Genomic DNA, 144,179 nt, shown 5'->3' with positions numbered 1-144,179 from the left:
GTAAACAGGTGCCGTCCTTCGGATGAGATGTAAAACCGAGGTCCTGACTCTCTGTGGTCATTAAAAATCCTAGGGTGTTTCTCGAGAAGAGTAGGGGTGTAACCCCGGCGTCCTGGACAAATTTCCCATTGGCCCTTACCAATCATGGCCTCCTAAAAATCCCCATCTATGAACTGGCTTCATCACCCTGCTCTCCTCCCCACTGATAGCTGATGTGTGGTGAGCGTTCTGGCGCACTATGGCTGCCGTCACATCATCCAGGTGGGGCTGCACATGGGTGGTGGTGGAGGGGAGTCCCAATTACCTGTAAAGCGCTTTGAGTGGAGTGTCCAGAAAAGCGCTATATAAGTGTAAGCAATTATTATTATTATTATAATACTGTCTTTGCGATAAGTCAGTAATATGAAATATCATTCTATTGATAATAGTGTTTTAAAATAGAACTAATCCTGATACACTGTCTGAGCAGTTTGTTGAAGGTTGCCTGTGTATTAGATGAAGACAACAGACAGCTGACACAGGACACCTTTCCTGAAGAATTCCATTTGGACACCCCCAGCTACAAGGCTGGCTATTCTGGTCTGGATTCCCTCGTGCAAAGAAGGATTATCGATCCTATCAGTCCTGTTACATGTGATGTTCGTTTCATTCCTTTGTTCCTATTGGCCAGTTGTTGAGATGTTCTGAGTTCTCTTGATGATATGTTCGACTGTGTAATACAGACCTGGGATGTAAATCTTTCACCTCATTCCTACGCCTCAATTGAGCCGGGTGTTTTATTGCAAGAATAATTGTGGCTTTTAAAAAGCAAAGATTTCTGTTGGCCATCAGGTTAGATTCAGGAACTATTAAATGAACTGCGCCAGGTTTTCCCAATCTGCAGTTCAAACAGATGAAGCATGTACGAGACAGAAGGACACGGCACCAGTCTTGTGGAAAGGATTTGGATTCTATTACTGGACATCTCGCTGGATTGCGTTCTGCTGCAATCTGTTGTTCGTGGCAGCAAACGACATTTGCGGTGTGTAGGAAGCACGTATGTGATGCAACACATTGGCAGTACATTCTTAATGCCCACACACATGCGTAAAGAGAGCCTGCGTCTTTTTCTGACAAAGCGCTTATTGACTGTGCGCAGCTGCATATACAGTACCATGCAGTAGCATTTTAGTCCCTCCTGTGACCCACAGTCCCCGTGACAAAACAGAACGTAACCCTTCCCCATCCACTGACATGATGCTGGGCAAGAAGGATGCATTACTTGGAAATCTCTTGCTCTAAGTTAATGTGTTTTGTCCACTGTTGCATAAGTCTAGCAACCAAACACCAAGGCCTTCCTCTACTTGCCTAAAATGATATGCAGCCGGGTGCTCTTTGTTAAACATTTGATTATGGATTTTGAAACGAAGAATTGCAGAACTGTGACACTGCTGTCCGAACCATTTCCAAATGGATGCACGGTAACCACGTCTGTCAATTTATAAAACGATTAGTGCCTATGTAGTAAATCTAACTATAACCATCATTTCCACCGTAGTATCAAAAGTCTCATTTCTGTACTCCAAATTCTGGGGGATCTCCACCTCTAGATAGAATAAATGACCGCCACTGAACATCAATAAGCAAGAGTGCAATGCTGAAATCAAAACTTTGCTGGAAGTTAAAAACTTTGGAGTACCTTGTGACCCTGTGTTGTTATGTCTAGCACATGTTAGGAATATTATTAGGGTACCTTTCTCCCACCTGCTTAACATTGCTCTCTTATGCCTCTTGCTCTGCCTATCTGATACATGCCTAGCTCTCTTGTCAAATGAGCTCTGCATCAGCACATACAGTAACTCCCATCATCCACAAAAGGCAGTATTGCAACTGTACTCATTATTATTATTATTAACTTTGTAGATCTATGCAAGAAGCTCAACCGACAGAATCTTCAGGCATGGCAGGGAAACTGAAGAACAGCTTCAAAGCTTGGTTTATGGATGGTTTATTTATTGATATACAGCAGCACTTGGAACAGCTTTGAGTTTGACTGTCCACCTCACCCAGCACTGTTCTAGTACAACATTTTCTAGTGGAAACATGATAAATATCTGTTCTTTAGGTCTGAAAGTCATTTATGCAGGAATTCAATTTAAAGGGTTTTGCCAAATCTCAGCTAATTCTAAACCTCTGATTCTGCCTATAATATAACAAGGTCTTGATTGGGTTGGTTTACCTGAATAATTAATAAATAATAATTTAAAGCTCAATAACAACATTTGTAAACAGTCTGCAATATCTGTTTCTTCACGGTCTTCCATGTTCCTATCTTTAGACTGAGAAGAAGTACTTGGCAGAAGGAGCATGTGTGATCATCAGCTTACAGGAGGTGTAGTTATTAACACCATGGAAATTAAAGAATACCACTGAACATGCTCATTAAACAATGAACATCCAGGGAAATGTTGTATTGAAGCAATGTTCTGCTTCAGAACTTTGAGTTGTTTATTAAAACAACTCCTACAATGTGTGCAAAGATGCACTCTTTCCAAATAAAACACTTAAATACTGAACGGTCTCGTTTGTAACCTTTTTTATGTTCTCAAAGTTCTCTCGAATTCTAACAAATGCACAATGCCTTGGTAAACTCTCATGAAGAATGTGTACAATTCAGTCACCAAATGTTAAACAACATATTGCTTGTCTCTAATGCAATATCTCGGACTGCAGTGGAGAGGGTCAGCAGTTTTAAGTTCCTGGGAGTTAACATCTCAGAGGACTTAACCTGGTCTCACCACACCAACACCGTGGTCAAAACAACACGGCAGCGCCTATTCTTTCTTCGTAGGCTAAAGACGTTTGGCATGCCATCACATATCCAGGCTTCTACAGGTGCACTACTGAGAGCATCCTGACTGGCTGCATCACTGCCTCATATGGGAACTGCTCCGCCTGAGATTGCAAAGTACTGCAGAGGGTGGTGAAGCCAGCACTGCACATCACCGGCTGTGAGCTACCAAACATCCAGGATATCTACTCAGCTAGATGTCTTAAGAAGGCCAGGTCCATTCTCAAGGACCCCAGTCATCCCAGTCACAAACTGTTCTCTCCTACCGTCCGGTAAAATCAAAGTATTCAGTCAAAGACCCACAGATTATGGAACAGCTTCTACCTCCAGGCAATAAGACTGCTAAACAGCCAAGCTGCAGTCACCTTCTGCAAACACCCTAATGGTCTTTGTTAAATGGTCAGGTTACATGGACACACCGTTTTCATTGTATTTGGCACACTGCATATTGCATTTTTTGGACATAATGTATTGCATACACCCTGGATATGTAGCAGTTCTACTTATATTTAGTTTTTTTAATTACATTTTTATTGCACTATTATTATGCAACTTTATTCTGTAACTTTTAATTGTGTGATTTTATTTTTATTTCCCCCTGGTGAGCTCTCAGAAAAGACATTTCATTGCCAGCAATATAGTGCTGCACGCTGTATTGTTGTGCATTTCATAAATAAACTTTGATTGATTGATTGAATCAGTTAAGAAAAAGAGCTATCAGACACGTTCCTGGCTTAAAGGAACGTCCCACTCTTACAGTCAAAAAGGACTGAATCTTTTTAGTCTTGGGCAAAGAAAACTGTAAGTATTAAAATTCCTCAAAGGCGTTGACGCTGACAGTTTGACACTCAAACAATGAACCTCAGCTGACTCAACAGCAAAATGCGAACGATAAGTGGAAACTACGTGGAAGTGCTTTTAAAATTGTGAACAAAAGACACTTTTTTTTTTACTCAAAGGCTTATGGGAGAATGCAACACACACTAATGCAAATGCTCCTGCTGCTGAAGACGAAACCCCGACTTCCATCAAGAAACGTCTGGATCAGCCAGCTACTAGCAACGAAACGTTAGATGACCAGAAGTGACCCCTCTCGTTTGCAACAATTCAGATGTTCTCACGTTGGTCTGCATTCTTGTTTATCTGGGTAACAGTAAATAGAAGTAGCTGTTCTTCTACCGTCCTCATGCTTCGTTCGGCTGACTCCTTTACGTTGTCCGTGGCTTTACGCGGCGGCGTCTGGTTTCAGCTGTCAGTGTGCTGGAGCGATTGCTGGTGTTGCTGCCGGCTGTTTCCTGCTGAGACACTCAAAACGGGGGTGAGGACAGGAGCTTTTGCACAAGGCGTTTCAGTCAGTGTCTCTGTAGCCAACGGTATCTGAAATTTACACGTACTGTACTAGGACAAAAACAGCTCTTGGTGTCCGATGGAGATAAACCCAGTGAAGTGGGTCTATACTGCTAATTTTAAAAAGAACTCACTTTCAGTCTCATTTTAAAGGGAACCCATGCAATAATAGTACCTATTCCAGTATTAATGATTTAATAATAATACTTTTTTTTTCCTGCAAATACATTGCAATATTTGCCCATAATTTACATGAAGATAATGGAACTACGCCTTCAGACGAAGCCATCCTGTTATCCAACGCTGGAAACTTGTTTTTGTGTTTATTTTTAATTCAAAGTTGTACAGTCGGTTTTTTTTTTACCTCGGTCGTTTGTGAAAATTCTTTGGCTATCCCGTTATATAAGTATAATAATCCAATATCACAGTATAATACACAGTATTTTAAAACTAGATTGTATAGTGCTTAAAATCTACGCTTGATAGAGAGGCAGCTTTTACTAGTTTATTACTACGGCATATTACGCAAATTAAGCAATAATACAGATAGTGGGTTGTTTGTAAGGCACACATCTTACGTGAGAGCCAACTAGTTTCAGGCGGATATTAAAATTACTATCTACCACGGTGTTTTTATTTTCGTATGACTGTTCAACAAAGCTCTGAAAGGCAGGATTAGTTTCTGTTATAACTGTAAAACAGTGTGTTAACACATTCCTGTAGATTCGTGGTCAGAAATTTAATTGAAGTCAGGATCTGGTTCCGGATTATACCTGGTTCTGCAACACTGAAGTTCGAAATAACGCTTAATGGAACACACATTAAAAAAAAATATTTGAAACTATGACTTTTAATAGTAATGTTTATTTTTGCATAACACCCTAAAGTGATTCTCCAAAGAATACAATAATATAAAACGAATAAAAACTGGAAAAAATACAAGCGACACAAATTCCAAAGAAATTAGTTTTGCAAGTGTTAACAAGTGTGACAATGTCATACAGTACATTCTGGGGATTAAGGAAAGGTCCTATACTGACAGGCTGAAGGATCTGAAAAAAAGCAGACCTACTGTAATACAAGCATTCAAAATCCCCCAAAGCTTTAACGCAGTCAGCCCAGAAAACTTCTGCCTAATGAACAGTGAAACCCAAAATAGAAGGGCGCAAGTTGAAACTGCTGTATGTAGAAGTGCGTTTGAAACCGAGCACATGTGACACACTTCTTTACCCAAAAGGTGGTGGGAGTGTGGAACATGCGACCTAGCCACATTGCTGATGCCCTGGTGCCTTTCAAGAAGTGGCTCGATGAAATCGTTGTACCCATTAATCAGACTCTACCCGATGACCACAAAACAGGCTCGATGGGCCGCATGGCCTCCTCGCGATTGCGATCTTTCTTGTGTTCTCAACATCCCTGCTCATTTTCACGTGCGAGGATATCCACTGGTGTTTGCAAGGGGTCAGGGGGTCACGCAGCAGCAGTATTTACAAAGCAGGCAGCACGACGTTGTCACCTCTCATTCATATTCATAAAAACACAAAAAAGGCTGCAAACAAGACGAGGTCATCCAGCTCCCCCAGCTGTCTAGTAGTTCGGAGTTAATTTATGTGAGGATCTCCTCCAGCTGTTTGTTGATGGAAACCGGGTTACCAGCTTCAACCACATGACCTGGTAGCTTGTTCTAGACTCTCACAGCCCATTAATATTCATCCCGATGCATCCACACTGCTGAATATCCTAATCACTTCTCGGTACTTCTACAGCTCTGTGTTGGACTTTGTGACTAATGCTAGTTTCGGGTGCAAGCTGGGTGTGGCAGGTAGGCTGATTAAAAATAGAGTGGGTCGGATTTATTCATTAGGTCAGAGAGCAAAGTACTATTAGGAAGGGAGAGGATGGAGTGTGCATAATGAGCTGTGTAGCTACAGTACATTATGTTGAAGTATTTGTTTCAATTTAATGTACATTGAATATTACGTTCTGGTAATGATACCGGTGAAGTAAATGTAATTGAATCACACATGCTTTTCTTGTCGAAATGAAAGGGTATGTAAGTGACATGTGCCCCTCTCGGTTAAGAATGTTTTTTTTTTCATGGCCGTTGCCTTTTGTGTAAGCCTTGATTAATAGTATGCCCCCGGATTGCATGAACGGGAACAGCAGACGGAACTTCTGTTAGATGAGAAGCCTCAGCTGGGTTTTCTAATCAAGGTGCATAATTAGACAGCTACAATAACAATCAAGCCCCAATAGATTAAGTCTTTGAATCATGCATTGGCCAACAGACTAATGTCTGATCTTGAAGAACGGTGTAGGTGGTTTAGAGAATGCAGCTGATTATACACCGAAAAAGAATGAACAGCCTTGCAAGTAAAAAAAAAAGAATCTTATGCAGAAAATAATGCATCCCTCTCCCTCTGTTATTCTGAGGGCAATAGATTTGTTCCCTGTGTTTTACAGGCACAGAAACTGTGAACTGAACTATAGGGTGAGACTGAGCAACAGAAAGAATGGAAGAGATTGCAGTTCATCACAAATTCCCTTATAGACAGTCCTTGCAGTAACTATGAGAACCATCCATCCATCCTTTATTCAATACAGTGTTGCAGGGGACCCAGAGCCTACCTAGGCAAGCAACAGGTGCAAAGCAGGATACACCCTGGACAGGACACCAGTCCATGGCAGGACACACACAGATGCCAACATGCACACACTCACACCAGTGCCGATTTTCCCAGAAACCATTTAATCTAGCAATTTGGACTCTGGGAGGAAACTGGAGCACCTGGTGGAAACCCAGGGAGAACATACAAACTTCACACACATAGGACCCCAAGAATTAAACCCAGAACCCCAGCACTGCGGGGCTATAATGCTCACCACTGCTCCACTCTGCCACCCGAATGAGGGAACTACGTGCAATAACATTAGAGGAAAATCGTCTAATTGTCTATCGGCATAGACTAAAATACACCCCAGAGAACACACCTGCCGAAAGTCCCAAAGTGAGAGTGTGAGAAAACTCACTGAACAGCCGCCCTTCCTTCCTGCAACTCTCCACAGCACAGGAGATGTGAACAGCAATTACGGGGTCTCACTCACCATAGGAGTGAGTTTTAGGTGGTCACAGCAGGTAAAGAGAAACTTTGACTCGTAAACTGATTTACCAATACATTCAGGCACAGAGCAATGTACTGATGCCTCCTGGTACTAGTCAGAATTCTTGCTGATGCTGCAAGCATCTGTTGATACTATTCGATTGGTGCCCAGTAAATACAGCACTGCAGTATTCAAGATGGGATGTCAGGAGGACAGTGCTTTAAATGTTCGACAGAGAAACATGGCTGCTCCTTTACAAAGTTTGAAGTGGTGGTAAAGGCAATTTTTGAGATAGCTGAGTTGTGTGTACCCAAAGGGAGCCTCCTGTCCAAGAGACTTCGCTCATTTCTCATTGTAGAATATACAGCAGCTACATTCAATAATTTCCAAAACAGTACATGCCCTCATTTAATGTGCATGCTGAGCCCCGCTGTATATACTGTACAGACCCTGCCAATCTGAGTCTGAACTGTGTACAACTAGGCTCATTTGATCGCGTTAAAGCGCCATAATCCAGTAAGAACCCAGACAATACTGAATGTTCCCGTGGCAGAGGAGCAGGTGTTTTACAGAGATTTGCAATATTCTCTTGCTGTTTTTGGGAGGTGAGGCTGTATTGCTATGTGAGGTTAAAATGTTCCCAAGGACCTTGATCATAACCAGGCAAGGGCAGAACTGCACACATGACATACTGTACATGTATGTCAGTGTCCAACTGTGAAGGATAGTCCTGCCCCAGCGTCCATTGGCTGGGGTATCCAGTGAAGCCTGCTGAGCATCTGAAGCCTTGCAGTATTGTTAACGATCTGACACTCACCCTGCTGTGGGCCCTGAAGGGAAGCATCTCTTTGCACTCATTTCACATATTTTAAATGCAGATTGTGCATAAAGTATTCATTTCCTCGCAGTGACAAAAATAAAATGGCCCACTGTTGGCCAGACCAGACAAAAATAGATCTGAAGGGCCTCTTACGGAAACATGCATGTAGTGGTAGCATTTCCCAGTCCAGTACATCTGTTATTGAGTCAAGCCTTTTCTTTTAACAAAGTCGCTAAAATAAAAGGTGCTTCCCCTTAGGATTAGTATCGCAGTGGTGAAGAGTCGTGAAACAGCGCAACGCAATGTACCTTGTTCAGTGCACTCCAACGCCAGCAATGCAGGTTGGTTTGTGAGCTGTCAAAAGGTCATGTGCGTGATTTCATGCAGAAAAAAGCTTATGAGCGAAACAGAAATCCGCTGGCTTATGGAGCACTACTCATAGAGTCACAGTTAGTTGAATAATGAGTGGAAGACAAAGGATTTTGGAAAAATCAAATCTCTAGGTACAGTGTGTCCTACTACAGATCGTTCCCTCTGACGCAGCTGAGCAGGGGGGCATCACAGTACTTTACGGAATAGATTTCTGACAGAAACCACTGTAGGTGTCTGTCCTGAAAAGGCAGTAGACATTTCACAGATCTACTGAAGTCCTAAAGGTTTCCTGTAGTTCTGCAACACATATTGTTGAGCATCAATTAGTTAAGGAGAATTAGGTAAGCAGATCTAAATGTTTTTTTTTGGACTACAGTTGTTTGAACTGTAGTCGAAAAAAAACATTTGTCAAGAATGCATGGTTACAGAAACAAGGAGTGGGCATTTAAGTTTAAGGAAAAAAGACTTTATATGTTTGTTTATATGTTGATATTTTAGATCATTGTTATTATTAAAAGAAAAGATGACAATATAGAATGACATAACATAAAATGCAAAGTTTAATTGCCTGAAACTTTTTGCAAACAGGAAAATGTTTTGTAATCAGCTGAAATGACATCAGTATTAACTAAACCTTAAGCAAAATTCAGATTTCCTTGGGGTTTTTACCTAATAAAAATGTCCCAATTGAACAAACATTCAATCCCTGCGTAAATTTTCCTGTGCCAAATGTTTTTGACATAAACAGCATTACTACCCATTCAATATTTTTTCATACACTTTAAAAACATCTTAGAACTTTCATAATTTATGTGTCACTATTGAGACAGTTAGACCATTGTTATTCCTCATTCTGGTTGCTAAAACAGATGCTCAAAGAGGCAAATTCTCTCATTTATTTGTCCCGCAGAAGAAGTTGATGTGCTGTACTTTCAGACAACCCTGGAGCTACCTGACTATCAATTACCCGACCCAGAGACAAAATCATTGTGTGGATGAATATAGGGAATACGGTGTCACTGCCCATTAAAACAAAATGAATAGTAGAATCCCAAACACTGACTCCACCAGCTGACAACAACCATATCCCCAGTAATGGACTGGCTGAGATGGATGCATTGTAATTTGAGGATTGATCATAGGATGTTGGGTTAACCATTAATTCAGCCATTGGCACACTGTACATGCCAGCAGGACAGCGGTAGGTACATGGTTTGTTAAAAGTGATGGATTACAGGACACCCTGTGATACCAGGTTGTCTAGACCCTCCTACTATAGTATTGCAGAGTTGACTCCTATGGCGGCATTCGTCCCTTTAACTGACTTTCACAAATGCCAAATCCCACCTGAACATCAGTTTTATTACACTCTTGACTACAATTTTAGTCTCGTTACCATGCTTCAGGTTATTGCCAATCGGCCTGAATCAGAATGAATCTACGATGATATTTGCACAACCACGTACATTCTTCCACTTTTCTATCAAAACAAAAGAATTGTTCAGTGCCCGTGTTTTTCGCCGATGTATATTCCTGATGAAAGAATAATAAAGATCTTCCTGTTTAAGAGTACAGTATGTGTTCTTTTTTGTATCAGAGAGGTGCACCAAATTCCTTCTTTTCTTGGATTCTTCCATGCCACAATGTCATGCTATCTTACGTAAATCATCGTGGCCTTCTGAACGTGTTCCTTCTGTCAAACGTTTTAGGGTTCCCAAATGTAAGTCAAACAGATGCAAACCTTCCTGTGTTCCACTATCCATTAAAGCTGTCAACGCAAATGTCAAGGATAAACACAATTTTGACTCTTACAACCCACGTGAGTGCAATATGTTTTTTGTGATGTGTTATAAATGTTACCTGTTGTTACAGTATGTGTTAGACTGTACATGTGCCATGGAGGGATGTGCAATGTTTTTCTTATTTTTTGTAATAGAATAATGTGCAATGTTTTTCTTTTTTCATTTTTTTCTTTTGGTTTGCATTCTATTTAAATGTACAGGAGTGCTGTGTGTCCATAACAAAATATCCCTCGGGGGACAATAAAATCTTATCTTATCTCTCATTTAGAATCTTTCTTTTAGAAAACCTCACATCATTGCTTTTCCTTCAGTGTTGCAGTTTTAAAAGATATTGCTGGAAAGATGTTGTAACAATGGAGAATGAAGCAGCACACAATAAACCAGAGCTGAAACAAAAACAATGAGAAATAAGATAAACACAAAAGCAGACAACACAAACACCCTTTAAAGGTTTAAGGATTAATTAAATTGAAGAAACAATGTGCACTATTGTAAGCGATTAAACAGGATTAAATTCACAAGATCTGAATATATTATTAGCTGGAATATGTTTGCATCTTTAGGTTTTAGAAATACTGAGTATTGAATATTTAATTGTTGCTCTTTTCCCCAGTGCTGGTTATCTCTTGGGAATAAACAGGAACACTTTATTGTTTTAAATGAGCATAAATGAAACAGATATGTAACATCTTTTGTATATTTTATTTTGGTGATGATAAATGATGTAAAAATACATTTGAGTCTTCATCAATAATTGTTGAGGGAGCATAGGGTTGGCTTTTCAATTGGCTGTTTGCTGTTCGAAAGCATCGAAACAGAGAGTAAAACAGAAAGCTTTATTTCCATTCAACTGTTTTTTTTTCATGTCATGGAAGAAATTAAATTACACCTTGGGCTGCTTTATTCCCTCCGCTGTACAATAGCTAATAATTTTCCATAGGTTTAATACCGTATATTCCTCCTTCTAAGACACCGATTTCTACATTTAGAGTATGTAGGGTAAAGAATTCGAGTATTCATGATTGCACTGTTGCCATTTTTCCTGCATTACACAGAAAGCATATTGAAATATATCTGGGCATCCTACATATATCCGTGTGCATTTTAATACAATCCAAAAAGAAAATATGGATTAGATTACATTAGATTTGCAACTAATATGTACTGTTTTATTCAACCCAACTGGCACCAATGCAGCCCTCTTTGATATACTTACAGTATATTGTATAGGAGATACAAGTAAAGGCTCTGGCAGGGAACTTTAACCCAGTACCAGAATCTGTGCCAATCTGTGGTATTACAGTAAATCTAATTATTGTCTAGTGAGTGTCATTCCACAGCTTATTTTTAGCACTCAGAATAACCTGACTTCATCCAAGGGATGACTAAGCTTCCAAGAGTATGGGACCAGTTCCTCCACATCAATAATATGAAATCAGATAATGGCATCAGCATAGACTAAAATAAGTGGGCTGGGTGTATCATGTCCTCTGTTTGACTGGCCAAAGACATCCATGAGCTACTGGGACAGGTCTCTGCTGCTTTGCTCATTATCCTCTTTCATGAATTCATCTATTAATAACACCCTTGAGTTAGTAAATTCACTAGCCAACAAATAACTAAAGACATACAGTAAGATGATAAATACATACTATCTGGTGAAGCAATCACCTCCGCTCTGACACACACATACTGTAAAGATACAGTTCTGATGGTGAATTACTGCACATGATAAAGATACTTTAGAAAAAAAACTGTGATTGAGTCATCAAATTGTTAGGTGTTAACAATGAATATTCAAGATAGATGAATTATTAACTGACTTTTAATTTATGGTACACTCAACAGGTAAAACTAATGTTTTTGATAACATTACTGTCTCGATTGCAGAGTCAAAGCTCATACATCCTAACCTTCTGGAGACTGTTTTCTGTTCAAGAACAAAATAGTTACTATGGTATTTATATAATATAATTATAGGATACATATTGGTGTTTAATATGTATTTACTAATAAGACACAAGAAATGCTGTCAAGAACAGGTGATGGGGATCTCCTTTGCTTGTGTGGATGGAGAATATACTGTACAGGTTAAGAACATCAAAAGGTTACAAATGACAGGTGGTCATTCAATCCATCAGTTATTGTCCAGCTTCAAAACATAGCTGGGCAACGTGTTCCCTACTCCCTCCACCCTTTGGGTAAAGCACTACCTCCTGTTTTGGTTCTTCTCTTCTAGGTCAGCCATATCATCCTAAAAATCAGACCACAACAACAAGATCATCTGCATCCAGAGAGTATTTAGAATATGGAGACCGTCTTTCTGATGGAATGGAAAATTATGCTACAGGCATTGGTTGAAGCTGCCATTCCACACATGAGACGGGGGTATGTTACCGGCTTTGCTGGTAAAAGACATCCCATGGAACAAATAATAGATTTATTCCATGCTGAAAAGCCGAAACGTTGTGTTTCCTTTCTTCTCTTTTCAGCATGGAATAAACCTACAGTATGACTTGTACCTTTGCACCCTATACTGTACATGCTGACGCATCTACCCACCTGAACTACTGTACATAGACATCCCATGCTGTATTCCTTTTTGAAAACTCTCCCCGTTTTCGAAATGAGAAGATTAGACAAATAATACACAGTAAATCAACATTTATCACAGCCTTCATTTTTCAGTTTTATATTTTGTTCTTCATTATAACCGTCTCCTAGCTGTTTGTTTTCTCTGCTGTCTAATGCTAAGACAAAGTTACTTTGTTTCTTTCATTCAATGTCATCACTTTTTTCACGTTACAAATGTTGATCCCCGATTGTCAAATAGTGTGGGCTGAGTTTCTTCCATGTAGGGCTGGCCTATATGTTTCAGAACATTTCTAAATTTTAAGGCGATGGCGAAAGCTATACTTCACTTCTACAGACACAGATGAAGATCTTTCAGCGGAATCTGCCAGCGTCGTGCAGCAAGTCTCCTATCCAGGTGAATGCCAGCAGTGGTGGCTGAACAATCTCTGGTTATTCGGGTCTGTTTTCTTAACATACTGTTGAGTTTCTTTATTTGAGTGGTTCACTCAGTGGCTTATACTGTACATAAAGGGGGGCAGCTTAATCTCAGTTAGAAGGTGTGTTTCTATTCCTGCTGTTAACTTAACCCATGTGTTGTTTTGCTTTTAATTTTCGGTCCAATATTGCTGGATGCAAAAAAGCTTAGAAAAAAAGCTTGAGCGATACAGTACCTATAGTTGTTCCTTCCACAATATAACAAACGATAGCTCCGCACTGTTAAAAACACAGCTCCATCCACCATGACTTAAACCACAGACAAAAAGCCATACATTACAAGGAGAATGGACCACTTGCTGTTAAAGCTGAAAGGAGCCCTGGAGAGAGAGAGAGAGAAGAAACATTTAAAAACTCATTTAATTTGCAAGAATCCAATCCCCATGGCCAGACTGAGCTCGGATCTTTTAAGAAACTACTTACAAAGAATCTTTTCTGTTTGCCAAAGAAATAAAATAATTGAAGGACAATGACAACAGTCTCAAACTAGTAGTTTTTGGACTTTTCTAAAATGAAGATTTCAATCCCCATGGCCAGACTGAGCTCAACTCCACTAAGAAACTCTTCTTACAAAGAATCTTCTCTGTTTGCCAGAAAAAAAGTTGAAGGACCGCTACAATACTCTCCACCTAGTCATTTTGTACTTTTCTAAAATGATTTCAATAAAAAAAATATTTCAGAATACATTCTAACACTGTGCTGAAATCTCCCTGAAAACCGATGTTTTTCTCTCCCCTGGAAATAGGAACAACAAAATAAAACTTGATTCAAAAACCCTTTCTGACCCCCCCCCCGTTGAATTGTTCCCTAACTGTGAAGGAAGATCACACACAGATGTTCTATAGGCATTTCTGCACATGGTTTTGAAACACATTAGAGCAAATCTTTTTTTCTCTCTTTACACACTGACTGACATTATAATGCCACAGCTAGGTTTTTCTTGGCAAACTGAAAAAGATGAGGCTGTATGAAAGGGTTTAACGCTTTGTTCAAATGGCATTTCTGGGGCATTGCAGTGTGGTGTTTCTATGAGGCCTGCAGCAAACCATGGAAACAGAGCACAGGAAAACGCTTTACATTCTGTACTGTATATCTTCCCTTTGAGCTCAGTGCAGATGTATTTGAGCATTTTATATTCTGTGGCTTAACTGTATTTAAGAAGCATTATCAGTAGATGTGAGTAGTTTCCCCAGTTTAATGCCAGGTCATTAACATAATCTGTAAACATATGTTTTAAATGACTCCAAACTGATTTCTGAAGTGTTTAAGCTTTGCAAACTTGCCATAATAAGATTTCCAAATCAACTATCTAGTGTTTAATGCTGAAATTGTAAGAGCAGAATCGGCGCTGATTTCTTTTAATAGATTCTCTGTTTGACGGGTGTTTTAATGCCAACTGCGATATTTGGAATCCGTCTGCATACAGTATAATTGTGAAAAACATTGAATGGTATGAAATAAGTGGTACAGTATCCTGTTGGAGGTCATTTCTTTACAGAAATAACAACTGATAGGATTGCTACATGAAGAGAATGTTATAAGTGACATCAGTTTAGTGTATCTACTCTACTGCAGCTGTGTTTAACTGTAAAATTATGTTAAATACATAAACCATTCAAAGATTGTAGGTTAAAGGACTTGGTGAAATTTTAGGTTTCAAGTGACTCTTTGAGTTAATCAAGCACCTTTTGAATAATAATAATATACATTTATTTATAGTAACAATTTTAAATATTACAGGTATTTATTTTGCTTTTAACTTGGATTTTGGGGTTGCCATCATTTACGTTTCATGAGAACAGATCAAAGGATTTGTTTCCGAAATGTAATTGAATTTGACAAGTATGCATGTGACCGTGAGTGTAAAAAAAGATGGAAGTAAAACTGAGTTGTAGCACAAAATGTATTGCTCATATCAAATACAAACAAGGCCATTTTCTTTGATATTTTCAACCCATTGTGAACTTGTTACATACAGTACTAATTACAGAGTAGTGGAAAAGTTGACCGCATTTTCCTTACAAAATTTCTAATACCAAGCAAGTAGGTTCTCTAAAATATACAGTTTGATGCAACAAGTTAAAAAAACACCAGATTTTCTCCTGATCTTCCCATTACAGTCGAATAGGATTATACTTTCTAAAAATTCATCACGTCATCCACAGATCTTCTTATTACACCACACTGGGAATTGCCAAACCTCCGAGACACAGTCCTCTCTAAATATTCAGCTCCTAAAGGTCCCAATCTCGCGAACGTGGGGCTTCAGGACCTTGTCAATCAGAGCGATTGACTACCCTGCTAGCATGCGGAATTGAGATGACATGACTTCTCCTGTCCTTGTCGCCCTGTATCTGTAGCCCAGGAGAATGAAAGAGATTGATAAGCTGGTTGCCACTTTAACCATTAACAAGCTGCTCGTGTGCTACTATGATAGGAAGTCACTTCCCCATACTTACAGTGAGTCTCGGATGGCTGTATTGTAGCTGGAGGATTGATGAAGGGATGCTCTCTTAACCATTAACCTGGTACAGTAGATGAGGGAGACTCAGTGACATGCATGGCTCTAGGATGTCTCCTGTGTGACAAATGGCAGAACCTGGCTAAACATTTACCACATCTCATCTACAGTTCTGTTCAGACCACCTCTAGACTGACTAACCTCTGTGGCTAGGCATTTCTTTTCCCTGGATTGATGTATAGAGGAATCTTTTAATTATTAACCTCCTTTGTCCCTTTCTCATTTCCTCTGCTCAACATCAGTATTATCCCCCTGCTTGTGCCTCACTGGTGTCTGTGTCCCTCCTAGAGATGAATTCCCACATCACTATGGATGCTAACGCTGCCTTTAACAGGCACCATACTGTATATAGCAAAATTAAAAAAAAAACTAAAATTATTTAGTATTCTTGTTCTTGAGGGAAGGACCAACATGCAAAAAAGGAGAATTAATTAGTTATACACCCTAATTAATTAGGTATAACCCTAAAACCCACAAGTCCAGGAACTGAAATCGAAAAACTGCTTGGACAGAAGAAGAGGAAGTTATGAGGGGAAGTCAGAAGGTTACACACAGATGATGGGGTGTTCGTTTTTTTTGTTATTTTTAATATCACTGTGAGGCCTCTGCGTCTGCAGCTTTTAAGGATTTTGAAGTCTTAATACTACTGGGCCTTGACATTCTTGTAATGAAAGGTGATAAAAATGTGTTTTTTTTCATGCAGCGCTGTCTCATTGATTTCCATATTTTGAAAAGATTGAATTTTAAGAGGCCTGGAAATACAATCATTTATGAGTTGTTAGTGTCTCAATAGTGACTGTGAACCTCTATAGTCTGATCCCATTCCATTATTTCTGGCCTTGATTGAAAAGATTGAAGTGCTTTCATGTTCTGGGTTGCCCAAGGCAGCCTCGTCTCATTACCGACTAACGTTGCACTGCTTTAATTACAGCATCCAAGAAGAAGCTGTTATAGCAACCCGATGCAGTGTTTTGAGTTCAGCTAATTGTATAGCGTTTCAAATCAATGATGAATCACTCAAAGGGAAAAAATCTAAAACAAATTCATTACCTTATCCTCCTGCCTCCTAATCCATAACCACGTCCGTTGTGTCTCTCAGCAGCAAAACCAGAGATGTTTAAATTCAGTCATCAGTGAGGAAGCCAGGCACAGTTCTTCACATATACAAGCTGCCTGGCCACATTGTTAGGACCTGCCCATGTGTTGGAGTTCAGGATCAGCCCCAGGCAGAGATATTAACAGGCTGGTCAAGTAACACGACTTGCATGTCTTTAATGCCGAGAAGTTATGGGACAGACCTTAATGAGATAGGGCCCTGGCCCTGCTTGGACAATGCACCACAATGGAAGAACGTCCAGTAGGGTGCTGAAGTAGCACAGACGGTTGAGGCAGTAGGCTTCACCATCCCTCACCAGAGGGTGTCATCCATGGCCAGTTCGCTTGCCAAAAGAGACAGCTGGGGCTACAATCACGTACTGAAGGACAGAGGGACAGGATAGCAGGGACGTCTTCTGATTTCATAATCCTTCAACCCCCCTCCCACAGCTCAAATGACGTTCTGTGTAGGCTACAGTGAATTCACATCCCTCCCCATTGGCGTGAACCTATTTCAGAAGCCCAGCAGATTCACTGTTACGCAGTTCATCTGACGTAGCTCTTTTCACTCTTTCAGAAATGCCTAATGAGCAGCTGTGTGCTACTGTAGATCTGAAAGGCTTGGAATCGATTCTTAATTTTATCCACTTAAGAAACACAGAAAAAAAAAGTTCTGGTACAAAGTCTGCCTCCTTTCCTGGAAAAATACTATAAAACATAACATGTTTCGTGTTCATCTGTTTCAAGAGAACACAGATGTACTGTACCTGCAGAACATGAGGGGACATTTTTATCTTTTTATACCATCTCAGTATTCAGTTTTCTTTGCTTCAGTCTGTTGCATAGCTTAGACACTTTTATAGATGGATTTTCTAATACTTAAAGTTCTTAAATGTGCTGAACATTTCTCATCTTTTCAACAAAGAATATTGTGAGGTGAGCATTCAGAGGCACTGAAAAAGTCTTCCACAGTATCAGCAGTGAAATGTGAACCAAATTCTACAAGGAGAATCTACATGGAACATACAAGGGTATGGGAGTATGGAACAAGCTACACTTTCATGTTGTGGAAGCCAAAACCTTTGCTTCATTTCATAAACAGATGCATGAGCTCCTCAGATTAAATTAGCCATTCGCTACCAAACAGAATAGATAAGCCGAATGGTCTGCTCTTGCTTGTACAGTAATCTTTCTCGTGTTCTTTCTTATGTCAGATGTGGGCTATGCAATCTTGGAGTACTTCTGTTCAGCTTAAATTTAAAGTTAGGAACTGTGTAATGAGTGTGGCCCATTGGAAAGAAAGACGCTGTAGTCAGTCGGTGCCGGGAACTCAAACCCTCGGTACTGACACAGCCTGACCATGCACCTCCACATTCGCCCATGCAAGAACGGAGCCTTGTGGGACACTAGGTGTGACCATGTTTTTGAGGAAGAACAAGGCCTGATGCAAACATTTTATTCTCTATTAGACAAGATAAACCACAACAAAACAGCACAGTAATACCAATAATCCTCTCAGATATATTCAACATGGCCTAATCAACAGTATCAACATTGTCACTCTGAGATCCAGCAGGATGAGGTAAAAACACAGAGCCAGCAGTCCTCAGCAGGTCATTGGTAACCTTAACAAGAGCTTTTACTGTACTATGCATCAGTCAGAAGCAAGATTAAAATGGTTCTTACAGCTTATTTAGATAAGCTTGCTTGTAACCAAATACCAATAGCATGATCTAAAACCTTTGCAAGAAATGATCAATTGGATAGTGGTTTATAATTACTTAGCAAGCTCGAGTCTTTGTGCTCCTTTTATAACAGAGAGAGATAATTAATGCACACTTCAGGACTGAGGGAACAATTCCAGATCTCAATAATTCACTGATCATAGGCTTCACAATGGAACAGAGACTTGCAAAATTTGAACACAAGAGCACAATAGAAATAGGATCAAAGGTACTCATGATGGGTTGTATTTTAGTGATCATTTCAGATAGCAACTAAATTGAGACAGCACAAAACTCTGCAAGGTGAGATGCACTCAGCCAGAGAGTGCATCAATTATTCTCTTAAGAGGAGTCACAAGATAGAATCCAGCACAGATCAAGTGTGGAGTGAAAAAACTCAGAAAAATGATTGCATTGCATTCTTCTCTTTGTAAGTGACAAATAAAAGGATTGAAGACCCCTTTGTTTCTGTTTTGTGTTACAGCTATGACCTTCATGTCACAGGCTAAACAATTTCAATTTCAATTAATTTTTTAATTTAATTTTTGCTTGGTATAAGCTCTGTTCTAATTAGTGAGTTTCAGAACTGCTCTCATTGAGGTGTGTTAGACGAAATGTGACCAACTGGACTTAAACGGAAGGAAAACACTCACTCACTGTGGGAGTGTCTAATCCATTTCTATTTCCATCTGCGCCTGTTCATTATAAACTGGTCACTTGATAAGAGCTCTTTTAGTCAGAAGTGAGTGAGGAACAATAGCATAAAGTTCTGAGCTAGATGAAGTTGTGGGAAACAATGCACATTAGCTAGGGTTTAGTGCACACAAAGGTCCAAACAAGCAAGCAGATCAGTTACAGGTAAACAAGAACACTAATTATTAAGAGCCCAGGTGGAATGAAAAACAGCAAACACAATAGACCCTCAGCAATAAAAATGAGAACCTCTGTTTAAGACACTATGAGCTGAGGGTGAAAGGGTCCTAGAATTACTTTTCCCAAATTCAAGTAGGTGACCAACCAAATATTAACTTCGATGCAAAACTTTAAGATTGTTAGAGTTGCCTGAGGGCAAGTAAATGAACAATGTCCCTCTATCTGTTCAGGTTTATGCCCACGAGATTTCATGGAGCGTAAGTGGGTGTTGTACTAAGAGGAATAACCTGTGCCATGTAATTGAAATTTCCCTAGTATTCTGCCTAGCTAAACAACCTAAAACAATCCATCAGGGGTGGACGTGTAAAGCCTAATGGAGTCAACATCTAGTTGACTGAGAAACACTGACAGAAGAACTCAAAACCAATTGTAAATACAGATCTGATTCTGGAGCAGCTGGGGTTAAGGGCCTTGCTCAGGGGCCCATCGGAGCAGGATCTGCCAGCCACAGGATTTGAACCAGCAACCTGCCAGCCACAAGAGCAGATCCTTAGCCATAGGGCCACTGCTCCGCCCCCTGCATATACATATAAGTCTGTATATGCAGACTTATATATTATTTGTCGATATAATAAATGATATTGATATTTTATTATTAATGATATAATGATGAATGTAAATAAATATATGTTATTGAAAATATTGCAATATATTGAAAACTGTGGCTTCTCCAATGGCTAGACTGGTAGTGGTAAGTGTCACTGATTCTTTGTTGGCTAAACATGCAGTGAAGGAAATACAGTACAAAGGCCTACAGAAGCTAAATGCATCTGTTTCCATCAGCAGAAATGTTATCATTTAAGCATTTTATTACAACATGAGGCCCAGTGTCAACAAGGGACGAATCAGGATCATGGAATTTTACACTGAGTACTTGATTCCTTTTTAAAATGCTGTGCCATTATTTTCCTGAGCTTTGGCTGGGAGCTATGGTTTTCAGCTTTTTGCCACAGAAGCAGTTATGAACTGCAGTGGATTAACATTATTAACATCTTGAGTTCAGCAGTGATAACAATAACGTCCCAGCAGCAGTGAATTCTTTAACTTTAGTTACACAATAGGCAAACTATAGTGTGGGGAAACTGCAAAAAGAAACTTCCCAGTCAAGCTCTTAAAATGCCCTGTGGAAAACGTACAGTACTACTGACACACTTCTATGTTGACTAATTACAAGGTGCCCAGATGGCAGACGGACTAGGGCTTTTTTTTTACTCTGATGTCTGTGTAATAAATATCCTGTCATCTGCTTGCTTGATGTGAAGCCTGAAGATTTAGAATATTACAGCAGAATGAATGAATTACTACAACTATTCATCGACAATGGGAAGATACAGTACAGGGCTGTGATAACAACATACATTGATCATGCAGCTTTGAGGAAGAACTACTGTGCCAAGTGAAGATGATTTCATGTTTTGGTAAGAATTTGCTGGACAGCAGTTATTGTAGCCATGAATTAACCTTTGTCTCCGAAGATCAAAATTGAAATTGTATATTAAGGGTTTTAATACTGTAGGGGAGGTGTGTGTACAAGACAGTTTGACTGTTAGTGACTAGTTAACAGGTCAAAGTGGCACAGGAGAAGCTGAAAATGTGATCACTGAAGGGAGAAAGGCTGATTGTATTTAAGCAGCTGTAGAGAATGGTGTGGGTTGTTTCATGTTGCTAAAAAAACACTTTGACACATCAGGTACACAACAGTAGGCATCATTTAATTTTCAAAACTGTTTTTATACGAGTGATCTGCAGCTTGCATGAAATATGGAGCATCCTGGTAGAAATACAACAGTTGGACTACATCTACAGTAAATCCAGATCCAGCTAAAAAAGGTTAATGCACCAGAGAAGTAACTACCGAAACTCAAAGGGCTCTCAGAGACTGAAGGACTGACTATAACCAACATTCAACATTCAGAGAGGTGCACATCCTGGGCTGTCTGACACAAAATGCAACCGACTGAGCAGAGCTGTAATTTCAACAGCTCCATCAGAATAACTTCAGATCTCCAAAGAGATTTACTCCTCTTCGGGACCTGGAATTGGACAGCCAGGATGTGGAAGCTCAAGTCAGCAGCTCCCAGGACACCTACATCGCTGACCTGGAATTTCAGTCACTGTTTGCGACTACAAGTTCTGCTAGTACTACCAAAAATGCAAAAAGAGAAGTAGGGGTTGTTAAAGACTGTTAAAGAATGACACCAAGACATGCATCAGAGACCTCAAGTGGACATTATGCCATCTCCCTGGACCTGAATTGTCTTATAGGGTCCAGAGAATCAACAGGCTCCTAGCTCAAACAGATGATAACCCAGATGTTGTTATCTAGGTAGGCACAAATGACTCAGTATCAACATTACCTTTTCCATTCATAACAAGTTCAAACACCTAGGAAACAAACTGAAGTACAGGTCTAATTCTTCTCAGAAAGACCTTGCAAGCACTGGGCAAAATAAATCCAGCTGCTATATCACAGCTAGCAACCCACTGAAGCTCAGCAGGTGTGAGCCTGGTCAGTACCTGGATGGGAGAGCTCCTGGGAAAAACTAAGGCTGCAGCTGGAAGAGGTGTTAGAGTGGCCAGTAGGAGGTGCTCACCCTGTGGTCTTTGTGTCTCCTAATGCCCCAGTATAGCGACAGGGACACAATACTGTAAAAAAGGTACTGTCATTCAGAAAAGATGTAAAACTAAGGTCCTGACTCGCTGTACTCATTACAAATCCCAGGGTGTTTCATCAGTAGGGATGTTACTCAGGTGTCCTGGTCAGATTTCTCCCTGGCCTTTTTAGCAAACGTGGCCTCCTAATAATCCCCATCTATGAACCAGCTTCATCACCATGTTCTCCTCCCCACTGATAGCTGCTGTGTGGTGAGTGTACTGTAAGCGCAGTATGGGCTGCCATCATCATCCAGGTGGGGGCTGCACACTGGTGGTGGATGAGGGGAGTCCCTATTACCCGTAAAGTGCTTTGACAGAAAAGCGCTATACAGTATGAGCGTGAAGGAAATTAATATTATGAGATGTTTTCTGTAACCCATTGACATACAGTAGCTCTTCCAGCAGTCACTCAGGAATAGCTAATGTAGTTAATGCTGATATACTGTTGTGCCTGCCCATAAAAAGAATAACAAAATCCCACATCCCATCAAATAATTACTTTCTTTACATGTAAGGTTGTAGAAACAATTATTAGAACTAAACTAGAGAATCATCTATATCTAAATAATATCACAGGTAATAGTCAAATAACTTTAGAAAAGATAGATCTTGCAGACAATACAAAAATAAGATTAGTAAACACTGAAATTCAAAAATATTAAGTTTTTTCAACTCTTGGTAGATGGCATTTAATATAGACATGTACAAATGATTACATGCAGCTAGAAATAACATAAAATATATATACAAAACTGAAAAGATTTGTGTTGACAATTTATATCTTCTAGACCATGTGTCAAATCAATAACAAGGACAAAGAAAATATTCAAATGTATAGCTAAAAGTGTAAAACCTTACAGGATGTTATATTAAAATTGTGCATCTGAAACTTTTTAGTCATCAAAAGGAATGATTACAAGGGCACCCGATACAAATATTTCTCATAGACCCTGACAAAGTTCACCCAGGGAACTGCTTCAGAGTAACTAGTGAAAAACAAATCAGATCAGAGGACACAAGTGGAAACTACAGTATGTGGAAGTGCATCTGAAACTGAGAACAGGGGGCGCTATTTCATACAAAGGCTCGTGGGAGTGTGACAGGCTAGCCCAGCCATGCTGAAGCACTGCTTTCAAGAAAGCAGACCAGACGTGATCCTTAAAGCTACAGTACCTTAGACCTTAGCTACTACCAAAAACATAAGATGGGCCTGTGCTCATTTCTAACCTTACTTAAGTTTTTATTCTAACTTTAACTTTATATATACACATCTATATCTTCTTTATAAAGAATATGGAAGGTGAAAGTCAGTTCTGTCCCTTGTAGAATTATGATGGCTAAAGATAATTAATATGTATTCCCCAAATTTGTTGCAACTGCTGCTATTATCTCTGACATTAATCCATAATTAGTGATGATTTTTTTATTTATATGAATGATTGTGTTTTTAAGTTTAGTTTAGTTCTTATTTAATTCTTATTCTTATTAGGTTTATTTCTGACAGCTCCTGGAGCTATTTTTAAGTTAAACCTCAAATAACACAAAAGCTTCCTTTTCTTTTTAAGTTGTACATTCGTACACTGCAGATCGACCTAATGTGAAAACTGTCTGATATTGTATTTAGAGTCTGCAGTTGTGTCTGGAGGAAGAATAGCCCAATATTTATCCTGTGAAATACTGAAGAGATGAAAAGGATTGGAAAATGCTACTGTCCTTTTTGAACGTTGCAAACTGATTTTAAAAAATAATATAAACACCTTCAAGCACACTGTCACACTTCTTCTGGAAACTGATTAAAGGTTTCTCTGGTAACCATTAACTGTGATGATTAATTTGCAAGACCCATGCTTTCACTGTATGTTCGAAACTCTTCAAGTGACAGACTCCAGCGCACAGAGAGAACATTTTGCACAACAGGCATGGCTGCTAACGTAAAAATATAACATTTGAACGTCTTTGCTTCACTGCAGTCGAGTCATCAAACAGGAAACTTCCAATCTGTCGCGTCTGTCATTCAGGTCAATGAAAAAAGTACAGATCAAATCAAATGCTTACTTTATTTTTGTACTTGCCATATATATACTGTATTTTTAATTCAGGAAAACAGCATAAGGTTCATATGCTTTCTATATTACATCTGATCTAAGTACTGTACAGCTAGAGCAACACATGCAGTAAATACACCAAGATGCATTAACGCACATCAGATGGTATCTGTTGCTTTTTTAATGCCTTTCAGTAAAATTAATACTTCTGGAATAAGATACCCTGCCTGATAATATGGACCTTTTCAGGAAACAGCTGGATGAGCTCTTCAGATGAATTAGCTTCTAGCAACCAAATGGGCTACAGGGGCTGAGGGGCTTTCTTGTGTTGTTGTGTGTCTCATCTACCTTCTGTACCAATGTTTCAGATAATGAAGCAAAGAGCCAGCGGTCGCCAGGAATTCCACAGCAGAGATGCGTACCTTTGATGAAGGTAATGGATCCCTGGTTCGCTTCAATCTACATTACAAATGAGCCCTTGAAGCAGACTGTATTAATTTCTAAAGGGCTAATCTGTAATCAATGGACAATGCGTGTCAGTAGAAAGAGGCTCTCTTGTCACCGCGGAGATTGCATCAGTTCATCAGTTCATCATGGAGAAAGGGCTCTGAAGGAGCACTGTGAAAGTACTTGTTTGGCCTGTTTAAAATGTTAAAAAAGCAGTTTTTTATTTGAAATTTAAATGGAAATGTCCGCATACCTTGCCCATTTGGTGTATAGTGTTAATTGATCCTGTACACACATTTCTTAAAGAATCCCAGGTAATCCGCTGCAACAACAGTACTGGATACCGAAAACAATTTATAAAGAATTGAAGAAGCTGAAGAAGGCTCCACGGCCGAAACGTTGTGTTCTCTTTCTTATTTTTTTCAGCATGGAATAAACCTATTACTTGTTCCTATGTAAAGAATTGCCTTACTTTTGACTTCTGACTTTATGACCTCTGACTTTTTACTACTGAATTGAGTCTCAGGCTCTTGTTTCCCTGTTGGTCTTTAAGAATAACATTCAGGATCTCAAACATTTATCAAGTACCCTCAATTCATTTTGTCGTTTAATATATTGTTTTCATTCTTTTCTGGGTTAATTAAAAAATAGAGCTTTTTAACTTACAGTGTGAACATTTAAATATCTGTACACGACTGTGACGTTTTTGGTATCCAACCTTCCACATGCTATAAACAATGCGTGTTAGAGCCCAGAGTGCCCTGACATAATACAGAATGTTAGAGGAAGGAGAGAACACCACTGTATACAGTATGCCTTGTGTATGATAGCTCGATCAGCACACTGCTTCAAAAAATTGATGACAGAAAAGTGCCAATATTTTATCAAAATGTCCTAATGAAGTCCTCACTGTGAAAACAGGTGAGAAAAAATCAAAACTATTATATGTTTAAAGGGGCTGGCACAGTAGTGCAGTGGTTAGCATTGCTGTCTTGCACTCCTTTTTCTAGTGTGTGTCTCCTTTTCTAGTGTGCCCCTCCCTTTTCTAGTGTGCACCTCCTTTTTCCTAGTGTGCCTCCTTTTCTAGTGTGTGCCTCCTTTTTCTAGCGAGTGCTTCTTTTTCTAGTGTATGTCTCCTTTTGTAGTGTGCCCCTCCCTTTTCTAGTGTGCACCTCCCTTTTCTAGTGTGCGCCTCCCTTTTCTAGTGTGTGCTGCCCTTCAGGGCCTCTGTAGAAATCTGCTTGTTTCCTTCCGGCAGTGTTTCTTAAGGTATGAAGAAGAGTGTGTTGCCACCATCTGGACGACATATAAAACTGTTCACTAACAAAACTGTGGAGGAATTATTATATAATAACTGTTGGAACTTGAAGGTGTTATCGCTCTGAGCTTAATCTTCCTTATTTCCCAGAGTCGTACTTGTCTGCGTTCACATGCTTCTTCGGTAATGCGTTAGTGGTAAAAGAAGCACCTATTTTCAATCCACAACAGCATCTGTCTTCATTGAGCTGCTAATGAGTGAGTCTGAAAACTATGTGCCAAAGCTGTGAACCAGACCTAACAACATGAGCACCGCCATCAGATCATCGCCATGGAATTAACAGGCGGGGCTTCTGAGTTGTGTGTCCTAAATACAGTTAGAGGGCAAACAAAATAAGGTAAGACAGCCTAGGAAAACAGAAAGCTGCAACTGGTAAGCCAGAATCACATGGCTGTGCCTACTGTACATACAGTATACAGAGTACTACAGTATGCAGAATATCACTGCCTATTGCTCAAAAACTACTGAACAGCACAGCATTCTGTAGTTCCATTACAAATCTCTTTAATGTTACCATGAACACATACTCATAAAAAGGAAACAGTATCTGGGAATATGTCCACTTCAGATTTACACTATATATTATACAGTATATTGTAGTGTTTTAATTTGAAAATAATGACAACCCAATTGGGAAAATAAAAACCTTTAACATACAGTATAGACGTTATGGACTGTACTGTTCCCGTGAAATTCACTTCATATGTGGCAGGAAGCACAGATCTTCTGACATTCCCTTGCTACAAAGTAGAGTGTGGTATATTTCACACAGACCGACATAATTAACACCAATCATACAGACAGCTCATACAGGAGTCTTCGCGTGTTTAAAATTATAAACACGTACAGAACCCTCTCGAATTACAAGCAGCAGCTTTGACACAGAAGACATGGTTATCTGACTCGACATCGAGCAAAATAGAGCAAACGCAAGTTTTGTGTAGCAGCTTGTGCTTCTGCAAAATAGAGAGTCTGAGGAGGAAAGTCCCGTCGAAGGCTGATATCTGGACCCAGGACAAGTAGGACAAACAGGGCCATAAAGGTGTTAGAAAGGCACATTTCAATACGGCAATGTTCTGTCACGTTAGTGTGTAAACACGGGTTTGAAAGCCTCGTGTCACGTCTTGCGGTGCGCAGACACGGAATCGGCAATTTCACCGCAGCAACGCCACCCAGCCTAAGGCACGCTCTGTTGCCATGGCAACAAACGCTATCAGCACTGGCTGGTGCAGAAGGGCCGCACACACAAGCCAACGTAACACCTCTGCCATCACTACGGTGGACAAGGTCATTTGCAAACTGTTACAGAACAGGATTATTATGCGTTATGAAAATGAAACAGAGTTTCAGAATTTAAATGACACTCCATCTGGATATTTGTACTTTAATTCCTAATACGCAATGTGTTGCTACTGTACGTTTTTTATTTTAGTTTCAGATGTTTCTCCTGTATTTCACAGTGGTAAACTATGGTAAAACAGCCCAATCCACCGCAAATAAATTAAATGGGAAAGTTCAACCTTTGGTCAGAGGTGAAATCAGGTACTGTAGGTACTGTGCTAAGACAGAAATATTATTATCCTATTGTATTATATTATTTTTTTTCTTAATGTTGGATTCTTTAAATTCTCAGAAATAAATAAGGTAAATTTATACACATATGCTTTACTTCATGCTTTATTTACAGTTGTCTCCTTTTCTATTTTCCAAAACAAGAATAAAGTAAGGAAAACTAAAAGGTAACCAAACCCAGCTGTTCAAATGAATATATATTTATTGTAGTCGTCTCAAGTAATATGCATCAGCCCGAAGCTTGCATTTTTCATAACCCCCCCCCCCCCCCAAAAAAAAATGCTAAAACTCAAATCTTCATTAATTGGTGCTTTCTAATTGCATCACAGACCACATACGAGAGCTTTTAAGAAAAATGCAAACCGTGGCCTGTACAGTACACAGTCCCTGTCCACTCTACACTAGGCACAAGCTGGTCTTGCTAAGGGACATTTCAGAAAGATCAAAAGCACAAAGAAACTCTTGAGAACACTGTCTGGAGCACAATCTGTGGCTCAGGATCTGGACCTGTGGCTGGAAGGTTGCCAGATTGTATCCCACGGCCTGCAGAGGAATCCTACTCCGTTGGGCCCCTGAGCAAGGCCCTTCACCCCAGCTGCTCCAGGGGTGCTGTATTAATGGCTGACCCTGCGCTCTGACCCCAAGCTTCTCTCCCTGTCTGTGTGTCTCATGGAGAACAAGCTGAGGTACGCAAAAAGACAAGTTCCTAATACAAGAAACTGTAGATGGGTAATAAAGTGATCTTATCTTATCTTAGTTCTGCCCTCTCCACGTTACTCCCACTCCCCCTCCCTGCCTCATTCTTCCAACTGTCTGCATCATCCTGGGAAATCCTTGTGCACAAGCGTCTCTGTACAAATGTAAGTCACAGGGCACACTTGCGTCAAGATTTTAGCCCGAAAGTTTTTTGTAAAGGTGCTGACTCACTATAATACCTGCCTACCTTGTAACTTTTCTGGGGAAACGCATTCTAAACTCAGCTTGTTTCCATGGTGTTACAGCACCATTGAACCTCTGCCTGCTTGACTTCTGAAATGTGAATAGTTAACATCTTTGGCTGGGTTTGTGCTATTTTTCTGGATAGTGTTGTCCTGGAGGTTGTATTTTTCCACTTACAAAGCAGAGTTTTCAAAGATGTAACCCTGGCTTTCTTCCACTGTCTGGATCTGATTCTTGAATCAATTAACTACTAGCTACTAAATGAACTAGATGTGTCAAACGGCCTCTTGTTGTCTGTAATCTTTCTTTAGATCTTATGTAATGATATACACCATCTGGTGGCTGTTCACTCTATTTTAAAACACACACCAACAAATGGATATGAAGTAGTATTGTTGCATATTTGGAAATTAATAAGCACTGCTTTGTGGTATCAGATCAATTATCCATTTCATCAGTATTTTATTTTCTCCGTTTGTTGTGGTAATAAGAGTGTCATATTGCAGGTCTGGAAATGCAAATGCGGCCTCCTTCTTTGTCACCTTTTTTTTTTTAGAGTCATACTGAATTTGAGCAGCATGCTATTATGCATAATAACTGAAATAAAAAGCCTCCAGTATTGCAGTGAACCATTTTCTTGCTGACACTGCCCTCTGTTGGTCGGTTATGAGCTTGCAATTCCCTTGTCAACATACAAGTTCGGATCGTTGGTCAAATCTACAGATATACTTGTAAGGCACACTTAATGATACTAAATTATGGAGCTCCCAAGTGAAATAAATGGTAAAGTGCGATCTGTAAATTTGCAAAATGACGTATAGTATTTTTTTGAAGCCTCATGAGAGCCCTAGATAAGTGAAATACAGACCAAATCAGAGAAAATCTTTTAACACACATTGCAATTTTTTTAATTTTCCATAACAACTTTTTTAATTCAAATTGTTAGTTTAGAAGATTAAATGGGAAAAATATCAACATTTTTTTGTTGCTAAGTGAGCGATGGATAATAATATGCAGATTTTGGCTGTGTGTGAGAGAATGAACTCTTATCTACTGTCCAACCAATCAGAAGCAAGAACATTTTCTGGGAAGTCATTACTGTTTGTACTACAGTATGTATGTGACAGCAACTATAATTAGAACTTAACATTTTCTTATTTAAAATTGCAAAATAAATCACTCCTAACCCCTGAACTTTTTGTAGTGATAGACAGATTAAAGCTTTACAAAACTCACAGTTGTGCATCCTCCAGGAATTTCAAATACATCAACTCCTATTCTTTCAGAAGCATTCCATCATATTTAACACATCTAGAAACAGATGTGTGGGTTTTTGGGGCTATGCTACTCTTAAATGAGTAGTTTCTATCTTCTACATTTCCGAGTCTTTAATTTCCAACTTCCTGCATGTTCCTATGTTCTCCAGTGGATATAATCTACATGTTCCTTTGCATAGTATTCATCACCACCTCTATCTTCATTTCATAAAGCAGTTTTCATGAATCCATCCCAAACCTCTGTACATACAACTAGAAACAGAAAAAAAAACCAAGAGAGAAAAAAATAAAAATTCATAAAACTCTTTTGAAACTTTTAAAACCACGCAATGAGTATGATTCTCCGATAATGTGAAAGTGTGTTCCATATTATGGGTATATACAGAAGATACTGAAGGTCTTGTCACTCATATTCCACGGTCTGGTTTGGGGGAAGGACAGAAGCCACTCATGAAAGGATTGAGGATAGTGGCTGGGGAAATAACAGGCTAATAATTCAGTGATGTTTGGAGAATAAACTACAGTATTTGAATCTTTGAAAGACATAAGTGGGATCTTAAAGTAAATCCTACAAAGGTAATAAGGACAGCAGATTTTGACTTTAGCTGTTATTCTAGCTCAAATTCAATTTAACATATGACTTTTGGTTTAGTATAGTCTTAGAAGACACAGCAAGAGGACACTTCAGGTTTTGACAATAAAGGACATACAGTACAGTAAACAGAGAAGATCCCTAAGATGCAACAAGGAAATCTGAATGGTGTTCCAGATATGAGCTTCAAAGTGAGACTACAGTCAAACACAACCTTAAGACTTTTAATTTTAGAGCAAAACGTACATAGTAAATGTGTAGTTATGTAACCTCAGTCAAAACTGAACTGCACAAGGGTTTGTTGAGATTGCTGTCAGAGTAAAGTCGGTTAGAATTGTGACATATATATCAATATCAGGTTATATGATATTATTCTTATAGGAAGTGTGTCTAATGAAAAAAAAAGGCTTTATAAAACAAATAGCAAGCAAATGTATAAACAGTTAAAGTGTTTTAATTTGATTTCTAACAACATAAGTTCACAAATTAAGCTATGTGGCCTGTCTAGTCTATTTACCAGTAGCTAGTAAACTCAAAGATCTCGTCCAGCCTTTTCTGAAAAAAAGCCAAGGTATTGGCTTTAATACTATGGCTGGGCAGCATGTTCCATACTCCCACAACCTTTTGTGTAAAGAAGTACCTCCTGATTTCTGTTTAAAATTCATGTATGGCGTGTGTTTAAATTCCATTCAGCTTGGTCCATGCACACATTGCTGATTGATTGGATGGTTGGCTGATTGGTTGTCTATGCTTGGCATGTGGGAAGTGTCCTATTGTCCGAGTGTTGCTGGTTGGAATCCAGAACATGCCACTTGTTATTCTGAGCTCCCGGGAAGAGCTATCTGCAGAGTACTGCCAGGGTTAGCTGGGTTGGCATTAGTGGGGCACCTCTGCGCACCGCACAGCTGTCACAACTGCAGATTGCCATGTGTCTATGAATCTTTGGCGTTACTACTGCAGGCTGCTTCTGTCTACCTGTAGACAGATTGACCTGTCTATCTATCTGTTGTATCTGTCAGATACAATGCACTTCCACTTGTACTGTAGATGTCTTGATGAAACACATTTTTGTAGGGTGGGTGAATGTTACTCATATTTCTTGCAGGAGGCTGGTTGGTCTAATTAAATTATAATTGGTTGTAACTAACTAGGATACATAGACTACAACTTTGACAATAATCTGATTGTTATGACCTGAGTCTTTATTATAGACCATGTTTGGTTTAAATATTTTTCCAAATTGTCAGTATGGCTGTATATTTGTCTGCTGCGGTATGATGCACTGTACGATATATACAGTGTCTGCTGTTTCTTTGTTAGTGCACTTTGTAAACATGATGGCCTCATCAATAGTGTACATTGTCCTCTTGAAATATTCAGGTGGGTAAAAAATACATGAAGAGTTTGTACTGTTGACCTACTTTCAGGAGAAAGGTGGTATTACCTCAGTGACAAATGAAGGGTTAGTCCTGATTATTACACGGCCTTTTCAAGAAAGCCGATTCACAATTGACATTCACATCACGGACCTTGTGCATTATTTGCTCATTTGTACACAGTACATTATTTGTTTTGCAAACATGGAACTTGGCAAAATGTCACATACTGTACAGTAGAAATACCTGGATGCAATGGATCAGTCCAATTAAAACCATGTTACTACAGTATGTCTGCCAGAGTGTTCTTTAAAGAACTCATAAGAAAAATGACAAGAACTGCATCACATTTGAATTATAGAACTCTGTATGCAACTATGGAATGGTTTTGATTCTCTTAGGGATTCTGATCTTGTTACATATCAGAGTTTAATTACTAAGGTCAGTATTGTTCAATAAGAACTTCTCTTTCTAAAATCATTCCATTCGGATTTAGACCAGACCTACTGTATGTTTCCTAGTACACTGCAAATTGGAGCAGTTCTCTTAGACAAGCCTGTGCTGGCAGAGATGGACACTCCAGCCTAGAGTCAAACGGTGATGCTTCCATGTAAGGTTGTGGGATCAGTGGGGCCACTGCTGTGATTGTGAAGTGATGTGACATCATCTATTGACATACACAGCAAAATGTTACTACCTGCACTGCAATTCTTACTGCAATTCAGTACTGACATAGCTACTAGTATTGCAAATGAAAATATTCAATTCAAAAGGCCACCAATAGACAACTCCAGACTGCCCTTTGGAAACAATGTTGATTTCTAAAACTGTGTTTCTTTGTATGCTACCATATGAACTGGGACAGTATTCCTAACAATAAAAAAACATTTGAATGAAAGTACCCACTTTTGGTACCTATTAACTTAATTCACCTCATTTCAAACTTGATTATTACTGTATAGTAATCAGAGAGGAGTATGCCAAAATTCAGATATATTATGGGAATGAAGACTGGTTGTCATAAATGAACAGATTTTTGGATTAATATAGTATTTAGTATATGTAATAAATGAAACCATGCATTTAAGTAATGAACACACCCTATGGGAAAAAAAACATGATTTGTACAGAAATGTTTCAGTTCTCCATAGAAAGCCACGGGTTATCAACTGTATATCTTATTTTCATAAGGCAATTTAAACAACAGAATAAAAAAAATAAACAGACATAAGGAGCTTGCTCATATAGTTCTCAGCCTCCTAAAAAATAATAAAAGTACAAATGCTGCCTCTTAGATTAAAAAAGGATTTTATATGGGCCTAAAATATAGGGCTGTATATCAGATATTCAGAAATCATTAGGAAGTTTTTTCTGCCTTCTTTTTGTTAATAATAATAATGGAAACTCCACAGAGGTAGAGTACAAAGACCTGGGTTAAATTGGATTTTCGTTCTCAGCTCTAGGAGGCTGTTTTATTTTAAAAGACGTGCTCTGGGCGATCACAATCTCTTTATAACACGCTACACCGGCAGTGAAGAGATTGCATGAAAGCCGTGTTCGCCGTTCCTGAGATGAATCGCCAGGCCTGACGAGGTCTGGCTGCTGACAACAGCTGGCGAATCTCACAGGTATCTCACCGGTTAAGAAGGAGATACCTTTCATGTTGCTTTTTGTGCAGTTTAAACCCCGTTGAAAAACGCTATAACCCTTCCCCTCTCCCCAGCGCTGAGAGTGCGCCTGCGGTAGCAGCTACCGGCTTCTTTGCTGTGCTGCAGAGTGGGGCGCGTGACGTCAGCGCTGGAGCAGCTCCTTGGAGAAAAAATGGAGAGATATTTGCGAGGTGAGAACCACTCTTTAATTTTATCCGTTCCGCATGTTTTGGGGGACCGGGCATGCCCGGCTTTTTATTTACAATGTACGGCAAGGATGTAGGAGGGTAAATGCATGTTTAAAAAATATGCACTGTAATGATAACAATCGGGAAAAAAAAGAAATTCATTCGCACTAGTGGTATCCTGAGCAGAAAAAATGGTGAGAAGGTAGGATGTACTGTGCTCACGTATTCCCTTTGCCTGCAGCCGGTATATTGCTGTACATAATTATGCTAATTATATGTAAGTTTTGTAATGTGCCGTTTAATGTATTTTATTACAACATACGCTCTTTAGCAAAGATATAGCACTGAAACAAAAATACAATATGATACGGTATTCATTTTGATGCTATTCGTCATCACACCCAAAAGAAGACCGATACATCCTATGCAGACTGATCTGCAGTATCGTCTGCTTGTGACAGGAAAACATTGGAAGTTTTCCTTCATCAATCACTTGTCATTGCGATGGCTTAACAGGTAGACCCGCGGGCCATAACACAGGCTAATAAATAGCGATCATCAGCCTTCCATACCGTATGAAGCTTCTTGAGTCTTTCTCTCAATACCGTTTGAAGCACCATGAGTGTGTGTTTGGATGTGACTTTTATCTAATCCAGTACGTGTATGATATGGACACAGAAATGGTTTGAATAATGCTTTTGATGGACTATATTCAGACACTGACAATTGCAAATCCAAACACAATCTGTGTTTTGTACTGAAAAACACATTTTATTCTGCTGTTTAGTGTATATCTTCTACCATTGTGTATATCCCATTCCATCTATGCCAAATAGCAGTCTGTAAATGCATACAGCTCCATGAATTTTTCGAAGAGATTCTGCGTGTTTCTCTAATGATGATGGCAGTGGTAGTGGTCAGAAGGCTGGTGATGAAAGACACTTTGAGCGAGACGTACTGTTTCTGGACGAGCGAGAAATCTAGGATTGACAAGTCCTGAAACCAAATCAGTTCTGCAAATAGCCTACTTTTAGTGATGAATATTCTTGCTCTGTCGGGTCTTGAAAGATGTGGCATTTGAAAAGCTTTTAACTGGGGGACCCTCTGGGTTCAGATGAAATCCTCTTGGACAAATTGACATTTCTGCACCTTTGCTGCGAAATGGGAAATGAAATTGCCCCTGTCGAACTGCGGCGAATGTCACACCCAAGCAGAGAAAGAACTTCAGATGACCTGCAATCAAAAATTACAGAAGAGAGAGTTAAATTACACACAAGCACACCATACTGTACATAAAGAACAAGATTCCCCCCCCCCATTTTAACAAGAAGACGAAGTGCAGAAAATTACAGCCTTTTTCAAACTTGAGCAAAAATGTTATACATGAAGTCAGCTTACAGAATTACTGTCCTTTCCTGTCTGATTTCCAGTTTAGCCATAGTTAAACATGATAGTAGTCTGAGATTATGTCCTGGGGAGTTATTAATCACTGCTACAACATTTCCACATACCTTAATCTCTTATCGATCGCAGTCCTTTGCAGGTTGTATGATGTCCAATGTCTCTCACTTCTCCCTCTTCTTTAGTGAAAACAATGTCTCTGTGACACATCGGGAAGGCCTTTTGACACCCTACCAAAGTAAGTGATTTAGGATCAAAGCAGGATCAATGAGGAAACAAGAAAGCAAACAAAAATTAAGTGCAGGTTTCAGGGTAAAAATGAGACACACAAAATAACCCATGCAAGGCAGCCATGTAGCTGAAATTAACTTCTCAACTACACCCTTAAGGGGGAATCAGTCTCCCACAGATGGGCGCGTCACACCAAATGTTCAGACACCAAATGTCTGAACCTGTGGTTCCTCTTGTACTGAGCAGTATTACTACCGCAACAACTCATCATCAGCAGGGAAAAACGAACCTGTCTCTCACTAATCTTAAGATTCCTTGGGATTTGAGAAGAGATTTTTAACTTAGTTCCAGTAGGTACGCCTACGTCAGCATCAAAGGCTGCAAAGGAACAAGTAAAGGTTTATTCCACGCTGAAAAGAGAAGAAAAACACAACGTTTCGGCTGTGAAGCCTTCTTTGGGTGTTTAAATCTTCTCACTCCCAAAGAAGGCTCCACAGCCAAACTGTTGTGTTTCTTTTCTTCTCTTTTTAGCAGTTTGGATCAAACCATTACTTGAGATTTTTAAATTGACTAGCATCCAAACAAGATGGATGGAATGGCTTATTATACACGGTAACGTTTATTATCTTTTTAAAAGACATTAAAACAGGCCCTTGTTTTGTAACTTGATAAAGAAGGTTGAAACAGTTATAATCTGATGGTTAAAAAGGCAGGCCTACTGGTTTCAGGCTTGTAGCTTTTTTTGTTTACTTTTACCTAAAGTGTCCATGATAATTATTTTTTGTTTGTTTCTTAAAAATGATACACATGACTGAGTTTGGAATCTGTAGTTTTCCATAAGACTCGTTTCTCTGACAGCGACCTCTGTGCCAGCTTGGGAGAGAACAAGATATGCACATCTCTGACTATGCACCTGCTAGTTATGTAATTGATAGATGCCTTAAACAGTCATTCTCAAACTGTGGTATACGTACCACTGATGGTACGCGGAGCTCCGCCAGGTGGTATGCTAGATGACCCTGGAAATTTGTTGTGTGCACTGAAAAATTGGGAATTAAAAATCGAATAATTAAAAATGATGTAAATTTTTCAGCTGTAATTTACTTAATCATAAACAAAATCAATAATAAAATTAGTTTATGTGTCAAATATGCAGCCTACGTACTTAGCCACATCGATACAGCGCACACTAATACTTGAGTGGACACAAGGGCTACTATGTATAAACCATTGTATTGGAATGCATGCTACGCACCTAAGAGACAAATTGTATTAAAGGAAGTTATCTTTAACAAATAGGGAAGTAGGAGGATGTGTGTGATTTTGGAACACTACCAAGCTTGTAAGCACAGGAAAGCGTGATAGATAACAGAAAAATATATAAGGACTGTTCTAGGTTAATTACTTTGAGAAAAATACACCGAGCATCTCTGTGTGTTTTGCTCCCATGCGCATGAAATAAAAACTTCTTTTAACTTCTGAGATGGACTCCTGGCTCTCTTTTAAGGGGAAATGGGGAAAAATTTCTCGACCAGTGCCACATTCACCGACAGAACAATTGATCGAAAATGAATACCTCAGTTATACATCTATACCGACTCTAGTTCTGCTGCTGAACTGACACAGACAGCACTGCTAGTTTTAGCAAGCGCCGGAAAACGACTACAAGGCGGTACGATCCAAATTAACTAAGTGCTCGGTGCTATTTTTATTATATGTGTGTGAGTGTGTGTGTACAGTACGCGCATGCTCATGTTGGCCATTGAGATTTTCTGGGGTTCCTATGAGAAGATGACTTGTAGGTGGTACGTGGATGCATTGGTTTGACCAGGAGTGGTACTTGGTCCAAAAAGTTTGAGAACCACTGCCTTAGGAAAAAAACATGGAACACTTCCAGGTCATCCAGAGTAAGACCTGATCAGCCCTGTCTTTACACATTCAGGAGATGTGGATCCTTTGATGATGTAAAGTGACCTCTTTAAAATGCTGGGCTCCCTGAATTTGGATAACTGTACCATGCTCACATACAGTGTGATGAATATATATACATCCTTACATTGAATATTTATCGAGAGAGATGCATTCTGAAAGTGAGGCTCAGTGCTTCCATCGATGTGTGTTCCTCATTGAAGAAAGAGAGGATAAAGTATACTTCCTCCCATTCCCCGTGAATGTCAGTAGAATCATATATCAAGGCACTAAATGCAACACATTGGAATGACAGGCTTTGTGTGTCCTGGTGCCACAGGTTAAAAGGAATGCCTTTTTTGAATTTGAGTATGTCTGTGCTGTGAAATCCACCGGTGGGGTATACAGTAGGAATGTTAATATCAATTATGAATGTTGAAGCTGCCTTTGTAAACGCCTACACCTGGAGTGGAAGATGTGTGTGTGTGCTGTAGAAGTGCTGAGATTTTTCTCCTGGTTAACCTTTCTAAACATCCGCATACGGCTTGCATCTTCAGTCCTGGGGTCATTGTGGTGGCTGTTCTGTTTGATCTGTTATCAGCAGTTGCCTTCAGTCCATTATCGTAAACTAGATGACAGTTCTGTATAATGCACTCGGATGGCTGTCTTAAGTACAAAGCAGTCCATTTTCAGTTGACAATGTACTGTGGGTTCCACCGTTCCTGTTAATTTGAATCAGTTAACATACCTGTTAATGACACCTGTCTGTATTCAGCTTTCATGTACAGTAAATGTTATGAAAGCTTTGGAAAGCTTCGAGACCATGTGGAATTTGTGACTTCTTCCTGCAATCATTTGACCAGGAACCACTTTGTGCCTGCACCTCAGATTTCTGTTCTTCTGTTTTTGGAATGCTCAGTGTTTTTCTGAATCTCTGTCTGGGATGTGGACATGTTTGCTTTTTTTCCAGTTCATACGGGAGATTGATAATCTGACAGCTTTACTGTGCGGTTGTTAACACTGAGCTGTCGCTGTGCAAATGTGAAAAGAGGTGATGACCTTGAGCTCTGGTGTTTCACTTCGCTCTTTCTTTTCCATTCTGATCTACGTGTACAGAACTGAGGAGCCTTTGCCACATGCTGAACTTCATTCTCCCTAACCGTATTTTAGGAACGGGTTATAGTGGGGGTTAATGTAGCATAGTGGGTGAGTCCTTGCTGCAGACACTGCTGCTATACCCTTGTGAGAGGCGCTTCACCCCACATGCTCCACTCCAACCAGCTGTAGAAGTGGGGACCAGCGTTGCTGGAGATAATCGCTACGATCGACTGGATCCCATCCCCGGGAAGAGGGGAGTTGTGTGTTCTCCACTCAATGCCATGGAAACCAGAATAACCTCGGGTGTAAAGAGATGATGTGACTGAGGATTTGAGCTATTTAAAGACCTAGCAAAATATAATATTACATGCACTTTGGCAATGAAGTTAGTGCTACTGCCTCATAGCTCTCAAGTCCTAGGTTATGACCTACCTCCAGGCTGGGGCATTTCCTGTAGGTGTTTTCTGAGTGCTGACCATGTTAAGTGGAGTCTCTTTGTGCATCTGTGGGTGTGTGACCTGAGGCGGGATAGCATCCTCTCCTAGCTATAGGTGCAGGAGCACCTCCTAGCGTGACCTTAAAAGATCTCAGAAATTAAGCCAGACTGAGGCCTGGCCAGTACTGGGATGGGAGACTTCCACGGAAAATAGGTTGCTGCTGTAAGTGGTGTTGAGAACAGAAGAATGGTTACAAATGACAGCCATGTGGTCCATCTAGTCCATCTGGTAATTAGTAGTTAATTAGTAGTGTGTTTCACTTTTTTTCTGAAGACGTTTGCTGGGGTGACTTTGTCAGCTTTGAGGATTTTGAATACTTGTACCAGATGATCAGGCATTGCATTAAATGCTTTCTGATCTCTGTTCAAGACTAAAAATGTTGAGTTCCTTCAGATTGTTAGAATGGGACATTTCTTTATTCCCCAGTATGAAGATACAGTAGTTGCTCTTCTGTGGACTAATTCCAGAGCATCAATATTTTTTTATAACATAACATATAATTCTAATTGAGGCCTTATAAAACTTTAGCATACAGTAACATCTCTTGATTTAAGTTTATATCCTACCTTTTCGTTTGCCTTTTTTTAAACTGCTTCCCCACTTGACATTCACATTTAAAACATGATTGATTATCATGTACAGTAACAGCACTTAAACAACACTGTTGCAGGTAGCAAAATGTTGTACTAAAATAAAGCACAGACTGACTTTTCTCTGTATGATGACACATAAGCAGTCTTTTTTTGCAAGCAGCCTCTTCTTCCGTCTTTCTTTTTGTATTTAAAGTTTATGTGTTTGCTACCTGCATGCAGAACCCTGCACTTGTCCGCACACTAGTTTGTCTGCCAGGTGTTTGCCCAGTCTTGAGGTTTATGTGAATCATTTTCTGCTTTTACGTCTTTGCTTGTCTTCCAAAATTCTGTATCATCTGCAAAATTGAGTAGTTTACGAGCTATACCACAATCTAGATCAGTGATACCAATTCAGATGGTCTCTTATGTGTACTCTCTCTTTTCAAATTAATTAACTAATTCACAGTCTGTAACAAATACTGTACATGGACTCACCTGCCTAAACGCCAATCAAAAATCATTACATGTTTCTGCATCACTTTCGTCTTTACACTGTAATGTGCTTGTACAAAGCTGAGGTATTAGTCCCCCCGGCTGCAGGATAAATATTCGGAACATCTCGCTAGCAGCAGTGTGGAGCAGTGGCTGGGGCCCTGGACTTATAACTGGAGGGCTGTGGGTGAAATTTATTTTCGCCCTTTGGGACGACTGTGTGTCCAGTGGATACAGGGATACAGATTTACAGTATTCCGCTTTGGATAAAATGATCAGATATTTAATTTATAAGTGGGGCTTGTTTCGTCATTGATGTAGCCTTGTGTATGTGCCTTTTGTTGTGTATACTAACAGTGTGACTCAAAACAGAAGGGAATTCCAGGATTGGTGGCTGTGTTGCACAGAGACAAATGTCTTGTAAATGGAAGAGCTTGTAATGGAGACCCACAGGGCACAAACACTGCCTACAGAGCCAGTGGGAGAGTTAAGCTGAATCTTGTATGAAGAAGAAGTTGTTAAGAAGATAACACCAAGAAACACAACAAAATTAGGACTTAATACAGTGGTCTATTACAATCTGACATGAATTTTCAGTCAAGTAGAAAAGTGAAGCATTCTTTTGTATATTAGTTTGTTTTACCTTTCTGTTGGTTTATCCGGGTATTACGAGACATCAGTGATTGACACAATTTGTGACTCAGTTTGTATTGGCTATTAACAAATTGATTTTAAAGTCTCTAACATTCCTAGTTAGATGGATCTGCATTACTTAGAAATGGGGCTAAAATTGAGGACTTAAGCTCCAGGGGTTTGTGATGTCAAAGTGCAGTTAGAGTTTATTTTCCATAGATATAGTTCAATCAATGCTCTTTAATTAGAAAGCAGAATGAATATGATCAAGAATCTATACAGTTTAAATTCAATAATCCTCAGTCAGATTTGTTAAAAAAAATCTGTAAAACATACAGCTCTTTAGAGGTTTAATAGAAATTTATTTGACAACTTTCCAACATTTGACCTACAGTAACAAGATATTAATTGAATGCCATATTGTTCATTTAGGCCACTAATATGTGTCAAAAGAGAAAAAGTCCATTATTCTTCTTTAAGAACATAGAGATGGAAGGGTTTTAGACTCATTTATGGGAAACTGAGTATTGAATATGCAAATTAATTTGAAAGTGGTTCTCACAAGTTCTTCTAAAATGATGAAAACAGCAGTATCATCTAAGCTTGCAAAAGAGGTATACAGCCAACTGGCAGGGTTGGTAATGTATCTATACTGTCACAGTTTGATGAGCTGATTTGTATTCTTGTGAGGGTCAAAATAAGAATAGTTTAACGACATTGTGGCCAGATAAGATCCTGAAAAGGTTGGGGTGCTTTCAATGACCTGTTGTGTACTGTATGTGCTTTAATCTAGTTAAAAACAGAGCATGGTGTCTAAGTGTACACAGTACTGTATATTATTTTTACTTAGGAGAAATCTATTATGAATCCAATAATTACTCCTGTGGTCTAATAAAATAGTTGGAGTTGTTACATAAAGTATCAGATTCGAAATGAAGGTTGAAAATGTAAAAGATTTGAAAACCATATTCCATAAATCCATACCATATACCATATACCATACCATATAGGGCACACACATAAGGGCCAATTTTAATAAGTCAATTATTCTATTGATAAATGAAAACATCCTGAAGTACCAGCTTCTAAAAACATACACTATACAAAACAGATATGGCTTAATATCTAAGGGAACCTAACAGCACCGTTGTAACGTTGCAAAAGCCTTTCTAAAACATTTTGTCAAACTAAACCACAGCCTTCCAGCAAAATTTGAAAACAGTTTGTATAAAATGGTATTGTGTTAAATTAAATCTCTGAAGATTCTGGGATATTTCCAGTAACATGTAACACAGATTTCCCTCCTTGCTGCTGTTTGCAATGTTGGTTGCTAAGAATGTGATGAAAAAAGAAATGACGTTTAAGCCTTCTAATTGCTCATTTCTTCTTGAGTTGCAAAAACTTTTTTTTAGAGAGAACTTGTTGTGAGACCAGAGTGTGAAATTGAAGGGAGATTCAGCACTCAGCACTTTATGTTGAATTTGGGCGGCTCTACTTTCAGTCTTAATTGTGGATCTGAAGGGGATGCAGGTGTTTGTCTGAGTGATGTATTCACTCTGAGGCAGTGAAAATGCAGTTCTTGCTTGAGTCAGACAACCAGTCTTCCTCTGCCACTTGATTGTGTCCTAAAGACTCGATCATTGGAAAATATTTTTGCCAGTGTGTCGTTTTTTCGGTGAAAAGCCTTCTCTTCACAGTATCAAGGATGACTCATAAAAGGCTTTGTTAACTTTTGCCAATGTTGAGGATGTATCGCAGGTCTTTTAAATACTGTCTTCTTAAGGCCTGTGAAAGGTCCGTGGAAATTCATATAATCAAAGTAGTGTTTATTTTAAAAATGATTTTGTTTTCTACAATTATATAAAGCAATATTAAAGTTTCCCAGAGGACATAGCTTAGGCCAGGTAGTAACACCCTTACCTAGCTATATAACAGCTAATTACTGTATTACCTTGCAAACAAACTAGCTACAGTATCTTATTCACCCATCCATTTCTAACTGCTTCTTCCAATTCAGGGTCATGGGGGAGCCAGAGCCTATCCCAGCAAGCAGTGGGCACAAGGCAGGGTACATGGTGGATGGGACGCTAATGTATCGCAGGGCAGACAAACACCAACACATTCGTGAACACTCTCACACCTAGGGACACTTTTCCCAAAAACTTACCAGTGTGTTTTGCAATGTGAGAGGAAACCCCTGTGAATACAAGGAGAACATACAAACTCTTCACAGATAGCAGCTCAAGTCTGGAATCGAACCCAGAACCCCAACACTGTGAGGCAGCAATGCTAACCAGTGTTTCACCATCCTGAACAAGACATTGTTTGTCTACAACAATGTCACGAACAGTTCTTTCCGGGCCCTGTGCAGACGACGCGATCTGGAATAGTGAAGATACCTGTACACGAGGGAGAAAGTCATGCAGGAAAGGGTCTGGATACAGGGGGGCGTGTCCGAGGTGAGCAGGTGTCCTGGGGAAGTGAGTCCGGGTGAACAAACAAAGTCCAAACGGGGAATCCAAACGGAAGAGTAGAGTCCAAAGCCAGGAGATCAATCAAAGGGTTAAAAGCATGAGCCGGGTCGGGACCTGCGGGGCAGGGAATCAGGAACAGAAGGTTAAAAGCATAACGGAGCCAGACGCAGCAGGACCCCGGGCTCTCACGAAGCGGAATTCAATGAGGAACCAGGAGTGAAGTCCGCATCTGGCTTTTAAGGGGGAGCGGGAATAGGGAACAGGTGCAGACAATGGGAGGGAACAAGGGATGGAGCGCCCTTAAGAGGAGGGGTTAGCGATCGTGACAAACAACTAGTGTGATTGTTAGGGATTCATCAAAGATATACTGTAGGCTGCCTATGATGCTACCCAAGAAAGAGCTCCTTGCTTGAAAAGTGTTGCTATTTGCTATTTTGTGTATGCATCAAGGCCATATTGTGTTCTTTTTGCTACTGAAGCCCTATTTGTTATTTTGCACTCATTGATGTAATAATAATGAGTAATAAGTCTTTTTGACATTGAAAACTAGGTACTGTAGCTTCCACTCTCTTTATTATTCATTAAGATATGATGTTTCTGACCAACGTTTGCAAGCAACTGAATGACACAGTATTTGTCTGTGAGGAATCCCTGCATTTATTTCTACATCAATAGCATTGCTCTCAAAGGTCCAAAACCCGAACATATCAGATTTTCTGTCAAGATGTGCGATTACATGACATTTGTATTGATAGCAATTTTTATTCATGCACATTAAATAATTAACGGGATCACGAGTCTCTGCAACAATTTCAAAATTTTAAGTCCATTCCTAGAGTTGATGCAAATGCTTTTCAGACCAAGGTGTGAGACAGTGAGATTTGGTCACAGTGAGTGAACTTCAGAGCCCTCCAATTATGTACCATCGCAGCTGGTGTCTGGTAAAAGATTTTGCGATGTATTGTTAAGACACACAATTTTAATAATGTTTCTTGTGTACTAATTTTTGGTGATTATGTATTTGGCCAGTTAGCGAAGATTTTTGGGTGGGCAGTATCAGTGCGGGCTATAGTGTGTTCAACTGCAAAGAACCATAAATATACAGATTAATGAATGAACTGTTGGAACAATTTGTGACAATAATGTTTGTTTGAAATACAGAAAATGCTATCCAAAGACTGGGAGATAAGGATATTTATATGTGTTTTAGAGCAGCACCAAGCAAACTGGTTTTGAATTATCTTTACATACTGTATGCAACTACAGTTACATTCATACTGTTTATTTCCCATCAAAACATTTCACCTCACAGTTATTTTCAGTTTGCAGTGATTAGTATACTGTACATTACATGTGTTCCTTTGATTTATTCTGTGCATTCAGTATTCGACTGGGTCTTTAAATTAGTAAACCTTTTTGGCTTTGGTGTCTTCAGTATCAATTTGTTCCAAATTCTATCAAGAATCAGAAGCTGTCCTTAAATATTCAATGAACAAAGCTCTTTATTCCATGCTTCTTTTCATGCAAAAGGATTTATCATTTTTAAGGATTTAAAACCCAAGTGTACCTCAGTATTCAGAGGATTTTAGGTGTAGAAAAGATCTTTAATGTCACTTTGTAGTTTTGTTTTTTTTTAAACTTGTGATATCATAATACCAAAAATATTTTATTGCATTTTTGCAGTACAGTATATCAATTTTTAGACCAAAGAATTCCAAAGCACTTTTATCTAAAGCACCTTGCACTACATTTGCTCCCATGTATACAGCAGGGTGTTTTAGTGGAGCAGTGTGAGTGAAGTATCTTGCTTGAAGATACAGCTGCTATGACACACCCGGGATTTGAACCTGTGACATCCCAGTTATGAATGCAGAATATATTTTACTAAAACGAGGGCTTCCTAGACGTTTTTCCGTCATGATCCAGCACAACTACCTGTACCAGTATCACCAATATAGCAAGCTGTCTGCTTGTGGGAAGGAACGTGGTTTTTGTGTTGAGCTAATGCAGCACAAAACAACGGAGCGTCTGAGAAGGGGAGAGCATAATGTAGGAGGGGGAGGCAAACTGTGTCTCTGTGGGAGTCTCATGCATGTATTTTGAGAGTTTCAGTTCAGGGATTAAAATTCTGTGCGATTGCTCTGCACCTTCCTTTCTGAGTTAAAAGCTGATAACTCCTAATGCACATCAGAATGTGTGCTGGGCCCATTCCTGCGGTTTTCAGGGCTACAAAGAAGAGTGTTTATTCATCCACCAAAGACCACCTCTGTGAGCTGCAGAGACCCTGCAAGGTCTCTCATCGTAGTCGTGAAAAGATAAAGCGACTTGCTCAGCCCCGAGGCATGATGGATGCAGGATGTCCTGTGAATCCTGTCAGGTCGTCCACGGGAGGAAATCGGGCTATCGTGTGGCTTCTCTTCCTTTCAGAACTTGCATGACAGGCCCATTTGGTGACACACACCACACTTCCCGTGTGGCCTAATTAAGTGCACAGTGCTTCCTATGATCTTGTCCTATCTGACCCACGTGTTGCTTCGGTGAAATCCTCTGCGTTTGGCAAGTTGTGATTAATATTGCATGGATTTTCTCTAAGGAACTTCATGTAGTGGCTCTTCTCTCTTTCTGGCATCTCAGTCTTGTAGCTCGGGGACTGGGAGTCAGGAAATCGTAAAGAATGAACATTTCGAAATAATAAAAGCAGCAGGAAAATCCGTTTTCAAAAGACTTGAAAACCTCATCACACAGAAGGTTCTTATGTGAGAAGGCGAGCCTTAATTGGTGGATAAGCTGTTAAGATGTGACTTAATTCATGATAGCCTTTTGTGAATGAAACCCTTTTTGGTTACCGGCTTCCAAAGTGTAAAGATCTTTCCACCCATTTATCTGTTTAACATAGCACTGTATTTTTAAAAGGTTTTAAAAAGCCTTTTAATATTGAGCCATGCTTCACTGTGGTGTTGAAGTCCATTGTACAAAAAGAATAAAATGTTCAAGGTACAAAAAGAAAAGACCATAGTGGAATTACATCCCAGTTGCATCCTATATGATGAAATAATTTAGAAAATGCTTACAACCTCTGTAAAAATTGCCCAAAGTATTAAATACATTTTTGTTTAAAACAAAGAAAAGAAGTTTTGTTTTCTACAAGTGATTAGTGAGCAAATCATGTTCCATTTTTACTTCAATCCATTTGAGAATACATACTTCAATTGAATTGCGAATGAGACCTTGTCCCCTTTGAAGGAGTTGTTGTTTATAGAATTCATGATTTGCACATTAACTAACAGCTTTTGAGAAACTGCAGAGAACGTCAGTTAAAAGATGGCGCCAAGGTGCAATAGACATTGTGCTGACTTGCAACGTGGAAGTCAAAGTGAAAGAGAGCCTTAATAGCATGAGAGCTCCTTCAGTGAGAATGCGGACTGCTACGGAGTGTTACAGACCCAGAGAAGTGTTCCTCGGCTGTAATTCTATAGGCAAAGGAGTAAAAGGCTGGCTGGAGTTTGACTAGCTATATAGGTACTGTACTGTATATACAGTAGCTGCTGTATATGAATGTAATTGGTCATGTGGGCTAGGAGGTAGTTTGGGAAAGGTGATTTTAGTCTAATGTACATTATTGTATGTGTTCTGTTTAGTAGCAGTTAAAATTCGGCCTGTCCTGTTTCGTACTAGATTGAGCCCGCCGTTGCAGTGGGATGGGATTCCAGGAAGTACAGAACTGCAGTATTCCAGACAGGTAGAAATAAACCACAGATTGTATCGTGCCTTCAGAGGGGTTTGACTGTAGAGGTTGTGACAAGGGCAGACAAAACAATGGAAACACCAAGTAATATATGAATATTTATCAACGGATAAGGAGTTGGGCCACCCTTTTCACTAAGAACAGCTTCAGTTCTTCTTGGAATAATATTATAGAAGTTTTGAAACGTTTCTAGTGAGATACTGGACCATTCTTAAAGAAAGAAAGCCTCCAGTTCTTCGAGAGATGATGGAAGTGGAAATCTGTTTCACAATGTATTTTCTAGAACTTTCCTTACAGGTTCAACGATGTTTAGATCTGGTGATTTGGGAGGCCACGGAAGGTGTTTGACTTCATTCTGATGTTCATTAAATTACTTCTGAATCCATTTAGCAGTGTGTATGGGGGCCGAATCGATTTGGAATATGAGTACATTCTGAGGAAACTGTTTGCACGTTAGGGTGCACCTGGTCCCCTAAAACAGCTTCATATTTCTTGGTCATAATTCTGCCATGCAGATTAATTATCAGACCAAATGACTTCCTCAAGATGGTTCCCCGTCCTATAACAGCTCCACCACCCTGTTTAATGGCTGGAAACATGCAAGTTGGGTTGAAGGCTTGCCTATGCTTTTTCCAAACATAAACTTACACAGATGTAGGAAAAAGCGTAAAAGACAACTCACCCGATCATCTTACTTTCACCACCACTCAGAAGTTCAGGGTTTGTGCTCATTACACCAGGTTAAGTGGTTTCCAGATGGGAGCCCTACTATAAATATTAGCTTTGTAAAGTTAAAGTACAACATACAGTACAGATTTTGTTGAGACTGGGTTATGGAGGTGTACAGGAGTTTCAGTTTTGTTGTAATTTTTGAGGGCTTTGCTTTGTGGATTTTAGCAGACTTTCAGCCACTGTTCCTCAGTCCTGATGCTGTTTTCCCTTGTTTGGAGTCTGCTGTGAGGATTTCCACACTGTTCCCTTGAGATATTCATGAACCTTGCATTTTCTTTGATGATGTACCAGCATCAGGGCACCAACTGTTTGACCTCTTTCAAAATCTTTAAAAACGCACATATATAAGTGTTAATTTTAAGATGTCTTTTATAGCAGAAATATACTGGTAACTAGCATTGAAGTTAATATTACATCTGTACATCTGATACCTTTTTAATTGCACTTTAACATGAGTCCTTTCTTGTTACGTGTTTATCATTATTTTGTCTCCCCGATTGTAGATACTGAAAGTTTTCAAACCTAGTGGTAAGTTCCAGTAGTAGTTATCTGTGTTATTTTTGCCAGCAGCTATATCACCCTGCAACTCACAACTGGCAGCCCACTGAAGCTCAGCTGGTGTGAGCCTGGTCAGTACCTGGATGTGAGTCCTCCTGGGAAAAACTAAGGTTGTTATTGGAAGAGGTGTTAGTGGGGCCAGCAGGGGGCGCTCACCCTGCAGTCCATGTGGGTCCTAATACCCCAGTATAGTGATGGGGACACTATACTGTAAACAGGCGCCGTCCTTCGTATAATAATAATAATCCCCATCTATGCATTGGCTTCATTACTCTGTTCTCCTCCCCACTGAGAACTGGTGTGTGGGGAGCGTTCTGGCGCACTATGGCTACCGTCACATCATCCAGGTGGGGCTGCACATTGGTGGTGGTGGAGGGGAATCCCCATTACCTGTAAAGCGCTTTGAGTGGAGTGTCCAGAAAAGCGCTATATAAGTGTAAGCAATTATTATTATTTTATAACAACTCTTTAATCTTGTTTTACTAGCAGGCAAATATATATGGAACTTGGTTCAATAAGTACAGGTTCCTGTCTGGAAAAAATTGAAGTATTTTAAAGATAAATGAGAGATTTAAGGTTTAGTTCACACCAGCTTTCCCCATCTAAGCTCGGGGAGCTTCTGTCATATTCTGGATTGTTCCCCCGAGATGAAAGCCATTATTCCTTTATGTTTGGAAGTTTCTGTTGCAAATCATCGATTGGTTTGAAATTGAAATTTGAGGAGGGCCTATCATTTCAAATTTTGAACCCCTTGTGGCCTTAGTTCAATACTAGTTCAATTTACAAGTCAAGATATTTTTATGCTCTTGAGCTGTTTTCCCATGTCTGAAATGCAACACCACTCCACAGTCCTTCATTAATGGGGGACTCTGAGAAGAGCTCTTGAGATAAGGGTTGTGGGGTGGGGCTTTTTCTTTCTCTCTTTCCTTGTCTGGGAAACCTCTTCAGGGAATGGCTGAGCCACATTATATGAAAACAATAGAATAGCACAATTTGTTGTAATTTCCTCCGACATCACAGATAGATATACAGTAGTAGCTTCAGTTTCCTGTGTGATTTCTCTTCAGCAGCTCTGCCCCCAGGTATTAAAAACCACTCAGAAAGTTAAGAACTGACATACAACATTTGGAATGTGTTAATGTGTTAATAATGCTCCAGGAAGCTGCAGTCTTAACAGTGAAACCCATGCCATTGCTTTGTTAGCAGGATTGTTCCCAATTAAAATACAGAAAACTGTAAAAATGTTGTGCTGGTATATATTGATATGAACAGTAACATAAACACATTCCCATAACCTAGTTCATATAATGAAACATTAAAAGTACAGTAGCTGATTATCTTTAAATACATGAGCCCTTGAACTTTAAGTAATTTAAATGTACAGTAATTATAATAATAATTGTTTACACTTATATAGCGCTTTTCTGGACACTCCACTCAAAGTGCTTTACAGGTAATGGGGACTCCCCTCCACCACCACCAATGTACATACAGTTGTGCCATTATAAGATACATGTCCTTACCCTAGACACAGGCGATAATTCTAAACGAGCTGGACAGAAAGGTACGAACATAAAGTTTACAAACAGGAGAAGGCCATTCGACCCTTCTGTCCCAGTTGGTACTTAGTAGCTAATCGATCCAAGGATCTCATCCTGACGTTTCTTGAAACAAACCAATGTATCAGCTTCACCATCAACTTTGATCCAGACTCCCGTAACCCTCTGGGTGAAGACTTGCCTCCTGTTCTCAATTTTAAATGCTCTTCCAGGCAGTTTCCACTTGTGTCCTCTGGTTCGTGTTCCACTGTTGACGAAGTCTGCTGGGTTGACTTTAGCAGCACCTTTGAGGATTTTGAATATAGCCTTCCCTTGCCCGGCACAGGTTTGCTAAAGCTTGAAGTCGCTCATAGATGGCTTCCGTAATAAGTACTAGCCTTCCCACCTGCAGGCAATCACACCTGCACACTTGTAATAAAACGCTTGGCTCGTCCTACAGTTCTTGCCTTTCTCCGAATCTCCTGGACAGCGTCTGTCCACCCGAATGTCTCCTCCAGTCTCGTTTTCACAGCACCTTGCACAGTTTGCGCACCGATTTCAGTGCTCTCTAAAGTAGGGTCAGTTCTTTTGATTTTTAATCCTTGTGTTGTAATAATCTAATTTCATTATTTAATTACTGTCATGTTTTCTAATTAACATTATTGTATTTGTAGCTTTTAAGGAGACAAACCATTAACCATTTTGCGGTGAAACACAGACCATGGGAGGCTACTCCCCTGTATCCCATATCCCAGCTGTGGGGGTTTTCAGGCATGTAACCCCTGCAGTTGGCAGGAGAAGGCTTTACTTGCACCAGGTCTCCTCGTAGTCTGTTCTGTCCAAGAATAAATCCAAGACTAAAAAGGTTCTGTTCCTTAAGCCTGTCTGTAGGACATTCCCTTAAGTCCCAGAATGTATACTGTATAGTTGCTCATCACTGGACTGTTTCAAGAGCAGTAATGTTTTCTATAACATGGCAACCAAGTTTGTACACAATATTCAAACTCAACCCTTATTAGTGCGATATACAGTTTTAACGACGTGACATAATGTAACATCACTGCAGTGAGAGTTTACTTGATCGTTTCTTCTTCAACTACCATAAGTTGTAGCTGCTGAAACAGTCACAGGATGTTAAACAGAAATCCAATCGGATAGTGTGCTAGCTTTTCCTGTGTGGAACGCAGAAGCAGTCTGGTGAAGCTCTGAAATTCTCAGCTAAGCTGTGCAGTGTCCACTTACAGCAAATTGTTTTTAGCCACCAGGCAACTTCTCTCACAACGTCCTGTGTCTTCTCAAATGGCACACATGCACTTAATGGCCATGTCTAGCGTCCCTGTCAATGTTACACTCTTACTTGTAGTTCTCTGTCAAATCTCTTATTTTCCATGAGTGGAGCACTTATTCACATTCCATATTGTAAGGTAACTTATTCACCTCACTTATTGGAACGTAATGTATCAGAACACAGGGGCTCATTTGATGAGAGCTCACTCTGGGTACTGTGGCATTAAGCGGGCAGAAAGCATGTGACTCCTCCATGGAATGGACACCTGTTAATCGCAGGCCCGTCCTGTTATAAAGCACCCGTTGAATTTCAGGCTTTGGCTGAATGGTTTTTATTTTGTTTGTGCTTTTGAAGTAACAGACTTGAGGATGATCTTCTTTAGCTCATAGGGAACTCATAGTGTTAACTGCATGTCTCTTTCCATTTCTGGCTGTAGTTTTCTGCACACATTTCCAAAACCACCCTCCTTCCTGCCTATGAAACCTTTTGCACCCAATTATGCAGAGTACATTTGCCCTTAAAATCTATTTAGTTAAAGACACGATTTGGAAATGTATCCTATGCATTTAGATGTGGATGGATTTCTACTAGTAGGTTCTGTAGTGAAATAAATGAAGAGATTTTGGAGCCTTCTGCGACATGATTTTTTTTGGATGTTGGTTGCATTGTAGTGGGAGGCTGTTTCCAGTAATTGTGTCTCCCAGGCAACTGCACAGAACAGACTCACACTCACACCCATGTCCATGCCTTCTGGTGCTGCGTTCCAAAGGGTGTGTGGACTTTTCCCCTCAGAGTTCAATTTCCAGTCCTGTATAATATAACCACAGAAATATAAAAGCTCTCATCTTAAAAGCATGTTTGTATTCTTCCTTGAGTGCTATTGATTCAATTCAATACTGTAGGTCTTTCGGCTGCCCTCCCCCATTTTCATCTTCTACAGTTGAATACTAGCATGTGTGTACTATAGAGGGTGGCTGGGAGATACTGTACAGAGCTGCCAAAGCATTGTTAATCATGAAATATCAGTACTTGTTTGCAGAGAAACAGTTTGATATTTCATTTTTTCATTTACTGTAGCTTGTCACTTTGCGCTGGGTGTTGAATTCTTCAGTGGTGCGTTAAGACTTTCACCGCAACTCATTCCACACATTTTTATTTGAAGTCCTGGGTTTTTCCACGGACACTCTTTCTCAATATTGAGTAGTATGTAAGGTTAGTCAAATGCCTGGGACATAGCTTGTTTGAGTTTCTGAGTCTGACTTTGGATTCACAGAGGTGCCGTACTGGTTTTAGATCAGGCTGAGTAAATATGCTGGGTTCCATCCTCTCCCTTTGCAGCAGGGACTGCACGGCTGATGTCCAGTTCCTTGTATGAACGCTGGCTCCAAGCCTGGTTCCATGCTTCTTTTGTTTTTAGTTTGGGAACTCAGCTACTGTCATCCTGCAGTAAAGAGCTGAGAATTTGAGTAGAATACTACAATCGTTTTTTGTACACACATCTGTAATTTATTGAAAAATCTTATATCTGGGACTACTGACGTACTGCAGAGATGCTTGGTTGTGTCCATGTCTCTCTATTATAATAAAAATAATAGGAAGAAGAAGAAATAATAATAATTCCTTACACTTATATAGTGCTTTTCTGGACACTCCACTCAAAGCGCTTTACAGGTAATGGGGACCCCTCCACCACCACCAGTGTGCAGCCCCACCTTGATGCGACGGCAGCCATAGTGCGAAGTGAAGAGAATAGAGTGATGCGGTGTCTGGGAACACTGTGAAAGAAGATTCTGTCCTTCTGATGAGACTTGAAACCCAAGTTCTGACTACTACTAGATCCCATTCCACTTTTCAAAAGAGTAGGTGTTTTAATCCCAGTGTCCTGGCTAAATTCTACTCCAGGATAGCACCATCTGGCCTTAATAACGTTTCTCCTTAATACAGCTGGTAAAGTGAGTTCCCACATCTCTACCTCATCCACAGTGTAGTGCATGATGGCTCCAAGTCACCCAGGAAGCTTATTAGCGCCAGGGAGAAACAAATATTGATGGTGTTTATACAAGATAGTGTTGCATTAAACTAGACAATTATTGCATTTATATGAAATAATATTGTGTTTAAATCCAATAATTAATTATTATAATTGCTTACACTTATTTAACACTGGACACTTTACAGGTCATGGGGACTCACCTCCACCACCACCTATGTGCAGCCCCACCTGGACAATGCGATGGCAGCCATAGTGCGCTCACAGTACACTCGCTACACACCAGCTATCAATTGTGAGGAATAGTTAATTTGTGATCAATATTGCCTACTTTATTAATATCTTGCATTACATACTGTATGCAATAATATTATCCCATGCAAAGTAGCATTGACTTTAACAACAGAAGAATATTGTCGCACAAAAATTGTCTAAATTTTAGAAAGTAATTTTCTTGTTTAAATGTCATGCAAATGCAGTAATTTTCACATTTAAACGCAATACTATCTTGTATAAATGCAATAAATATTTTTGTTTGTGGCGCTAATAATCTTCCGTACTTTTCAGTGATATATGAAACGGGTACTCTCCTATATGTTAAACACTTTGAGATCCTTGGGGAAGAAAATCTCGTTATTAATGCAAGAAATGATGATTATTTCTTTCTGTAGTCAGTGGGAAATCTTCACTACTAGAATCCAACCACACACAGAACCCTGCTTGACAAAGATCTCAGGTGCACGAGTGCCACTGGGACATCTTAGAGATGGAGTCCGAGTTACACTCCTTACTGAATGCCTTACATTAGAGATTTTTAAACTGGCATGTCGACGAGAGACCTTGGGCTCCCCCAGAGAGGGTCCAGGCTAGGGAAAGGCTAGAAAGATTTCTATTTAGCAAATCGTGAGTAAAACCCACATTCTGATTGATAGTCCACATTATTTGCAATCCCTTAACGAAGCATACTGAGAACTTTTTTTTTCCAATGGTACTGTTTATGTAGCTGTTGTTCATTTCCACAGGACAATTAGTCCAGTTACTGTAGGTAGGCCTTTATCTGTGACTGGGATCTGTGATTCTTATCTGCTCAATTGACAGAAAATGGGACTCCTAATTGCTCGAGAATGCCTGTCTAGTACTATCTTTGTTTTAGTTGTAGAATGTTTATCGAGTGCTACTTTTCAAACTCTAGACTTTAATTGATAGGTTACCACAGATAAGGTTATGACCCGTGGAGTTGAGAAAGCAATTTATACTTTAGGGAATACACAGTGGACTTCAGATTTGCTTACACAGACTTTTTTTAGCAAATGCAGTTACAGTGAAATCATTTTATTTTATTTTGTGCCACTTTTGGTTAGCTTCATGAAATTGCTTTTTTCCGAGTCCTGTTACACCCAGGTGCCAAATGTAGTAGGAACGTTACGGGATACACAGAAATACAACCCAGTAATCAACAGCTTTAGGAAATTAATCTGGTAAAGGTAGCGTCCTGTTTTGTGCTGGCTGTGCCTGTTGCATTTAGTTTCCAAAGCATCTGTAGCAAAACATGACCCTAGCTGAGGGCTGCGTGTGAGCTCTGAGGTGTTCAACAGTGAGTCACTCTGAGTGTGCCAGGATGATGCACACTGCTGTAGGTCTGTAATAATTGCGGCCACCCTGAAATCTCCACATGAATCCTTCTGATCTTTTCCCTCTTGGGCTGGACTGCCCTTTCGTTAGCAAGAAAAAAGGGCTGGTGGGAAACCAACTTGTTTTTTCTCTCTCCCCCTGTGGAATATCAGAACTTTTACAGGTGGAAATGTGTATATATTTTTCAGGGCCGGTAGAGCAGTCCACCTTTTGAGCAGTGGTGGCTGTGCGTAAAATAGATTTGTCTTCTTAAGAAACAATCTGCAACAGTTCACCTTTTCTGTCTCTTCTGAGATTTCAGTTATTTTAACTTTGAATATGTGTCCTACAGTACCTTTAGGAATACCTTCACCGTACTTTTAGGAATAAATTCAAATTGGGCTGGTAAATAATTAACAGGTAGTGGAATAAAAAATGGAAAACACTTGGAAACAATGAGGGTATTGAAAGCAAGGGCTTCCACACAGCTCATTAAACAAATAGCAACCAAGTATATTTAGTGTCATGTATACAAATGCAGGACAAGTAGTGCCTAGTTGCCTAGAATTATGGCTAGCATGGTTGGAAGAGGAGACCTCAGTGATTCTGAGTAGAGATTTTTACTGTTTGAAATGAGTCTCATTGACCAAGACATCTCAACATGCTGATGTTTCCTGAGTAGTGGTGTCTGAGGTGATGTCAGCATAGAACCCTGAGGGGCCGCCAACAGCAGCAAAGGGCAACAGTGGGTGGAATTGCATCCTCCAGGACCGTGATGTTTCTGCATTCATTTGAAGTATAGGGCAAAACAGGCCATCAACTGTGAATCAGTTGACTACAACATTCAAGCTAGGGTGCCAGCAGCCAGTTTAATCAAAAATGGTCCACTGGGACATCCACACTCCGCAGAACGGGATACCATAGTTGGATTGCAGTGCACAAACTGCTCATCATACCTGACAAGGCACGTTTATGAATCCAGTGCTGAAAAGAGCTCAATGGATTACCGAGAAGTGGAGAAGTGTAATGTGTTCAGACAAATCATCCTTTGCCATATTTTACACAAACAGATGAGGGCACATGTGGTGCTAACCTGAAGAGCTCTACAGCCCTGAGTTCTTGTTTCCCACTGCGAGGGGTTCATGGTGTGAGTGCAGTCATTCCCTTAGAAGTCAAGGTCAGTGGATCTGCAGAGAAATGTGGCCACCCAGTGGTTTGATGAGCACTATACTCATGTTCCTCGCAGCTGAAGAAAGCTCACATGATGAAACGTTGTGTGGCTTGTCTCTACTTTTTAGCATGCAATTAACATTTACTTATCCCTCAACTCTGAGGGGCTGTCCCCACTTCTGGACCCAATTGAGTATTTTTGGGATATTCTGGAACGGCACCTCAGACAGCGTTTTCCACTTCCATTAAGAAGAAAACTTGATCAGGTGCAAATTGATTGTCCTTTGGATCAGACGTAAAACTGAGGTCCTGACTGTGACCCTGGTGTCCTGGCCAAATTTCTCATTGGCCGTTACCAATTATGGTCTCCTGATAATCCCCATCTATGAACTGGCTTTATCACCTTGCTCTCCTCCTCATCAATAGCTGCCATGTGTTGAGTGTACTGTGAGCACAGTATGGGCTGCCGTCGCATCATCCAGGTGGGGCTGCACACTGGTGGTGGTGGAGGGGAGTCCCCATGAACAGTAAAGCGCTTTGAGTGGAGTGTCCAGAAAAGCACTGTATAAGTGTAAGCAATTATTATTATTGCTTGTGGAAGAATGGTGCTGCATTCCTCCTGCAGAATTCTGGATGCTGGTTAACTGGTTTCTCTCAATTGCCACAACAGTTGTTATATAGTTTATAGAGAAATACTTGTTCAAGTGTTGATCAGCAGAGTGTTGTCTATGTTAAATTTAATCTAACTGGATCAGATGCTTGCCAATATACTCTGTCAACTACATCTTATCATAGAAATTGTGAAGTTACGTCCCAGTGTGTGTCCATGTGTGTTTTGTGTCTGTTCCACACTTCCTGACCTTGATTGTTCTCCCTCCCCCATTGGCCCCTCATTACATCATTGTTTCCGTGTGACATCATCATCAATCAGCTTCTAGGCCAATCAGAACTCGGCTTATTTAGTATATAACTTGGAGGGTTTCTGAAGGAAGGGGCCTTTCGTTTGACTTTGGTCCCGCTCGGCTCAGCTTTGCTTTCGCTTTGCTTTCGCTTTGCTTTCGCTTTGCTTTCGGTATTTGCTTCGGCTTTGCTTCGTTCGTGTGTGTTTTCATATAGCTTTGGCTTTGTTGTTTGTCTCTTTGTAACTTTCGTTTGTTTGTGTTATCCTTTATTTAGCCATTACCTTGTCCAAACGTATTGTATCAGCCTCTGTGTTCTTTTGTACCCTGTTACTTGTCTACTCTCATTTGTATTCGTATACAGTAGTAGCTCACTTGTGTATTTGTGTGAACTTTTGTGTATAGTGTTAGTTTAGGTTCTTGGGTACATTCCACACACGTAGTTGATTTTTTTGTATTAGTCACACTAGTTTAGTACGGGTGAGTGCCGTTTGTCTTGTATGGTTCTGGGTAGTCAGTGGAGGTTAGCTAGGATGTTTGAAGATGCTGAAGACTGAGTGTTTCAGGTTTTCTTTTGTAGTTGGGTCAGCTTTCCCTCACTTTCTTAGCCAGCTCCATTTTGTTTATTGTTTTCTTTTCTTTGGCACCACTCTAGTTCCCTTTCCCTATGTGTTATTGTGTCTTATTACATACCAGTCTCTTATTCACCTTAAAATAATCACTTTTGCACCAACCCTTGTTGTCACGCTTTCCAAGTCCCTCACCAGAACCCACCTGCATCAAAAAATCATCCTAAATGTTACACCCCTTTACCCCTAGACACTTGGGGTCATAGTAATGAAGTTGTGAAATGATTGGATGCCAGACAAAACAATAAGTATTTTTTTTTGGTTCTGGATGGAATTTGTTTTGGCAATATAGAAACTTCCAATGTTTTATTTAAAAGCTACAGGTCATCTCTTCCTTTAGGATGTGGACAAGAAGAAAATTCTGTTTATTTTTATCTATGTCTTTATCAGATGAAAAGCACATATATTCATGGTCTAACACAAGCACTCATGTCACCAGGTCCAATATTTCACATGCTGACAATGGCCACAGTACGGCTTCTACCTCTATGGGTACTACAGTACCATGAATGCTGAGTTATCATCTGTGTTCTTGCATATAACGTTACTGATACACCTGCATTTCTCTGGTTATTTGTGATACAAAATATTTAGCAACTTCTACCTTGGCTTCATGCAGTTGTGGTCTAGTCTAGAGTCTTTTAAAGTCATTTTCAGAAATAACTCTCACTTATGCTTCAGTATCTATCTTGAAAGGTACCCGTGATGTTATTCATCTGCAAAAGGAGTACCCATTCATTTTCATTGGCCTTGCTGAGAACATTGACACAAAGCAGTTCAGTGCCCTCTTCATTAACGCAATGTACTTGAGTACTTACTGCTATTTATCTAAAAAAATAAATAGGTTAAGGACTTCTCTAAGCCTTTTAAGATGAACACTTACTGTTTCATTCTGGCTTTCACGATCATGCAGTTAGTTCAAAGCTTGTTTTAGTTATTTGGCCATTTATAAAAATTGCTGTTTCCATGTCTGAGAACTCCTCCACCTTTCCTTCATTGGAGTCACCTTTTAATTTGTTAAAATTGTTTTATAATCTTATCCAAGGAAGAATAGGTGCATTAAACCAATTGCATACAGAAATGATCATTCATAATTATCAACATTTGGTTATAAAATTGAAAAGTAGTCATAAAGGTTTCCTGATTAAATACAGAGAAAAAAAAAATCACAAACGACATTAATCCAAACGACATTAGCCGTTAAGAATGATGAATGTCTGATCCACTGGCTTCTCCTTGCAATCATTTTCTTATATTCAGTCAAGGAAAGTATAGCAGCACCCCCTCACATTCAGTGACAGAACCTTTATACTGTAGCTGCTTAAAATGTATTAGTTGAAGGTCCTGATGATGGCTCCTGCTCTTGAAACAGAGGCAAAATACTGAGAGACCATTCAGTGCAATGCAAAATCAGATTGCTTACTTCAGGCAACAGTTTAATTTCACAACTGGCCCGAAGGAAGTGTTATAAATTCCATCTGAAGGAACATTAACAGGGATAACATTTACTTTTCCAGATATGTTTTTTCTTGAGCATAAGGAGAGTCTGCAGGGTCTTACTGAGTGCCTAGACATACAGACATACTCCTAAATTACGTTGGAGGCATCCCAAAACTGATAGTGCTTAAGCAAAGGTTGCCAGAACCATAATGCTTGGATTTCAATTCCTAAATTTCCTTTAACTGCTGTTATATTGCAGGGTGATTTGTACTACTCTGTACCATAAATCTACTGCATACATTTTATGCAGCAGAGCAGTCGATTTGGGCAGTATTAAATTAGGGCCATCTGAGTGTATTGCGTTTGATCTAAATCTGTAATTTAAAAGCTTTTCAAACTCCTTGAGGTGAATGAAAATATTCTCAAGAACATCTGGCTTCCCCATGACCCAGTGTTATATAAAGTAGTTAGAAAGTGGATGAATATACTGTGAAAGAACTGAATATTCCTCACTCACAATTTAATCAGCAAATGTAAACAGGAGCACTCTTCAGGTTTTGTTACTGAGATAGAATGTAGAAATAAACAGTTTGTTCATTTCATAAGGAGACCAGCAAAAATGCCACAGACCATAATGTAATGAAATGCTCAATTTCCCTGGTATTGTACCTCGCATTTATAATAACTTATTCATCCTGCTGGTGGCAGGAGAACCAATTTAGATCTTTAACAGTGAAGTGAGCTTTTAAAAAAATTCACCTGGTACTCGTCTATTGAGGGAAATGTGCTTTGAGAAGCCACTTTTAAGGGTGATATATACAGTAAAATAAAGTTTATTATTATTATATAATATTATATAACTTCTTAGTCCAACAGATGGAGGATTGGGGATTGAGGTCTTGAACCTAACCTGGGTGCAATGATAAATACATGGATAAAGATTGATTTAAGATCTGCATGTAGATCTTTTGATGTAAAAAGGAAGAAACAATGATTGAGTTCGTCAATATGTGTTATGCTTCCTATATAGAAATTGTTCTTGTTCTTTTGAAAGAAGGCAAAACATAACACCTTTAACGGTCTCTTCCAGCCTTTCAAGTCTCTTCCTCTCAAGTCATCTATGACAAATCCTTTTCGTCGTTCACGAGCCCGCCTTCATTGTCTTGCATATAAACTTTATTTCATCTATCCGTATCTGTCATGGCTAATTACGCCATAAATCATACATGATGATAAGAAATATTCAGATTATTTTCCAGTGATTCTTATGGGTTCATCATTCAATGAGTGGGAAAAGGTACCTGTCTGAAGGATTGGTCATTGTCAGAATTGCCTGAAAAGGATCTCATTTTGTCTTTCTTTTTCTTTTTCTGTTTCAGGGAATAGTGAAGGAAGTCTAGTGATCAGCAGCTATTAACAAAACCCGGCACACGCGAAATTAATTTATTAATTAATCCCCACTTTTTTTTGTTCTCCTCGCTGGCAATGCTGGTTCAGCATGAGGGCACCAGCCTCTGTTTCCCCTCACCCAGTGCCGAGCTGCAGGGCGTCAAGATGAGAGGAGCTCTGTTCCCTTTGGAAAGCGCGCAGACGTGCCGGCGCCGCGGATGGTCGTGAGCGAGGAATGGCCTCTCTGGACCTGCCTTACCGCTGTCCGCGTTGCGGGGAACACAAACGTTTCCGGAGCCTGTCGTCCCTGAGGGCCCACCTGGAGTACAACCACACCTACGAGACCCTGTACGTCCTCTCCAAGTCCAACAGCGTTTGCGACGCCACCCTCGTGCCCTTGGTGACGGACGGTCCCCTGTTGAGCCCGGTGGGGGGCCGTAAAGACGTGTTCGAGAGCACCTCCTTCAGTGCCAAGGAGCACCGGTACCCCTACGACTTGCCATGTCCTGAGGACTTGGGCCTGACCCCCGCTGCCGCCCGTTACATCCCCAATGTAGAGATCCCCCTAAGCGAGATATTCATCAAGAAAGGCATGACCTCCACCGCCCCCACCACCCCCACGTCCTCCGCGGTCGCTGCCGCGGCCACGGCAGCCGCCAGCGCGGTGGAAGCGGCCTACGAAGAGGGGCTGGCCCGGCTGAAGGTGCGGGCCTTCGAGAAGCTGGAGCTGGACGAGCGGCTGGAGAAGCTCTCCGAGGAGGTGGAGCAGAAGATAGCCGCCCGCGTGGGCCGGCTGCAGGTGGAGCTGGAGAAGAAGAGCTCGGAGCTGGAGAAGGCCAAGCAGGAGAGCGTGCGGCTCAGCCAGGAGAAGCAGGACCTGGAGGACAAGGCCTCGGAGCTGTCCCGCCAGGTGGACGTCTCGGTGGAGATGCTCGCCACCCTGAAGCAGGACCTGGTCAACAAGGAGCAGGAGCTCAGCCGCAAGCAGCAGTGAGTCAAACCGCCTTCGCAATCCAGCCTCGTGGCACTGGGTTTGGGAAATTTCTTTCAGAACTGGATGGGTTCTGTCTTTCCAGTGCTGCTAGTGCTTCATTAGGCTGATGTTTTTTATTCCTTTATTTTGCAAGTTAGTTAGTTTGCCATTATGTTCCCACTTACAATAATGGCCTTTTTTATTGTTACATTAGGATATTTACTTCAAGAGTGAACTGCATCTTCTCACTTGGCAATCCAGAATCCATGCTAACTGCATGGGTGGATTATTGGAGGTACAGTACTTGGCAGTTGATGTACTGTAGGAATGGTGTTCAGCAGGAAGACAACCTAGTTCTCTAAGCACTTCAGTGTATCAATGTATCAGTTTTTCGTTGTCTGAGTCTCCATCATGGTCTATCACAAACACTCATGTCACCAGGTCCAATATTTCACATGCTGACAATGGCCAAAGTATGGCTTCTACGTCTATGGTTACAACAGTACCATGAATGCCAATTTATAATCTTTGTTCTTGTGCATAACATTACTGATACACCTGTCTTTCGCTGGTATTTGTGATACAAAGTAACTTTTACCTTGACTTCATGCAGTTGTGGTCTAGTCTAGAGTCTTTTAAAGTCATTTTCAGAAATAACTCTCACTTATGCTTCAATATCTACCTTGAAAGGTACCCATGACGTTATTGATCTGCAAAAGGAGTTGACCTTGACCACACTGAGAAGATTTGACACAAAACTGTTCAATGCCCTCTTCATTAATGGCATGTATTCAAGTTTACTTACTGCAAAATTATTATTTTTATCACAATATTTTCTATATCTTGTTCTATGGTGGGCAGAGTCTGGGACTGTTGTGCCCCACACCATCCATAAGGTTGCTATTTAAATGTAATCATTTTGGGTTTATTTTTAACTGCTCACTGTACTGTTGTCACAATTGACTCCATCTTTACTTTGTGTGTTTCCTGTATGAGGAACGCTTGACCTGAAATTTAATTGTTTCTGCTGCACTTTGTTTGCTTTTTCAAAAGGTCTTGCTATCAGCTAATTATCTGGGATCCGACAAATTATGCGGCTTCTAAATAGCGATTTTGTTAGGCCTCCAAATGCCCTTGTTTTGTTTTGGGTTCTCATATTCTATGACGTATTGATCGATAATTTAACATTTTCTGTGTATGGCATATGTTTCAGAATGGCATATGTTTAGCAATAATATTATTTATGGTACCTGAAAGTTTCAGGTTGTTGCACAAAGCTAAGGTATGCGTATACGTGATCTGACAACTGGAATCAATTTCCTGTCGTTAAACTCTGTTTATTTTTAAATTTTTTAAAAATTATCAGTAATGTATGTCTCTCATAAGTCAGATTTCCTTTAGATACACAGTAGTTTTCAAACTTTTCTCTTATTACATCTGATTTTAAATGTCCTCATTCTTCGAGCAAAAAGTTGTTCTAAGCATTCAGTGCCTCTTCACTTACTATGTGCAACAAAATGGATGTGTTGTCTCTTTGAAGGCAATATTGCCAGCCATTTGCTGACTTGGAGGTGGCTGTTTTTCCTCTATTTTCCTTGTGTCCTTTTACATTCAGAATGTTTTTTTCACTTTGCTCGCTGTGATTCCTAGTTCTGTTCTTCTTTTACATTTCCCTGTTTCTGACGCCATGTTGTGTTTTTAAATTCTTGTTACTGTATGTACTGTATGGCAACTGGTTCCCACGCAAGAGCACACATTTGTTTTTCGTTCTTCTTTAGAAACGTGTTAACTTGCCAACTAGGAACACAAACTTAGTCTTACAAAATCCAAGCCTTTTATCATAACATTCAAGTTTTCTCAACATTCATAACAATCTAACAATTACCACATCATTACACACCATAAAAGCATGATTTTGAATCCATTCATAAGCCTGCCGTTCAGGAGTTGCTTTTTCTTTCTGGTCCATAAATAACCGTATTTCTATACTATGCAATTCGTAGCAGCATTTCAGGATAGCCCCCAGACTTGGCCAACAAACATCAATGTGACGTGGTAAAACAAGGTTTTCTCAGATTCTTTCTGAAGTTTATTGAAATGCCTGTAATTAAAGCTACTTGCTCACATAAAATCTAAAAAGAACAAAACCACATTATCCAGCTTCAGTGATTTACTACACAGTGCTTTTTGGCATACGATGCCATGCAAATTACACAGCTGATGGTTTGAATTGTCATTGAGCAATTTTTGCTTTAGCTGTGTGGCAGCTACAAACCATCTGTAGTTCTCCATCTGTAGCCAGGCTCCCAGCTGGCACCCAGTCTACACCTAATTTGTCCAGAGCTCCCAACAAACTGTTGATGATATTGTCGCTGGTCCTTGTGTCTTTTATTGGAACCACTTCTACAAACTCTTCTGTTGTGTGCATGTTTTTACCAATGCAGTGAATGAACACCAGGCTGCGTCAGAACAGTTCCCTCTCGACTTTCATTAATGGCAGCTGAAAGTACAACAAAGGTTTTGACTTTGTCCACCAGTTGTCTGATAGATCGTGGAGTCCCTCAGCCACTGTTTCTAAGGAGGCTTTAAATTGTGGTTTATACATAAGAAACATTCTTTTCATTTGGTCCCCTTCAAAAAAAGGGTTTTGATGACCATGCTAGTTTATGGGGAAGCATGAAGCTTGCCTTAACAGCAGCTTCACTTGCTTGACGGTTATTTGTAAAGAGAGGCTGCTGCTTTTTCAAGAACTTCCTAATGTACTGTAATTATCCGATTTGTCTGTCTCGTTCATTGTAATATTTGGCAGCAGCCACCAGTTCTTTTTTTTCTTTTCTTTGATAATATAATTACCAAGCCATTACTACCGTGTTCAAGAATATCCATGACAGACTGTAAAATAACACAAGGTGCAGTTTCAGTGAGAATGATGAAGGTCCAATTATTTGAAATAGCTCCAAGATTTGGAGGAGGGCTTTAATTTTTTCCCTCCTGTTTTTGTGCAAAGACATTCCCTTATCAGTCCAGTTTTCTGACCATCAACTAAGCAATTGGACAGCAGTTGAAAGCCATAGGTAGGTTTTTGTACGGTGTAAGAGTGTGTCTAATGGTAGTATAGCCAAGGGTGCCTGCTTTGTGTGTGACAAAGCAGACCAGCCCCATAACTCAAACGAATGAACTTTGTGAAACTGCCCTATTTGAACTTGATCCCAATTGTAAAACAATTATAACTCATTCACTAATATAGTTTGCCATTTTCTTTGCTGACTAATTTTAGAACTGATTAGACTAATTTTAGATCTAAGATCATACTTGCTTCTCTTGGTTGCTATTTGAATATTATGTGTCAGGGGTGTGCTATTTATACCAATATAGGTTACGCACTGCTGCTGAACATTCTGTTCACTACTCAGTTCGGTTAATGTTTAGTTTCTTTGAGCCTTGGAAAAGTAAACTGATATTGAAATTCAAAATTGATCCAGTTTATAGTCCACATACTGTATAATGAGGAATTTAACTGGATTGCACAATTAGGCCGGCACAATTTGTGTAAACAGTACCCACATACAGTATACTGTAGTAATGATATGACCATCTCTGTATATCAGTGGTTTGATTATCGTATTTCTTTCTCTGCGTATCAGTTTGTTATTCTTAATGTTATTGGTGGTTCGATACAAGCAGCATTTTCAGCGAGACCCAATAAGGATGGATTCATGAGCATTCATCCATCCATCTTCTAACCTCTTCATCCAATTCAGGGTTGCAGGGAAGTCGGAGCCTATCCTGGCAAGCAATGATTGCAAGGCTGGATGCACCCTGGACAAAACGCCAGTCCATCGCATGGCACACACAGACACACTCACAACAGGGTCTAGTTTACAGACCACAATTCACCTACCAACATGTCTTTGGACTGTCTGAAGAAACGAGAGCACCCAATGGAAACTCACATGAGCACGTGGAGAACATACCAACTCCATTCAGGAATTGAACCCGGGGCCGCAGGCCTGCAATGCAGCAATGCTGACCGCTGTGCCACTGTGCCACTTCCCGTAAACATCCATGTGACAGCAAATAACAAGCAGTTGTTAAGACAGATGCACCGACGTCACCTGCAGGTCCCCAGACCCTCTTAAGGACGAAAAGCACAGTCGTATTTATTTAATTCCAGGGCTGGTGACTCCAGGGGATGGAGGAGAAACTCTATTTGCCCTCTGGGCAGGGGTTCCTCTACTTCCATTCTCTCTCTTAGCCCCGTGTTTGTTGTATGACCGACCCAGAGCCCTGTTTTCAGAACAGACTTGTTCAGCAGCCATGTGAACAGAGTCACAGGCACTACACACAAGCAGACAGCGCAGGAATGCAGGGACTGTGTACATTAATAATAATAATAATAATAATTGCTTACACTTATACAGTATAGCGCTTTTCTGGACACTCAACTCAAAGCGCTTTACAGGTAATGGGGACACCCCTCCACCACCACCAATGTGCAGCCCCACCTGGATGATGCGACGGCAGCCATAGTGCGCCAGAACGCTCCCCACACATCAGCTATTAGTGGGGAGGAGTCTTCATGGCTCCATACTTGCTGCAGTATTATTTACTTATCTTGTCTGTAAAGGTCTGAAGGCTACTAGGACAGGAAACTGGAAATTCTTCAGCGATCACATACTGTAGGGGACAGGCGTCTGTGTATGAACTTTCTCCTGCTGTCTAACTCGTGTGCCTTAGCTTTGCACCAGAGGGTCAATTACAGTCACAAATTAAGATGAATAAAAGTGTTTAAAAATGTCTTATTCCCATTTTGGTAGTCTTGACTAGTATGTTCCAACAGCATGTCTGTCATTTTTACACCACAGAGAGCATCACAAAACTTGGTGTGTCTTTGCCTCGTCGAATATCTAAACTTGGCAGTTTTTACACTACGGCAGATTTTGTGCTGACCCTCCCCCAGATGAAAATGGGGAAAAAATAGACTCTGATTCACTTTTATTGATGGTTCTCAATTTTAAGGAATCACGTCAGCAGAAATTGTGCTAACTGCCTGTGAATGCTAGACTTAGTAACGAGACAAGGAATGTGTTTTGAAGGAGTGAGTGAGAGCACAAATTTAGCTGCGATTAAAGCTAAATGAAATCCAAATGCTGGAGCAGTTACCCAAAGCAAATACAGTAAGCGAGGGCTGGATTTTCTTTGTTGTTAGGCTAAAGGATGCATTTTCCCAATATTTCTAAAGACTCAATTTGGTAGTTTAAAAATCCAAACTGCCTTTGTATCTTACAAGGCTCTTCTTGGTCATTTGAAGAAGTTTTTTTTTTTTTCAGAGTGCAGTTTGTTAGTCCTCTGGCACTGCAAAGGAAAAATAAGGTCATGGATGGAAAAGCTACCTTTTAAATGACAAATATTATTTGACAGCAGCTTTCCTCTTAAGCAGATTTGTCCTTTGCTTTCACTTCTTAGAGATTTGGAGATAGATGTGTCCTTAGTTTCACAATTTCATTGCTTTCTGTTTTCAGAAAACCACAGCTAATGAAACTATTCTGGTCTAATGATAATTTTCCACCTTGAAATCTTAGTTTTGCTATAATTTTATTTTGTTTCATAAGGTATTTTCATCTGAGTGTCATTTTTAAAGGGCCCTGCAATGAACATACTGTATGTGGTGGTGATATGTGCTTTGTGATGCAGTATAATTATCCTCCATAAGGAAAGTGGAAGTTAGTAATAAGAATCCTCGTCAGATTAAACTGTCCACATTTTAAAATGTGTTTCACGAGTCATGCTCAGTTAGACCAGTCAAGAGCAATTCCTGTCCTATAGAAATTCACCTCACAAGTTAATAAACATTTGACATTTGAAGACTTTGAAGTCATTTGCTCTGATGTTACAGAAAGGTACTTTACTGCCAAAGTCATTCACATTTTATGTGGTTTGGAAAAAAATGCTCATGTCATTAAAACAGATTACTGTTCTAGCAAAATTTAAATTTTAGAGACTAAAGTACAGAATTCAAGTACTCTACCACAATTCAGCTCATCTGATTTTTTACAGCTGTAATTTACAGATTCTGAATGACAGAGAACTGTACACCAATCAACCCTTATCCAAATTTCATCTGAAGCAAAGAACTGGCAGCTATGAGATTATAATTAGAATGTCTACAAACAAATAACTGTGCAAAACACAAGTGTGCAATAATTTAGGTTTTAGCTTGTCAAAATTTTAGAAAACCTAAACCTTTGCTTTGAATATGTGAGTTGAAATAAAAGAAAGGATTTTACTTGGCCTCACAAACCAACTAAAAAAGACCTTAAGACTGAATGCTTTCATTATTTTTTCTATTATTTTTTAGTTATTGAAAGCAAATAACTGACAGATGAGAATGACTGATAGGATGAAAAACTGCAATAAATACTAACTTTGCTTTATTGGTCCAGATGGAAATTTGTTTTGCAGGTATGTAGAAGACACAACACAATACACAATACAGTACATTTAACACAACATGAACCCATTAACAAATAAGAGACATATATGTACAGTATGTTGACAAAGAAAATAAATGTATAAAGTAAAATATACAGTCAGTTGTCTAAACTGAGCAGGTACTGTACATAGCTGTGGGAATGAAAGATGACTTAGTTCTATTGCTCTAGAGTCTAGGTGGCTTAATCAACACCCAGATGGAAGGGGGTCAGATTCAATGTGCAAGGGGTGGTCCTGTCAATCATTGATTATATTGGCCTTCTGCACTATTTGTCTGATGTAGATGTCCGAAAGCTGTAGTTGTTGTGCACCAATAATATTGCCGGCTACCTTCCCAAGTCTGCTCAGTATGTTTTTACGGCAATAGTTGTGTTAAAGAGGAGAAAAAGAGAATAAGAGTGTAAGAGATAGTACTGTGTTACACTAGTTTAGTTTGATCGAATTAAAGAATTAAGACAGAGAAGGCCGTACAAGGCGGTTGTTTTGTCCTTCCTTTTTAGGATTTTCTGAGTAAGCCCTTTTTTATTTAAAAGCCCAGTTCTGGATATATCCAGTTCAGAGTGAATTATAGCCAGTTTGACCTTTTACAAGTACATCAGATGCACAGTTTTAAAGCTATGGAGACTTTTTGTTGCTGTTTTATGTGGAAGCAGAGGTAGACTATTTTTTACTCTCCCCCAGGGCTTTTTCCTCTGATGCAAAGGCTTTTATTTTAGACCAGTTCTCAAATTGTCGTCTGCATATTCTTATATCAATTCTCACTTAATGTTTCACCAGCAACATTATTGTATTATTTTTTACAAAGAAGAATAGTACTAACGCTTGATACTTTCCGTCAGCATCCTCATTTGTAAAGATGTAGTCTAGTGATCGTGCTTGTTTGTGGCTCTTTAGGGAAATGCATTGTGAATAAATGGGTGATATGTAGAAAACTGCTGAATTAATGAGGCTAACCTTACTGCCAGAACTCCTCATATCACATTAACTCACTGACCAGAAATTTTAAGGGTCAGGAATCTTCCATTCGTCTTTATTATATTATTTTGCAAAACATCTGAGTTTTAATTAAAAAACACAATCTTGTGATTTTGTATTGTATAATGTTAGCACTCAAAACCATATCCTTTTCTAAAAATAAGGACTCACGGACAGCAAGGATGGAAAAGGGATTCATATACCTTCTACTCATATTTTGCCTTTGGTTTTTAATTTTTCAGTCTCTCATAATATAATAGAATCTCTTATAACACGAGATAATGTCAGTTTCTTGACCATGATTTGTTTTCACAGTCAAACCTAACAAAGCAGACAAGCTCTGTGTCTGGGACCTTCACAAATTAACTTTGTAATATACTGATGCAAATTAAATAAACTAAAAAATACATATTTGAAGGAAGATAGTATCATATCTGGTCTACCAAGCTTGCTTCCAATACCTAGTTACACAGTCTACCAACGCTGGTCTATTGACAGTGTCCTCTGAGACAGGCCGGACTGCACAAAACAGACGACACACATGAAAATCCTGCATTCCTGACAATACACAATTATCCCATTACATCATAATACAATCCATGTAGCACTTGGCTGTGCCTGGTGGTGGCTGCATTGTTACTGCTCCCCTTCAATATTGTGGTAATCTGTCATAATCTGAATCACAGATGCACCTTAACACAAGCACACATACAGTATGTATCAAAGTAACTGAAGTCTTTGCCCATATATGAATTATTATAGCAATGCATGTGCATGAATAAGCATGCAGTGGTTTTAATGTTTTGGTTGAGGTTATAACTTCATGATAGCCCATAAATAACAAATTGAAAGCAGGCTTTTTATTGTGGTTGCCTTTCTGGGATTGGTTCCTCACCACAAGTAATTTCTGGCTATAGAATATTGCTGACAGAGAAATAGACTTACCATTAAATCCCACTATGAGTCATTGTATAATATGTTATGAACTTCATTACATACAGTATGGCTGAGAAACAGTGTTATCACTGAGTCTCGAGTGTTTTCTTAAAAAATGAAATGAATTAGCTAAACTGTGGCAGAAATGTTTCTTTTATCTGAGAAGGGGCTGTGATGCATTGACTTTGAAATGGTTTCACAGTCCTGTATGTGTAACATTTTTGGATCCTGAAGTGAATGATGGGAGTTGGTTTTGGTATGGTGTTGTAAGGTGGTGGTGCTTCAAGCCCGCTTTTTTACTGCTCCTGTATTGATCACAGGAATCTTTCACTGGTTGAAACAGAGATGTTCAGCACAATGTTTCCGTCTTGCAGTTCAAACGCAATAAGATACCATAAGATACACATTCCAAAGCAGAGGCGTAAGTATCAAAAGAAAGACAAACCCAGAATGTGATTGCAAGTCCTTGTGTAAGTGAAATCTGTCTTCATTAATAACATCTGTAAGAGTGTGAACTGCTTTGTCACACCAGTATGAAAAAGATAAAGGAGAAGGAGTTTGTGAAAATTAGGAGAATGGGAGTCATTTCATGAGTCTTTTTACTGAACATCAAGTGTAAATTAATTGTGCAATTGTGGACAATTAATGTCTACATCCTTAATTGAAAATTAATTGAGCTACCGCAGTATACTGTATCTTAAAGGGTACAGAGTGAAACCAGACGTTCATCAAGTGGACACCAAGATTCTTGACATCTGTCAGATCCAATCCTTTCCCTGCCTGATTTGCCTTATAAATTTCCCTACCAGCCAGGTTCCACAGATATGATACTTAAGTACTGACTCTGCCTGCATATTCTTTTTAAAAAAGTTTTAATTAACATTAATTAATTAACATGTAATTAACTTTTTAATTAACTACCAGTTTTTCCTTTCTGTGTGCATCCACTTCTTTGAAAGTGCTGTGTTTGGTGCAGTAATCGCGGATCTGTTAATCACATTACTACGACTATTGTGTACAGATCCGGAGTGTCTTCAGCTGGTGCAGTAATGTCTTACTGCTTCACCCGATCCTCTGTGCATGGAGTCTGTTGATATATAATAGGGGCCTGCAAAGTGGTGGATGAAATAATACTGTAGGTCCCCTCCTATAAAGTGCTTTTGTATCCTTTGGGATGGAAAAATGCATCAGACATGCAAGGGGAGTGTTATTATTGTTCTTAAGCAGAAGTCTGACAAATGAAGGTAATCCTGTGCTGTGGTGATGAATTTGGCCCGTGATGGACTTTCCTTCATACACGCCTGTGAGGTTGTTCCTTGACTTTGCTGACAAAGCCTTTGAAGTCACGTCAGGTGGGAACAAAGAATACAAGGTATCCTGTTTCGTTGAAAAGACAATTCACTGAGCATGGCTGGCCATTGCTCACACAAGATTTATTCCTTGAAGATTGAAGTGGGTGGAATGGTTTCCCCTCACAAAAGCTGAAACATAATGAAAAGGATACCTATAATAATTTTTTATTGCAAATGGAAAACCATATTTCATCCTGCTGCTTGGAATTTCTAAACTTCCCAGCATAGTGATTCATCGGTGCCTATTTCTCTGTGAAAGTCATTCTGTTGTTTCCATCTGTTGCTTGCTGAAAATGATGATGAAACATGGAAAGCAAGCACCTTATGGGCCACTAACAAGGCCAATGCTACCTTTTTTTTAAAAAAAGCATCTGTACATTTATCAGCATTTTACCAGCCTCTTCATTTTATAAATGTTCATTTCTATAATAGCAAAAGGCTATAATAATTGAATTAATCAAATGTTGCATAGTTGTTGAAATGATGAATGCGTACCGAGCAATAGCATAAAATCTGCACAGCATAAAAGCTGAAAATAAATGCAGATTATCAGTTTTTACTTTATTATTTTTCCATGGAATTTCTAGACTTCTGTGCCATTTATTTAATTTAATTTCTGAGAGATATTTACACTGACAAATATTTCTGTCAAATAAAAACGTGCTGCTTAATTTTTTTGCTTTCTCTTCTGTTACTCCAAAAAATCTCTTCTAATAATACAGTATACCATCCTTTTCCCAACCACATTATCTAATACAGGGTGGCAGGGGAGTCAGAAACTCTCCTGGCAAGCTAAACTTAAAGACCTAAATGGACTGAAAGACCTCTTCATGTCAGTAAACTCACTGTATGTTCTCAGTTTTTGGCTGAAAAAAATAATTCCTCCACCTGCTTCATCTTTTTCTTTCATATTAAAAAAAAGTATCTGCTTACAGCATGATTCAAGAGCTTTGCACATAGAAGGAAACCCACCTCACCCACCATTGAAGTGCAGCCCCACCTGGGTGACACACGGCAGCCATTTTTTTGCCAGTTTAGTTTATGGGGAGCTTTATGTAGGTATGGTTGTCCACAGTGGAATTTACAGTATCTGGGACCCAGGGCTCAGCAATGCTACCCGTAAGATTTAATACAGTATGTACATTGCAGAGCAGCCAGAATCCATCTTCTGGAACTGGGGACTTGTTCCTCCGACAAACCCACCTGTGCTTTTGACATCTTGCCAAATTCACTGTGTAGGAGAGTTACGCTGCTGGCAATGCACAGGGGTCACAGTTTTGCTGGAAGCCAGGAAGACCCTGGCTGACTAATGCCCACCCTACCCTAGCAGCACTCTTGTCAGTTGTGCTTAGATTACATTCTGTTTCCCATCCCATGCTCAGAATTGAAATTGTATCGCACAGCACAGTTCAGAAACATCATTAGGTGAAAAAACAGAAAGGGCTGTAGAAGTCCTTTCTCGGCATTTATCCAATGCTGCAGCTTGACATTTTGGTTATTTTTTTGTGCTCCCCTTTTGTCTCTGGAAAATTCGTATCTAAGCACTTTCACCACCGCGTCACAGTTCTTGTTTGCATGGCGAAAACAAATAAGCAACAGGGCTACAGCAATCAGTCCTATTCATTTCTCCCACATGCAGCTTCACTATTATGAGGCAGGCCCTGAAGTATTGTCTGCTGGGTTATAATTTACATACAAATTGAGGGAAACAATATTCTCGAGTTTTTAAGCGCGTTAGTGTTCTTTGGGGGCCTGTACCCTTCAGCCATGAATTGAATAGCAACAGTTCATTTGCAGCAAAGCTGATCTAGGCGCAGGTTTTTCTGAGCAATATCAAAGTGCAGATAGCAATGAAGTAAAGGGAAATATCTGAAATATACGGTTCCATGAAAAAGTATTTGCTTCCTTTCAGATTCTGACATTCCGCCTGTTTGTGCTTATTTGTTATTAGAGTTTCAGGTGGGTCCCAGTGACACATGTACAGTATATGGAGCCTGAATGAACAAATAACACCAAGGTTTGGTGCAGGATCCATCGAAATATAAGATCCTAGACAGGAAAAGTAGAAAGACCAAACCATGGTGGGATGGTGGGAAGGTTTAGACAAAGGGGTTGGTCCGTTCTCAGCCGATTAGCTACTTTCTATTAGAGAACATATGGTTATATAACGTTCTTCCAGACAGTGCTCCTGCACATGGGGGCAGCTGTTCCCACCTCACCTGGAGAGAGTAATCCACTCTTTTCCAGGACAGAACTGTGACCTCAGATTTGGAGGTGCTGACCCTCATCTTGACCAAGTCACACTTGACCGTGAACCTCTCCAGTGTTTTCTGGGGGGATCACAGGCGCTAGGGCAGTCCGCTCCGGGACTGTCGGTGTAAAACTCCCCCTTCTGGGGGTGTCCAGTGTGCCTATATAGGACCTGCCCAGCTCATCATCTAGAAGCCGGAACAGCTATGACTACAAAGGGAGGCGTCGCCCTTCCTCCAGGGCTCCGCCTCCACACTGGGCACGCCCCCGCGTAATGCCACAGTGTGTTGCAGATAGATGGCTATCTATCGATCTAAACAAGAAGACAAAAGCAAAACTCTTCTTGCTAGATGGTACTGCACTACATGCAGATGAAATAAATCAGATTATTAACATTAAAAACTTTAGTTGGTAAGGACAAATCATTCTGAGCTCAGGGTTTAGAAGAACAAAATTAAATCTGCTGGAACTCCCAGGCATTGTTGTAATCACTGTAATCATCTTTGTCAGGCAAGAATTTGTTCTTCTGTAATTTATTAATTTGATTTTCTGGCCTTAAAATTGAATTATGGGTAGACTCCTGAGTGGGTCTTCAGGTATAAAGCACTTGTTTGGGCTCTGTGATCCAAACACATCCCAAGACTGCACCTGAGTCATTTCACTAGCTGTCTATGACTGGGATTCCCCAAACAGCAGTGCACAACTAGCTCAGTGCTGATGTAGGGTTTTTATTATTTAGCTAGGGTTTTCTTGGCTCCTAGCAAAACAGTGACCCTCGCAAATAACCCAGTTTCAGCTGCTAGGTCATGAGACTATCAGTGAGGGACCTGCTGAATCACCCAAATGTCACTACAGTTTTAGGATAAGATTGCTTTATTGGCCATATACTGTACAATTTCTTGCATTAGGAATTTGTCTTTTTGCCTACCCCAGGTTGCTCTCTGTGAGAGACACAGACAGGGAGAGAAGCTTGGGGTCAGCCATTGTACAGCACCCCTGGTGTAGTTGGGGTTAAGGGCCTTGCTCAGGGGCCCAACAGAGTAGGATTCCTCTGCTGGCCATGGGATTTGAACCTGCAACCTTCCAACCACAGGTGCAAATCCTTAACCACAGTGCCACTGCTCCACCCTTTTAAAGTTTGTTATTTGTCCAGACAGTGATGGTTTAATGGGAGTGTTGGTTGGAGGTACAGTACCTGCCTTTATTTTAGTCCATGTTTTATATGAACCTTCTTAGTATTGATGCTTGAAAAGAGAGGGACCTTATTTCACGTTAACAAGGTTATTGTTCCTGTTTTAACAATGGCAGCTGTTCCAGTATTTCAGCTTCAATGGACTCTACTTTTTATGCAACAGGTTGTATTTGGAAGATGCATAAGACCTACTGTAAGCCAGATTTACAATATGTAGTGCAGTTCTTAATATTTACCAGTTTTCAGATGTTGTATAGTGTGGGGTGAAGACACTTACTGTATGTGATCCAGGTTTAAAGAAGCCACATTAGATAGATTTAATGCTATCTCAGTTTTGTGGTAAGTAAACCTCTTAAACAGACAAACTCCATTATTACCTCTTCATTAAAATGCATAACTTAGACTGCAGTCTTCTCTGTTGCTATTGGTCAGATGTCTCAATTATTGTGTTTGGCAAAGGTTATAGAATGAGCTGTTGCTGTTCTGTCACTTATCAGTTACTTCTCTGCAAATAAACTGTATGGGCCTTTTCACTCCGAATTCAGATCAATGGCCACCACAGAAACAGCTCTTGTTAGTGTTACTAATGATCTGCTAATGACTGCTGTTTTTTTAATTTATTGCTGTCTCCTTGACGTGCTGAATAGATAATAGAGGGTTGTTGTTATTACTGAAATCTGTATGTTGAACTGGGGGAGTTCACAGCCCATGCCTCTGACCCTGAAGTCAGGTTCTGTGTGATTACTGCTTGAGCCTTCAACCTCATCCTCAACCTGGTCGCTGTTTTAAATCCAGACGTACTGCTTTCTTGTCAACCATGCAACCTGCCTCTCCCCTCTATCGGCCTCACATGCTACAGGCGCCCAAAACCTGACTCCTGCATTGGCGAGTGTCCAAAAGTGGTCTAGGCTGCTTCAGTCATCCATCAATCACTGCCTTCCAATGTTTCTCTGCCCCTCAAAGTTGGCTTACATAACTACAGCACTTTCTTCTTTCACTCTTATGGTAGTCCCTTATTCTACTCTGTTTTCTTGTGCCTGTCCCTTATTCCTCTCCCCATTCCTATACCAATCCCTTATTCCTCTCTCTGTTCCTACAACAGTCCCTTATTCCTCTCCATGTTCCTACACCAGTCCATTACTCCTGTTCCCGTTCCTTTTCCAGTCCCTAGTTCCTCTCCCCATTCCTATACCAATCTCTTTTTCCTCTTTCCGTTCCTACACCAGTCCCTTACTCCTCTCCCCATTCCTACAGCCAGTCTCTTATTCCACTTCCTGTTCCTACAGCAGTCCCTTATTCCTCTCCGTGTTCCCTCATCAATCCCTTATTCCGCTTCCTGCTCCTGCGTCATTCCCTAATTGTTCTCCCCATTATTACACCAGTCTCTTATTCCTCTCCACGTTCCTAAACCAGTCCATTATTTCCTCTCCCCATTCCTATGCCAAATTCACATACACCATATAAAAATGTAGATGGCTATACCATCCGTGTTTATTCCTCTTAATTAAGGTTCTTCCTATAAATAACCTAATACAGTATTTATTGCAATCAGAAAATCTTTATGTTTTCATCTTAATGTGTCTGGTAACAAGAAGGTTAAATATTTACAAATTCTTTTTGATTATGGATTGAACCCCGATTAGGGGACGGAGTACTTTACTCCCACTGTCCTTTTATTCTCCCTAAGGAGAAGATGTTCATTTGAAAACGTGCATTGATCAGCTGCACAGTCCCAAGAAATGTCAGCCTCAGCTGTCCAGAAGGTACCAATTTTTGCTTCTTGCCCGCTAATGGCCCAACAACTAATTTCAAGCTCTTTTACGTCTGCTGTGCTTTAAATCAGTTTTTCCAAGGCAATGTTACTGGACATGACATTTTCAATTACTGGAAGATGAGAGAGGGCTTCTTGTCCTGCTGCAGATTAAATAGATTCTTCCTTTTTGTCATATAAACAGTCACTTTTAATCAGTTCCATGGTTAAAGATGAGGGAAGTTTCCACTTTCCGGTTCCAGATTTAGAACTATAATTTGGTGCATATATATTTACTTGAATGAAACAGTTAGAAGAAAGGTCTAATTGCTATGCTTGAGGTTAATGGAGTATAGCTTAGTATTCTTGGTGCCTAGCTAAAAGATATTGAAGGTATTTTCAATGGGATTCATTAATATTATCACTAGAGAGCATAAGGGACATAGTTTTTTTAATGTTGCCCAGATTCTGTAAATAATGGACCCTTTGTCATTATATAAGGTCCACCTTTTTTTTGCAATTTAGGGGGTCACAGAGAGCAAAATAGTGTTGAAATTGAGGAGGCAGCTAAATTTTTTGTGTTCCCCAAAAATCATCCCAATCTGATGATAATCTGATTAAATGATAATCATTTAATTATTTGTGTAAACTGTTAGTTTATTTGATCATCATATTTGCGGTACTTACAGGTGGCGCAAGCAAGTGGAAGTAAGTGTTAACTTGGTTAAATCAAAATTTAAGAGTGACCAGACCATTCGAGGTGAAGTCATTAAGACATTCTTCATGGGAATGGGACACAGGACAAAGTGGGCCTCAAGCCAGGGTAAAGAGGAAACACAGAGGACAGTGAGAAACGGAAGAAGACAGATAATAAGGAGGAGAACAAGAGAAGAAGTAGCTGGGCAGTGATAGAGACAACTCTTTCGTACAGACCAAGAGACCTGTCCGGGAATCTGAGCACTGGAAGGGTACCATACTCAGGGTGACTGAAGGGACTTGTTGTCTTATATCTGTTTTCCTATTTGTGGAATCCACAGGCTAAAAAAATCCCACCTTGCATAGTGATGTATTGTTTGGCATCGGAAAATAGGTCCATTACTTTACCATCTGTTGTAGAGAGCTTATTATTCCTGGGCAGGAACCTTATTTAATAGGACACAGTTCCCTCTTCGCAATCTTTGCCCCTTTGTAAATAACAAGATTTGTAAATAACTGTTTATAGCTGTAAAAATTGTTTGTAATATATTTGTGTATTCTTGGAATGAATATTTGTTTGTCCTGTCTGCATTTGCCACCAAGTTAATACTTCAACAACAAGATGTCTGTATGAGAGATACAGCTTAGCCAGGAGCCATATCACACAGCAACTCATAACTGGCAACCCACTGAAGCTCCGCAGGCATGAGCCTGGTCAGTACCTGGATGGGAGACCTCTTGGGAAAAACTAAGGTTGCTGCTGGAAGAGGTGTTAGTGGTGCCAGTAGGGGGTGCTCTATGTGAGTCCCCAGTATAGTGAGGGGGATACTATAGTGGGACATAAAACTGAGGTCCTAGGGTCTTTCTTAAAAAGTGTCTGACCTGGAAATAGTCAGTTATAAATTTTCAGTATACTTTTTCTGGTTATGGTTGAAATCAATGTCATGAAGACTGTGTAACACAGAAGAACACACCTCCACTTCCAGTGGGCCAGAAGGTTTCTGAGCACAGAAGTACCTAACTGAGCTCATTATTTGCCTAATTAGACCAGTTGAATCCTTTCCTTCTCTTAAAGAAGCTGGAGATTTAAAGAGACCAATACAATCTGCTGGACAACAGCCCTTGAGGACTGGAACTTGGCACACCTGGTATAGTGTAATGTACTGTAACTCAAAAGCTATTTTGTAATTCATTTTGCAAATATCTTTATTTAGTACAGATCAAAGCACATTCTGGTGGTGAGGACGTGTGTTTATTTTAAGCTCTTGAGTGTGACTTTTTTCACCTTGCCTTCAATAGAGGCAGATAAAATGACAGATATATTGTCTGATCATGTACAGTATACAGTACAGTATGTGAGGAAGTACTGTTTTGTGAGCAGGATCTCTTCAAGCAGTCTCTACCATTTTAACTGCCTGTCAAAGGATAATAAATGCTTGTCTGAGATTGACACTGTGGCTCTACTTTTTCAAACTTAACAGAGCATATACCCTTTATCCTGAATCTTCCAGCGTGGGGATCTCCAGCCCTTGTGTTTGTCATCTGTGAGCAGTTTAGCAGGTGATTTGTTAAATGACATAATTTAGAGATCACTTAGGACTAAAATCTAAGTACTCATCAGCCCTCAAAGACCAGAGTTCTCCTAGTTGGACAGATTACTTTCTTGATTCATCAGTATCTGACAAAGACTGCCACCTGTCTTGACCTATAAGATGAGCTGCATCAGAGCTCTCCAGAACTAAGCATGGAGACCCGTGCTCCAGAGATGTTCAAATACTTAAGCTTAAGAATGTGCATGTATCGTAGGCTATATGTACAGGACGTTGCTGAAGTATTCATCCCCTGCCAATAATATTGACATTTTTGCACATTCAAAATACAGATTTTAAATAACTTCAAACAACTTTCTTGTTTTCTGTAAAACTGCTGCAGTATTGACAAGTTTGTTGGCGACACTGGATGGACAGCAGTCTTCATACCTCACTAAAATTATTCTGTTCAATTGAAGTCAGGACTTTGGCAGGGTCAGTGAAGGACGCAAGCTCTTTTCTTCTCAGATCACTTCAGCGTGGCTCTGACCTTGTGCTTTATCTAGGTGCAGGGGGGGAGTTGTGCTAGCGGGCAGGCTGCAAAAGAACAAGCAGTGGTTAACTCCACCGGGAAAAGTGGAAAGATTTTTTTTAGCTTACAGTTTGGCTATAACTTCTTATTGTTCCTTCTTCATTATTGTATATCTGTATACCAGAATATACAGATATTAAAAAAAAGGTTTATTAGGACTTTTATCCTGATGAATTGTGAATTTCTAACCCTCAAGTGGACAGGCTCATTTCATCTGTACTTTGAACCATCCACTTTTCCCTCGAACCCTGACAAAATTCCCAGTCCCGGCTGATAGGAAACATCCTGGACAGCTGGGACGGCACTGAATGGGTGAGCTTAGAGGTATCGCTTTGCATTTAGACCAAAATGTTCAGTTTGTGTTTCATGTCCTTCTGTAACATGTCTGTAGTATATCACATAAGAGATTTAAGATGAGTAATGGCCAAGTTTTTCAGTAATGGCCGCGTTTGTGATAAAATATAGTCGATGTATGAACAGTGATTTCCATCTCGGATATAGAGTTTTGCAGGTCTGGCCTCACAGTGGCCTCCCTAGCTAGTCTCCTGCTCACTAGGTTCCTCGGCTTGGATCTGGTTAGTGTCAGGGTGGTTTGATGTTCAGAATGGAACAGGTAAAGGTTTAGATAGATAGATAATACTTTATTAATCCCGTAGGGAAATTGATGTGTTACAGCAGTCCAGCCCAAGACAAGCAAAAACAGACATCAGAATAGTTATAAAACAAAAGACAACACAATAAATAAAAATAAATAAATAAAAAATAAATAAATACATAGGTGTGTGCAAAATGTGATGATCATAGTCACTGTAAAAACAATAAAATATGTGCAAAATGTGCATAGGTTTATACAGAATGATTGTCCAAAAAGTACAATGGAGCAAACATGCTGTCCATAGACGAGCAAATGAAGGGCTAACAGTCCTAGCCTTGGGCAGCGTTATACACCCTGACAGCCGCCAGGAGGAAAGACCTGCGGAAACGTTCCCTTGAACACCGTAGCTGGAGCAGTCTGTTGCTAAATGTGCTCCGCTGCCCAGTAACAGTCCCATGAAGCAGATGAGAGGTGTTGTTCATGATGGCTGTGAGCTTGGTCAGCATTCTCCTCTCAGCCACCACCTCCATGGGGTCAAGGCTCATCCCCAACACAGTGCCAGCCTTCTTGATAAGTTTATTGAGCCTATTTGCATCTTTTGTCATGATGCTGCTGCCCCAGCACACAACAGCGTAGAAGATGGCCGCCGCCACCACTGATTAATAAAAAATGTGTAGCAGTGTTCCACACACACCAAAGGACCTGAGTCTCCTAAGAAAATAGAGTTGGCTCTGACCTTTCTTGTACAGGGTGTCAGTGTTACCAGACCACTCCAGCTTATCATCCAGGTGTACCCCTAGGTACTTGTAGGAATGTACGCCCTCTATGTCCTCACCCTGGATGGAAACAGGGTTCAGTGGAGACTTATTCCTTCGAAAGTCAAAGATCATTTCTTTGGTCTTGCTGGTGTTAAGCTGGAGATGGTTAAGATGACACCACTCCACAAAGTTGGTAATCAAGCTCCTATGTTCCTCCTAACTCCCCTCTCTAATACACCCAACAATTGCCGAGTCATCCAAAAACTTCTGCAGATGACATGTCTCAGAGTTGTACCTGAAGTCAGAGGTGTAAAAGGTGAACAGGAATGAAGCAAGGACAGTCCCCTGTGGAGCCCCAGTACTGCTAACAATCTGTTCGGACACACAGCTCTATAGCCGTACATACTGTGGCCTGCAGGTCAGATAGTCTATAATCCAGGACAGCAGGGGAGTGTCCACCTGTGCTGCCCTTAGCTTATCTCTCAGTAAAGGTGGATGGATGGTGTTAAAGGCACTGGAGAAGTCAAAGAACATAACTCTCACAATGCTCCCCATCTTCTCCAGATGAGAGTTAGCTCTGTGTAGCAGATAGACGACTGCATCCTCCACTCCCAAGTGTGACCGGTAGGCGAACTGCAGGGGGTCCAGTGCTGTACTCACCAGGGTTCTGAGGTGGTCCAGTACAAGCCTTTCGAGAGTTTTCATTAGGTGAGATGTCAGTGCCACTGGTCTGTAGTCATTCAGGACTTTAGGGTGCCCCTTTTTGGGTACTGGCACCAGGCAAGATGTCTTCCAGAGCATCGGAACCTTTTCTAATCTCAGGCTGAGGTTGAAGATGTACTGTAGCACTGAACCCAGTTGGTCCGCACAGATCTTAAGCACCCTGGAGCTGACACCATCAGGACCTGCTGCCTTCCCTGCATGGAGTCTCCTCATCTTTTTCCATGCTGGAAGAAAAAGAAAAGAGAACATTTTGGCTGTGGAGCCTCCATCAGGTGAAGAAGGCTGAAGAGGGCTCCACAGCTGAAATGTTGTGTCTCTTCACCTTTCAGCTTGGAATAAACCCTCACCTGTTCCTTTGCAGCCTATGCATGCCGATGCAGGTACCTTCTGGAAAGTCTCTTCATAATGATGAATTTAACTGCACCTAATAAGTAAGTAAGGATAAGTAAGGCTCTCCTGATATCTCCTGATATCTCCTGACTATATTGCTTGATTTTCAATATGTATTAGAGGCAGAAGCCATTAACAAGAATTATTCCCAAAACATTCCTCACAAGTGAATCCATAAATAAATTGACTCTACTTTCAAAGAGTTAGACTTTCTATGAGATTCTTTGCACTTGTATTTAAATGGGATTTACTGTTCATGCAGATCTCCTTTTCCCAATTCCAAAAGTGGAAAATGCTATAGAACAATCCCTTTGTTTATAATAATAATAATAATTCCTTTTCTGGACACTCACCTCAAAGTGCTTTACAGGATTTTTAGGAGGCCATGATTGGTAAGGGCCAATGGGAAATTTGGCCAGGACACCAGGGTAACACCCCCACTCTTTTCAAGAAACACCCTGGGATTTTTAATGAGCACAGAAAGTCAGGACCTCAGTTTTAGTTCTCATCCAAAGGACAGTGCCCTTTTACAGTATAGTGTCCCCCTCACTATACTGGGGCATTAGGACCCACACAGACTGGAGGGTGAGAACCCCCTGCTGGCCCCACTAGCACCTCTTCCAGCAGCAACCTTAGTTTTTCTCAGGAGGTCTCCCATCCAGGTACTGACCAGGCTCACACCTGCTGAGCTTCAGTGGGTTGTCACTTGTGAGCTGCAGGGTGACATGGCTGCTGGCATTTGTGGTGGTTTAGATGGGGTTTTTGAGGCTTTCTGATGACATCAGTTGAACCAGCAGCTCACTTGTGCAGCCCCCATACTACTACTGTATAAATACATTTGATTTTTAAAGGAAATGTGAAGATCTGTAATTGTAATAATACTATAAGTATTCAACCCCTTTGTTGTGGCAAACTTTAATCAGTTCAGGTGCAAAGTAATTTTGCAAAATAATTAAAATGGCTGTGGCTAAAGACAGTACTGTGAAAGTTAAGAAATTTTATTTAACGGGATACACGGGTCAGGCATCCGATGTATCTTCAGGAAGAGTTGTCCTCCTTCCCTGATCTAAGACATCTTATTCTCCTCATATTATTGTCTGAACTTGCCTAAACAGAGCAAATATTGCACTGGGCCCAGGAATGCTTTGATTACTTGAAAACTAAGAACAACAGATATTCTTTACCTAAAGGATGGTGAGTGTATGGAACAAGCTACCTAGCCTATACCCTGGCTTTTTTCAAGAAAAGGTTCACTGAGATTCTTGGATCAATTAGCTACTAAGTACTAAATGGACTAGATGGGCCAAATAGCCTCCTGTCATTGGTAACCTTTTTTATGCTCTTAAGATTTCTGACTGGACAAAGCAGCATTAATACATTGATGACTGTTAAAGCAGCTCCACTACTGAATGCCACAAATTACATTTCTGTGACTGCAAGAAGTGTGAAGTAATGATGACCACGTCTTTGCTCACCGAAAGAGTTGAACATTGCATTTTGTCCTGGCAACGCGGTGATGTGACAAGGATAAATACCATCCTTTCATGCTGACACAGGTTTTCTGGACTCCCACTTCTGATCTTTTCGAATAAAATTGAATAAAACAGAAGCCCCAGAGTGACAGGAAGTGCTTAATAGCATGCCCAGAGGGACTTTGCTTATGAACAACACCTTGAAAGAGAATTGTTACATTTCCCGATTTAGGCTGACAACCAGAAATCCATTAACCTTTTACTTTTTTACACCTCATGTTGCGTTATGTAATGCGAAATGCCCCTGTTGCTTTCTTGTCTTTTTCCCAGAATGTTTGGCATTTTAAAACACAAGCATCCTGCTTTTCAGAAGACTTCAATAATTGCTGTTTTGGATTATATCTTCCTGGAAGACTGAGAGGAGACCAGCATCAACTAAGCTCTGGCTTGTTCTTTCAGAAATCTGAATTTATACTGTATACCTCCAGGGCAGAAAAGCAACTGAAAAAATTCTTACAATCTTCCTTAGAGATAAAATAATTGAATAATCTTATCTCTATTCCTCCCACTTAGACAGGTTTCCTTGGGAATCTCTCAGGGCTGACAGGTTTGGATTCTCCTTGAAAATGGACATCTTGACTAAGATTTTAAGATCACTTTATTAGCCATATACTTACATTAGGAATTCATCTTTTCACATACCCCAGCTTGCTCTCCATGAGACACAGACAAGGAGAGAGAAGCTTGGGGTCAGAGCACAGGGTCTGCTATTGTACAGCACCCCTGGAGCAGTTGGGGTTAAGGGCCTTACTCAGAGGCCCAACAGAGTAGGATTCCTTTGCCAGCCACAGGATTTGAACCAGCAACCTTCCAGTCACAGGCACAGAGCCTTAGCCACAGTACCACTTCTCCACCCCTTAGATTGCTAGTCAGGACTGTATTTACTTGAAGTTGTATTTTAAGTGCAAATGTATTGTAGACAAAATGATTTTTCTTTCTTATCTTGACACTCGGGTTTTGCTTTAGTTGATACAAACATCCATCCATTGAAAGTATTTTTCAACCAATATACTGTAGGGTTGCATGGGAGCCGGAGCCTATCCCAGCAAGCAATGGGCACAAGGCAGGATACACCCTGCATGGGATGCCAGTCCATCACAGTGCACACACAGACATGCAAACACTCACAGCAGGGCCAGTTTTCAGAGACACACACACTTTCACAAGGTCCAGTTTTCCCAGTTAACTGACTTGTCTTTGTTTTGTGGGAGGAAAACAGAACACCCAGAGGAAACCCAGGCAAACTCTGGGATTTCATACAAATTCCATGCAGAAACAGATACAGATATGAAGCAGCAATGCTATCCAGTGTGTCATCTTGCCAACCCCTGATACAAACACATGCGCATACATTTGTAATATAAGGAGAAATTACTTTTAACACCTGAAGTAATTCCTCAGTCCTTCATTATTTAAGGTCACAACATAGAGCTACTGTAGGAAGAAAAGTAGCTCGCCATTGTGGTAAATCACAAGATTTTATTTAGAGACAGTATTGTTCTAGCTGCTATAAAGGAGAGGTCAGTAGGTCAAATCCAGTGTAATGTAATCATATCTAGGTGCAGGGGGGGGAGTTGTGCCAGTGGACAGGCTGCAAAAGAACAAGCAGTGGTTAACTCCACTGGGAAAAGTGGAAAGATTTTTTTTTTAGTTTTCAGCTTGGCTATAACTTCTTCTTGTTCCTTCTTCATTATTGTATATCTGTACACCAGAATGTATGTTTTAATTTAAATAAAAGGTTTATTAGAGGCTATACAATTAGTGATTCAGTTACAAAATAAAGTAAAAAGTGACAGATGCATCATAATTGACCACAGTGGTGATTACTTACTGTAATTATTCTTTAGTTCTGGCTAAAATTAAACAGCTCATAATGAATTAAATAATTTGTCAAACTGTCAAGTTGTATACTAATTCCTTTCGTAAAGAATTATCTATACTGTACTTGAATAGTTAAAAGAAGCTCAGAATATGTTCTGTAGCACATTTATAACGTACCTGATGTCATGTTTTACTTTTGCAACTAAAAGGCATTGATTTCTCTCTGACAGTACTGAGTGGCTTTCGTCTAGTTTTTCTAAATCTTACACAATGCTCAGAAAAGAATAAACCATTGTAAAATTAGAACATCCCTTGATTAAATTGAATTACATTTTCTCCTCATTTCTCTACAGGAGTGTCAAGTGACCAGTGTAAGATTTCATTTAGTTTTTTTACAGTCCAGAGTTACTTACATTTGTAACTCATACTCACAGGAGAGTGCTTTATAAGAGAAGCTGCACACAGTACCATGCACAAGAGTACATACAGCACCTTAACCACGTTTTGAACCCACAACCTCCCAGTTCTGAGTCAAGCACCTTGAGCACTATGTCGTACTGCCGACCTTTGGCTGGCTAAATTATGTGTTAAAATTGATAATAGTACAGTCTTTCTCTAATTTAAATGGCACTTCAATTATAATCTGTTTACAGAGATTAGAATAATAAACAAATGTTTATCCTTTGGGGTATTGTATTATACATTTGTGTATTTTAACACATACATTATACATACAGTAGTATTTGTTTCATAGGTTTGCGGCACAGACACAACTGATAAACTTTTCAAAGGTTGCCTTTCTGTAAAAGACACATTAAAGGTACAGTAGATAGTCGTTTGACTTTGACACCCTGGTCATTTAGACATAATTTATTTAGCCATCGATTTGTGTGTTTCAGCAAATTCTATATTGATGCACAATGAAAATGCAGTAGTCTCAAGTTTTACATCAATAGGTTATGGGATAACAAACTGCTAACCTCCAGTCTTTTCATGAATTTCATGACTTAGTGCTTGACATTTTAGTGGAGTTTGAATTGCGAAAGTAGTTGACTTCCAAGTGTCTGTATTAACAGCCATTCAAACAGCCATGACTTTGATGAGCACAAGAATACCAAAAGAGATGTACTGTACCATGACCCTCTTCAGTAATGAAGATTGCCTTGTCACCCTGGTTGAAGGAAGTCTGCTTGTGAAGGAAGCTGCCTGTAGAATGAGAAATCCAGGAGAGCCAGGCCACGTCCAGCAGGGTAGAAGGTTACCTCTCTGGCTGAGGACCCTCTGATCACCTGCATGATTGTTTTCAGGCTGCGGTGGCTATGGAACAGGAAGTGCTAGTGAGACAGAATCCGTGCATCTGCAGATGGGCGGTAACTCACGGCATGAAATGCCTCTACTTGCCCAAGCACCGCCAACAGCTCAGAGACAAAACCAGCGTCTTCTGTGGGCCGGGGGACCTGTGTGAGGTGATGCCAGAGAAAGTGGTGGAGTGTTTTATTCACCGATGAATGCTGTTTCTCTCTCGACTGGCCCGTTGGCATGGTGGGCCACACTAATTGTTGGCGTTCCTCAAGCCAAACGGTGAAGCAGAGGAAGTGCGATATTATGGGCAGGAAGATCTTCGAATTCAAGCACGCCTTCAAGATGAGAAACGTTACTGCAGATGTCAAAGTTTGTTAAAGAAAGGTGGAATTGTAAACATGAAACTCGAATTTCCTTTGTCTAACCATCCCTGTCTCCCAGCTGTGGGTATTATTTTATTTAAAAGCAAGGGCCAGCCACTGAATTGCAAGATCATGACTTTGAAAAACAGAACACCTTAAAAGATGTGCTTATGTAGCTTTTCCCCCAGAGATTAATTAGCTCTTTTACAGAACTTGATTAGTAAGGATTATGTTATGGTACGACAAGCAAGAAAGAAATAAGTGCTTAAATCAAACACTCATATATGAAAACATATACTGTATTGCTTTTTATGCAAAAATAGCACATTGCTACAAAAGAACATTGAAATGTAACAGATGGGCAACAATTCAGATCACAAGATTATGCTTTACTGTTATAACAGCTGTTAATTTGTGTGTGATATTTTCAGTCCACATTTATATTTTTACAGTATATGGATGTCACTTCTTAACTTTTTGCATTTGATTAATTTTGCAGCTCTTTCATTGTGCAGGAAGGTGACTTCCAGTGTGTGTCTGTATTGTTGTGCAGGGAGGTGACTTATTGTGTGTCTCTATCATTGCGTAGGGAGGTGACTTACAGTGTGTGTCTGTATCATTGCGTAGGGAGGTGACTTACAGTGTGTGTCTGTATCATTGCGCAGGGAGGTGACTTACAGTGTGTGTTGGTGTCGTTGTGCAGGGAGGTGGCTCAGATCGACCAGTTTCTGCAGGAGACTGCAGCACGGGAGGCCAACGCCAAGGTGCGTTTGCAGCAGTTCATCGAGGAGCTCCTGGACCGTGCCGACCGCGCAGAGAAGCAGCTCCAGATCATCAGCAGCTGTGGTACCACGCCCAACGGCAGCCTGAGCCACTGCAGTATGCCTGGCTCCAAGAGCACTGGGCGGCAGGTAAGCACTTGAGTGACCTAAAGCCCCAGTGCTTAAACCTACACTTTGGCAAGTACCCTGTAGTAGCACCTGGGTTTGCCGTCTCCCACATGCGTCATACAGTATGTATACATTCTTCCTGTTGTTATTGTCAGGATTATTGCAAAAGTCGTTTATTATCATTACTCTTACCACCAATAAGAGCACAGATATGAGTAGCTAGAGGTCAGGATCATTAAACTGCTATTACGGTATCTCCTGATTCTACGCCTGTTACTCCAGTCCAATGGACTCCAGCACTAGTTTGGAGTTTAATCTACAATGGACTAAAACCCAAAATGTGGGAGTTTTTGTTTTCTCAGTCTGCTCAAGACTTCAAAAGAAGTCTAGGATCTAGAGCCCTAAGACACTTACTTAACTAGGGGCTAACCTTTGTTAAATTGTCATCTTGTTAAATATAATGTTTTCCCTCTTAGAACAGCAGTGTCATTTCACAAATGTATGGAGATAATTAATTCAAAAATATCATTTAATTTCAGACGTATAGTTTTGAAATGATCCATACGAGCCATAAAGATACAGTAACAATAAGTTAATAATAATAAACTTTATATTATACAGCGCTGTATAAGGTGGATTCTCAAAGTGCTTTACAGAATGACAACAACAATAAATAAAAAGAATACACAAAATAAAACACAATTACAATACACAGAGGAGACCGTGGATGGTGGTACTACTGTAAGTACAGTAGGAGCAGAGGGGTAAAGAATGGAGCCAGTTAAGAAAAGGCTCTTCTAAAGAATGTCAGTGTTAACATTAACAAGAATGTTAATCTCACTGTGTAATTCAAAGGTCTTTCAGAATCCTGTCTGTGTAGAAGTGAGGCAATCACATACAGTGTACATTACTTTTTGATTCATATAGACACAATACAATACATATGGCACACTGCATGCATGTTAAATATTTATACGCATGAATGGAGATGTGCTGAGCCGTGAATATCAGAAAAGCAAAGCAGTGGGATTTTTCCTCCAGTAATATAGGCTTATGTTTACTAATATGAAATACAAATATTTAAACATATTTACAGTTTGTGTTTTCATATTCCTTTTAATATTTGATGTATTAACTAAGTGATATACAGTACTTATAGCTGTTGTAGATGATTTTGCATGCCACAGGTAAAGATATTGAAGTATTGGGCATTGATATTTTACATTTTATTGTACTGTATTTTTTAGTTACAAATGGTGTTTTCCTTAAACAGTCTTATTTAAGAACTAAGAATATTTTTAAAGGCAAATGGAAAAAATATAGACGAGTAACTATGCACTTGTGCTTTCATCTCAGTGAACGTTCATATTCTCATTTGATTATGCTGAAAATCCACAAAGTAGGAGGACTTGAAGCCTCTTGAGAGACATTCTTTTCTGATGAGTCCCTGTTCTGCCAAATTCTCAGACGCTGGGCGCATTTATTCCTGTCATTTGTTCCAGTGTGTTTGTAATCTATGTCTTTAGCCAGTCTGAAAGCACGGAGGTTACTGTGACTGTGAGGAGCCGTGTTTGAAAAGTAGTCAACCAGTGGTTGTCTCGGGACACTGCCAACCCCAGCTTCTGTGTTTCAGAGTTTATTTAAGCATCTGATTCTCTTGCGACCAGCTTTGATGTTAGTTAGTTCTCTTGATGCTAAATGATGCTATTTCATGCTTGCTCAGTAAAAATTGTTCAGAACAGGCAACATCATTATTTAGAGCATTATTATTAAATATTATTATTACTTTTCTAGAAAATGCTTGAAGAAGGAATAATTGCTATGCTTCGACAGGGTTTACATGCTATTTCTAATGCATTTGAAACGGCAGTAAAGTATTTTTGTAAATTGTAAATACATAGTTATTTGATTCATTTGCTCATTATAAAGTTCAGGTGGGTAGCTGTGTCAGCATGCGTAGGCTGCAAAGTAACAAGTAACAGGTGTATTCCATGCTGAAAAGAGAAGAAAGGAAAAACAATGTTGTTTTCTTTCTTGTCTTTTCAGCATGGAATAAACCTATTACTTGTTCATTATAAAGAAGTTGTGTTTGATACAAGATAAAGGTATATGTAGGTTTACTTCTCAGATTTCCCCCGTTTTTTCCAATAAACATTTCGGAGACAGTGCATGTAGCATCATACTTATCCACTGTTAAATTTAGGATGCTTTTGTCCTTTTTCTGTCAATTTCGTCATCGCCATAGCCACAGCACTTTCTGCCATGCCATGATGCAGTCTGTCCCAATCACTTGCAGATTTCTCCTAAAAGGAGCATCTTAATGGCCTGTACATTGGTCCAAATCCTATAATGTTAGAATAAGTAAACCAAAAAATAATGTGTTGTGATTTTGTCATTCATAGTGATTACCCAGTGTTGCAAGAGACTTTGTTGACAGCCATAAACCTCTGTAGCTCTCCATGAAAAGAGTCATATATTAGGCCAATTAATGTTACATCTACTAGGACAAAATATAGTTTGGGGATTAATTTCATATTTTGTTTAAGTCAGGTATTGGGGATAGAGTCTGAAGTCCAGTATCCACAGGCAATCCACAACCTACAATCCCATAAATTTTAAAAATGTTAAACTGATACACTCTTAAGCAGGCAACATGGATAACTACCATAACTTTGTATAATATACAGTATGTCACAGTTTTCCTTTATTTGCTGTGGTTTACACCTGAACCAGGACAGGAAAGAGAGTTTAGAATTCTCCTTAGAAGTTGGTATGGACTCCTTCTGCTGAAATAAAATCTCAGGATCCTAGACTGCTTACAGACGTGAAATCATTGTCAGAACCTATGTGCTGCACCTGAAGGTAAAGGAAATTTATTTTGTCATCTTTTGCCTTTTCCTCAGAGAGAGAGAAACTCCAGCACTTCGGCTGTTTCAAGGGGAGTGTATCAAGTGTCAGATCGACGCTCTTCTCCGAGCACTGGGTAGGTCTGATGAACTCGGAGTAGATTTTATCTCCATCGCTTCTCTGTCCATAGCGTCTACACTGATAGTCCTGAGCGAAGCAGCGTTGAAACCTCCACAATGCTTATCCACAATTTATCCACTATGAAATGAGCTGCCTTTCAGTTGCTTTGTGAAAAAAATAATTAACTCACTTGGATCTGACCTGCAGTTCCCTTGCTTCAGGCATGTGAGACTTGTGAGGCTTGTGAGATAGACCTGTTATTTCTTTTTGTTTCATGAATAGATTAATGTATAGTATGCAAATGTCCACTAGTTTACTAGTATTGGTATTCTCCAAGACTTTTATAGTCCTATTGATTCTATGGTTAACTTGTAGAATTGCTAAAACACCTGTCTTATGAAAGAGGAACACTGCAAAACCACAAACTTAAATGCAGACGCAGTCTGAGAAGCTGAGGCACCCCACACTTCTGTGGCTTTCCTCAAAGGCATTGACAGCTCAGAAACAACAGTGAAACACGAACCAGAGGATGCAAGAGGATACTACATGAAACTACTTTTAAAACTGAGAGCAGGAGGCACTTCTTTACCTAAAACGTTGTAGGAGTGTGGAACAAGCTGCCCAGCCATGTTGCTGAAGCCAATATCCAGCTGTTTCTTAATAGAAACTTGGGTGAGGTACTTGGGTTAATTAGCTACTATGAAATGGGCTATACAGATCACAGAGCCTCCTCTTGTTTGTAGGGAAAAAACAATAGTGTTGTGACAGACCTCAACTTAAATAAGACAGTTATAGTCTGAGGTGGCTCATGAGGCCTGAACCCATAAAAACTCACAGTGGCACAAAGAAATACTGTGCAAGAAGTCATTATCAAAGCACAACTCTCTACTGTAAAAAAACTTGCTTCTCAAACAACCAAACACCAACTACCACAGTGAAGGAATTGTGACGTGATGAGGCCCTTCCTGCTCACTAGTCTCTGTAATGACTAATGTGCTGTGATGTACGAGCGAATGAGTGCAGGTTGTGCAACAGACATTTTACTGCAGAAATGTTCCAACGTGATCTGCATGCAGCATTAACAAGTAAGTAGTATTTGTTGGCAAAACCGTCTTGAAACCGAAAGCAATATTTCTATTGGATTAAAAGAAATCGTTTCACAAACCTACTTGTTTTCAATGTCATAGGGCTGCACACGTCCTGAAGTTTTATTGCCTCGTTCTGAATCGCAGAATATGGCGCTGCGCATACCAGGAAATTATGTATATTTTGTGATGTCCGTTGGAGGTTTTACAGTTACTGTGTACTGTACATTTTACTGTTATTGCAGTTTGCAATGCACTCATCAGTGCTGATTCTTTACAACCCTGAAATATTAAAATAGCTTTGCAGTTACCCTTTATTTAACCAATTAATCCCCACTGTAGTTAATTACCCGCATTTGAGGCCATTCATGACTCATGGTGACCAGACCTGTCATAGGTGTGTTTATCCATTCTAGCCTAATAGATGTAGATGACAGTTTACTATATTCTTTGGCATAAACCAAACCTGCGGCTCAGGAGACTGTTAACAGCAGCTGGAATTGAGGAAAAACACAGGCATTAGGATGTCCAGAAATAGCTGTGAAATGCTTGTGATACACTAGATGTTATCTACCGAAGCACGAATTAAAGCTGCTTTCTATTCCTTTTCCTCTCCTACTTTAACTTATTATTTCTACATTTTCAGTCTGGCCATTCTACAACTCAAAATGTGTATGACAATCAGGAATGGAAGTCGTGGCTGTCCAATTCATTGTCCCATTTGGTTTCTGCCTTAATTGAGCAGTGTGACAGAAAATGTTTTGGCCATGTGTTTTGAGAATTGGTCGGCCAGTGAAGTGTGTTAAATTACAAGCCATGCGGAACCAAATGGAGGGCTAGTGTTTTCATTAAAATGTTGACACAGCTAAAGAAAACTGCACTGGATTTTCCCTAACAGAAATAGCAGCAGACTGAAATAATAAGGTGGCTAATAACGTAGACATAGAAAAAAATCCTAGAAATAATGCAATTTTGGAAATATCAAGGGGAAGGCCTCCAGCTGCCTTCTCCATGCTCTGTAGTCTGCAGAAATGCAATCGTTTCTGTGGAGTTCCCAATGGGAATTGTCATTCAACTACGTAAATGCCATATTTGTATGTGTTTGTTAGGAACTACCCAGATCAACTGCCACGGTGTAGGCCTTGTCTTTCACATTCTCCACATCAAAAGCAATCCAGGAACATTTTCAGAAGCTGATAATGTTATGAATGATGGTCCCCTTTTTATATTGATTTCACTCTTTAATCAGCTAATTTTATTTTTAAAATAGATGTTGCTAATGGAAATGCCTGATCATAACTGCAGCTCTTTTTCTGTGAGAGGATGGTAGGCTGCACCAAGAGGTAGGAGAGAAAGAGCCAGTAAACCATGAAGTTTATTTACAGGACCTGATCGAAAGTCCACCAGTATGCCGGCTGTTTGAGACTGGGACCAACCCCAACACCCCAACTTGACACAAAGACAAAATCAAATTGAAGAAAGTGTAAAAACACATCAGCTTTGTCCAAGATCTTTCCTTGAGCCTTCCTCCTTTTATCTGTTTCTGACACTGGGAGGGAGTGCCCGCCTGGATCTGATGTATGACTGTGGGAAGGGCTTCCCCACTGTGCACCACTAGGGGGCCCTCTAGCTGTCCCCTCTCTAACTAGACCCGCGTGAGAATGTACTGTAATTCAATTCTAGGTGCTTTATTAGCATAACCAATGGGTAGACTCAGTGTTGCCAAAGCAAATAAAAATAATATATAAGCACCATCTGGGTCTTCATTAGAAACCCTATATTACATTCTCACGCCATCTCCCAGTGTTCACCTCAGAACCACGGCACCAGCTGAAAGGCTGCGGAAGCCCGTTTCATTCTCCTAGAAAATTCTCTTCCCCTCGCGTAGAATCTTGACACTTCATTAATTCTCGCGGGCTAGAGAACGCATCTCAGTGACTACACGTCGGCTCTCTACCTCAACCAGAGGCATCGACCCTCCGCCGGCGATAAAGGCAGCCAGAAATCCCACTCTGTTACAGAGGATGGTTGGCTAATTGAACATCTATTACGGACAGACATTCCTGGAATTTTCAGGCTAACTCTCCTGGGCGTGTTACTCCATTATCTATTTTCAGTTAGGTAGGATTTCTAAATACTTCCACATACACCTCTACCTTGCAAAGCAGATCGAATTCAAGCTTGTGCCGCAGTCTTCTTTAAATGGTTTCATCCAGATAATACCATGTTTTACGGTAGTTTTCAATTGCTTAAAGTGGGCATTGTGAAATAAAATATGAACACAAATAGGTTGTACTTCTCACAGAAGGGTTCTGAAGGAAATACTATTATAAAAGGCTTAAAATGGATAACCAAATTGCTGATCATTTTGGTTTTCAGTATTCAATTATTGAACGCTTAGATATCACCAATAATTTGGACTGAATTTGGAGATTTAAATCTAAACTGGGATTAAGGATTTTCAGTGTGACGAAATCAGTCCAGTTTTCTGCTTCTCTATATGTACCTTATCATCAGTGATATTTCTTTTTGTGTTTACACTCTGAATTTAAATAAACTCCAGCAAGTGTTTTCAATGCTTCAAACACGTCATATCATCTAAGAAGGTCTGATATTTTTTGTTTGCCCTGGTGTGCTGTCAGAATCTGAAAGCATGTTTGACATAATTTGCTAGCCAAAGATTACACCCAGCTGCTGAAGCAGCTCTCTGTTACTCTGAGTCATATGCTAAGAAATTAAGAAGCTACCAGATTTGGACAGCCAGTACATTACTTTTTTTCATGACCCAAAAATGACACATTAAACCAGTATCTGAAGTATGAGGTAAAACCATTTGTGGTAAGATATTCAGCTGCATGTCGTTAATAGCAGCTGAGTTCTGCTCGTTTGCTCACTGGAAAATGAGCCCATAATGGAGAGAGAGAGCATGTTTATGTGTTAAATCTTGCCTGCAATTTTGAGGTCAGTTCTAGTAGAGGCCTTTTTGTTCTTGGTGTGAAAGATAAACACTGCCTACTATCATAAGCAGTCAGTGCTTCAATTCTTAGTGAATTTTCCACTGGAGCTAAACTGCCACTCATAAACCCCCTCTCCCCTTCGTAATCCATATTCCCTGCTCTCTGATATCAGAAGTAAAACAGGCTTTATCATTTGTCAAGCAGGATCTGCACTCATGACTCTGTCCAGTTACATTTTTTAATGTCTTGTGTTTTACTGCCAGTCTAACTCTGTATTCAGTTAATTGATTCAGACATCTCAGTTTGGCGACAGTTTTTTTTTTTTAAATTGCCAGGTATGCTCCTCACTTCTTCCTCATTATTAATGATTTCCTTCACTGGCCTTAAAACCAAAGGATTCACCCTGCCAAGAAGACATTCTGTTGTCCGTACAGAGTGCCCTCCATATTCCTCCGTACTCATAATGCATCAAGAATAAAACACATCATATAACAGAATGATTTACAGATTGGATTATGTACTGTATATTGCTTACAGAAATCTAAACACTTTACACTGTAATATTAATAGCAGAGCAAAGTCATATTTCTCATCAATCAGTTACAGTAAGTCCAGAAAGCACAAGAGTCACATTTATTCACACTTCTATAGTTAATATTTTGTTAATTCTCCTCTAGCAGGGTGTGAACTTCGAAAATACCTCCTGTAGTGTAATCTGGCTCACCTTCTTTGTTTACCATATATCCAGATAGAATTTCTCTAGGTCCTTCAAACTCTTTGGTTGCTGTTTGAGGAGTGGCTCCTTGACTCTGAACCACAAATGTTCCATTGGATTGAGTTCTGGAGATTTTGGAGTGAATTTATTTTGTGTGCCGCTATCTTCTTTATCGGTGTGGATGCACAGTGTACTCTGGATTATGGTCACCCTGAAATTTACATTTTCAGTCAAGCTTGGGCTTTTTGTTAGAGGAGTCCTGGGTCTTGTGCAATCTAGGTGCTTGTGTAAAATGTCCTGGTACTGTACATGTTGCAATTCATGATTCCCATGATCATAGCCCAGTCTGCCATTCCCTCAGATGGAAAACTCAAAACATATAGTAATAAAGCCTCCACCATATCTTACCGTACACCAAACATAACACTGATGAGACTCACCCCTAAGTTTTGGAATTCAATGACCATTTGACTGGAGTGTTCTGAGAGCTCTCACACATGTATGTTCCCCCTGGGAAACAGAAAACTTTCAGATTCCACCAAAGTGCCTTCCGTGCTCTTTCTACAGCTTCCAAAGAGGCCACGTTTTGATGCACGACAAATTATGTGTACATACCTGTATTTTATAAAGTGAATATTTTTAATCAAAACCTGAATGACCAGTTGTAACATTTTTATAGGTGAAAGAAGATTAATGTCAGCAACAACTGCAAAAAAAAAAGTAAGCTTTCACCTCCCTGAATCAGTATTTAGTGGAAGTTCCTTTAGTCGTAATTACAGCTGTGGGTCTTTTTGGATAAGTCTCTACCAGTTCTGCTTTACAAAGAAAGAAGACTTTTCATATGTTGTTCTTTGCAAACTTACTGAATTCATGTCAGCTTGGTTAGGAATCGTTATTGTGTGGCAAATTTCAAGTCTTGCCACAGATATGCTAGCATATTCCAGTCAGGACTTTAACTGGGCCAAAAATAATTTTTTTATTTTTTTTAAATTTAGGCAGATCAGATGGTGCTAATCCAGAGTGGAATTTAGCAGGTGACACTAGCCTTAACACCCCTAATTTTGTGAACAGCGTCACTGAAACTTTAACAGCCAAGTAGTTGGACCCTCACCCAAGGTATGGTCCATTATTTATTCTGTTTTAGCTGTTATAAAAGTCACATAATTACAAAAACATATCAATTCCTCCTGTGCATAAGAGATTAAATTAACAAATTGAAATAACAATGTATTCACCTCAAAGCAGTCACGGAATGCCTAATTGAGAGCAGTGTACAGTCGAGCTTCAAATAGGTCACGTTTTGAACTACGGTACTGCAGTCCCTGATGCTCAGGGCTGACTTTTAAAATGCGCTGTGCGTGAAGCATAATGATGTCTGCAAATTTGTGTACTGTCTCCTGCACACGTAATGTTTTACATACTACAGAGTACTACTGTTCCCAGTAGTAAACGTTATTCATTTTCCTGAAGCAAAGCTTAATGAACTTCCTATCTATTATTCAAACTAAATTAACTAAAAGTAAGATGAGAACTACATAATAGTAGGTGCAGTACTCCTTTCTTTCAGAACTCTCTGTCTTAGGAGGATACATTTTGAAGAATTGTTTCACTACCTTGTTAATGCATTGCTGGCAGGGCAGAACAGGAAATGCACTTTTATGCTTGAGGTGATTCTTCTGCTTGTTGGTGTACACTGTATAAAATTCTCAATGTAACTTTGAAAGTGATGATTTCATTATGTTTAGGTAATAAAAATCCCCCCAAATTGTTTTATCACGCTTGTGCAAGACAGGGTTCAGGGGTTAATGAAACCATTGAGGGATGCTGTGCTTGGAAAGATGAAGATAAGCTATAGTATTTCTCTACCAGCACTCTGGGAACGAAAAAGAATAAAGAATTAAAGGCCATGTTGGAAATCATAAGAATGTAAGAAGGATTATAAACTATAAGACATTCTAGTTCTAGTAGGTACCAATGAATTGATCCAAGAATCTCATCCAACTGTTTCTTGAAAGAAACCAGGGTGTTGGCTTCAACAACATGCCTGGGCAGCTTGTTCCAGACTCCCACAGCTCTTTGTGTAAAGAAGAGCTTCCTGTTCTCAGTTTGAAATGGACTTCCCCGCAAGTTCCACCTCTGGCACTCAGGAACATTCGTTACGCTTTCTCCTTGTTTTGACCATCGTTCAGCGCGGGGCGCCTTCAGCGCTCCAGTTTGACTGGCGGTTTCCCTCCCTGCAGGGCCTCCAGCCGGGTGAAGACGGTGTCCCAGGGCTCAGGGGGCTACGACAGCGACAGCGTCGAGATGCACCCCCTGGAAGAGTGTCCCGAAGCCCAGTACTACCACGTGCAGTGCCGCTCAGGAGAGCTGGCCTACGAGCGAGGGGGGGCGTCTCGCAGCTGGGGGCTCAGGAAGCAGGCCATCCAGAACTGGCAGCGGCGGCCCTACCGCAACAGCACGGAGGGGGAGGAGGGTGACGTGTCCGATGTGGGCTCCCGGACCACCGAGTCGGAAGTCGAGGTGTGGGAGCAGGAGCGCAGGGCCTCCTCCGACACCCAGCAGTCCAACTCCCACAAGGCCAGCGGAGGATACCGACTGGGGACAGGTGACCTTTGACCTTCTCACCCTAGCAGGGCCGCATGCAGGTCATGCTGTAGACGCATTTGTAAAGCCAATGGGAGCAAAGGCCAACATAACACGAGAATAACAATACATTATTAATATGATCAGTTACATGCTAAAATAAGCTGCCATATTTTGTGAGAAAATCACAGCTATTCCCAGTTTAGCCATAACTAAGAAATTTGATCATTTCATGGAGCAACTCGACTGTCATTTCTTTAAATATTGAAATACCTTTGAGCATGAGTAAAAAACTTCTGAATGTTTTTGCAGAATATAAAAATATACAGTACTGCAAATACAGTTGTATACAGTTACCAGTACTTAATGTTATTCGTTACCCTGAAATAAAGCATAATTAACTTTCTGTTGCCTGTGATTTAAACTAAAACACACTTTTTTTCACCCAAGAGCAATTTCTTGAAAATTCTAATCCGAAAATAACTTATCTGAAAAAACTGTGGTCTTGTTATTGTCAACTCTGTCCAAAGCACAGTTGGTTCTTTGAGAATCTGACTAGCTAAATTCAGTGACGTGCTCTTTTTGTACAATGTTGAATAATCAAGTGATTCCTCTCAATGTGTAATTCATTAGCACTGAAATACATCGAGCATAATGGACTGAGCAAATTGCACTCGTTAGTACGCAGGGAAAATGGCCTTTAGCCTCTTGGTCTTGGAAGGATTCTTGAAGTGCCACAGATCTCAGTTTGATGTCTCTGGCTGTCACGCTATCTGCTGTTGCTACAAACTATATTAGGGCTACTGAACATGTGTCAATTCTAAGGCATTCCAAATCGTAACATTTTATTCATCCAGCTCATACATTATTTCAATACAAGCTGACAATGATCAGAGAAAGACATAACTGCAGTGTGACCCATCAGGATAATACTATATAATGAAAAAGCCACCGTATTGACTTTCCTGTCTAATCTGATTCTGTTTTCTCTTGCAGGAAGTGTTTTCTTAATAAATTAAGATCTCTGCAGGTTATTCTATAATCCTGCCCAAAGACAATGCCCAATGTAATACGGCCACCCTAGTAGTAAATACGAACATACCAATACTTATTGGAGCCACTGCATGTCACATAATAGAGGGGTGGGATCCAGTTTTTCATTCTGAATGCTTGGCCCAATGTTCTGATTTCTAAATTCATTTTATGGCAATTAGCTGTGATAAAGCAGGTAGAGAGAATTGCAATTACTTGGTAAAGTGCACTCTTGTCTTTTGGCTGAGAGATGTAGTCATCTGACTTGGTGTTATCATATTCTGGGCTGGAAATAAATTGTGGTGGTACACCATCAATTTCCAAATACAAAAGACCTGAAACATGTTTTTTGTTTAAATGTGTGCCACCCCTTGCCAGGCATGCTTGTCTGAAGCCATAAAAGACAAAAGCACATCCTTTATAAAGTATTTTTTTATTTGCACTCAGTCGCTTGTACTGTATCTAACTCCATCACTGTTAATACCAGTTTAAGAGGAGATTCAGAAATGGAAACTTTTGATGAATCTTTTAAAGTGAACCATTGCTGTCACCCACTTTTATAGTCCCTCTTGTTAGAAACATGCGTGTTTTACATTAGGGTTTCCTGGTATCATAATAAAATGCAAACTTAATGGGATATCTCATTGGGTCTAAATTAGAACTCTCCTTGTTCCCTTTATTTCCAAAACAGCCTGACAAGGCCAGTGTTGTATGCAAAGCTGTTTAGGTTTGTATTCGTCAGAAAAAGCCTTGTATTTCTACCAAATCTATTGAAAGATCACACACTTTATACACCCTTTCCTTAATTTCAGTTTAAAACACAACAAAGTAAGCATGTCTTTCCCAAACAGCTCCATCATGTCGAACTTTAATTGTCTTTACATTCTACCTCTGGAATTAGGAGGGGACGAGCATTTTTAGTGACATCACACTGATATCACTTTCAGTGAGTCTGAGTCACTGAAAGTAAGAAGCACTGTCCTTTGGTATAGTACACTCTGTCTGCACTTGAGATAGACTATTGAATGTGGAAAAAAGTTCAAAGAGTTTGGACATAAAGGGTGACGCACATTAACCAGATTGGTGCTGCTCTTAGCTGGTAGAAGAAGTATATTAACTCCTGCATATAAAGCAATTTGGGAACTTTATGTACTATATCTTACACTAAATTTAATTAAATCCTCAAATTACTAAGGAGCCTAACTTCTATAATCCTGTTATTACATAAGGTTTAATTTGTTTCTGGTGCTGCACTGTGAATGAACACTTCACATTAACTGGAATGCGTATTTTGCTGTCAATACAAAAGTACTACATTTTCCTGCTGGCTGCCAATTGAGTAGAAGGAAAATTGTACTGGTACTTCTGCAATTACAGCAAATATCACGGTAGAACTGAATGTTTTTACTTTAAACCCTTGACTGAATTGAAGAAAAAGTGGCAATATTCTATTTTGCTGTGCAGTTTTAACCATGCGATAACTAGATTATAACAATCAAGATCGCAAATCAAATATCATTATTTTTGTATGTTTCATCCAATGAACAGCTGAAATATATATGTAATTTTGAAAGAATAGTGATTCAACAGTGGTTATATTTTTAACATCATACTACAGTATTGACCATTACGTTATGGAGTAACTTGTAACAGTCATGACTATTTTATTTTCACCTTCTTATTGTTTCACAAAGGAGAGGAGTACCTTTAGCCCAAATTCTTTATTTTTGTGCTTCAGGCTTGCATAGGAACAACTGGGAAGTCACACCGGTGTTTCTGCACAAATGTGGCATCAGCATGCTACAGTATGTGAGCTTTACAGGAATCTGTTGCGTTAATGAGCTCTGTAGAGAGATCGTAGATGTCAGGGAGAGTTCTTTCCGGACCCTATGCAGACGACACAATCCGGGGTAAAGTGAGAAATCACGGGGGAAAAAGCATGCAGGATATGGGGATGAGAACGGGGGGCGTGTCCATGGAGTGCATGGGTCGGGGGAGGTGTGGCCGAGGCAGGAAATCCAAAACAGAGCAAAAAGTCCAAGGCCAGGCGATCCATCCGAGACAGACGATTAAAATCCAGAACGGGGTCAGGACCGGCAGGGGAAACGGAAACGGGAACAGAAACTAAAACCATAATGGAGCCAGGTGCATCCAGGTCCCGGGCTCACATGATGCGGGAACCAATGCAGAGCCCGGATTAGCATCAGTGTCTGGCTTTTAAGGGGGAACTGAAAAGGGGCTGGAACAGGGAGCAGGTGCGGGAGATGAGGCAAACAAGGAAGGGCTGGAGCGTCCTTAAGAGGAGGGGTTTGCGATCGTGACAGTAGACCCACAGGCAATTTTTTCTTGGTGTGACAACAACACTTCCATATGGAAAAAGTATCTGGGGGTGCTCTGCTGAAAACTGAGGCGTCTTTCTGTGTCTCACTGTGTACCAGGCCGCTCAGAGACTGGGTACAAGCCATGCCGACATGAGAAAAGCAGCCCTTCAAAGTCAAATGAGGTCATCAGCCCCGAGATTCTGAAAATGAGAGCAGCTCTGTTCTGTATCTTTACCTACCTGGACACCAAGACCCTCCTGAGGGCTGCTGAGGTGTGCAGGGACTGGAAATTTGTTGCTCGTCATCCTGCGGTGTGGACCAGAGTGCTGCTGGAGAATGCCAGGATATCGTCGAAGGTACACCCGTCTTTAAAAGCTGCCTTGAGGATCCTCTTCCCTTTAATGCAAAATGTTTGTAATCACACAGTTTAGATTCACTAGCTCCCAGTTTCTCCTGAGTCTTGCCTTTGTTTCAGTCATTTATTTCTCACAGTTATTTCTCTTTCTGGAGATTCTGAACAGACAACAAGCTATTTATCTAGAACGTATGTAAGAGTATAGTCAACAAGAAGTAAATTGAATAATTTGGAAATGAGACCAAAAATAAGTCTGAACTTTATCATGAAGAATGTGATGAAGTTTCGTCACCTTGATTGACACCAAGAGTAACCATTTCTACAACAGGTCACACTAATGTGACCATCCATAAGGAGATACTCAAAATCTTGTCATTCCATGTCTAATAATAAGGCACTGCTGACTTTTTGTGTGAATTGACTTTTTTGTATTTTTAAATATGTAGTATTTGGTTCGTCCTGCTGTTTTGGCAGCAGTAAAGGACCAGGAAACAATAGCTTACATACATAGGAAACAGACAAAATTGATATACATATTTCAGACTCTTGTTCTGCATTATTTCTGAACTGTTTTAAAATTGACTTTTATATCCTCATTCTCATACACCGAGGTGTTCTCTTGAGCAGATCAGATTAGATTGATCAGTGAATACAATGATCAGTAATTATGTGGGGACTCACAGGAGATTGGGACAGTAAATCTGTGCTCTTTGAATGAGGTCCTCAGATCAATTAACTGCTACCAAACAGGCAAATTGGACCAAATGCTCTTCCTTCATTTGTAACCGTTCTTATGTTCTAACAGTTGGAGGCTATGAAGGGAACAAAACCATTAATTTTCCACAGCTTACAATGGAAAATGAAATATTCCACAAGTTCAATTAAAAACAAAAAAAATAAAAGCTTTCCTGCAGTTTGCTGGTTCTGCAATTACAATGGTAATGAGCCAAACCTTATGCAGCTATTAAATAAAGGTTACATGTTTTTAACTGGATCCCTGAGCCTTTTCATGATTAGAGTTTGTGTTTCTCGATTGAAGCTCAACAGTGATAGAGTTGCAAGCTCCTTCATTTCTAAATGTTACAGAACTAACGAAAGGCAAGAACCTTAGACTCCTCATCATAAAACCAACAACACTACAGAATAGGTACCTGTGAGTTTCTCCATTGTATTACACTTAGGAATCACTTTCATTTAGACATGCATTCTTTTCATGTCTGGCAGTGAAATCCCTTTTTGTCTTTGCAAAACAAAGCAACTTTTCTGTTGTCTGCTGGGGTTGGAAAAGAGCCTTCTTGCTATTTCAATGTATTAGTTTTCCCTCGCTGCTGTAACCCCGTGTGTAGTTGTCCCTGGCACGGTAACTGACCACTGACCAATGACGCACTGACCTGGCGCCTCTGCCTGCAGTTCATGACCACGCTGGCTCAGTGGTGCACGCAGACACACTCCCTCATCCTGCAGAACCTGAAGCCGCGGCCCAGGGGGAAGAAGGAGACCAAGGAGGAGTATCTGAAAAGCACACGGTAAGCTTCCTGGCTCCTACAAAGGGAGTTTTTACACACGGTCCCTGTGATAAGATAAGATAAGATCACTTTATTGGCCATATACAATTTCTTGCATTAGGAATTCGTCTTTTCACAGACCCCAGCTTGCTCTCCATGAGACACACAGACAGGGAGAGAAAATGGGGTCAGTGCGCAGGGTCAAAAGTTGTACTGTACAATGCCCCTGGAGCAGCTGGGGTCCAACAGAGTAGGATTCCTCTGCTGACCACAGGATTTAAACTGGCAACCTTTCAGCCACAGGCACAGATCCTTAGCCACAGAGCCACCGCTCCACCCCCAGTCCCTGTGATCAACCTGCAGCATGACATGCCCAGTCCAGTCCCCATGTCCCTGGTGTTTCCGGGTTGTTGTTCCAGCTAAGCGCTCAGTTTCTTATATATACCCTTAACCCAAAGTTCTCTGAAGCAGTGGGAACTTTTTTGATGAACTCTTACTGCTTTCCAATTTAGGTTATCTAACATGACTTAGATTCCGTCACATTTATGTAACGATTATATATTACAGTTGGGATTTGAACCCACACCTTTCGATTACAAATCCAGAACCCTAACCGCTTGTGGTTAGCTCTTATGCTGTTGGATTTTGAACTTGAAATCTTTCAAAGAATGTTTCAGGATGAGAAAATGCCAGATCGACCTTTTGTTGAGTTACGCGTTACGAGTTTCGAGATTGAAAGCTCGTCTGCTTCCGAGAACACGTCTCTGAGCTGGAGAACAAAGCCCATTCCTTGGGACCGTTAAACGGCTGTGAGCAATAAGAAAGAAACTTGTACAGGTTAAAAAGTACAAGATATGCAAATAAATCTGATGGTGCGTGTCAGTAGTTTTTTTATTTTATTGTACTCTTTCGCCTTATTTCACAATTGTTATCCAACCCCCCCCTAATATCATCGTGTTGTACAGTCATGCCCAATTAATTAAAGAATGCAAATTGGCAAGATGTGTCTGTCTGAGTGATGACTGAATCCCTGGCAGGGGTTTGATACGGTTGGTGTCAGTGAGGTGGCTAATGAGGTCACTGCAATTTGAAAGAAAAGCTGATTAAAAAACAATTACATTATTGTTTGGGAGAATGTGCTGGTAGATGAAAACCCCGACTGGCCTCAGCTGTCAAGCCAGTAAGACGTTTTCTCCATCTGATAGCAGGCATGCTCTTTCTCACCCCATGGTACTCGTGTCTCCGAGCTCTAGGGGATTACTGTCGCTCCATTAAACAATTACCATCACGTCACACTGTTCCAGCATGAGTCACCGTTTTGGTTTTCATGGGTCTCGTTTTGAACTTTCAACAGCACAGCGAAGCAAACGGCGTTCACGCAAGTCCCAGCCGGTCAAAGGGAATAATGCACTCCTCTCCCTCCCTCCCCCTGACCACCCTGATCGCTTGAGTTAGTCCGTCTAAAACAGATGCTGTCCAGCGTGTGACAGAGAAAGGTCATCGTCAAGCAGTCTGGACATGAATTCGCGTCATGTTAACCTCTATGACACTTAAATCCGGGGAGCCTGAAATGTAACTCCAGCTCTTCAGGGTGCTTCTAAAATACAGATTTCAGAAATGATTCCCAAGTGTAAAGGAGTCAATTAAATGTTTTGCCCTATATAATCCAATTGTCAAAGATGCGTTCTTATAAATCTGGTTTCCATCAACGAGACCAAAAACACAACAAAAAAACACTTAATTTCTTTTTCCCTAAACTAACTAGTATTTTGTTTTCAGCAGACATCTAGAAATGCATCTACTGAGAAGTGAGCAGATGCTAGTAGAACAAGATCACTTTCTTATTCATGTACTGTACAACTTCTTGTATTAGGAAGTTGTCTTTTCGCAGACCCCAACTTGCTCTCCATGAGACACACAGACAGGGAGAGAGAAGCCTGGCGTCAGAGCGCAGGGTCGGCCATTTATATGGCGCCCCTGGAGCAGCTGGGGTTAAGGGCCTTGCTCAGGGGCCCAACGGAGTAGGATTCCTCTGCCGGCCGTGGAATTTATACCAGCAACCTTCCAGCCACAGGCACAGATCCTTAGCCTCAGAGCCACCGCTCTGCCCTGTAGCGCTGTAGGGCTGAAATCGGGTGCTCTGCTGTAACTCTCCATCCCCGGAGCTAAATTTCTGGCTCGCGCTGCCCTGATGGACCCTTTCACAGCGAAGAGAGTCTGTTCCTGCTCTCTCCTGGTCTCTGCATAAGGACCTAGGATTTCTCACACTCACGGAAAGTGCTCCTTTTTATCCCAGTGTGCTCACGATTGGCGACACAGGGACATGACAGTTTACACTGCACCTCACTGCTCTTGGGTCCTGGGTTCAGAGTTTGGACTGTGGCTCTGTATTGGTTTGTGGGCGTCAGTCCTGTCTTTTGTAACTGTATGTAGCATTAGTTGCTGGAGATGCTGAAGCAAGTCAGCTAGCTTTATTTTATCTTGGCATGACTTTTGGGGAAGGCTAAATGAACAGATCTCAGCAATACTTTCCACAATGTGATATTGCTTTGCTGGATATGCGCACAGTATTTACACATCCCACTTCAATCCCGTTTGCTCCCACCTCCCAAAAACATGCCGGCCGGGATTAATGAACTATCCTAAATTGGCACCTTTTCTCTGGTCGTCCAATGTACTGGCTGTCATGTGCTGTTAGGGCCCAACCATTCACCCTGTGCTAGCAGCATGTGCACCAGGTCCTAGGGACTCTAACTGGGACAAGCATTTTTTTGATAATGGATGAATGGATATTCCTATACTTGGTTTAATTGTGCTGAATTAGTGTCCCAGGTCACTATAGGACAATGAGCTGTTGCATCAATCCTGCAGGTGTGTGTAACATAATTGTACCACAAAACAGAAACCAGGAGTAATGTTTTCACAGAGGAACGGTGCAGCAACAGATTAAGGATAAGTGATAATGGCAAGTCACTTACTATAAGTGAACCTTATTGAGAAGGTTCATTGAAATCATGAGCTTCGTCTGAAGTTGCAGTTAAGAAAGGAAAACTAGGTTTTAACCACAAATAGAATAACAATTCAGTTTTTCCCCCAAGGGTGACTAAAAGCTCTCCTTCCTAAAAACATGCTACCGTAAATGCTCACATAATCTGCTGGAGAAGGTAAAAGGGTACAATAATTAAGATAAAAAGCTTTATATTAAGATAAAGAGGGCGGCTTTTAACTGAGGTGAGATGATAGTGTTACTTTGCTAGCAGTCATCAAATCAGTTATTGTAGTTGTAAGCCTTAAAGGTCTACAGAGTATGAAATGAAATTAATTTAAACAAACAAGTACAATGTTTCTTTTCTTCTCTTTTCAGCATGGAATAAACCTTTACTTGTTCCTTTGCAGCCTATGCATGCTTACACAGCCACCTACAGTACTTGAACTAATTGAAATGAAGTTAATTTCAGACGTGTGCTAACAAGTTAAGCATATTCATTTAAAAAAAAACAAAAACAAATGGAAGAGCATATTATTGTGGTTTGTTTCGGGATTTAAAATTAAACAATCTTATTTTAGCCATTTAATGACATCTCGCAAATACATTAAACTACAATTACAGGTGTACATCAGATTTCTAATCTGACCTGAGGCACGCATTTCAAATGCTGTAAACAGTCTGAGACTGTACATCATTTTTACCTCCAGTAGGTCTGTGTGTGGAGTGGAAGAGTGGATTCCGATTCCCAGAACACTTTGAGGTCGTGTCCTGTGTAACCAGTGTTTGTTCCTCTGTCTCCTGCGCAGGGGCTGTCTGGAGGTGGGGCTGGAGGCACTCCTGAAGGCAGCGGCAGGAAACCTGCTGATCCTCAAGGTGTCTCACTGCCCCAACATCCTGACAGACCGCTCCCTCTGGTTGGCCAGCTGCTACTGCCGCGCCCTGCAGGCCGTAACCTACAGGTTAGAGGAAAGGCCAGGAGCTGTAGACGCGATTGCAAATGCTGCCATCTGGTGGACAGGAAGAGAAACTACACCTATGACAATCTGTGGTCCAGTCTGGGGGGATAAATGTTTTTTTTAACTCCTTATAGGAATGTCACATGTGCCTAGAATCATGTCCAAATCCAAACACTGTCGTATCAAATGTGTAGAAACCAATTAAGACAGAATGGCTTCTCCAAGTATATTTACAATAAACATCCTGTAGTAAATTATGATGTGCTTGAAAGAATTCTTAGTAAAGTGTGTAGAACCATCAGTGGTTTCTAATGTGTTACTCAAATCTGTTTTTAAGTGAACACTTTATGTGAACTTTACATTTTCTAGGGTAGATAATATGAAATATCCATGTCAGGGGACCTGCTATGCAGACTTCACTCTATCTAAACACAAGTTTGTGTTTAATCTGTTTCTTTTACTGGGAATTGGAATGTTGTGAACAAATTAAATATACTAAAAGGCAAGAAATAGTATTTTTATAACCTTTTTAATATGTTGAATTACTGAAGCAACTGTTATTAAATTGTACAAATTTATTTTCAGGTAAAACACAAATTAAAATATAATGGTGTATAACACCTCATCACTAGGACGATATGACATCCCAGTTTGTTTCAGTCAATTTTGGATACTCAAAATACTCAATTCTAGGCACAGGAATATCCACTAATGTGACTGATCTGACATTGTTGTTTCTTCTTTCTAGAGTTTTCAGTCAGTTCCATTGTACAGAAAGAAAAAACACACAGCTAGGTCAATGATATGTTTCTAATGTTTAGGAGTGCCACAGATCCTGTTGGCCAGGAAGTGATCTGGGCACTTGGAGCAGGCTGCAGAGACATCATCTCCCTCCAGGTGGCGCCACTTCATCCATGGTGAGGAGCTGCATGCAGGGAAGCACAACACACACACGGCTGGAATCAGCACGCGTAAAACATAAAACATAAAGCAGAATCTCCCTTTCAATTCTTTAAAAAATCCTTGTTTATTACAGTGCATTTTTCCAGTTTTTTTAAATAAATTATAAATGCTCAATTGTGAATAATTTCTTTTTACTTCATTTATGAAGTTAAGGTATTTGCCTCCTAGACAGTGTTGGAGTGTTAGAGTTCCGTTTCTAGGTTGGAGGATTACTATTAGAAATAAGAAGTTAGGGGAAAATAAATGAGTACAGTGATGCACATAGTGTCTAGTGTGTGTATAGTTAACGTTAAAGCAACTTTCTCCAGTGTCTTGGCAATTTTAAAATGTAACCCTTTACACAAGTAATTTCTGTTTTTAATGGATTACTTTTTAAAACTACTGTGAATATCCCTGACACTGCCTTTGGAATGAACTGGACTAACTAAGGCCCATGCCAAATCTTATCTTGGAGCCATCAGCCAGTCCCACAGTTGTTTGGGACTGATGTTTTCTGGCAGATTTAATTTGACAGAAGCAAGGAGATGTTTGTAAACAAAAAGCCACCATTAAACATGGGGTTCATAAAGTGCAGCTGGTGGGTGGCAAGCTTTGATTGGTCTCAGCTTGAGCATTCCTTGCTTGTTCCGATTGGCTTTCTTTTGTACGGTTACCAGCTAGATTTCAAGTCTGTTTCGTATACGCTGCTGAGCGTTTTCTCGTGTCAGGCCGAGGAGCCCAGCAGGAACAGAACAATGTCTTTGGCTAGAATTTTCAAGCCTCACATTATTCCTTAAAAATATCTTTCAGTGCAACAGCATGAGCTTTTTTAATGGTGTGTGCTACCTGTTTGGCCTGATGTGCTTGATCCATACAGAGAACACTATTTACATACTTAATTAGCAAATGAACATTAAAAATATATGGCAATTAATCTGCAGTTCCTAGTAAGAGAAGCTTAAAGGAAGCATTTTTTAGTAATATTCAAAATATTTCTTCTTTAATCAGTCTAGTGCAGCTATTTAGTGGCATTGAGTTCATACAGTGTATGACGTACAGAACCTTCTGATAATGTTTTGGCAATATTAATACCAAAATACATCCATACAAAGGGCGAGAGAACTGAACTAAGTAATTATAGACCAGTAAGTCTGTTTTCTGTTACATGTTAGATAATGGAAACGATTATCCAGTAAGAACTAATCTAGAGGCTTACCGACAGTATATAGAAAAAATCTAAGTAAAGAGTCAGCACGGATTTAAAAGCGTGTCTTTTCTAATTGATGTTTGAAGGAGCAAAAACAGTAATGGAGACTCATTGGTCTTATGATAGGACGTATTTAGATTTTCAGGTTTTTGATAACACTCCTCATGAATGATTAATTTTGCCCCAGTAGTCTTACACACTATTGCAATGTCAGCATTTTCCATGCTGTTTCACAAAGTGGCTTTATGGTGTGTCTGCAGAAGGGGGTCTGAGTTGATTCTCTTGTCACTTTTGCGTGTTCCTTTCTCCAGTCAACAGCCAGCTCGGTTTAGTAACCGCTGCCTGCAGACCATTGGACGATGCTGGCCACACCTCCGTGCCCTGGGCGTGGGCGGGGCTGGATGCGGCATTCAGGGCCTGGCATCGCTAGGTGAGTCAGACTGGCATCATTTCACGCCTCCGTTCTCTCTGGCTTTGGAAGATGAAAGTGATCTGAAAAACTGCTCGTACTTCAGTTTGCTTGTTCCATCAGCGACACGTTAAAGAGCTTTTTAGTCTCAGGTGGTACAAGCTGGATACTTTTACCAAAAGTTGCTGCCAAACAAACAAGGAGAGACAGATGCCCCCTCTTTAATGTAATATGCTCAATAAATGTTAAATGTTTAATATGTTCTTATGCTATATCCCATTAGGATTTAAGGTTGAAGATATGCCAGCCAGGCTATGATGATTAGCAAATGATTTTGATCAGTTTATAAAATAAAAAGGCAGATGAACAACATGCACGTATCTCCAGTCCATCTTGAGATGAGGCAATAAAATCAAACTAATGTCAACACCAAAAGGAAACTTACAGACGTTAAACATTTGACAGGACCATTACCTGCAAGACAACCAAAAGTGATTTGTTTGCTCCCAGATTGTTCTTTATTAAAAGACAGATAATTTTGCGAAAGCTATAAAGCTAAGAGCCCTGTTTCATCATCTGGATTATCTCACCTAAAGCACAAGTGAGTGATGGATAAATTGTAATACTGCACCTTTGCTCTTCTCAAGAGCACCATAGGGGGGTTGTAGGACATCAGTGGGGTTAATGACGGTATAATGAGGTACAGCTATCTTTGCACACTTGTGCTGTCGTTTTCTGTGCAATTTTGCATGAGATGTCAACAGGTCCACCTTGGTGCCTTTTAAAAAATGTGCAATTCTATCAGCTGTGCATCTGGTAAATGGCGGGTGAACTGAGCATTCATACTGCATTCTGTGTAAAGAGAGGAGAAAATAAATATTTTTTTAGACCTCATTCAGTTCTTAGCAGAAAGAGATAATGGTAATTTGTGTAGATTGGGAGACATCTAGCTCTATAGAAACAGAAAAGGAAATGGAGACAAGGAAACTTGCACAATAGGAAATTACTTGCTGCTGGTGAATTATAGCTTGTTATAAATTGTAGGATATTACATTTTTAGTCCTTGTCAAAGACTGTTATGTACCTGATGGAAAATCCTGTGTCTTCTGTTTTTATGTTTGAAATTACTTTTCAGTCAATCTGCTCAATGTCTTTAAGGGTGGATTTTGTCACGAACAGTTCTTTCAGGGCACTATGCAGACAACACAATCCTGGGAGGAGTGAGGAAAACATGGGGAAAAAAGCAATGCAAGGGGCTGGAAGGAAAACTGGGGGGCGTGTCCATGGTATGCTAGTGTTCGGGGAGGTGTGGCCGAGGCGAACAGTCCAAGGGAGTCCGAGGCAAATCAAAGAATGAAGCGAAAGTCCAAAGCCGACAGACACACAGAAGAGTTAAAAACCGGAGCGGGATCCGGTGGAGGGTCGGGGGAATAAAAAGGGGGTAACGGGACCAGACGCTACCTGATCCCGGACCCAGATGGTCAGGACGCCGTAGTGAAGCCGATGCCGTCAAGTCGTTCCTGGACTCGCGGGTAGGCGGGACTCCAGGCGTCCAAGTTCCAAAGCTGAGCCCCGATAGGCAGGAACGTCTGGTTTATATAACACAGGGGGCTGGAACCGGAGGCAGGTGCTGGAGATGAGTATAAACAAGGTAGGGCTGGAGCATCCTTAAGAGGAAGGGTCTATGATCGTGACCGATTTTGTGTGAAAAAAAGAAAGTTTGTCTCATTACCGAAACAGAAAATAACCACGTGAACGACGTGATTAAATTTCCAACATCCAGTGAAAACTGTTTGGGTTATCAAACAAGGTATGGAACAAGCTGCTCTTCCATGTTGTTGAAGACATTACACTGGTGACTTTTAAGAAACAATTGGATGAGATCCTCAGATCCATTAGCTACTAACTCGGGCTGAATGGCCTCTTCTTATTAGTAGCTGTTCTGATGAAAGAAAATAGGATATTTTAATGTAACCCCATTAAATCATGTTGTACATTTGAATTTCCTCCACAGCCTTTACCTGCTTTTTTATTTTTCATCTGGTGGTGTAGTGGCTGGCACTGATCAGGGAAGCAAAGCATCGATGAGTTCTTTGGTAGAAAAAGGCAGTTCAGTTCAGTATATTGTCAAATGCACAAGTCCAATGAAATGCTTACTTGCAATACAAAAGACATTCAAGGAATCACCAAAAACATAAACACAGAACAGCAGCAGCAATAACAACAAGTTAAATAACATACAGTACAACTTAAAAAAAGATCAGTGTGTGCCAGTGGTAGGGGTAGAGTTCAGTAATCTGACTGCTTGTGTGAAGAAACTCATTTTTTATTCAAGGTACAGTACCTTGGAAAGTGGATGCACTGTACCGTATCTATATTTTATGCTACATATTTTTTTATGCTGTGCAGACAGGACTTCTTTCTTGTTTCTTAATGTTGCTACTCATGAGGCAAGTAAATCAGACGCCGTTACTCGATGATATGTGAATCAAATACACAGTGTCAATACATTTTACAGAAGACAAACAGGAGGGAGAGTTAGATGCAGTTTAAGGGGTGGTGTGTCTGGTTCTGTGGGGTATTGCCCTTTTTTTCTTTCTCACTATATTGTATGGTTAAAAGCACGACTCTATTCCAGGTGTGGTTTGACGTAGCTCCTCCTGGGCACTGGCCTCGTCTCCTGTGCGTGTCAGGGGCCCATAGCTCAAAATCCCGTCCCCGCCTTTCCAGCCCTGGCAGTAATTTCTGTTGCCGTGGCGGGAGGAGTGTCTGTTGTGTAGTCACACAGGGGGCGCTGTCGGCCTTCTGGATGTCGGGGTTTGGACTGATGGCGTGGGGCTCCTCATCACGTGTCCCCCACGCCTGCTATGCCCGCTGTAGAGGAGGCTTCGCTGTTTGGTTGTTCCTTGTCCTGACTGTTTGGCTTTTGCCTTCCAGCTCGGAACTGCATGCGCCTGCAGGTGCTGGAGCTGGACCACGTGAGTGAGGTCAACCAGGAGGTGGCGGCGGAGGTGTGCCGAGAGGGGCTGAAGGGCCTGGAGATGCTGGTCCTCACCTCCACCCCCGTCACGCCCAAAGCTCTGCTGCACTTCAACAGTGAGTACAGCGCCCCTCGTCCCCCGCTAGGGGCCCAAGGAGCCCGTGGGCACAGTCCGTTTCAACCCCGAGAACGTTTGCGGCCTGTTTTTTTTATTCGGGCGTGTCTGCCGTGAATGTTTTTAAAAAACCTATTTTGAAACAAAGCGTTCTGTTGCTGATAGAAATACTGTAGTTAGATCATTTTCGTGGTAGCAGTTTGACTCAAAGGCAGTACATTTTGAAGAGATGTGAATCCAAACTCACATCAGGAGATGGTTAATGTTTAACTAATGTAATAAAGTCACATTATACAGTTATTTTGATTAGGACTTAAGTTTGTAAGTAAGTTGCTCTCCTCTATTTTTAAAGGGATTTGTGTGGTTATTTAAAAAAATGATGAAAAAAATGTCCAAGCTATTCTTTTTAATCTCCTAAATGATTGCAGTTGTCTATTGCACAAATTAAGAAGTAATAGGTTTATTCCATGAATAAGAAAGAAAGAAAACACAAAGCCTTCTATGGGTGTGAATATATGGAATAAACCTACAGTATTACCTGTTCCTTTGCAGCCTATGCATGCTGAAGCAGCTACCCACCTGAACTATTGCACAAATGGCTGACTTTGTAACTATTACTGTCAGTTATTCTTCAGCACTCAAAATACAGATATAAAACTGGACGCTTTGCTCAAGAGTAATGCAAGAAATCTGTTTTTTGTTTTGACCCATCCTATAAACTAAACCTTTAGCTGTTGTTCTGTTAGATGCACATTTGGAGTTACACTTTTTATGCGCTGCACATCAGATGAAACTCACCACTTCTCAGCACAACACATTCACAAAGTTAAATAATAAGAAAATCATTTCTGATCACTGGGTGCACTGAGATTTTATTGAACAATACTGTACATGACATAACTAAATTGATCATGCTGATTAAAATTTCTTATCAGCATGGTTTAATTACAGGGGACTGTGAAAGTTGCAGGCTAGTACTGTGTGTGGACCACCACTGGAAGCAGTAGAACCTGCACAGCACATCTCTGCCACATGTTTTGCACATTGCACATGCTATCTTTTGGGATTCTGTCCCCTGTTTCATTAATAGTTTGAACAAGTACATCCCTGGTCTCTGAGCCCTAGATGACACGTCATAACAATTCACCGCACACATGTTAAATGGGGCTCAAGTCAGGTCTGCTCAAGCCCTATATTCTGTACAAGCTCTACTCTGCTTCTACAGCGTGCTGGGCTGGAATAAGTATGATCCCACAGGAATGGCGGCAGTTGAGGTCCCAGGACATTCAAGTTCAAGTTCAAGTTTATTGTCATTATACTCATATACATGGTATATGGTATAACGAAATGCTATTTAGCTAACTCTCGGACATAAGTAGTACAAAGAAGAAAAAAAACAACAATGACAACAATACAATTGTGTAACAAAAGAAAGACAGAGACAACAGGCAGTGTGCAAAAAACAACAACAGACGATGTGCAAAAACAGCAACAGGCAATGTGCAAAACAACAAAAGGTAACAGGTTATGTGCAAAAATATGCATCAACAGAATGAAATAAAGGGATAGAAATTATGGGGAGTGAGCCTTTGACATGTACGGTAGAGGTAGATTTTCAATGTGTGTTTGGGTTTTTGGTAAGAAAGAAAGAGAGAAGGCACTGTGAGGTTCAGATCATACAGTAGGTGAGAGGTGAGGTGAGAGTGAGAGAGGCTGGGAGTTTAACAGTTTGATAGTGCGAGGGTAAAAACTGTCTCTGAGTCTGGTAGTCTGGGCCTGAATGCTCCGGTACCGTTTTCCAGATGGTAGCAGATCATACAGTCTGTAGCTGGGGTGTGTGGGGTCTTTGATGATGCTTAGAGCTTTCCTCAAGCACCGTCTGTCATAAATGTCCTGGATAGATGGGAGGGTAACCCCAGTGATGGACTGGGCAGTTTTCACCACCCGCTGTAGGGCTTTGCAGTCAGCAGCACTGCAGTTGCCATACCACACTGTGATGCAGCCTGTCAGTGTGCTTTCTGTAGTGCATCTGTAAAAGTTAGTGAGGATCTGGGGACATATCTTAGCCTTCTTCAACCGTCTTAGGAAGTACAGGCGCTGTTGCGCTTTCTTGATCAGACAGGTGGTGTTGAGAGACCATGTGAGGTTCTCGGTGATATGGACGCCAAGGAATTTAAAGTTACTGACCCTTTCTACTTCAGTCCCGTTGATGTGGATAGGGGCATGTCTGTTATGCAGTTTTCTGAAATCGACAATCAGCTCCTTGGTTTTGCTGACGTTGAGGGTGAGGTTGTTGTCATCACACCACGTTGTAAGGAGATTGACCTCCTCCCTGTAGGCCCTCTCATCATTGTCTGTGATCAGACCTACTGTACAACTGTGGGGTCATCGGCAAACTTGATGATGGAGTTGGTGTTGTGTTTGGCCTTCGTGGGTCGTGGGTATAGAGGGAGTAGAGCAATGGACTTAGCACACACCCCTGGGGGACCCCAGTGTTCAGAGTTAGTGTGCCGGAGGTGTGGTTTCCAAGCCTGACAGCCTGAGGTCTGCCTGTCAGAAAGTCCCGAATCCAGTTGCAGAGGGTGGTGTTGAGACCCAGTGCACTGAGTTTCTTGACTAGTTTCTCTGGGATGATAGTGTTAAAAGCTGAGCTGAAGTTGATGAATAGTAGTCTTGCGTATGTGTTCTTTTTGTCAAGATGGGATAGGGCCGTATGTGTGGCAATGGAGATTGCGTCATCTGTGGATCTGTTGGACTGGTAGGCAAACTGGTACGGGTCCACTGTGTTTGGGATGGTGTCCTTAATGTGCTTCATGACCAGCCTCTCGAAGCACTTCATGATAACAGGTGTTAGTGCCACCAGGCGGTAGTCGTTAAGACATGTCACTGTGCTGTCAGGTCAGGTGCTGACATATTCGATGCTGTCAGGTTTTCACTGATCATCACAAATCAGTGCTGTTGCTCGCACCACCTCATGCCGTTACGATGATCAACGCTGTTGGGCATGAGACCGAGACCTGTGTTTAAGCCTGCAGATGATGAGAGGTCAGGTGCTTCCACACAGATAAATTGCTGATTCATGGATTATTGTGACCTGGTGATTCTGATACAGTAATTACTAAGGCAAAAACAATAATGGAGATGGAGCTGGATGATGTTCTGACCCTGGTGAGGTGTCCTCATTAGTGTTCTCTAAGATTATTACCTACTGTATCAATGACAATGTATTTGGCTCTTGTCAGTTGTGAGTGTGGTGACTGTGAATTCCCCAGACAAATAACTTGTCCATTGTCCAATATACCGCTGACACAATGGTATTCACTTAATACACAGGGCATATTGCTGCCTGTGCTTCTGTGTTTTTCTTGAGTTTTCACTGGGCTTGATGTTCAAAAGGTTAAATCAGCTCTTTCACAAATGTATTTGAAATGTACTGTATGGTGGATCAGGCATGGATGATCAATTAATCTAACAGATGTCAATAGCTTTTAATCAATAGCCAAAATCCATGTAGTCTGTTTTTCTAAAACACATGTATGACATGATAGGTTTCTTTTGACAATCAGTATACACAATACTGGATATATTATATGCTGATCTCAAAATCAAATCCCTGCTTCTGTAAACTACAGGTGTATGTTGCAACCTGAAGTCGATTGTGGTGCAGATTGGGATAGTGGATTATTTTGAAGACCCCAATAGCCCAGAAGCCAGGAAGCTTTTTGATGAGATGGTGAACAAACTACAAGTAAGACTTATGCTACTTAAATTTCTTTTCTTTTACATTTTTGCTCAGAGACAATGTAAACTGTGATTTATTTACTCTGAAGGTTCTCCTGTGGATTTAAAATAATGCAGTAGCAGGGTCCAGTGTGTATCAGCAGATCATTCACCATTCATCATTCATTGTACCATGTATAGCACATAACTATGACTTCAAAGAAAGAAAGTATACAGCATTGTCCATAATGATGGTAAATAAAGGCGGGTCATAATTTAGGTACTGTAGCTGGTAGATTCACAATACTCCTGCTTCTCACAGAACGTACAACTGGATCTGTGCTTCTGAGGAATTTTAGCTTCTGATTTGAAAGAGGGTACGGATCCTACAGTGCTGTATTATACACCAGGTTTCAGCCTAGTTTTTAAGAATGCTTTTTACCTTTTGCTTTTATGAAAATAACATGCAAAATTTAATTGAGCATTAGTTGCTGTTTAGAACAGATGAGCTTTCAGCAAAGCCCTTACAGAAAAAAACTTTAAATGTTCTCTTATCTGTATTCAATCCAATTTAGATAACTGGGTAACAAACTGGTATGTGTATGGAAAAAATACCAGTTTATCTGACCTTTATCACATGAAAGAGATATGCTTAAACCTACGTAAATGTAAATGTAAATGTAAACCTAAACCTACATTTAGTCATTTGAATTCATGAGATTGATTTATCTATCAATTAAATGGTAAAAGAAAAGCAGTAAGACAGTGTGAAAAAGCATAGAAGCTCGTCTTTTTTCTATCTGATTCTTGCTAAATTTGACATGACTGTGGCTCCAGTTAAACCATTTCAGCTGGAATGAGTGACCAATGAATGCTTTTGCTTCTACTGTCTGTCTCTTGAGTGTGCTCCAGCCATAAACTGTTTATCCAGATGATGGTGCTAGCAGGTAATGCAAAATATATTTCCAAATCTGGTTTTATGTACTGTACATTTGCCGAACGGAAGATTTTGAAGATGCTGGTATTTAACTTAAAAACCAAAACAAATCCCTACACTGTAGTCATGCTAATCCAAACATATTTAAATAAGCACAGCAGCGCCATCTGTGGGCTTTGCCTCAGTACTACAGTAACGTTTGAGATCTGTATGAAACACTGGCAGAAGAGCAAATAATTGGAAACCAATTTTTTTAAGGTAAAGCACATACGTGACTGTTTGTCAGTGTATTTTTCTTTCCAACCACACCTGCTACGGATTACAGATCTGGTATCCTTCAAAACTAATTTTGTTCTGAGATGCTGAAGATAGCTGAGACTAGAAACGTTAAAAAATTAAACCCAGATGTGAACATCAACAACAACAGTCTATTTAAGATGATTGACTGGGTTATGTATTTAATATTATTTATTACTTGATGTCTCCTTTATGCATGCAATAAAGGGTTTTAGGAGTCCTATCACAGCTGTGCAGTGTAGTTATGAGAGTGGTCATGGCAGTGGGACAACAAGAGAGGAAACAATCTAGGTGGAGCGTAGACACATACAGTATGTAATATTTCTGTTCTTGCAAACTAGGCTTCAGGTGATGTGTGCCTTTCTGTTAAGGAAATGTAAAAACCTTTGGACCCCTATCACCTCTATTTTTCTGTCATAAGGGTAATAACGTTTTGTGTGAAAGAGACATAACTTAAAGATTAGTGTAGGTTTAGCTACAGATCTGGATGTTATACTGTACCTCACCGTGGCAAACAGTAGAGAGAGTTAAGTTCATGTCATGGCATGTCATGTTTTAAAACGTAGTGGTAAGCTGCCTTCATTTGTGGTAGTTAGCTACATACTGTATGTGAAAAGAGAACACTGTCTTGAATTCCAAAGTAGCTGAGCAACATATCAGTCTCAGGACCTCTGGACCCAGTGGACATTAACTTATGTTCCTTTACCATAATTTTCTCATAGTCTTATGAGAAACTCTAGTATTTTTTCACAGTCTCTCTCAAGTGCAGAACCAAGTGTAGTGATCTGTGATTTAAGTAAATTCATATTGTGCCCGGTAATGCCCACATTAGCAATTGGGCAAGTCAGAAAAAACATAAACAAGGGCTATGCATTTAAAACCATACAGTAGGTCTAAAGGGCATCATTAGTGGACAGATTATGGAGATGTAGGGGCTCTTCCTGCTAGTGGAGTGTTTAACTGCATAGGGCAGTTAAAAGAGGAAAGTTAAGCTCTTCATTCACTGTGTTGAGCTTCTAGGGGAAACCCACCAATCGACACTAACAGACTGAGAAAACAGTGTTACAGGTTCATGCGGTGCACTGTATGCTGGGTGCATCATCTTTGAAATTCTCCCCTTATGCTAGAGGCTTGAAGCATTTCTGAAGCAAACGGTTGTTTTAAAGAATGTGAACTTCACTATTGCCATTCTTTTTATCAGGAGAAAAAGCACATAGAAAAGATTTTTTTCCTGAAGTGTCTTCTTCTATTTATATTGCACTGGACAAAGTGGCACATTCCCATACAAATCTTGTCAAGAACAGAAATACCTGGGAGCTGATCTTTTCAATCCAGTCCATTCTAGGATATTATTAGACTGTCTTCTGTTTTTGATGATGAAGGATCGATTGACTAAAAAAATTGCTGGGGGTTATTAAAAATAATTAATTAAAATTAAAATGAGCTAGATAGTCTTGAAATAGATTGAATTAACCTGAGACAGATGCATATCAATTTTCATTCATAACAATTTTTGTTTTGGTGATATACAGCATATGGTATTACAGTTAGTGGCGTGGCACACTGAATTGGGATGAGCCATTGGACTCACGACTGAGAAGTTGTGGGTTCAAGTCCCCACTGCAGACACTGCTATTGTACCTTGAGTGAGTACATTACCCTAATTGCTCCAGTACCCAGCTGTGTAAGTACAGTAGGACCCAGCATTGCTGGGGTGTCATCCCAGTGATGGACCAGCATCTGCTCTCCAGACTGTTTCTCGCTATGGAAACCCAGATGACCTCTGGCTTGCTGAGCTGCTGTGGTGGTCTGGGGTAGCCTTTGCAATTTATACCAGCGGGTATTGATCTTCAACATAACAAAGGTGGGATGAGTGTTAATGATATGATACAGATTCATTTTTCAATGTATTTTACAGGCCCTAAAGAAGAGACCTGGGTTTTCAAAGATCCTGCACATAAAAGCAGACAGCGTTTGCTAACCTCCCCGCGGGTGCCAACAAGGCACAGTTTACCTCAGAAAAGAGACACAATCTGAACAGCCTTTTTCACCACTTTCCACCAACAGAAGGGATGAAACAAGCCAACAAAAACATAAAATAAACACAGATCAAACAAACGAAAAATGACAGAAGCGCGGTCAAACCGATTCTCTCAAACTGGAGGCACATGGGCTATAACATTGTGAAGCAGCCGTTTATAAAGACGTGTACTTTATAAACAAGACGAACAAAAAACGAGAAATGAAAAACGCAGCCCTCCACTGGTGTTGATGGTGGCACTGTGATCGAGGAGTGGAGAAAGCAGAGACACAAGCATTTTTTTTGTCTTGTTTTCGGCTGTCTCTTTTGAATGGGTGGAAAACTCTTTCGGACGCAAGACGGCAGCTGGACGAGATCGTTCCTGTGTATCCCGAGGAGGGAGTGTAGCCCCCGTTGTGACCCCTGCATCTTGCCAAACAGACGGGCGCAAGAAGACATTTTGTTTCTCAATAGCACAGAGCAAGCCAGCTAAACTTTTCCAGGAACTTTTCTATAAGATTGTAGGATATAGGATGAATCTCGCCGTGCTTTTTAAGGATATGATACTCGCAGAGCACATAAAAAAAGAACCAGAGAAGCTGCATTGATTTGAGCCCCTTTACACTGGATCTCTTCTGAACAATTTAGTTACGTTCTAGCAGTATCAGCTAATACAGCATCCAGAGCACAGGAATCTCCATGCTAATTCCATACTACTTTGATTGAAAAAGATACCACTTTTAATATTATTATTATTATTATTATACCACTTTTAAGTCCTACAAAACTACTACTAATTTCCCAAAGCATCTGCCTCAATGGCTAACAAAAGTACAATTAAATACACTGTGTAAGTCACAAGTGTGTGTGTGTGTCTTGTGTTATACAGTATTCCAGGCTATTTTGAAAATAACCTTCCAGAGCAGAAAAATGGCTTCAATGAAATTGTTACTACTGCAATGAAGTGCTTCTGCTTCTTCCTGCTATATCTAACAGCCTAATAGAGGTTGGAGGTCAGAAGGAAGCAGGAATTCATATTTGCAATGTCTTCGGCGCCTCTTCCAGTTATGGAGAAATAGTCACTGGAAGGGTTCACCTGATGTCAAATAGGTGTCACCTAATTAAAAAAAAACAGCAATAATAATAAGTTAAAACTGAATGGCATAATAAAAGCAGTAGTAATCATTACAGAAGCACGGTCAAAAATAACACTATTTAATAGTTCTGTCGCTGGAATCTGGGAAATAAATCCAAACTTTTCTTTATTCTCAGATTCTATTCATTTCAGAGAAAGACAAAATGTGCACAGCTGTGGGAGGTGTTTTTCAGTGCCCTTCGTAAGCATTTTCACATTTACCTACTGTAATTCGGTAGCAAAGCAATAGGCCATTACAACAGTAAAAATTGTTACCTACTGTATGAGAGAATGAGGAGTATTAAAATAGCTACCTCCACTTACTATCCACAGGTATCATTTAGCAGTGCTGAATACTGTATATGACACATGGACACACACACCTCTGTTCATGGACAAAACACCAGCTTGGAAATAATTAGACTTGAACTTTGTGATCTAACTGAAGAGCCAGAATCCCCAGTTGTCTACTCTGTTCCTCTTTTAAATTGCAGATGACCTTTTCTCCTGTCCCTATCCAAGCCTGTCAGATTCCATGGAGCACCGTAACGAAGAGAGCCGTGTCTTGCATTCAGGAACGTCAGAGTCGGGCGTTTGCAAGGAGGGTCTTTAGACTCTCTGTCAGACCTGAAGTTGATGTGTTCTTTTTCTGTTGTCAGCAGTACAGTCTTTAAACGCCCCCATCTCCAAGAAGTGACTCGCTCTTCAGACCAGACGCAGGAGCTCCAGGGAAGGGGGCAAGGAGAGTCAGCTGCTGTTCCATATGAAAAAAAGTATTTTCATGGCCTTGGGCGACATGCTGGTTTCCTAATGACAGTGGTCGTGTTGTTAAAACATTCGTTCAAAGATCTTTTGTTCACATTGGGGGTTGCAAACAAAACAGTACTGATGCCATAAACCTTATTGCATTGCCATTGTCAATATTTTTTAATATCCTACGTTATTTTAGTTACATGACGGGAAACTCAAGGCAATAAAACTACATAATTTCCATATATATTCCATGTATCTATAGTTCAGAATGGGTATCTTATGTGATACAAAAAGTACTGTATGCCATGACTGAAGTCAATAGAACTCTGTTATTGAAACATTTTAAAAGGCATTCATGAAATATGCAGGTATTTGTGAAAGAAAAACACGTTAAGAAGTGGAAAATCAATGGTGCTAATCAAATAGTTACGTACAGCAACGCGACCCATCTGTGGACAATGTCATCTGTGCACAGACTGTATGCAATTTTTTATGATATTATGTATTTCTGAGTGTAGAAGTACTTTTTATTATGGACTATGCATTACAGGTACCTAAAAGAAGCAAAAAAAGAAACACAAATGTTGCCGGATAGCTTAAATCAGTAAGATCTGCTTTGAGTAAGCGATTTGCAACCCCTACATGATGAAATGGATCACACCTCGCAGTGTGCTACAGAGCCCTTTGCAGCTCAGTTTAATCTCTCCTCGGCCGACCATGCTCTGTGTGTGCCCGTGTTGCCAGAAGTCTCTTCTGGTTCGAGTTAAAGGCAATCCGATGAGTTTTGCAGTATCCTTGTTTTTGGAATGGGTCAGGCTCCATATGCTAGATGATTGTTTTAAAATGCCAGCTGAATATCCAGATTGCCTTAGTTCATATTTCATAAATGCTGAATAATTAACTGCGATTATAATGCACTTTACATCCCAAAATGCTTTACATATACTGTAGTGGTGGAACCAGGTCATCTAACCCTACCCTTAAGAGTGGTGCTCTGGGATTTTAATGACCAAATAGAGAGGATCTTGGTTTGTAGTCTCATTGGAAGGACGACAGCTCCCACAGCATGTTGTCTAGTCACCATACTGGGGCATAGGTTTTAGAAGTTTTGGTCCAGAGAGAAAAAAGCATGTGAAGGAACATCACATATTCAGACATATTCATGTCTTTGCACTATGAGGAGAAAAAGGACCACCCAGAGGAAACTGACAGGAACACAGGGAGAGCACAGAAACTCCATACAGACAGCACCCCAGGTCCAGAATTGACCCCAGGGCCCCAGTGCTACGATGCAGCAATACTAACCACTGTACCACCATGCCGCTGCTGTTCTTTTTGATTATGTAAAAAAAAAAATAACTCCAATTCAGCATTTGGCAAATCAAGATCAATGGAGGAGCATGCTGTATTTATGCCTGCGATTTTTTAGAAGAGAGGTTTAAGCTCTGTCTAAGGAAAGCAAAATCAGATCGGCTTGCCTTTATTCTCATCCTCCTTCATACAGTACATATCAGTCCACAGTACTGTGTCTGTCTAGCAACGGTGCCCTTTCAAGTTGAGCTGCAAGACTCTTGTGAAGCGCTCATTAATCTTCATTTCATGTTTGAGATCTAATCGTGATTAAAATGCAAAAGAGCATACACAGTGCTCAGTGTGGACGAAAACCCGTAATATTCACGGAACTGTATGTGGTTTGAGTGCGAGCTGTAGAAACACACCATCTCACTAATCAATAGTTTACAGCCAGCATTTTTCACATGCAGTAGGCAGCAAGAGAAGAGCAGACACAGAGTTTTTAAACGGAAGAAATATTTATATTAAAGACGTACTGTAAATGCTTTGCTTCACGCTGTTGAGTGTAATTTGCCCTCAAGCTGTGGTGTAAGTGAAGATTAAGAATTGTAATGTAGTGTACCACTGACTGTGGTGATCATAATCACAAACTAATTGAGTGTACTGTTTCCAGAGCAAAATTGTGGCAGGACTCTTGAAGAAATCTGCCAACTAGAATCCCATTCACATTGCTTCTGCCTCTGGTGAGAACTAGCAAAACAAGAAGTGACCCTTGGAAGTGATTGCTCATATTTTCTTTGATACATTTTCTCTAGTAAATGTGCCCAAGATAGTCTTTTTTAACTCAATTCATGAGTATATTACAAAATGGTCATACAGTGATTGATTACGTCCATTTGTTGCTTAGATAATATGTTAAGCAGAGCTGAGCAGATGCTGTAATGTGTCCTTTCAGTGACCATAATGCTTTCTATTTTTATCCATGAATTTATGGAATGGATATCTTAAATCAAAATCAAGTTTCATGGCTGAAAGTGTGCAGAAATAATTCTTTATAATGTCTTTTAATGTTGAATCTTTTCAAGGTGGGTGGTGTCACAATGTGCTTTCCAATAGTGGAATCTCATAACTGAGCATTTGCGAAGATACTGTAGAAATGCTACAAGCTTTTTAGAAAGCACAAAAATAAATTTGTTTCAAACATTATTTTCTGGAACCTGACAAATTTCAAATGAGCAGGAACACTAGAACCTTTTGAAGTTTTAATATTTAGGGCAAGATTATAAGCATGCAACACTGTCCTAAAAGAGCAGAATGGGTAATTAGGTTTAAAGCATCGGTCATTAAGAGGCACTTGTGTGAGGACATAGAGGAAATAGTTACAGGAAAGCGGAGAATTATAGATTTGCCAGAAAGGACAGATGTGTCTTCTGATATTCAGCAATGAGAGGACTGGAGCACGTTTAAAGATAATTGAGAGAACATTCTGAAGTGGAGGTACTTTTTGGCTGAAGGGGCATCTGCCTAAGTTGGATTCTTTGATATAGGAGCTACGAGCAGGCCAGATGGGAACACAAAGTGCCATCTAAGAAAACTACAATCAATTTTACAGAGACATGGGAAATCAACGAGCAGTTGCCTGATGGAAATTCTGAACCTGTGAGAACAGTGAAACTCAAAGTAAGGGGCAGGAGAGGAAACTACATGGACATGGATTTAAAAGTGAGGACTTTAAAACTTTCTGTACAGGCAGTAAAAGTGGTCTAGAGACAGATACTGTGTGGAACGCTTGCCAGAGGAGGAAGAGTGATTGCATAAGTAACATTTACAGTATGTAGGTCAAGTTGATGTCAGTTCTTTCACAATACACTGGCAGATTAGCTAGTTACAGTAGTTTAAGGACTTAAAATGTGTACTATGTGGACATTCCTTTGTGTGAAAGGACGATTGGAGTGTTAGTTTTAGCATGAAGAAAGAAGAAATAGTGTGATCTGACATGTGAAAAGATCCTGTTGGGTTTGAGATGTTGCCCTCAGTTTTTGCAGAGAAGCAACTAGCTGTGAGCAGTTCTTGAGATTCCATTCCTCGGGAGGGAGAGGGTGGTGTTCAGTCTGTCCCCGAGCACGGAGCTGTCCAACCTTTTCATTTGTTGCCAGATTCGTATTGCTTTGCTCTGCTTTGCTTTTAACATGGTGAGGGTTTGTGTCATTGGGAAAAATTAAAGTCTCTTGCAATCCAGACTCGGTATTCAATCAGTTTAGGCAATGATGGTTAACAGCAGTCCCATTTGGGACTGGTTAACAATAATCACCCCAACACTGGGAGTGCTACTGTATGCCTCCATTATCTTTGTCACATACTGGTCCTACACTGCACCAATGTGAAGTGATGAAATCACTGTTTAATATTTATGTGCACTGCTCTTTGGTGTTTAAGTCAAAGGGAATAAGATATGTACTACACTATAGCTAATCCTTTCCCTGCTCGTGAAATTAAGAATGCCAAAAATGTTAAGAGGAAATCTTAACATTTAACTGGCCAACAGCACACACAAGAACTTAATTAGACTTTTCAAACTGAAGAGCAGGAAAAGCATTACCCCAGGTTTTGAATTTATGACAATCTGTCTGATGAAGACTTTAAAACCCTACTTTTTATTTCTAATAAGTACAGTATTTGATGCTGTCATGACAAGGACATGGGAAAATTGTTGGATTTTTAGTCAGTATCCATTGTCAACCCTCATTGCCTCTGTACTAAACCAGCTGTTGATCTAAAAAAAAAACTGGTTCTCCTATTAGCACGTTCTCCAAAGCTACAGAAATTATCCAAGAAAATGGAAAAATGTATTTATTATAAGTAGTGTTAATTTGCCGTTAAGTGTATAATAAATATTTATATTAAATGTAGAATGACAGAAGTCCTATAGAGATGGAAAATATATAACAAGAGAGGATAAAAGAGTATTTGAAATATTTATTTCTATAAAAAAAGAGACATCTATATCGTTGGCATGTTTATATGTTGTAAAGACATCAATCATCATGTTGCCTTTTATAGCTGGTTTGCTGTAGTCATTAGATAATTAGGTGTTAAGAGTTTAATTGCTTGCACAAGTGTTTTGCTTTTTTATTTTCTGTCAGTTGGTGCACCAATGGAAAAGAAACTCTTTTATTAAATGCTGTTTGGTGTTTTTCCAGTGTTAATATATTTCTCAGTATTTGTTATGAATGATGCACTTTAGGACTTTTCGCTAGTGCTTTCAGCCGCTTGTGATTGTGAACTCTACAAAATGGCAGTAAATCATGCTTTATCGGTGTGCTTAGTGTGATGATGACTGTTTCCATAGTTTTGTCACTTGTGCCAAGACATTCAGTTCTTCTTTGTGCTCACGTGACCCAAGACTCCCTCCTGTCACATCCCCCTACCTGTCCAAATTCCTGCTCTCCAAATATCTCTTTTTAGTTTTTATGTAAGTGAACATAAACTCACTTTTAGCACAGGGAAGGAGGAAACTGGTTACATTGATGGTGGAAGTTCACAAAGTGCGGGGCTTCGTTTGTGCCCCAGTTGCTCCAGTCCACCCTGTATTAGCTGTCTCTGGGAGCCAGCATTGCTGGGATTAGGCCCTGTGATGGACTTGTGTCCCACCCAGGGGAGGATCATGAGCCCTCTGCTCCTTTCATGCCTAGAAACCAGGATAAGCTCTGGGCAATACAAGCAAACCTTTGTGTGTAACTTGAACAGAAATACCTACATTGTGTGTCACACAGAATTGCAGAAAAAATAAACCATATTAAATTGAATAGCTTTCACAACTTGAACAGTCCATGTCAATATGACTGTGACATTTTCAGTTGCCTGACTGATGGACTGTATCACTAGGATAATGCGTTGGGGTGGGGGGGTGGGGTGGGTAAGTTTGTCCCCTGATTTGCATTATGGATTTAAAGTAACTTATAGTGCTGCCAAATGGAGGTTAGTCTAATTATACTTATCCATTTAATTGATTCTAGTTTATGTAGTTCTGATTAATTTTATAACTGTTGGTATAACTCCTGCAAGTGTATTTCGTCTCTCAGCTTTCCGTACAAATTCAACAGGAAAGCTTTTGCAGATGATTAAACTCTAAATAAAAATGTCCACTTACTGTATTATTATCCGTTCTTTTGCCTGACATTTTGACTATAGAGAACTTAATTTATGTTAGTTTTTTTGTTGTTGAACATCCATGCCACAGACAAAATTTGTTTTGTTTTGCAGTGAAAGTGAGCCAGTGTATTTTTGCGGGAATATTTTCAGACATGAAACTGGTAAGAAAATTATGTGAAGACAAAATAATATTAATCGATGGAAATTGTGTCATGTCACGTGGGCCAGCTGGAAAGAATGTGTTTGAGGTGATTTCTGAAAGAAATGAGTTGGGTTGTCTTTACAGTTGAGCATTTCATCACACTTGTGCATATGACAAATAAACTGAACTGAACCATCACAACTCTGTCATATTCTGAATGATACCATCTTATATTTATTGGATTCTAAACAGCATTGCTGTGATTAATTTAGAGCCCTCGTGGTTTTTATATTTAGGCAGGGATGAGATATTTTGAGAGCACTCCTATTATTATTACACTTCTTTCACACCACAACGCAAGCATTGCGTTGTCATGGAAACTACATTTCTGGCTCATGCCAGTCATTCCTGAAGCCCACTGCTCAGTGAGTCTTGGGATTGCGGTACTACCACACAGAAGAGCGAATGCCAAAATGTTTACATTTGTATCGATGTTGTGGCCTTGTTTTGGTCAGCTACATCAGTCCATTGCACTGAAAACTTCAATTGGGATATATTGCAATATTGCACTGTAACATATTAGCATTATTGCAAAGAGTTCAGTTTAATTTGTTCCTGAATTCAAAAGATTAGGCCTGGTTAACATACCTTTCACAAGTCAAAATACGGTCAAGTGCTTTAAAGGTTGAACTTCGACATGACCTTACTGTCACATTTTTTTATTTTTTTTGTGTAAGGCGTTATTTCTAATGTCATGTATTTTTAATTATCTGTGGGAGATAGTCAAGATGTTCGTTTTCCTTCTTTTGTGTTATGAAATGGATTTGTTTCCTGTTGTCGGTTTTAACATTTGTTCTGGAAAAGATGAAATTGAAAAACGTGCTGTGTGCCTGTGTAGGAAACAGAAGAACCTGAAAAGATGTTTGAAAGGATCCTTGTGAAAACATCTTAATTTTAATACCATATCCATTTTACTCTGTCCCAGACAGCATTTTCGATTACCGTACTGTACAGTACCTCTTGGGTTTAGAAAGAAATGTGGACAACGGTGTGACTTGTATCAAACGTATCTTGCACTAACAGCATACTTCTACAGAGGAAGCAAGCACATCCTGTCTGGCATGTTATTAACTACAGAAGATCATCGATTATTTGGCAAGCAATAATCTGGCTTTCAACATTTTCCGGTGCTACTGGGACGATCAGGCAAAAGTATATCATACACAACTGTGAAGCGTCTCATGTCTCCCTTATAACAAGCTTCTTGGCAAACAGAGAGATAAAAGGCAGGACTGCAAGGTTGCCAACTTGAGTTGCTTATTGCCCTTCATGATGAACAAAATGCACTAGTCACTGTGAGGAATTCATGCAAAGCAGAAGCAGCACACAGAAAGGACCAAAAATGTTTTCCTCCATTCCTTATATAGGAGATATGACATTATTACAAGGGGATAAAGAAAGTGTCGCAGTGGAACGTTACAGTATTTACAATTTATTTCCCATTGTGCAGAATGTAATATATTGTACCGTGCAATAAGCACGTTGACGCAAAGTGTGCTGTACCGCACTGCGGATTCTGCAGTGCTGTACTTCCAACGTGTGTAGTCGATTTGCGTTTGAAGCACTGTACAGTAAATGAAAGAAACTGAAACCTCATAAATCAGTTTGACTTTACAAAGCTGATTGATGGACAAACTAGCAAAACAGCTTCTTCTAAAACGTTCTTCTAACGTGTCAAAAAGAACTATTATAAGAACTTCTATGCTATTATCCAGCGTTTTTGAAACTCTGGCTACCCACTACGACTATGACTACGACTATAATCGATGATCTAGTGTACAGCAATGGTAGTAGTCCTACCTGAATCTGGGTTTCCAGAATTGAGGGAGAACATTAAATTAATACTAAAACCATGAACAGAACAGTATTAACAGTTTTTGTTTTTCACTGATGATGATCTTTAATATCTAGAAAGTTCAGCAGATTTTTATTCAATACCAAGAATTCAGATGATGCAGTCTAAGGGTTAATCTGCCCTTTCAGTGTCTGACATTCTTGCATTTCCTGGTTCAGAAAATGAAACGGATGTTACAGGGGGTCCTAGTTGTTTGCCATGCATCAAACAAATATGAAAAAGAAGTACTGTACAACAGGCTTATTTCTTTTGAGAATTAAAGTAATAGTGTCATTAAGGGAAATGTTCCAACGAGGTCTTAAACTCACCTCTGGGACAATTATTTAATTATTGTGACATTAGAAACAATGGAATAAGGTTGTGTTTGTTGCCATCATCCATGTACTTTACCATCTGACAAGCCTAAAAACCAAAATATCAGCACAGACAGTACAGATATGTACTATACCACACGGTTTGAACGGCTCTTGAATAACGTCACGCACTTTTCCCAAACATCCGTCGCGTCACCGCAACGCACCGCACCGCACCAAAACATCGTCAGGATTCTTGAGAGCACTCAAACCGCTCAGCATATACTCCGGTTTTCATCCGTGTCTCAGCTGAGGCAGATCAACCAATACGGGATCGAGCATTGTTGCTTGACAAACGAAGGCCGTTTGAACAGAACAACAAAATGTCTAACAAGTAATAACAAGGACCCCTATATTCTATATGTGGTACGGTGTGGTATACTATAGCAAAGTCATTTTAACTAAGAGCACACAGTGAAGCTAACTGATGCATGGTGAAACGTGTAACAAACATTTGGAGAAAGTAAGCAAAGTAAAACAGATGAGACAACTGCAAGAACACTGCAGATTCATGGTGCTAAACCAAAGGGGATCCATGACAGTAAGACTGTTAAAATAATTTTGTGTAGCTGAACCCAGATGGGCCTTCTACTGCTCTTATTCTGCAGTGGCTCTCCTGAGAGGAAACAAGGTACCAAGAGTTTTTGTAAATCAATTATTTGAGTGAAACACCTAAAACCCTTTTTCTTTACAGTGTTTCTTCACAACCCGTTGGCCAGTTTTGTTTTCCCTTTGCTTCAGGGTCTTCTGTATGACTTGTTTTCTATTCCACAGGTTCCCAGGATGTTTTTGTTTGTCTGTGTAAGCCTCAATTGTATGTGGGTAAGGAACATAAATACTTTGGCAGACGACGGATAACGTAGGGTCATGTTGCAGTGAAAATGTTTACCGTGTATTTCAACCATCAGGGAGGCAGACATGAAATTTTCTTAAAATGGTGACTACATGACAGTGCCAAGATGTATTGTTTGTAAGGATACAGTAGTCTTAGAGTATGATAATGGAAATCCATGTTTTTTCAACAATCACTTAATTTTAATAGAATTGGTGGAAAAGGAAAACTGTCCCGTTTAGTACACTGGTTCATGCTTTGATCTGATACAACAATATGAAGACATCTTTGCAGTATTGCCTCAAATTGCTTAAAGTCCAATTTACTTTAGCTTGCCAGTTACCATTATCTTACCAAGAGGTGCTCAGTATTTAAAACAAACTGCTTTTTATCCAGTAAGAGGCTCATTTCGTCATTTTGCAGTGTAAGGAGGAGTTATGTGTATAACATAGGCAAGTTAAGAGAGTAAATAATTTTGATAGCCCTTTTGGACTTTTAAAGAGGAATATAAATATGGTTTGTACAGTAAATAGCAGACTTGAGCTCTGAGGAACACATTTAAGAGAGACCTTTCCTATCCTTCCAATATTAATCTCCTAAAAAAAAGACTTCTCTACTGAAAATGCTCTCTGACACAGTGCATTAGTATTTATTTGTTCATGTAGTACAATAAATGCTTTTCCTTCAAAGTGTATTTTGTCAGTTCTGACAAAGATTTGTCTAACAATCAAATGGGGCTGGCTGCAGTCCAGACTGTACAGTTGTTTATGTGCCTATATCTAAATGTCAACAGATCGCTGTTAGGAATTAATTATACTGTTACAAGTTAAATGTTTTACTTGTTTGCAGTTGTGTGTGTAGTGATTATATAAATCATTAGTAGTTCCTTTTAACATACTCTCCGGGATGTGCTCTCAGAAAATGCAGATAAACAGAACTGTGTTGCAGTTACTCCTAACTGTGATTGCTTAAAGGTGGAACTGGTTAGCACATGCATATATATTGCAGGAATAGAAAAAAGACAAAAAAAAACATAAGTACGCAAAACACTACAGGACAATGCATAGTCAATCTGTTGCTATTTATTACTTGTTTTGGAAAGCAGAGATAGGAGTGTGTGTTAACCATTTGTACTGGAATTCAAACTGTTTGCTTTAACCAAAACATTCGTCTTGAAACAATCAATTTAACTTAACTGAAAAGCATGTATTTTATTGAATATTTTCATATAGGTTAATCTTTTTATTTTTGCAATCAAAATCCCCAGATCTCTATAAGAAATGGTTTAAAATGAGGAAAAATATATGTGGCATCAAATGTGAAGAATTGTATATTGTTAAAAAACGAAAGTGTCTCAATGTATGAATTGTTAGCCTTGCTTCTATCTAAGGTGGATACACTGCCATTCTGTTCCATTGCTTTGAACAGCCTATGGAGTATATCGTTTATAGTTACATGTGGTTGTTGTAACATGTAAGAAATAAAGAAAGGTAGTTACACTTACGGTGACTCACACAAGTTGCAAAATTCAAGGTGCTTTTATTGGAATCAGATATGTAACATTTGGAAAAGATATAAGCATTCCTGCTCATAAAAAAATCTTGGTGAAATTCAAGGCTGCAGCAGGTCTATTTCATTGCCAGTTTGAGTTCTGCCTCCTTGAGCAACTGATCCGTCGGCATCAGTGGTCCTAACGCGAGAGAGGGTTTGGTTGGGCCTGTCTGCTGAGCAGCACTCCATTAACCTCCAAATGTCATCTTAAAATGTCAAAACTAAAAGGCTTGAATGCTGTTATTAACTTACTGGTATTTTTTTAATGGAAATAACCCTCACGTCTCAGTGAAGTGTAAGTTAATGTGTGTTTTAGTTGGGGAGGTATCGAAAAGAGTTTTTTGTTTTTTGTTAGTACAGGAATTGTCAAACTGCAGTTTCCTTTCCCTCGTAAACTGTAGTTCTCACCTTTTTAAAGTCAGTTAATGGTTTAAATGGCATGTGTGATTCGGTTTCAGTTGTTCGGTCAAATGATACGAACAACTAAATAAGTCGACAAATTTAAAAGCACAGTGTACTTAATACTCTGGTGTTACCGTGCCTGGCTGAGGAAATTATAGCCCTGGCAGGAGAGAAGCGCTCACAGACCCTCACCACACCCTCACAGATGAGGAATGAACCAGGGAGGCAGCTGCAACAGTGCACTTGAAATGTAGGGAGGGGAGCTAGAAAGATGTGCACGGAGGTGTGTGCAGCCCGGGAGTGTTTATACTTAGGAGAGTGGAAGTTTAACCTTAGAATTTGACTTCCTCCCAAACATCTGTTAATAACACCATTTGTGGTCTTTATAAAATAACTTGAATTCTTGAAACTGAGAGCAAACCTCTCCACTTCAACAAATAATCTGAACACTCCAAAAACCAAGAGCTTGGAAACATTACTAACATAATCTGGCCCCTTGAAAGTGGGTAAGAGCTCCCACATGGAAGGCTTTGTTCGGGGAAGTTACCTTGACATCAGTATTTTTAATAATTATTCGGTGGGTGTTTTCTCTGTTTTTATCCCCCATTGATTTTGTTGCTGTTTATGTAGTGGTACACCAGTTCTGAATGTAAAGATCATTGTCTGCTTCCTTGTTTGAAAGACATTTGTGATCTAATCCAGTCTGCCAATCCCACAGACAAACCCCACAAAAAATCCCCTATTTCCCTATAGAGAAACATGCTTGTTGGTAAAAATGTAGCTGATGTCTACGGTAATCAGCTCAGATCTGTTAGGTATAGACCACACCTCTGTTTCCTAAAAGCATTTAAAACTTGTTTTTCACTAAACTGATTACATATCTGATTCTGGTAAAAAAAGGAGACAGGAAAGAAGTATTTATTCATCATTGTATTTCAATGGTGCAGTATAAAAAATGATTTATTTTGTAGAATCCAGAATAAAGATACCCCTAGGAGAGAAACATGTAATGCCATCTAATACTTTAGAACCTCCAGTTGCTGTATCGTGGCTGTCTGGCTTTCATTTAGTTCAGAAGGAGCATAATGAGATCATCTAAAATGTGTATCAAAAGAGCCCCTGTAGAAAGCACTTTAGATGTTGCTGCTTTTGTTGTGTAATAAGCTGTGCAGAATGCAAGCAAAATAATATTACTGACAGATGTGTATCACTGATACTTTTGTGGATACATGTTAAATAAAGATTGTGAAGCAAACTAGTGTGATTTCTGTGTGATCGTTTTTATTTTTGCCTTTTTTACCAGTAGGTAGGTTAAGAACCAATATTCCTGTGACCCAACTACCAATAGTCCTATAAGATTTCTCTTATTTACAAACTTCAAGGAGCCAACTACTGCAGATACAACCAAAAACCCTCTGTGGTCAAACATGGTAGCAGATTTTTACTAAGAAGTACCACGGAGGGAATGGGGTGATAACGTGACTGTACAATTACCTGAACACAAAACTTATGCCATAATGTAATATCTCAGCTTTCATAAAGCTAGTGTACACAGAATCATGGGAAGCATAAAGTAGCGTCATTTAATGTAGGTGTTTAATCTTTAAAACTGGGTGAAAAATTTAGAAGAACAAGGCAAAGCTTATGGGCTGTGCACAACAGAATGGATGGATGTAGATTGAGCAGAAGAAAGAGGGTGATACATATATAAAAAATCTAACGTTAAAATCTCACAACAAATTAATGTCTAAAATAGTGAAGTCCCAGTTTAGAGAAATGTGGTTTAATTTAGATAATAAGAGAAAATGAGTGATTCACAAACTGTGTAAGAGGGTCCAACAATAAATGAGAAATAGTATACTATTAGAATTGCCAGAAGGAAAGCAGAAAAGAAGTGATTTGTTTGCAAAAATGAGTGCTTCATTACAGTACAAGAACTGTAAAAGTGGGAACAAACAGTTTTTTAGTATAAAATGGAATTGATAATGGCAGAAAATAAAGACATTGATGTCAAGAACATGCCCCATGTTGTAGAACAAACTCCATTTAGGGGGCGGTGCTAAGGATCTGCGCCTGTGGCTGGAAGGTTGCCGGTTTGTATCCCACAGCTCGCAGAGGAATCCTACTCCGTTGGGCTCCTGAGCAAGGCTCTTCACCCCAGCTGCTCCAGGGGTGCTGACCCTGTGCTCTGACCCCCAGCTTCTCTCCCTGTCTGTGTCTCATGGAGAGCAAGCTGGGGTATGCAAAAAGACAAATTCCTAACGCAAGAAGTTGTATATGGCCAATAAAGTGATCTTATCTTTATCAGTATTGTGTAATTTTAATGTACTGTGTCTGGCACTGAGGTTTTGAGATTTTTTTATATTTTATGGGGTCAGTCAGCTTTTAAGACTACTACAAACTCACCTAGCTGCTAAACTACCAAATAAGCAGGATTCCTCTCATTGGCAGGCTTTCCTATGTGTTTTGTATTTTGAAGGTGAAACCAGAGAAAACCCATATATCAAGAAGAATAATTTCACATTGTACATTTTTCTTTTACTGCAGTTGTAATGAAGAATTTTAAGACAGAAGAATAACAGAAACAAATCTGACATGGAGCTTGTGAATTTTTCTGCCTTTTTTTTCTTTTTTTCAGGCTATTGATTTATAAAATTTAAAAGTCATCCTTTCGAATCACAAACTGTACATTTAACTGTCCTGAAAATACACATTTGGATTGCCCTACTTTCTGCAATGCACTAGAAAGACAAAGACAAAGAAAAAACCCTTCTGCTTGAGTAAGCACGATCTGTGAAACCTGCAGGCCTCCTCTTGTGTTGCCAAGACAACAGACTGGCCAGTACCTGGAACATCTGAAGGCAAACTGCAGCCAGAGAAGGAGGCCCCATCTGTGAATATCAACAGGTTTCTTAAAGGCTCGGTCACAAGGTATCGCATACTGTGCTCAATTGACTGGCTGGCTGTTCCGGGACTACTGGATGGTTAGTCAATTGCCTAAGTATTTATTCTGTAACACATTTAAATTGGAGGTAAGATTATTCAGAATTCTGAAGTTGTGTATTCTAAGCCTCCATAATAATAACAGCACTTTTCATTGCTGTATTCAGTCTCCCTAGCTCTGAAAGATGAGTGTTGCCGCAAAAATGGTTCAGAAATGTTTTCTCTGTTGCCTTCTGCTTAGAAGAAAAATGATCATCCAGAATGCAGATGTTAATCTAAATGAGAATCCAGAACACGTGTCCACACTTTTGTGTTTCAGTTCCGTGAGTCTCAGATAAGAGTAATATATATTGAGTACATCTTTAATAGACTGCTGGCAAAATATTGTTAGCAATCATTGTTTTTAAGTTTCCTTTGGTACGAACTGGGGAATTGTTAGTACACATCTTTTGAATTCCATTAGTTACCAATAATTCACAATTATTGACTATTTACATTTTTTTGGAAAATCAATATCAAGTACTCAGAATAAAATCTTTGAATGACAAATGATTAGCAATTTCACAAAGAAATTTAAAAGTATTAGGGGAAAAAGAACTATTGTATAATTGTTATTATTAAAATGAACTTTGGTGTTCTAGTTTATTTTGTTCAAATGTCTGTTGTTCTTCTTCTTGCCACTAGATGGCAGTGGTACCTAATTAACGTAGGCAAGTGATTCGGCCAAACACCTCCAGCACCGCCGCGGTTTGTTCGCTACGCAGTTCTGCGTGTGTTTCAGTGTCACGTGAAAGACTCACCATGTGACATTATGGCTTGAATAATACTGTCCTTTGCCGAGTAGTATGTGCCTTTCAGATGTGACAGATGCACCTCAATCATTTACAACCACGCGTTCAATGCCTTTTATGGTTCGGTTTTAGTTTTTTTTTTTAAAGCAAAACACCAATGTGAAAGAAGGTCTCTGTACTTGATGTACAGTACTATATATACTGTATGAGATGAGGCTGACTATCTGGATGTCTCTGGGGCCCGCTATATTTCTCTTTCTTTTGCATCTCATCTATTCCATACAATACTTGTTTTCAGAAAGGTGGCAGTAATCCTTGGTGAAGGCTGTAATCCTTCACCAACACCTCTAAATATTTCCTTTATTTTTGCAGTTCAGTTGTCAACAATGTCTTATTTCCAGTGACAACGGGGGGAACAATTTGGGAAAAGAACCTTACTCAAGGTATTGTAACACATACGGCTGTCATTACCGGTTGTGTGAGCCGGCTTGCCAGCGCGGTGACGTCACCGCCCTTCCCTGTGGATAGCAGGGACCGCAGCCGTCGGACTGACAGGAGATTTCCCTTTAGCTCAGCTGGCTGGTTCCCTGTTGAGTGATGCTAGAGGCCCAGGTTCGAGTCTCCAGGGGTGGGGGCCCGACCTGAGGCGGCAGTGGCAAGGGCGCATACCCACGTGAACCCGAGAGCGCTACAGTACAATAGTAGTGTCTCACCTTAATGTAAGACAATTAATTGGACTATGCTTATAAAACTATTATGTTGTGTTAATGTTGCCACCTATTGTTGGAATAAGAAAAGACAAACTCTTAATGTTACAAAATAAAAAAAAGGCTTAAATGACTTTTAGTAACTGAGATTTGTGGCGCTTTTAACCTTTCTGTACTGTTTCCTTTAATGTAGCATGAGGGTGAAAGATTTATGAAACTGGACCATATTGTAAAGTATACGGCCACCATTGCAGGTTGTTCGAGCCTCAGCTGGCTGGGTCCCTGTTGAGTGACGCCGAAGGCCCGGGTTTGAGTCCCTGACGGTGGGGGGGGCCGACCTGAGGTGGCAGAGGCGAGGGCGCATACCCACGTGAACCCGAGAGCGCTACAATATTTTTAAAATTTGGAATCACTTATTATTATTTTTCTTTCTATTGTTCCGCATGTGGAGTCACTGTTGGTTAATATCACCCCCTCAGACAGACAGTACAGTATGTGGAATTAGTGCTCTTACAGAATGTGGGATGGAATCAAATCGTGGTCAACAAGCAGGTTGCAAAATATGACACTAGAAATAATTTTTCTTTCTAAAGGACTTTGAAATCCAACCAATATAACCAAAATTATTGAATCTTCTTTTGATATGGTTATGATTTTTGCTGTGCAATATAATGGAAACCATGAAAACACAAGTTCATGGATGACACCTTTGTGCAGCAATCCCTTCATCAAGACCCATATTTACTAAATTTCCTTAGAAACCTACTGATTCCACTACCAGTGTTTCAACGTCTTTTTAGCTCATAAGCTCATAATTCAGCAATGGATTTGAAATATAAGACATAGGTAAGATATGCTGAGGTATTTAAACAAGTAGCAACTTGTAAATTTAGTCAGCCCAGCAAGAGAACAGTCATGGGTTTTGGTGTCAAAGATCATCTTCATACTAAAAGCATAATTTTATACTACTGTTTAAGTTCAACATCAGCAGTACCTTGTGTTGTGGAATATGGTGTGAGTCATTCACAATTACCTACTTGTAACTATAATGTAACGACCGCGGGCTTCAGTACGGAATGGGCTTCGGTACAGCATCGGACTTAGGGAATGGGGTTGAGCAACACATTTATTAACTCGACCAGGGAAAGGTACACAAACAGGGACAGGGGTTACAGCGCTGCACCTACACTAACATACAGACACAAAGGGAAGAGACTGTCTCCCAGCCTCCGTCCCACTATATACAGTCCCGTAGTCCCGCCCCCAGGCACTGTTCTCTGCCCGCCCTGTAGGCGCATGGCTAATCTGCCCTGCGTGGCGCTACATTGCCCCTGCCTGAAGAGTCCAGCGTCCACCCAACTCCAACCTGCTGCACACACAAGGCAGGCTGCTCTGCAGGCTCCTCCTGCTAGCCTCTCCATCCATGCCAGGACCCTTTGTCTCGGCTAGGGCTCTCTCCCTAGCTGTGCCGCTCCGGGCTTCTGACCGCTCAACTCCATCCCACTGCTGACACCAATGTAACACGCCGGGTTTGGTGAGGATGGAGACAGGCATTCAGGCTCTTGTTAACTGAGAACACAGCGCTTTATTAATCGGATGTGCGTCTGGCACAGCAACTGCAACGGGGAGAGAGACAAACACGGTAAAACACATTGGGTACAGTTGAACAGGTATAGGGTGGTAATTGGGTACATGTATGAAAGGGGTACAAAACCAGGGAAACTATTTACATGAGTCCGGGCGATCTCGTGACCATGTACACCGGTTACACTATTGGTCAGCTGCACTGGCCAGTGGCTCTCCTAGTCCCCACCCTGGCCACCACTACTCCTGTCCTGCCCCTCGCCGCGCACCCGTTCCCCCTGCCCCACCAACTCCCGCCGGCCCAAGTCAAGGCAACCACCCACCTGCTGCAACCAGTCCAACCCCAGGATACAGTCCTCGTGGACTGGGGCGAGGTAGAAGGGGTGTTTTACCCTCGCGGCCCCAAACTGCACGGTGAGCGTCCGCTTGCCGAGGACTGTCACCGTCCTCAGGTGCAGGCTGGTGGTTTCCCATCCTGGGGGTCTGGCTGCCTCGGTGCCCGGCAGGACACCAGGCTGCAGCAGGGCGATAGTCGAGCCGGTGTCGACCAGGGCCTGGCAGGGTCTGCCCTTGATGAGGCAGGGGAGAAACAAACCCCGGCTGTGGCCAACCCTTCCCATGGTTGCAGACAGGGTGAAGCGATCCTCCTGGCTCTCTGAAGCAGGGGTAGTGTCATTCAAGAGTGGCCTTCCCCAACTTTAGGCCGCCCCGCTCCAGTTTCCTGACGGCCCCTGGTGGCCCCGGGGCTCCGGCGCCCGGCACTCCTGGGCGAAATGCCCCCTCTCTCCACAGCGGTGACAGCTGACCCTGGGATTCGTAATGACCACAGAGATTCAGGACCTTGGTTTTCCATCTCATCTGAAGGATGGTGCCTTTTGTTACAGTATAGTGTCCCCCTCACTATACTGGGTCATTAGGACCCATACAGACCACAGTGTGAGCACCTCCTACTGGTCCCACTAACACCTTTTCCAGCAGCAACCTTAGCTTGGCACTGGCCAGGCTCTCACCACTATACCGCCATATAATCGTTTTTTTTAGATGTTCTCATGTCTGGAGGTATGATATTCTATTTATACAAAAGGAAGTAGCTCTGAAACAAAGTCCCATTTTGTATGATTGGAAAACACCTCTGGCATTTTATGATCTTTTTGACAATTTTCACACAACTCCATCAGAAACTGAAAAAAAGCGCAAGTCACCGAACCACAGTGGATATCTAGGGAAAGGGAGCATTTTAATATCATCTGCTCACGTTCCAGGCTCGGGCTCGGCCTGGCTTGGTATGACAGTGTTTAGTTGATATGTCAAGTGTTTATTCCCCTCCACATAACCTTCACTCAGCAGATTCTGGTTTCTTATGTTTTCTCCCTGAATTTCTACCCCAGATGTGTGACAGGGCCTTTTGTCCCTGGGCCCCCAAGCTCTGGAACAACATCCCAAAGGACATCAGGGACTCAGCTGAATGGGGTGTTTTAAATCTAGCCTAAGATCTTGCTTTTTCCAAGAGGCTTGCTGGTATATTTTCCACATCTACCGTACTTCACCTTCTTGGTTGTGTAATTTTCCTTCATTTGATTTTATTGTGTTAAGTGCATTTTGTGTAAAGTGCATGTAGTGTGGAGTGCTTTGAGATGGTTGCTTTTAAACAACGCATTGTTTGAAGGCGATTATTTAAAATAATACCAAGTAGGATAAGAACATATGATCATTTTTAATGATGCTATAGAAAATAAAGTTATTGTTATTATTATCATCACTGTGATTAACTGAAATAAGCATTTCATTGCACTTGTGCATATGACAATAAACTGAACTGAACTGAAGCTCCCACCTGCTAAGAAAATAACACAATGATGGTACAGTATAAAATGACACTTTTGGGATGGTTTTCTTTTTAGTTTTCCCTTAGTAAGTCAGGAAAAATCATTCAAAACAGAAGTCTCACTAAAGGCATCTATTGGAAATAAGGATATAGTACAAACTATATAGGCAAAAATCTGTATTTTTAAAGTAGAAAAGAAGAAACAGAACTGACATCTTTAAAAAATATATCTTCTTTAAGACTCAAATCCTGTGAAACCCTGAATCTTAGAACATTGTCATTATCTACAACAGTTTAAAAATCAAATTCAAAACAAACATTAAATTAAAAAAAAATGTTTTTCTATTACAATTAAAAAGTTTGGTTGAATTTACAGATTTGTCTTAGTCAGCATCACAAATATAACATCAAACATCCATCAATAAATAGAAATCTGTATTGTTTTTTACAGTATATGGTCTCACAGATTTATTTAGCATTTTCTTTGGAGAGGATAGGACACAATTCTCTTATGACCAGATTTTAAAAATGAGCCTTAAAAAAGGCTTAAAAACATCTTGCTAGCAGTTGATTTTTTTGGCTCTTTATTCACAGTCATCACATTATTACATTCTGCTGTGAAGAACCCATTCTTTCATCCAGCTGGAATTTATCTCCGCAATAAAAAAAGAAGGGGAATTCCACTCACTTGAATGCTAATCATGCCTGTAGTAGTTCCTACAATAAGCACATTGTATGTTTGTTTCTTGAGCCAGTCTTCAAATTTCCCACATTAACCACAATTGTAAATGTGCTTGTCGCTGGTATTTACCTAAATAGTACACAAGCTTTCCTTGGATATAAGGACCACAAGCCCTCAGATAACAGTGATGCATTAATTATTCCATAAGTCAGGGGTCTCAAACTCAGTTCCTGGATGGCTTAATGACTTCTGGTTATTCTTCTAAACTGAGTATTGAATAAACAATAAACCTAATTATTTTAGAAATTACACATACAGTAGATAGGATTTTTCTTAAGGTCTTTTACAGTTGGTTACCCAGTTGGTGTCTCCCTTAAAGATGCCGTTACTTATAAATCACCTCAGAGCCTGGTTATACAAATGTGCAGCATAACAGCTTGGCTTTAGACCAACTACAGTATGTAACTGAGAAGGTGGTTGAAACAAACACTAGAAGACACAGGACCCCCAGAAACTGAGTTTCTGACCGCGGCCACAAGCCAGTGAGCCAAGGGATGGAGCTCCAGATGCTTTTACAAAGTATTGTAGTATCTGGCACGGTGGGAGATGTATAATTTCTAGAGCAGTGTTTTTTAATCATAAGACTTTAATGCGTGTGGAGAGTGTTTAATTGGTACAGTTCAGTCCCAATCTGTGTAGGTCAGTGTTTTCCTAACCCTGGTCGCAGAGGAATGCTGAGAAACGAGTTTTGCATGGGCTGATTTCTTCATCCCCTTCATCCCTTCTATCTAGGGGTGTAACCCCGGTGTCCTGGCCAAATTTCCCATTGGCCCTTACCAATCATGGCCTCCTAATAATCCTCATCTATGACTTGGCTTCATTACTCTGCTCTCCTCCCCACTGATATCTGATGTGTGGTGAGCATTCTGGCGCACTATGGCTGCCGTCGCATCATCCAGGTGGGGCTGCTCATTGGTGATGATGGAGGAGAGTCCCCATTACCTGTAAAGCAATTATTATTATTATTATTATTATCATCAGGGTAAGATTTGTAAGTTTGTTTTCAGCCCTAGAAAGGTCAAATGGGATTTATATTTGGTTACAATTTCTAAGTTTCAGTCATGTAACCAGTTGGATCTCTGCAGAAGGAAAAATGCTCATTGTGAAAGTGTCTCAGTCAGTATCATTCCCACTGATCTGTAATGGTTATGAACCCTGTATAAACCAATCAGGTTCTGTCAATTGGAAGAGTGCTACACTGTATCTATTTCTGATGTTGCTGCAATAGTGGATTTGTTGCCGTTTGCCAGGAAGCCAAGACAGTCCAGACTGTCTAATCCCAACCTTACCCCTTTGCCAATTGTGCAAATTTACAGTAGTGAATCATAAACCAGGCTTGAAACTGTGACATCTGGATCACAACACTCAAACTCTGCAGTGGAATGTCAAGCCTCCTGGAATCCCCCTGTATTGTAACTTCAGAAAGTTAACCATTCTACACTGCTGTATATTTCAGCATTGCTGCCAATAACAAGCATTTCATTTAACCTGTTTTCTCTTTGCACTCTGCAGTAGACAGAGCATGTCATCTTAGAGAAGTGCTAATAAGTCATTCAAACAAGTACAAGGGAGGCCAGATCCAAGTCCAAACACATACTGGTCCCAACAAGAGTGGGAGCTTTAATCATCTTCTTAGAACAACACATGTCAACACCAAAAGTCGTGGCTTGTTTGAAGACAGAAATCGTTTGAAGAGAAAAACACCATCATATTGTGTGGGATGATGAACAATTAAGAAGCAATGAAGTAATGAAATGTTGTCATACATTAGCTCATAGTCCAGGTCAAAAACAAAAATGTGGGAAAAAACCTACTCTTTCTCTGTTAAGAATGACTGTTGGAAGCTTCCTACGGTTACAGACGTAAAAACTTATGATATGCCAGCTTCTTACATATATACAAATATTTTCACCCCTGATTAATAATTACGTGGCACTAACCAATCAGCTCACTTGATTATCACGAATGAAAGGTTATGAAGTGCCTGTGGTAAATTAATTTCAATTCATTCGAATTACTTTATTCATCCCAATTAAATTAAAGATTGTTATAAGCTTATCCTATATGTTTGAAATAAGCTTATAAGCTTATAGTACCCTTAATTAACCCACACCAGATGACATCAAATATGTACAAATATATTTTCCTTCCAGAGTAACAACTATACTTAGGCTCTCAACATGTTTGGATAATTAAGAATATAAAGGCTAAAGATGAAAAGAGATGCCTACAGATGCCATTCAACCATGCTAACTTGTTTGGTTGCTAGTCTTAGGTAATTGAAGGAACGTATCCAGCTGTGTCCTGACAGAAACCAGGGCATCCAGGCTTTAATAACCTGGATGGGTAGCTTGCTTCAGATTTCCACAATTCCCTGTGTAAAAACAGTACCTTCCCTTTCAAATTCACTTGTCCTTGGCAATATTTTACAGGACATGCTCTTGATTGTGTATCACTGTTATTCTACAGGTCGCTTCTTCAAGCTCTGTCTTTCCCAGTTTATATTTATAGCTAACGCTTCTGCAATGTCCATGCAACACAATGAAAGACCCATTACCCTGGTCACAACCGGAAGAGCAGCCAAGATCCCATATAGACACCCCTAGTGGCTCAGTGTCATTGGAGTGCATGACTGCAGTCTGCACGTTGACTTGGACTTCTCCCTGATTGCTGGCAAAGAGTTGCATTTTTTGAGAATCCCAGTTCATTGGTACATTTGGCGATGGCAGACCACACACATACACAAATGTGCAACAGAAACCTCACTGAGATCCATGTTAGCGTGAACTCAAAATGGCATGGAAAGAGTGGTCACCTATACAAGCAGAGGTTTGAGCCCAGCAGAGATGCATGCATAAACTTGTTTTGTGCTTTAAAGTGCTAGGAATTGAGCAATTCTTTATGGAGATTGACATTGTAGCTGTCGCAGATAACCACCCATGGGTAGGTAATGACTACTGCCAAGCTAGATGACATGAGTCAGTGCTGGGTTTCACAACTAGCTTCCCAGTACAGGCAGGGGAAATGCAGTCCAATTGATCAAAGATGCTCCAAAAACGGGACCAGGTACCTTTAAGAATCTAGTGAGCCAATAGCATTGTGGTCCGAGACCAAGGTAGACGTTTCATACACTGAAACAAGGGAGTTCTTTAATGGTGCTGGGAATGTTGCACAACCTGTCATGTCTAAGCAGGAAGTGAAAGCAAGACCAAAGAATGACCCAGCTGTAAATGTAGCTCACTATATACTATATAGTTTAAGATAGTTAAACTAAATAGATGTTGGTAGTTGTTGCATTAAGGTCAGGGGGCCTTAAATATTCCTATTTTCAATGGTATTAAAGTGCTTCTTGGCCAATGTTTGATGCTCATGCTCCACATGCTGTTGTAGTAGCACTGAAACCAAGAATAGACTCTTAATCTTAATATTGCAATCCCAATTACAACATGGAGAGCATAATTAAAGACTTGCAGCTTGAAATGGGGTTCTGTCTATGTACTGTTGCACTTCAACCCAGTTGGAGGGGTATGTAGGTTGATGTCAGACCCCGATTCAGACCAGGCAAAATTCACTGATCTGTTGCAGTAACTGCTTCAGACGGAAGGAAGATACACAATTCATCATACAACGCTGTGCACAACATCCCTGCCTCTCGCATGGTTGTGATTAACCAAGTCATGGACTCACCAGATAATGTGGATGAGTTATGTTCCAAAATATTATGTCCAAATCATGCAGAATAAAACAAACAAAATAAACTTAACATTGACTGGGGTTGCATTTCAGGCTCTTGTAATTGGCATTAAACAATTTTCTTTTTGTGCTGAGCTGTTATATTCTTGGCCACCTGGTCTCAGATGAATGGTTTTAGCTAATTATTCTGTACGTT

General features: G+C 40.2%; 1 protein-coding gene across 1 annotated transcript; it reads left to right on the top strand.

The window, feature by feature from the left end:
• The first annotated feature begins 59,956 nt into the window (after positions 1-59,956).
• Positions 59,957-119,131, top strand: fbxo41 (F-box protein 41). Its single transcript, XM_088918094.1, has 12 exons — positions 59,957-60,958; positions 86,892-87,099; positions 89,982-90,061; positions 97,043-97,407; positions 100,856-101,094; positions 102,504-102,619; positions 106,394-106,546; positions 107,365-107,460; positions 109,004-109,122; positions 112,039-112,197; positions 115,829-115,944; positions 119,069-119,131. The coding sequence occupies exons 1-12, from the start codon at positions 60,204-60,206 to the stop codon at positions 119,129-119,131; spliced, it is 2,469 nt and encodes an 822-aa protein (XP_088774220.1). The 5' UTR covers positions 59,957-60,203.
• The last annotated feature ends 25,048 nt before the right edge of the window (positions 119,132-144,179 follow it).

This window comes from Atractosteus spatula, chromosome 1 (genome assembly GCF_055471065.1).
Source record: "Atractosteus spatula isolate fAtrSpa1 chromosome 1, fAtrSpa1.hap1, whole genome shotgun sequence".
NCBI lineage: Eukaryota > Metazoa > Chordata > Actinopteri > Semionotiformes > Lepisosteidae > Atractosteus > Atractosteus spatula.
Note: the sequence above shows the minus strand (reverse complement) of the source record. Positions and strands in the feature narration are given on the sequence as shown.

Coding starts and splice junctions, on each gene's coding strand:
- fbxo41 (XM_088918094.1), top strand. CDS start 60,204: ATGGCCTCTCTGGACCTGCCTTACCGCTGTCCGCGTTGCGGGGAACAC. Junction 90,062..97,042: donor CGCTCTTCTCCGAGCACTGG/GTAGGTCTGATG, acceptor CCCTCCCTGCAG/GGCCTCCAGCCGGGTGAAGA. Junction 109,123..112,038: donor TCAGGGCCTGGCATCGCTAG/GTGAGTCAGACT, acceptor TTTGCCTTCCAG/CTCGGAACTGCATGCGCCTG.